The sequence below is a fragment of the Eutrigla gurnardus genome (assembly GCF_963514095.1).
Source record: "Eutrigla gurnardus genome assembly, chromosome: 6".
Classification (NCBI taxonomy): Eukaryota; Metazoa; Chordata; class Actinopteri; order Perciformes; family Triglidae; genus Eutrigla; species Eutrigla gurnardus.
In genome coordinates, this window is record NC_139920.1 from 12,892,013 (window position 1) to 13,006,010 (window position 113,998).

Genomic DNA, 113,998 nt, shown 5'->3' on the forward strand with positions numbered 1-113,998 from the left:
TTATTATTATTGTTATTATTATTATTATTATTATTATTATTATTATTATTATTATTATTATTATTATTATTATTATGAATAGCAGTAGTATTGTTTGGCCAGTTACCGTTGTTCGTCGTTTTTAAATGGGGCTCTCCGTTTATTATTTCATTACACACAACTGATAAAATATAAAATATTGTTAAAAAAAACAAACTTCACCAGCTGTTTACATGAAATCAAACCAAAGTGTCAAAAAACGGAAACGTTAAAACTTTCTATTGTGACAGCTCGACGGCAAGACAGCCAAAGGCAGTACGAGCAGGAATCTGAGCCAATGAGCATCGAGAGGGGGCGGGCTCTGCGATGTTGTGGTTGACGGTTCACTTCCTGCTTCACGGCGTGACATCAATAAAAGTGCAGCCGTTTATAGTGAAGTAGGAAAAGAGAAGGAAGCGAAGAACTGGCAGCAAAGCAGGTACTTCACACATATTCTGTAAAGACTCTGTAACATTGTCTGTGTGTTACTAAAGTGTAAAGAGCGAAAGCAACGAGGAAACGCGTTGATGTGAATTGAACGCACACCCTCTGCTGCTCACAAGACTGCGGCATGTGATATCGATTAGAGAAACACTAGACAGCCGGGGCTGCAGGGAAAGCTACATTTAGCTCCCTGTGATATACTGGTTTGAGAGCGAGTTAGATGCGTTGTTACATATGTTTTTGACTGAATAGGTCGACATGGTGATGATGTGTTAGAGGTGACTGTGGTGGAGAGGTTGAGCCTAGAAAGAAGAAGGTTTGAGTGATGCTTTCCTGTCAGTTGTAATACAGCTCTGAAGAATGAGTGCAGACAGTCCTTCCACTAGCTGTCAAATAAATAGTCAAGATGGTTGCTTCTGATTTATTTTTTTATTATTATTAAATTTCATTTTCAGTAAGTATCAACAAATTCCATTTATCTTCATCGTACTGGTCATGTGAAGTTCATACAAGTGTCTGAAAACCAGATGTGGCTGGTATTCAACGTGTGAAATCCTCCTCACGTGATACTTATACATTAATCACTACATTTAAAAAGCGGTTGTTTATTGATCCATCTTAAGGTTACTTTCTTGATTGTTTAGTCTTATGCTTTGTTTAACCAAAAGTAAAAAATCCCAGAATATCCAAGTTATTGGTGTATATGAAAAAGAATAGCAGCAGAAATCTTCTCTTCTGAGAGGCTGAAAACAGAGGATATTTGGCTTTTTGCCATCAAAATAGTTGCAGATACATTTTTTTGTTGATCGACCGGCAGCTTCTTATTGCATGTTAAATGGATGTTTCCACAGACATTGCAATCTAAATGGGAAATATCTGAAAATCACATGCGCTTATAACACGTGAACATGTCTCACATAAAATGTCAGAAAACTACATGCTTAAATGGCAATTTTCCACCTCTAGAATACTGTTCCTACCAGTAAGGGAATGTGTTTTATAATTATGTGAACTGACCCATATTCCTGTCAGAGAACCAAAAAGTAATTTCTTCATGATATCTAACTCTAATAAGGTTGTTTTTTTGTTTGTTTTTTCCAATTAAGCTAGGCGTCCTGCTGGACAAGGCCTCCAGTGAACCCAGAGGAGGCGGAAGAGTTTGTAGATTCATCAGCCATCAAAAGGACACGGGTTACATTTCTACCTTGGACTGAATCCTCCCTCCAAGAGGACCAATCATGGTTCACGTCTACAACTGCCATCCTTTCACTTCACAGCAGATCGTACAGGTAGGTTCATGCAGTCTACTGTGTTTTTACAAATAAATACTAATCATCATGGTTTCAAGTGCAGTTTTGTATCAGGTCAGAATGTATGTACCTTGTATCTCTGTGTCTCAGGTGGAACAGGAGCCTGGACTGGTCTGCTGTGGAGGAGGAGCCCTGTTTGTGGTGGCTACTGGAGGATGCAAGGTTGCCTTTAAAATATCCATACTTTTAAACCGTAGTCCTGTTTTTGATTTTATTTGTGGGAAGATAAAAAACTACATCTTTTATTAGTAGAACTTCTATTACCTCAATAAATGAATATCGACTAACTATTAAACGGCTAATATTAACCCATATACATAGATAGGGGGGTGTAACCTCGGAATAAAAATGCATGTAAATGCTGGTTGTGGGAGTCACAGTTAATCTTAATTCTTAAGATATAACATTTTGGGGATGAACGGTTTCTGCAGGCCATGACATGACTATGTTATAATGTGTTGGACTAAAGGTGGAGGCCTACAGCGTGGAGCAGGAGGGCTGCCCGTTCATCTGCCGCTTTGCCACCATGGGCACCGTGAAGAGCATGCAGCACAGCAAGATTGGTAAAAAAAAAAAAGTCTTCTTCTTCCTTTGTCAGCCTCCCATCTCTGCAATGGGAACTATACAATAATCAATCATAGTCTCATCGTTTATATGAGAGCAAGGAAGCCTTCAGTAGTATCGGTTACAGTGCGAGCTGCAGAGCAAAAATACATTTTAAACATCCTTGCTTTCCTTTCTCCTTCCCTGCCTACATCCAGGAGATTACCTGGTGACCATTGAGGAAAAGAACAGCGCCACCTACCTGAGAGCCTACACCAACTGGCGCTACCAGGTAGACACTGACCAGGGTCTTTCTGTCTCTGATATATTATACGCAAGTTTAATTTTTAACCATATTAAATTAAACTAGGAAATGGAATAAAAAAAAAACAAAATAATCTATAGTATAACGTCTCCCTCCGTACTCACTGTGGCATCAACATTAAACCTTAGCAGTCCAGTTTCCTGGTTCTCATCTATGAATGTGAATATGACGCTTTGTAGTTAGTTTATATCCATTTATTGTTCTGTACTTTTCATACTTATCCTTGCTCTGTAGGCGGAGGGAAAGGCCCGCGTCGGGGTGCGTTTGTTGGGGCACCTGCTGCGTGGAGCGTCAGTGCGGAGCGGAGTGCAAATGGAGATCATTGAGATCCCTCTGTCGGAGCGTCCCGTTGCTGTGGCGTGTTGCTCGGTAACAGGAGACCTTCTGGTCGGCTGCGAGAACACGCTGGTTCTGTTTGCTTTGAGGAGACAGAACCAGCAGAGCCTGGTAAGAGTTCAACTGCTAATCTGTGGATTTTTATAGATTATCTTAATTTAAAGACTTTTTTTTTTCATTTACTTAATATGGGGAACAACCTGCAACAAGTTGACATAGAAGCATGTTTTGACATTGTTACTCTAAACCACATAAGTTTGCTGTTGTTGAAGTGACTTAATGTTTCTTTCTCTGGGGGAAACCCCAGCAGAGTCAGAGCCAGCAGATCCTTCAGAGCACCTGGCCGAACTCTCAGCAGAGCTCCAGTCAGAGTCAAGGTAACTCAAGGAAAGTAACGCACAGTAGTGAATAATGTGTATTCCTGCTACCATCCCCAAAGAAGAAATGGAGATTAAATGGCTTCTGCCACTAATGCACATTGTCCAAGTGCATTATGTTTGGATGCTGGATTTAAAGAGTCCTATAGAAAATGGTCCTCAAAGGCATTGTGTACAACTGCACATGAAACGTGTGTCGATATTACTGTCTTTATATGAGGACATAGTGGACTTGGTCATAAAGGGTTTGAGTAACTACAGTTTTTGGTGAGGGGAAAACTGGAATGGCCATATTCACACTGGTTCCCTTACCTCTCACCTACGGATATAAACTCTTAAAATTGCATAAATTGGGTATGATGGGAAGGCTTCGAAGCCAATAAGCCCAATTTTTGAAACTTGACACTGTATGGAATGACCTATCAAGCCAAAAAATGGCTGCAGCAACTTATATAATTGAGCATGGGGATGGCTATCATATCACCCTTCTATCATAATGTGCTTAGCCGTTTTACACTTTGACAATTTATTTGAATGAATGAATTTGTATTTCTGATTTTTGGATAACAACTTGACTAATAGTGCTATGTTGCATCTTAACAAACTTATCTCCAGGTTCCCAGGTTTCAGTTGATGTATACCACTTATATGTGGCTTATACTGTTGACCTGCTATCTCACTATGGAAATTCAGCCTCCTAAAAAAGACAAAAGTTGCTCTATGTGGATCTCTAAGGGTTAAAAGTGAAGAATGTGCTCCAAAGCATAATCTGCATGACTAGTAGTGTAGCAGGTAAGGGGCTGTGCTGAAAGAATAAAGGTCCAGTTTGCTTGGTTTCCTGCTTGAACTTATCAGTCCCCTGTTTGTTTTCAGGTCAGACCTTAAGTTCAAACCAGAATTTCCTGGATTTTGAACGCTCAGTTATCCTGCATATTCCAAAATTCAAGCCTAAGCAGGTACTTCTTTTGAATCTTTTCTTATGCCTCAGTTTATTTTGTTGTATTTGCCTCATAATTAAATATATCTATCTTCAACACAGTCATAGCAGTAAGTAACGCACATGTACATGATTCTTTAAGTAAATATAATGCCTACAAACTGCTTCACATTTTATCATAAAGCCATATGTATAGTTGCAATAATAGAAGTCCGTTGTCCACATTGTGTTGACATTTGTTTTGCTGAAATACTTCAAACAACTGAAATATCTTAGTGATCTGCAGTTCCAACAATTATTCTTATTATAATTATAAGTTGGTGGTGTGAACTGTGCCTGGTGAATAAAAGATAATAAATAGAGGAAAAACCCTAAAGAGATTTTGATCATTTCACAGGAGATGCATTTGCTTTTGTTTCAAAGTTCAAACTATTAAAATTGACACCATGTGGCTTCGATTACTCTTGACACCTCTACCCCCTAGGTGGCGCTGTGTGGAGGATATGTGGCAGTGCAGGCGGAGCTGGAGGTGCTGGTTCTGAAACTGGATGCATCCTCTGAACCTAAAACCATGGAAGAATCATCAGGCACAAAGAACGGTCAGTGTGTGTTGCCGTCTTTAATGGCTGATGCCATCTGTGCATGTTTCTTGTTACGTTTACTTTACAGACTGTGAGACTGTACAATCAGAAACGTTTAGGTTTCTGAAAGAACATATTGAGTCTTACTACTGGAAGCTGAATGGGCTTGGCCGAAACACTCCACAAAGCAATTAATGACCATAGAGAGAATTCACTTCACACCTGGTTATCATCAAGCTTTAGTTTGCCAGAAGACATGACAGACATAATTTGTGTGTGTGTGTGTTTGTGTGTGTGTAGCAGATCATCTGGAAGAGCAAGCTGACTTTCTGGTCCTTCCGAGACACCAGGAGTTGCTCGGTGATCGGGCTAAAGACTGCAACATCCCTGTCAGCATAGAAAAGGCCGGGCTGGAAGACGGCACAGGACAATACACACTGTCCTATGTTCTGTTCAGGTGTGAACATGCATTTCTGGGGATCCGTTTGACCTTTAGACCTTCACACTGAGCGTATGTTTGCTCTGTGAGCTGTATTTAACGTGTGTCACTTCTGTCTTGCAGGCGTTTTACTCCAGAATTCTTCCAGGGCTGCAATGTGGAGGAGACTCAACTCCACTCCCTACAGCTGTACCCGCTGTTCACCAGTCAGTACAGCAATCCTGTCTGAGATGCAGAGACTCATATATGGCTGTTGTGTTAACGCAACATATGCTTTGGGTCTGTATGTCAGACCAGTGTTAATCGAGTAGTGAATGGAAAACTTCTGATCAAACCATTAATATATTAAGGCCAGTTGCACGTAAAGCCCTGAATAACATCCACTGCAATTCAGAGAATACTATATAACATTATAAAATGTCATCTTCACATTCTAGATCTTTTTACACGTTACCTTTCTTTCAGGAAAAAATAATAACAAACAAGAGTAATTTCTGTACTGGTAAACCCCAGAAGAACACTTGAGTTTCTTTAGTAAAAGTGTCTTAGTATTGGAAATGGGTGAAATTATGCCATATTCTTTCACTGGTTAAACAAGATTTTAAGTTGTAGGACTCCATAACTTACAACACAGCTGTGCACATGAATTGGTAACAGCATCGTTGTTTTAAATAACATACTTCTGTATTTCTTTCTCCAGGTAACCAGCCAGTGACTCTGGAAGAGCCATTATGCATATTCTGCTTCTTCTCTCTGCCCACTGCCGGCTACATGTACAGTCTGAAGGGCGGCGTCGAGCTTCTCTCAGCCTATCAGTATCCGGAGAAGGTCCTGAAGGCGGTGCTGACAGACCACCTGTTACACGTCATAACAAAGTAAGTCTGCTGTCTATTTGATATGGAAATCAGTTCATCTCATCTTGTTAAAAACGTCTCCATCCATGACTCAAGAAATCATTTCAACCAACGTAAATAGTCCGTTAGTGGAAAAACGTATGTATGTAAAACAGCAGACCAGTTGCACATGACCCCTACGACAGGCCTGTACTACTCGTAAATTGTGTTTATGACACGTACAAGTCATGATTCATCTCCATTCAAAGCCTTCATGATTTTGAGCCTCAGTAAGTGTGTGTCTTGATTCCTGTGTGTGTCTGGTAGGAGTGCCTTGCAGTGTTTCACAGTGCGCTGTGCAGCAGTAGCAGCCAGGATTGAAGACCCCTACATCGACACCACCATGAAGGTGTGAGGCTAACCTTAACACCTTTGTTTTGTGGCCTCAGTGTGTGTGGTTCAGTCTCACCGCTCTGTCTGTGCTTGAAGGCGTGTCCGCCGTGCAGCCTAGAGGTGTGTGCGCTCAGGATGCAGCTGTTTATTGGCCTGCGCTCCGTCTGCGTCTACGGCCGCCATGTTATCCTGCTCTCCACCGCTGACACGGAGACACCAGAGGAGCCTGAACGCACCCCACAACGCAGAGGCTTGTAAGAGACACACACACACACACACACGAATATGATATATCATACGCCTTTTATAAGCTTCATTGGACATGTCATCAGATGCCTCCCTATGGGTACCAGAATACTTGATCAGCACTGGTGATGTGTGTGCAGACATACATGCATATAAACCTGGTTACTGTGTGTGTATGTCGTTATTTTAGCGAGTTGAAAGATCACACCATGCTGACTGGTATTCTCCTGGCAGTGGGAATCGATCCCGCTACCACGCCGGCTCTGGAGAGCCTTCTGTCACGCCCCTTCCTGTAAGACGAATCCCAAACCCCCCCAAACCCCAAACCCCACCACAGTCTCAGTTGTCACTTCTGCCAAGCTGCAATGCCAGGAAAAATTGTAAATTAAATCCTTATATTGGTGCATATTTAAAAGGGAACCTTGATGGTTTGATTCTATTTAACCTGAAATGTCACGGAACAAAGTCGTTGAAGCACTTTTTTCCTTTTGTAGAGAGAGAGCGACTAAAGGTACTACATCATTAATTATTTTTGTATCATTTCAGAACTACATTCTATAATTATTAAGATAATCATCTTGTCCAGTAATTTCACTTTACATGACCTTTTGTATGTATATGAGGAATGACAAACTACTAAAAATTTCACTAACTGCTCACTTTTTGATGATATTTCACAGAATCCATTTTTTGCATTCAATAAAAAACGTCAGGAACATTTTATTTCTTGTATCAAGATTTACTATATGCAATGATACTTGTACTTTCAACCCGTAATTAATGATGTGAATTCCTGCCTGCCTTTGCAGCTTGGCCTTAAATTGACAACACTTCCCATTGTAGTTCCTAAACCAATCCAACCATAACCGACCTAACTGCCCTCAGTCTGTGTGACTTTTTGCTCACAAACTAATTATCTTTGGTCAAAGTAATCCAGCTTTACTAGATCCCTGGTTTCTTGTAAACCCTGCACGCAATATACCTTATATGTTCTTGTAGAAATGATTTCACTAGTGGCATCTTCTCCAACTCTTGCGCCAATAACTGCAGATACAGAGAAGTATTTTAGCCTTTAGCATCGCTGTCGTCCGTGACCCCCTCACCGAGCATGGACCCTCGCAAAGCCAAATATCAAGTCTCTAGAGAGTCCATCCATAAAGTCTCCCGCTGAGCAGGGTTTTAAAGCAAGCTCAAGAGCGCTGATGAAACACAAATCTTCCAACCGTCATCACTGTTTTCTGCTTTAACTCTGGACGTTTTAAAAGACCAGAATGATGCACACAAGACACAAAGAGATTACCCATTATGCCGGGAGCCCCAGACTACTTGTTTACCATGTTAACCTGTTCACTAACGGTTCACTAACTGTTTTTCCGTTCATGTGTAATGCAGTAGTATGTCGTTTTAGGTAGTTGATGTACTGTTATATAACAATTGGAGAGAATTACACAATACACAAGCCAGCCATGAGTGCAAATCTTGGTCAAACTTGAATAAGCTGCTGTTCTGAAAATAAGATGCCATGTACTGAACACAATATGTAATAATTTTGTGAGCATCACTATAAAAAATAATATGTTGGAGGTTAAGTTAAATATTGATTAAACATTTTAAAAAGGCAGAAGAGTGAGCTGTGCCTTTTTGGCACAAATGGTAAAATATGTCAAATAAAACCAAAAAAAGACGATGAATATCCTCCCGTTCAAAGCAACCTTCAAAGCTTTTAAGATTAGGCTACAAGGAAAATATCAAATCAACTAAAACTGATTTTCTTCTGTTAAAAACTTTTAGAAACCTCTATAAATGCATACATTCATTAGTATTGCATGTACAGCAAGTATTTTTTAATGTACATTCATACACTCTAATTCTGCTTTATTCTGTCGGGAAACTGTTTCATTCTTTGCCATTTTTTAAAATGTTCAATACATATTTTTTAACTGAAAGTGTAACAATATTTTTTAGTGATGCTTAATCTGATAACACAAAATAAGATCAAATATTCTATTCATTACATGCCATCAGCAGCTGATTCAACTTTTGACCAGAATGTTTCCACAATAGGAACAAAGAATGATGGGAAAGAAACCTAAGAAAAGAGCAACAGCAGTTGTTATTGTATATATAATATAATCCTATAGCTTCTACATGAATTTACATAGGAAATGTTGAGACTGAATGCCAGTTTATAGAATCCACACTTGAGCCAAGTCAACACACGTTTACGTTTTCACTCAACGTCCTGTCGTGTTGACAACAGTGTTTCCATGAATCATGGGTAATTCATTTGAACAGTCTGCAGGTTTTGAGATCAGCTGATCATCTACTGTGTGGGATAAGACATTAGGATCTAGCTCATCTTTCTGTTTAATTATTCGTTTGCCCCCCTGTGTCTAACCTCTGAACTCAGGAGCAGGAAGTGGACGATCTCTTCTCCCAAAGAAACCAGCACTGCAGGACACGGATGGAACCTCTATGTGGTCGACATGGTCTCGCCCCTCACTCTTTACCGAGAGATGGTATCACAAACATTCATTCACTTTGAAAAAGCAAATCCACTTAGTCTCAGTGTCTGCTCCTGTGGTTGTGTACTTGTGTACTGACATTTATATTTACAATTACTGATGATCATCATGCACGTTTATTTTAACTAGTTTAAATTAGAAATGATTAAGTTTTAAATATTTTCCAAGATCAGGTTTAATTTTTCTAAATGACCTGCTTCATTCAGGAATTCCTACAAATACTTGCCAAAGGTTTTTACTTAGTTTCTTCTTTCTTCTGTAAGAAAGTATGGCTTTAGAACTCGAGGTGAGAAACACATTTTGCACCCTGCAGTATGTGAAGCTTACTGTTTGTATAAACTGTATGTTTCTGTACACTCGCCTGTGTCAGGTTGAATACAGCCGGCAGTATGCGGAGACCAACCCACAGGCCCAAAGCCTGCGACACCTCCTGAGTGAAGCTCACCTCCTCCTGCGCGCCTCCTTACTCCAAACATCAGAGCAGCAGCGGAGCACGGAGGATGACCCTGCGGTGTCTCTGCAGGCAGATACAGACGGACCAGCCGACAAACAGACGGCTGAACGGACGGATGGTCAAGAACTGGAGGAGGCACTGAGGCAGAACTGTGCACAGCTGGGAGACTGTTTCAGCAGGTAACACAAACACACACACGACTATTTAAGTGGTTTAATCCCATCATTGTTAACATAAAAGAGTAATAGTGGAAGGATGAGCATATTAGTCTCATATATGAAAGAGATTTTGTTGATACATCTTAACATAATATGTATTTACTTGATCATTATAGTTGTTTTCTGTTGATAGACCAAAAGATATTTTCCTCAAAATGATTTTCTATTCTGACAGGAGCCACCAGAACGACTGCCACCTGGCTTTGCCGTACTACAGGATGTCTGGTCTGTCAGTGTCAGAGATCATGGCCAGGAACCGCCCGCTTCCCAGCAGCCCTCACTCCTACGGCCCCGGCTTCCTGTTCTATCTGAAGCATTTCCTGTTTGAAGAAACAGAGCAGATTCTCAGTCAGGTACACACAAGCTTATTAAAACCATACAGCTTTGCATGCTGCTTGTCTCATGCAAGGCTGTATAACGTACTGTATCATTTTTAGATTCATCGGTTTGTCGGCTGTTTTATTTGTATTCCACAACAAACCTTTTACCACCAGTTCTCCAAAATAAGATAATAAATACACAAGGAACTAAATAAAAAGGAAGAGTTGATGCATTATCTTTCTGCAGGAGGCAGCTGATGAGGTCATCAACATTTTCAGCCAATCAGAGCCCTCACAGCTCGTCAGCGTGTGCGCCAGCCCCTCCATGATAAACATCAGTCCTGCCCAGACGCTGCAAATCCTACAACATCTGGAGGACACAGCTGGGGTGTCTGTTCTTCTGACGACCACCATGGCGACCATGATGCTGCGTTTGGACGACATGCCCCAATACACGCAGCTGATAGAAAGACACGCTGAGGTTAGACGGGACGGGGGATGTAGTGTGAGTGCGTTCAGGAACGCTTCCTAGTTGGAAAAGTTGTGTGAGTGTGTTGCTATTTGTACAGTTTGCATTTGTCTATATCCTGATGAGAAATACAATTGTGCATGTGGAATGGTAGACACTTTAACGTCTAATGTCAAACATTCAATCAGACATTCTGATCTCATTTCCTAGGTGCCACTATCGTGCCAAGTTACATTTTGTACATTTGTTACTTGACACTTCTTTGTTTGATGTTTTTGCAAAGATCTTTGATCCGACGGGGACAATGTGGAAAAACACGTTATACAACATGTAGGAGTCAGTCTGACGGACTGCCTGTTTGTATTCAGATGCTGGTGGTGTACGGGTTCATCGAGGAGCCCAGGCTGTTGGTGCATGGCGGAGGTGGATGCCAGTACAAGCACGTCCATCCCACAGCATTGACTCGCCAGATGGCAAAGTCCCAACCGGGTCTGCTGGTGGCGGCCATGGTGGCTTTACATGAAAACAGCAAACTCCAGCTGGAGCAGGCTGATCACATATTCAAGGTGTGTGTGTGTGTGTGTGTGTGTGTGTGTGTGTGTGTGTGTGTGTGTGTGTGTGTGTGTGTGTGTGTGTGTGTGTGTGTGTGTGTGTGTGTGTGTGTGTGTGTGTGTGTGTGTGTGTGTGTGTGTGTGTGTGAGAAGAATGGCAGCAAATACATGTGTTTGTTTCTAGGAGCTGGGCTGTGAGAATTGCTTACAGGTGGATTTCTGGGAGGCGATGCTCATGGCCTCCTCACAGGAAACTGTTATCCAGGAACTTCTGTTCCGCCTGGCATCCATCTACATCGACCGACTGACAAACACAAACTCTGATACGCACACCAACGGACCACACACACCTTCAAGTCGCAGGCCGTTGAAAAGCGCTGACGATCTGGTAAAGTAGCTAAAACTGACAGCAGCTGTTTGTTTCATAGCAGGTCAAGTTTCCAATATCATCTTTTTATTTTCTGACGGACTCCCGTAAAATGCCTCATGATGTTCAGAAATCATTCTCATGCACTAAGAGACCTCCGTGTTTGTGTGTCTTAGATAAACTCCTGCTCCCATTACGGTGCTCTGTACCCATGGCTCACTGTTCTCAATCCAGCTCACACTACCAGTTCCCAACACCAGGAGGCGCTGTTCAAACTGCAGGTAATCTGTTTGAAAAAAAGACTCACTCACAGACACATCTTCCCACAAAGTCCGTCAGGACTTATTAGACTCATACATATGCATACACCACTGAAATAACAACAATAGAGCCATGTTTACTTATAGAAAACTACATGCATGCAAACAAAGTCCCTCTTTTATCTGTCATTGTCCTGTTATTTTTATTCCTGCATCTGTTTGTCTCCAGTCCCTCCTGTGTGGTCCATCCCTGTCTGTAGGCTCCATCCTGCCTCTGATGGAGCAACTTTCAGAGGAAACCTTATGGGGCTTCAGCTTGCACCTCCTTTGTGCCACCAGAAGGGGGCAGTACGACCGCAGCATTGAAAAGCTGTTGGACCGATGTCCTCAGGCCATCATCGCCTATGCCAACCACCAGTTACAAGAGTGTTATTTGGTTTGTACTGAGCTGTAGCCTGAACTGTGAAGAGTGACATTCTCGCCTTGCCCTCTCTGTTTCATGCCTGTTTGTTTTGTATATATTCTGAAAGTCACACCCAGGGATTATCAGAAGTACTACCCTGTCTGTCTTGTCTAATCCCTGCAGGTGTTATGGTGGCAGAAGCTGCTACCGGAGCTTTGCAATAGGACGAGAGCTGCTGCAGACAACAACATCCTATTGGCTGCCCTCAAAGGTAGAAGCTTCTCCCAGAATGAACTCTTGACATAGTTTTGACAAGAACAACATATATTTACCATGAGTCATTTTTGACTTGACATTGGCCATAATCTTAGTGTAACATTAGTATATTTAAATTTGACTACGTTTTAAGCCAACAGGACAGATAGGTACAAGATTCCCTTTTCCATCACCTCAAGTTTGTTCCTGGCATTAGGCTACAGGGAGAGTTTGAAACAACGTTTAGACCTTTAGCAACAAAAAGTTGCATTGTTGGTATATATAATATATATAAAGATATAATATAGGCCCCAGGGTTTGACAAGGAACAATAGTGCATGGGGTAGCAAAAAGACGAGATCTGTGCATGAAACTGGAACGGTCAGAACGTTGAGATCAGCTGTGATATTTTGATGTGCCAACAGAGACGCTGGTTGTGGTTGCCATGGAGACGAGCCCCACTGAGTTCTTGGAACTGATACCTGATGACGGCACGGCCTTATACTTTCTACCTCACCTGTTGACATGTAGTCAGAGACACCTGCTGGCCTGACGACACACACACACACACACACACATTCCTGGGTCTCTTGACTCTATGCTGTGAACAGCACTTTGTTTGGTTTTTGGTTTCCATGCAGGTTTGCAGGAGCAACACAGTCCAGCCTATATTTCCAACAAGCTGGATTTTTAGTTAGTCCTTTTCAGTCAGTATTGTTTTGCATTTCTGAGTTTTGTATATTATATTGTAATAGATTGCCTTTTTTGTAACGCTTAAAAAATATGTTTGTAGCTAAATGTGGTCCATACTGTATGTGGTGAAACAAACGTTAATGTCTAACTTTATTTTTATTTGATACATTTGGTAGTCCTAAAACTCGACTTGGAATTCCTAAACCCAGGAATTTGTTAAGTTTAAAGCACTTAAAAGCTACAGGGCCCATCACCAGATTTATGTCCTCAACATTTTTTGTTTCAGTATATAAAAGAGAATAACCCTGAAGACTTGTGTGTTGTTCTCCAACTCAGGTAACCTTGGAGTTTGCTATAGTGCACCATCATTTCACAGGCGTTGAATAGGAGAACATTTCATTGGGTCAACAGTTACATTACGATGCAAATACCTCGACAGATATCAGTCACCCTGTCTCTGTGTAATTTATATTGCCACTGTTGAATGAAAACCATGTAATGTAAGTTTTTACTTTCAGGAAGTGGAAAATGTTTGTCACTCAAGCTGCAAGTACTTTGGAATTTAGCCAAATATATCTTATCAGTCCACCAACATGTTGTGTTACTGGATGTATTCTTCCTCGTAACTTCCTGCTATACCCGTTTCTTGCAGGTTTGAGTTTGACTGCATGAAGTTGGTTAAAGCCAAAGATTTCTTGCGCCGCTGTCAAGAGTTTACTGACATTTCGATTTCATCGTTCAGTGTGTTTGTTTAGTTACCACAGTTTCACCACAGTTTTGTGGTGTGACTTGACAAATACTCAGTTTACCCTGGAGAACACATGATTAGATAGTAGATCTCTGTGGTGTAGTATCTGCTCCTGCTGATGTCTGCAACCTCAGTTAGCTGCTGTTTTGGGCCGTTTGAATACAAAGGTCAAGAAATGTCCTACTTTTACCTGACTACCAAACACATTTGAGCTCAATCAATTAATGAAAAATGTTTTTTTAAATGTATATGTTAGTATTTTGGACCTGGGAGTACTTTAGGGACCGCTATTGGGATAGTGTCATGATTAAAAAGTGACTTAACCATCAGATTACTCATGAAACAGGCCACAAAGAATGTGTGGAGAAGTTGATTAATGACATTAATTCTGTATTGTGCCTCTTTAATCTTATTAATTAACCTTCTGTAAACTCCAATTGGCTGTCTGAAGCTTAAACACTTAAATGAATTATGCAGAGACTGGAATCAACAATTTAAAACCTCCAACAACAACAGGCAAACATGAGACTCTGCAGAACCAACCCGTCATTTCACAAACCTCTCAACCAATCATAGCTTCAGATGAGTCCATAGAACCAATCACATCCGGAGAGCACAACTCTGAGTCGCTGATAGATCACAGCTTGAGTTAATAAGAGCTCAGCTGTTTGGACATTTGGAAGGCCTGTTTCGGGGTGGAAACTAGAAAGGCAATAGAAAGCAGTGACAGGCACGAAAACAATCAAAAGGGACAAGGGATCAAGGAGATAATAATTTAAAAAAAAAAAAAGCTTTTTGGATCAGAGAGGATGACGCTGAGTAATAGGAAGGCAGAGTTGCTGGCCATCACAGAAAACATAGAGATGGAGCTGTTTTCTTCAGAGGAGCCCTGCGTGGCGACACCGACACAGGAGGAGGAGGAAGAGGAACAGAGCTCTGACCAGGTGTGTCTTCAGTACCAATGCTTCTCAGAATACAGGTTGAACTCTAAATCAAATCTACAAAAACAAGACTCTGGTAGTCCTCAGACTGCCACTCTGTGTTATCAGCCTTGTCTAAGTCACGGAGCGTCCAAATGGCCTGCATGTAAATATTAGTGCACATGATGTTTTTTTTTTTTCATTTATAGATGTGATCTATCAGAATCTTTAGTGGACTGTGGTTAAATGGAGTGACACTAGATGCTGCTGATCCCTAAGAAATTAATCATTGTAAAGGTCATGTGACTAGTCCACATGAGGCACCCCAGAGTCTTAGAATCTCCTTTTGATTAAACCAAGTACTGAAATTAACATTTAATATAAATTAATTTGAATCCCATATAAACATTTTAGTAAACAAGACAAGACATTATTTACATATAAAAAGAGTTCTTTGTCTTAAGGGGTCACAATGGTGGGAACCACTGCTCTAGGGATATAACATAACATTTTAAATACCACATTCTCATACAAAGTGTTCACACAGACTGAATACATTCTAGTTCCCAATGAATGGAAATGTTATGGTTTTTCTATAATGAAAAACAGTTTTGCATCTAAAATATCATGTCATTCTTATGGAGCATCATTATTTTCGTGTGCATTCCCAGTAAACATGTTCCTCTTTCTATTCTTGAACCCAGAGACACCTGGATCATCCTCTGGCCCCCGACTGTGAAGAGGAACCAGAGACAGAAGTCCAGACCCCACCCAGACAGCAGACCAAGCCAGAAACGGAGCCTCCCGTCCAGACGGAGGTCCAGCACCACACCTCTGTCCTAGTATTCATGGAGGAAAGTGAGATAGAAATGGAGGTCAGTGAATATGAGGGATATAAGTAGGTATGTATGTAAATAAATAAATAATTAGATTTAGCAACAATGCAAAGCGTCCCAAATGGAAATGACGGCTTATGAATGAAATGCAAAGTCTGGCTGTATTTAGCATGTTTTTTTTTTTTTCTCAATCATATTCACCCATGTTCCTGCTTTCTTTTCCTTCACGTAGGTGTTTCCTCCCCTCAAAGTGTCTGAGACTGAGCTAGTGGATATTAGATCATGTGATCCTTCCATTGTGACCACGGTACGTCGCCCTCTGGTTTTATTTTATCTCCTGATCAGCAAATCACAATCAATTTCAGCAGGGTGACGTGTGTAAACATTGAGCCATTTGAATGATTGTCGCTGAGACCACTGAGCCCCTTCCATCTCAGGAATATGAAACTGTAGGTTAAACACAGGTTTGTTGTGCACTAATCATATTTTTGGTTATTTTCTAATGAATGTTTGTTCTTGTTGTCTGTGGCCTGTTTTATGGATTTGCTTTTTTAATTGATTAATTGATGTAGTGTGCAAAATGTCAGCAAATTCCCTGAACCCAAGAGGTCACACTCGTAGCAAGATTAGATTTATATCAGTGTGAGTTTGAACCCAAAGGGGGCCATTTTAATGATTCAAAATGGAAATTGTTCATGATTGTGATAAGTTGATTCATCAATCAATAATTTAAACTTTTCCTGGATGGTTTTGCAGTGGGGAAAAAAACAACTGTGAAATGTTGTACTGTGTGAGGTTGTATTGTGTGTGTTGCACTGTGTGCTGTTGTATTGTGAGGTTGCGCTGCGCAAGGTTGCGCTGTGTGGTTGCGCTGTGTGGTTGCGCTGTGTGGTTGTGCTGTGTGAGGTTGTGTTGTGTGTGTTGGACTGTGTGAGGTTGTACTGTGTGAGGTTGTATTGTGTGTGTCATACTGTGTGAGGTTGTACTGTGTGGTTGTGCTGTGTGTTGCAGCCGTCTCCAAACAAAGTCCACCGTCTCAAGTGGAAGAGCCTGACTCTGCAGAAGACAGGACTGGTGGTCAAAGATGTGGTCTGTCTCCCCAGAGGACACTACCTGGCACAGCTGGAGAGGTGAGCGGTGTTATTTTAGTCTAAGATCACCTTTCCCTTCCATCTATCTGTCTTCCATCTATCTGTCTCTACAAATAAGTGGGCTATTTTTAATGTTTGGGGCAACATTTTTCAGAACTCAAGTTCATGATACGCTTTATCTAACCAAAGTCCAGTTTTCTGTATATCTATTCTTGTTCTTGAGAAGATCAATCATAATCTAATATTTTCTGTGATAGAGCCACAATTCGTCCAAATCTTCCACCCTGGGCACATCGCAATACTAATTGAAGATTCAGTGAAATAGAGCATGGTCACGAATCCTTCTCAGTTTGGCCAAAAATATCAGTGAGGAAAACTGCCATTAAAATTAGCTAAGAACATTCATGCTTTCTTAAACGGCACGTGTGTTTTTTCTCAAATAATGATTACCGCAACACATTTACGCAATTTAATTTATGACCCTGGTGACATACCGGTGAGATAATCTTGAATTGCATTTAAATAAATAATCTATTTTCACTATATATTAATGAAGTAAATATTCCTTTTGTTCTTCCAGTCACACTGTTCCTCGAGGCAAAGAACGAGCAGCTCTAGCGGACGCAGGAATGACTGCTCGTATCACAATTGACTATGGTTGGTCGGCCAATCAGTTGGAGAGTCGCCTGGTGATGCTCTTCGGTGGGCGGTTTGTAAAACGAGCAGGACAAAGGTTCGCCTTCACATATCTTCAGGTGTGTGTGTTTCTGTCCTGGTGAGAGCTAGTTTGACTGATAGTCTACCGGTTCACTCTTTCTTTAGAGGTCTAATGCCCAAGTTATGCTTCCGCGTTGACACAACGCAAGGGGGCTTAAGCCTCTGTTATGCTTCCGCGTAGTGATCACGCAATGGCCACGCAGTTGCTTGGACGCAGTCGTGAGACCGTGCTTCACTACGCGGAAGCATAACCAAGGCTTTAAGAATAAAGATTTGGGCCACAAATAAAGGCTGAATTTGCAATTAAGTTCAGCTTTCCACAAAGTAATGTAAAGCTGAACTCTGACAGTAACTCTAGAAAGTTTCCCTTCAATTCTCCCATATTATGGTACAATTATATCTGATGGTATGCGTGGTCTCCAGTGTGTTCTTGGCTCAGGGGTACTGTTTGTCCCCGACACTCCTGCAAAGGGCTGGACCGGAGACCAGGCACTCAGGATCTCTGGTCATGGTGCTTTGTACATCATCAGCCAGCAGGACTACCCACGGGTAAACCACAATATAGTACATTTCTACCAAATGTGACTCATTTTTTATATTTGTTTTTATCCCCATAAAATCATCCTCTGCAACTTCATCACAAATTAAAGACATTAACCAATGAAGACCTGCCTCAGCCTGCTTTGGCTCTATTTGTATCCAGCAGGAATCGTTAAATGCATTGCCTTCATTACATATTATACAATAGCTTCCCCATAATTCCAATATTTCTGTCTTTTGGTGTGTAATGTGAGAGCTCTGACAGACATGGATTCACTGCTTTGGGTATATAGCGATGTGTGTGGGTTCCCTTTGTTAATATTGTTTTCACTAATATATTTAGTCAAACAAAGTAATTTAACTTCAAGATATTCTTTCCACATGCAGTTAAAATACTCTTCTCTCAACAGGCAGGATCTGAGAAATCAGCAAGCAAGGCACCTGTTGTGAGCAGGTAATAAAGCAGTTCCTGTTCCTGTGAAGAAACATTTAAAAATGATGAATGGTGAACCATATAATTCAATGACCTGAGTATACAGTGTGTGCTTTGTCTCGTGTAAGGAAGGAGATTTGTCTGGAGGCCGGCCCAGAGAGCGACCAGGACAAGAACAATCAGCTGGGAAGACACAACCAGCCTTGTGTTCCCAGCAACACAGAGGAGGTGAGTTTACGCTGAAACAAAATCTTCAGAGTCCAAAAAATGGTACAGAAAGTACAACGTTTCCTCAGTATCTCCCTTTAAACCTTTCTCTGTGGTGTGCAGGTCACACTCGACCTGGACTCCATCCTGAGACGGTTCAGACAGGAGAAGTTGGAGCAAGACGTAGAAACCCACATCCAGGTGAGGAGGAGAGACCTGCTCCACAGCACCCTGAAGGTGGTGAGGAGGCCGGACTTCTGTTTCAGTGCGACACCCATCGTCTCCTTCAGTGGAGAGGAGACCGACGGCCATGATGGACCTCTCAGAGAGTTCTTCAGGTTGTGATTATTATTATGATTGCTGACTGTGAAATGTAAACAAGAGCTGTCGACACTCGTTTTCTACACTCTTCTAGCATTTCTTTCTGAAAGAAGGCAGTTTACAGAAAATAAAAAAGAATACTTCTTTATTATTTGCTTTATTCATTTTGAGCTTGAGATGACAATATGAGCAAATATGTTTGTGATTGATATTTACATGATTTGAAAGAGAAATTGCTTGCTTGCACAATGATTATCATCACACAAGTTGGGATGTAACAAACAAAGAAGAACGAAACTTTCATTATGGTTTAATCTGCTGATTTTATTTTAGATTATTTGGATTAGTCTATAAAATGACAGAACAACAGCCCACGGTGGCATATTCAGACACTTCAGTTGTTTCAAAACACAGACCATTGATTTATTATTTGCAGGACAGAGAAAGTTGTCAAATTTAGTAGGCTAAAAGATACATTTTGCCAATTAATTTTCCATTTATTGACTTATTGATTTATTGACTCAAATTGCATCGGCACTAAAATGTTGTATTGGTGATGAATTCCACATTCAATCTTTGAAAAAGTACTCTAGATTATCTTAGAATAAGTGAATTCCTTAAAATTGTTTTAACCTCTTCCCACACAGACTGACTTTGCTGGAGCTGCAGCAAAGTTCTGTGTTTGAGGGTCTTGCGGGACGTCTATTCTTGACCTACGACCTTGTGGCTCTTGAAGACGGGAAGTATTATGAAGCAGGTGTTCTGATTGGTTGGTCTCTGGCTCAGGGCGGGCCGGGACCCCGTTGTCTACACCCTGCACTCTACCAGGTAGTGTTGATTATCATATACACGGTTTCCTAAATCTAATGTGTCTGGACTGCACTTCGTATACACTGCTCACAAAATGAAGGAAACACTTAATCATCACAGTATAACACCAAGTCGGTTTAAATTCAGGGATATGAATCTGTCCATTTAGGAAGCATAATCACTTATAATAATGTAACATTAAAAAGGTTTGAATTGGTTTTGCACACTGGTATTGTCTAGGGCATTGTGTTGTTTTGTCACAGTTGCTGTGTGGCCAGAATCCATCTTTGGAGGACTTCAGCTGGAGAGACATTGTTGATGCTGAAGCACAGCTCCGACTGGAACAGGTGAGACGCACACACAAACTCTCACACTTATATTTCAGACCGATGACGTAAAAAAAACTATGTAAAATCTATCTAATTGTATGCACTGCCATGTCACCATGTAGTTTGTTATAAACAATAGCCTATTAAACACAACTTACTTCCACACAATATCATTCTGTAACCACATAAAATTACGAAGCAACATGGTTTCCAAGTTTTTTTAGGAAATGATGCAACTCGAATCAGACTTTCTTGTCTGTGCCATTTAAAACAGGGAATTCACCCAGTGTTTGTGTGTATGAATGATTTTTGTGTGTGTGTGTGTGTGTGTGTGTGTGTGTGTGTGTGTGTGTGTGTGTTTTGAACTGACACAAAGAAACTGACTACAAATACATTCACCAAACCTGTTTGCTTCCGACCTTTTTTTGCAAGTCATATCCCTTCTCTCCCTTCTTTGTGGGCACACTGGATAGAAAGTGTCCAGCACCGAAACATGAAAGTCTGCAGTGCCATGCACGCACATACACAGAAACACATACATGCATACATAACGCTCCTCTGCTCCTCTTGTAGCTGCATAGTTGTACTGATGTGAAGCTGCTTTCTCCCAGTCTGTGTGACTGGGTAACAAACTGTGGGATCCCTGAAGTCTGTTCAGCTAATTCTGATGATATACCATCCATCTATATCCGCCTGGTCAAACATTACATCTACCACAGGTAGGACACGCACGCGCATGCACGTGCTAGATGGCACTGAAGAGTGTTATTGTCAAGTGAAATGACTCATCAGAACAGTAAAAAATCAGTCTTGTTATTTAGCCAAAAAATTCAGTCCAAAGAGCATCTGCCAGGGGAAAAAATAGGTTAGTGATCCAATCAACCAATCACACAGCCCCTCTGCTGTCCTCCAGGGTGGCCAGTATGATCTCCCAGTTCATAGAGGGGCTCAACAGCTGTGGTGGATTGTGGGATACGGTACAGTCCCACTGGGAGGTGTTTGTGCCGGTAATGACGAGCGCACGGCAGCAGCCTCTGACCCTGAAAGAGTTCAAACGGCTTTTCACCGTCTGCTACAGCCATCAAGGCAGCCAGCTGAGGGCGGCGGAGGAGGCAACAGCTGGACACTGGGAAACGGTCCTCACCTTGGTCAGCGGTAAGAACGGAAGAGGGTGGGAAGAATAGAAAGACTCTTATGTTTCTTGTATCTTCCACGGGTAGAAAAGGGTTTAAAGACGATGAGAAGATTCAAACAAAATGTTGTCCTTGTGCACAATCAGATGGTCAGGCAGATTTGTCCTTTGAAGACCTCCTCGCCTTCATCACTGGAGCTGATCATCTACCTCCTCTTGGGTTCCACGGATTGATCTCCCTGCGTTTTTACTCCCAGGTTAGTAATAATCACACAAGCCAATTTACCATATGCTACATACTGATAAATTACAGTGCTGCACTCGCTGCTGGTCCAGGACACTCTTTCTAATGTGAGTGTGTCTTTTTCTGGAAGTGAATCGCTAATTATTATTATCCGCCAGGAGGGTCATACGATCTTGTGCATGCGTGAGTGAGTGAGTGAGTGAGTGTGCACCTCTGTGTCTGTCCACAGATAATTTTGCATTATGCTGCAGCAAAGTGAATTATATTTTATTTCAGTTATGGCTGCATGTTCAAGGACCTCTCAGTTGACTCACACATAAAACACATTATTGACAGTTTTATACTGGTGGTTACTGCATGCTGACTCCTCACTCACTAACTGAATTAAAAAGATAAAAATATAGAAGCTAAAGCCCATAGATCAGTGTAAAAGAGCCATTAAGAAGACAAAGAAAATAATGTACATTCATTTTTAGAATAGTTAAAAAGCAAACGCAGCATGTGTAGACATTCAGAATGCCTTCAGTAGCTAGCGTGGCATAGAAGCGCTAACGCTAGTTATTAATGTGCTGACACACTCTGCTATGATGGCTCCAGAGGGTTTTTTTCCCCGTAGAAAGGCATATCTCCTTACAACCAACCAATCACTATTGCACAACATTTAGGCATGACTAGCTAAACTAAGTAGCTTACTAGCGAAATAACCCACCTGAAACCCTACGCTGTGATTGGCCACTTTGCCTTCATGGTAGACGCACCTGGAGGAGATCTGTGACTGAGTGCACAATTCTGGTTGTGATACTTACATTATTACTCACTATTTAATTATAAAATAATTATTATATATTTTTAATTAACACAGAATGTATGGCATTGAAGTATTTTAGTGAAAACTTTTAAGGTTATGCAATTTCAAAATAGGATAGGTTTTTTGGGTTCTCTGATTCAAGCATTCATTACTCCAAAAACAATAATACTGTATTTAGCTTGCAAATAACCATAAGATGCAACAAGCCCTCCAACTCATACGACCAAATAGGTCGTGTGTCACGTCCTCAAATATACGACCTCTGGGAGCGTATTGCGGAGATTCTTCTGCAACGATAGTAGTGGTTAAGGTTAGGGTTAGGTCGACGTGTGGAGGGGGTCTCTGCCGATGATTGACGAGGGGCAATCGTCCGCGCACGCGCGGGGGGGGGGGGGGGGGGGGTAGGTTTAGGTCGACGTGTGGGGGGGGTCTCTGCCGATGATTGACGGGGGGCGATCGTCTGAGACACCGGAGTGTCGATATTTACTTGACCGCTAGAGGGCTATTTTGAAACGTAACATATGGTCGTAATTCGGTGCTTGACACACGACCTATGTGGTCGTTTTCTCGAGGAGGACAGTCTGATAAGATTGCTTAAACTGATCGGTTTAAATCAAGATGCCAAACTACAAGATTAAAATGCAAACTTGATTATCTAGGGTACCACAGACAAGCGATTGAACACGATGGATGTCGGGCCATTTTCAAACCAATTGAGAAAGCCGTTTTTTTTTTTTTATTAAAATATTGTTTATGGGAAGAATATTTCAGTTAAAACATTAAGTCGTCTTTTGTGGTTCCCTCACCTTGAATACATTTCCCAGGATGGGAGCATATCAGACATGCGTTTGCCTCATGCCTCCACCTGCGCTCTGGAGCTCTTCCTGCCGAGGGGGGTGGCGGGGCCTGCAGACCTGCTGGCGCTGCAGAGCAGAGCCGTGCACGAGGCCCTCGGCTTTACACATTTCCAGACAGAGGGAGAAGGAGAGGGCAGCCGCATAGACGTGGCGACACGTTTATAAAGTGGTCCTGCTGAAGCTGACTTTGTGGAGCTCAAAGAAGCGAAGTATATCTAATTTGCTGATTTCTTATCAAAATATATGTATATATGTAATGTACACAATGAATAGCAATTAATTAACTTTTTCACTTGATATTATCCTTTTTTTATATTTTTTGTGCTTTCAAATAAAATGTTGAATAAGTTTATTTTTTTCACAAATATTTTTTATTGAGTTTCGATAAATGTGAAATACATACAAATGCAATCACGAAATGCAATTGAACATACACACATCCATACATAACATTTGGATAAGTGAGGCCTCGTCTCTTTTACACTTGTCACAGCGGGGAGCCACTTCTGGATAAATGCGAGACAATTTGACTGTGTAGCTGTGGCTACACATCCTCGAAGTTTGGGTATGTTTAAGTTATTTACAAAAAATTTACATCAAAATGGGAAAATAGCAATTCAGAGGTGTAATGCTGAGAATAAATAGGTAACACATAGTGGGCTGAGTTCAGTGTCATACATAATCATTAATGTGTGCCTCAAGCCCATGTCATGAAAACATTTTTTTTTTTTTTTTAAGTGAACATGCATACAGAATGTCTTAGAAAAACAGTGCTTTCATATTCTGGCTGGAAAGATGCGTTCTATAAGGTTGACAAAACAGTAATTGGTGGCACAAAACAAAGCTGATTCATATTCAGTAAACATGTCTGCAGTTTGTCAGCAACCTCGACAGGCGATTCATTTTGCTTAATCAGGGTACAATCGTCATACACTTGGCATGAGGCACTCACCAAGGTTATTGTTGCTGCTGTATTTTTCTAAGACATTTCCTCATTCACAATGACATGTTAGAGCGTTTCCTGGTTACCAGGCTTGTCATTATGGCAGCTGCTCCTCAAGTAACAGAGCATGAGAATAATTAACACCTCTTAATCCCTTTGGCAGATCAGATTGCTTGGTTTGAGGTTCCCATTGTGCTGTGCACATTCAATGCACAAACCTCCATTCACATTCTTGGGGATATTGTTTAGGGATTAAAGAGTGAAATGGGTTCTAATGTCCACTCCAGTTTATTTATTTATTTATTTTTTAGAAATTGACAAAATTATGATAAAGAGGCCGAAGATCACAGCAGCACAGTGGAGTACATGATGTGTTCCGTTCCGACGGTTGAAAGATTCTTTCCAGATACGATGAAGTGGTTGAAGTGAACTGCCATTGTGTTGAAACCACCAGCACAGTCTTTTATCTTTGTACTTCCACATGAATCTTCTATGGGGCAACTCTTTGAATGTTTGTCACGTCCACTGTGTGGGCTGTTCCATTCAAGAGCTGTTGCTTTAAAAACTAAAAGAGAATAAACATCAGGAGATCGATCTCATTGCGTTCACACCTTTTATCTTATATGGAAGCATAATGATTGGTAATATTAGCTGAAGAGCCTTCAAAAAAACAGTTATTTTACACTTTTTAACTTTTTTTACATACGTCTTCAACGCCTTCAATGATGGTTCCATTGCTGACCTCTCCAAAGACTGTTATCCTCATCTGTAGTGCCAGTATGACAAAACCTGTAGATATTAAAACATAAATTATTTTTTCTTGGGAAAAGCAAATGTGGGATAAAATCAAATCATATCCAGAATGATGAAGGGAAAGCTTTACATTTAATTAGTGTATATTTAAAAGCCTAACTAGAGAGATGAGAATTACCAATAGCTATGAACACATTATGCAGGACATAATTTTCATTATACTTTGTTGTAACTTAGCCTCCCATTGGCTCATCAAAAGGACGGGGTATGTATTCTATGATATGTATTTGTCAGGTTAAGTTTAAGCCTTAATTAAACCATTGCTTTCAGTTTAAATGAAAATTTACAAGATAAATGTCCTGCATTTAGTGCTGCAGATTAAGTCAATACTTCAGAAGAATCTTTCACGTTGTGATACAACCACTAAATTTGTCATGCATAATGCCTAGGATCTACTTTTTCAGAAAAGCCTTGGAAGCCACCTGAAAATCCAAGATGGCGTCAAGTTTTCAAGATGGCCCTCGCATCAAATTGTTGGAGAGTTTGAGAACTTAAATGGCTGGACATATTTGAATGATGTAGGCATCAAAATGTATGTATTTTAGCATGAAAAATCCAATGCTGTCAATAAAAAAAGATTTTGTTTCCCTTTTTGCATGGCTTTTTGGAAAAAGTAGGCCCAAAAGAAAATTTTGACCAAATTTGATTTGTTTTTTGACAAAGTGAAAGAATGTTTCACTAATGTGCTGGGCTAATTATGGAAAGTATCAAAGAAAAAAAGGGGAAAGACATGGAGAGACCTTGATTTGGTGTTTCTGCAGTTGTTGTGAATGCAGTTGAAGGAGGTACAGTTGTAGGTAATGTAGTTGTTGTGGACGCAGTTGTTGGAGCAGCAGTTGTAGGGGCCACAGTTGTTGGAGCTGCAGTTGTTGGGGCTGCAGTTGTGGGAGCAGTTGTAGGAGCCACAGTGGTGGGGGCCGCAGTGGTGGAGGCCACAGTTGTGGGGGCTGCAGTTGTGGGAGCAGCAGTTGTTTGGGCTGCAGTTGTGGGGGCCGTAGATGTGAGGGCTGAAGTTGTTGGGGCTGCAGTTGTAGGAGCCATAGTTGTGGGGGCTGCAGTTGTAGGGGCCGCTGTTGTGGGGGCTGCAGTTGTAGGGGCAGCGGTTGTGGGGGCCGCAGTTGTTTGGGCCGCTGTTGTGGGGGCTGCAGTTGTGGGGGCAGCGGTTGTGGGGGCCGCAGTTGTGGGGGCCGCAGTTGTTTGGGCTGCAGTAGTGGGGGCTGCAGTTGTTGGAGCCACTGTTGTTGGGGCCGCAGTGGTGGGGGCCGCAGTTGTAGGGGCTGCAGTTGTAGGAGCAGCAGTTGTTGGGGCCGCAGTTGTAGGAGCCGCAGTTGTGGGGGCCGCAGTTGTTTGGGCTGCAGTTGTGGGGGCTGCAGTTGTGGGAGCAGCAGTTGTGGGAGCAGCAGTTGTGGGGGCTGCAGTTGTAGGAGCAGCAGTTGTTGGGGCCGCAGTTGTAGGAGCCGCAGTTGTGGGGGCTGCAGTTGTAGGGGCCGCGGTTGCGGGGGCTGCAGTTGTAGGGGCTGTAGTTGTGGGGGCCACAGTTGTGGGAGTAACAGTTGTTGGGGCCGCAGTTGTGGGGGCTGCAGTTGTAGGAGCAGCAGTTGTTGGGGCCGCAGTTGTGGGGGCCGCAGTTGTTGGGGCTGCAGTTGTGGGGGCTGCAGTTGTTGGGGCCGCAGTTGTAGGAGCCACAGTTGTGGGGGCTGCAGTTGTAGGGGCCGCTGTTGTGGGGGCTACAGTTGTTGGGGCAGCAGTTGTGGGGGCCGCAGTTGTTTGGGCTGCAGTCGCGGGGGCTGCAGTTGTGGGAGCAGCAGTAGTGGGGGCTGCAGTTGTTGGGGCTGCAGTTGTTGGGGCCGAAGGTGTAGGAGCCGCAGTTGTTGGGGCCGCAGTTGTGGGAGCAGCAGTTGTTGGGGCCGCAGTTGTGGGAGCAGCAGTTGTTGGGGCCGCAGTTGTTGGGGCCGCAGTATTGGGGGCCGCAGTTGTTGGGGCCGCAGTTGTGGGAGCAGCAGTTGTTGGGGCAGCAGTTGTGGGGGCCGCAGTTGTGGGGGCCGCAGTTGTTTGGGCTGCAGTTGTGGGGGCTGCAGTTGTGGGAGCAGCAGTTGTGGGGGCTGCAGTTGTAGGAGCAGCAGTTGTTGGGGCCGCAGTTGTAGGAGCCGCAGTTGTGGGGGCTGCAGTTGTAGGGGCCGCGGTTGTGGGGGCTGCAGTTGTAGGGGCTGTAGTTGTGGGGGCCGCAGTTGTGGGAGTAACAGTTGTTGGGGCCGCAGTTGTGGGGGCCGCAGTTGTGGGAGTAACAGTTGTTGGGGCCGCAGTTGTGGGGGTTGCAGTTGTAGGAGCAGCAGTTGTTGGGGCCGCAGTTGTGGGGGCCGCAGTTGTTGGGGCTGCAGTTGTGGGGGCTGCAGTTGTTGGGGCCGCAGTTGTAGGAGCCGCAGTTGTTGGGGCCGCAGTTGTTGGGGCTGCAGTTGTTGGGGCTGCAGTTGTTGGGGCCGAAGGTGTAGGAGCCGCAGTTGTTGGGGCCGCAGTTGTGGGAGCAGCAGTTGTTGGGGCCGCAGTTGTGGGAGCAGCAGTTGTTGGGGCCGCAGTTGTGGGAGCCGCAGTTGTTGGGGCCACAGTTGTTGGGGCCGCAGTGGTGGGGGCCGCAGTTGTTGGGGCCGCAGTTGTGGGAGCAGCAGTTGTTGGGGCAGCAGTTGTTGGGGCAGCAGTTGTTGGGGCCGCAGTTGTAGGAGCCGCAGTTGTTGGGGCCGCAGTTGTTGGGGCAGCAGTTGTTGGGGCCGCAGTTGTAGGAGCCGCAGTTGTGGGGGCCGCAGTTGTGGGGGCCGCAGTTGTTTGGGCTGCAGTTGTGGGGGCTGCAGTTGTGGGAGCAGCAGTTGTGGGGGCTGCAGTTGTAGGAGCAGCTGTTGTGGGGGCCGCAGTTGTAGGGGCCGCGGTTGTGGGGGCTGCAGTTGTAGGGGCTGTAGTTGTGGGGGCCACAGTTGTGGGAGCAACAGTTGTTGGGGCCGCAGTTGTAGGAGCCACAGTTCTGGGGGCTGCAGTTGTAGGGGCCGCTGTTGTGGGGGCTGCAGTTGTAGGGGCAGCGGTTGTGGGGGCTGCAGTTGTAGGGGCAGCGGTTGTGAGGGCCGCAGTTGTAGGAGCCGCAGTTGTTGGGGCCGCAGTTGTGGGAGCAGCAGTTGTTGGGGCCGCAGTTGTGGGAGCAGCAGTTGTTGGGGCCGCAGTTGTAGGAGCCGCAGTTGTTGGGGCCACAGTTGTTGGGGCCGCAGTTGTGGGAGCAGCAGTTGTTGGGGCAGCAGTTGTTGGGGCTGCAGTTGTAGGGGCCGCTGTTGTGGGGGCTGCAGTTGTAGGGGCAGCGGTTGTGAGGGCCGCAGTTGTAGGAGCCGCAGTGGTGGGGGCCGCAGTGGTGGGGGCCGCAGTTGTTGGGGCCGCAGTTGTTGGAGCAGCAGTTGTTGGGGCAGCAGTTGTTGGGGCCGCAGTTGTAGGAGCCGCAGTTGTTGGGGCCGCAGTTGTGGGAGCAGCAGTTGTTGGGGCAGCAGTTGTTGGGGCCGCAGTTGTAGGAGCCGCAGTTGTGGGGGCCGCAGTTGTGGGGGCCGCAGTTGTGGGGGCCGCAGTTGTTTGGGCTGCAGTTGTGGGGGCTGCAGTTGTGGGAGCAGCAGTTGTGGGGGCTGCAGTTGTAGGAGCTGCTGTTGTGGGGGCCGCAGTTGTAGGGGCCGCGGTTGTGGGGGCTGCAGTTGTAGGGGCTGTAGTTGTGGGGGCTGCAGTTGTAGGAGCAGCAGTTGTTGGGGCCGCAGTTGTGGGGGCTGCAGTTGTGGGGGCCGCAGTTGTTTGGGCTGCAGTTGTGGGGGCCGTAGTTGTTGGGGCTGCAGTTGTGGGGGCTGCAGTTGTTGGGGCTGCAGTTGTAGGAGCAGCAGTTGTGGGGGCCGCAGTTGTTGGGGCTGCAGTTGTGGGGGCCACAGTTGTGGGAGCAGCAGTTGTTGGGGCCGCAGTTGTGGGGGCTGCCGTTGTTATGGCTGCAGTTGTGGGGGCCGCAGTTGTAGGAGCAGCAGTTGTTGGGGCCGCAGTTGTTTGGGCTACAGTTGTGGGGGCTGCAGTTGTAGGGGCCACAGTTGTGGGAGAAGCAGTTGTAGAGGCTGCAGTTGTGGGGGCCACAGTTGTGGGGGCCGCAGTTGTGGGAGCCGCAGTTGTGGGGGCTGCAGTTGTAGGAGCAGCAGTTGTTGGGGCCGCAGTTGTGGGGGCTGCAGTTGTGGGGGCCGCAGTTGTTTGGGCTGCAGTTGTGGGGGCCGTAGTTGTTGGGGCTGCAGTTGTGGGGGCTGCAGTTGTTGGGGCTGCAGTTGTGAGAGCCGCAGTTGTTGGGGCCGCAGTTGTAGGAGCCGCAGTTGTTGGGGCCGCAGTTGTAGGAGCCACAGTTGTGGGGGCTGCAGTTGTAGGGGCCGCTGTTGTGGGGGCTGCAGTTGTAGGGGCCGCTGTTGTGGGGGCTGCAGTTGTAGGGGCAGCGGTTGTGGGGGCCGCAGTTGTTTGGGATGCAGTTGCGGGGGCTGCAGTTGTGGGAGCAGCAGTAGTGGGGGCCGCAGTTGTGGGGGCTGCAGTTGTAGGGGCCACAGTTGTGGGAGAAGCAGTTGTAGAGGCCGCAGTTGTGGGAGCCGCAGTTGTGGGGGCTGCAGTTGTTGGGGCTGCAGTTGTAGGAGCAGCAGTTGTGGGGGCCGCAGTTGTTGGGGCTGCAGTTGTGGGGGCCACAGTTGTGGGAGCAGCAGTTGTTGGGGCCGCAGTTGTGGGGGCTGCCGTTGTTATTGCTGCAGTTGTGGGGGCCGCAGTTGTAGGAGCAGCAGTTGTTGGGGCCGCAGTTGTTTGGGCTACAGTTGTGGGGGCTGCAGTTGTAGGGGCCACAGTTGTGGGAGAAGCAGTTGTAGAGGCTGCAGTTGTGGGGGCCACAGTTGTGGGGGCCGCAGTTGTGGGAGCCGCAGTTGTGGGGGCTGCAGTTGTAGGAGCAGCAGTTGTTGGGGCCGCAGTTGTGGGGGCTGCAGTTGTGGGGGCCGCAGTTGTTTGGGCTGCAGTTGTGGGGGCCGTAGTTGTTGGGGCTGCAGTTGTGGGGGCTGCAGTTGTTGGGGCTGCAGTTGTGAGAGCCGCAGTTGTTGGGGCCGCAGTTGTAGGAGCCGCAGTTGTTGGGGCCGCAGTTGTAGGAGCCACAGTTGTGGGGGCTGCAGTTGTAGGGGCCGCTGTTGTGGGGGCTGCAGTTGTAGGGGCCGCTGTTGTGGGGGCTGCAGTTGTAGGGGCAGCGGTTGTGGGGGCCGCAGTTGTTTGGGATGCAGTTGCGGGGGCTGCAGTTGTGGGAGCAGCAGTAGTGGGGGCCGCAGTTGTGGGGGCTGCAGTTGTAGGGGCCACAGTTGTGGGAGAAGCAGTTGTAGAGGCCGCAGTTGTGGGAGCCGCAGTTGTGGGGGCTGCAGTTGTGGGAGCAGCAGTTGTTGGGGCCGCAGTTGTAGGAGCCACAGTTGTGGGGGCTGCAGTTGTGGGGGCTGCAGTTGTAGGGGCCGCTGTTGTGGGGGCTGCAGTTGTAGGGGCAGCCGTTGTGGGGGCCGCAGTTGTTTGGGCTGCAGTTGTGGGGGCTGCAGTTGTGGGAGCAGCTGTAGTGGGGGCTGCAGTTGTAGGAGCAGCAGTTGTTGGGGCCGCAGTAGTGGGGGCTGCAGTTGTGGGGGCTGCAGTTGTTGGGGCCGTAGTTGTTGGGGCCGCAGTTGTGGGGGCTGCAGTTGTGGGGGCCGCAGTTGTTGGGGCTGCAGTTGTGGGGGCCGCAGTTGTTGGGGCTGCAGTTGTGGGGGCTGCAGTTGTTGGGGCCGCAGTTGTGAGAGCAGCAGTTGTTGGGGCCGCAGTTGTAGGAGCCGCAGTTGTTGGGGCCGCAGTAGTGGGGGCTGCAGTTGTAGGAGCAGCAGTAGTGGGGGCTGCAGTTGCGGGGGCTGCAGTTGTGGGAGCAGCAGTAGTGGGGGCTGCAGTTGTAGGAGCAGCAGTAGTGGGGGCTGCAGTTGTTTGGGCCGCAGTTGTTGGGGCTGCAGTTGTGGAAGCAGCAGTAGTGGGAGCCACAGTTGTGGGAGCAGCAGTTGTTGGGGCTGCAGTTGTAGGGGCCGCAGTTGTGGGAGCAGCAGTTGTTGGGGCCACAGTTGTGGGAGCAGCAGTTGTTGGGGCTGCAGTTGTTTGGGCTGCAGTTGTTGGGGCCACAGTTGTGGGAGCAGCAGTTGTTGGGGCTGCAGTTGTTGGGGCCACAGTTGTGGGAGAAGCAGTTGTGGGGGCCGCAGTTGGAGGTGCAGCAGTTGTGGGAGCAACAGTTGTAGGGGCCACAGTTGTGGGGGCCGCAGTTGTAGGGGCCACAGTTGTGGGAGAAGCAGTTGTGGGGGCCACAGTTGTAGGGGCCACAGTTGTGGGGGCCACGGTTGTGGGGGCTGCAGTTGTGGGAGCAGCAGTTGTAGAGGCTGCAGTTGTGGGGGCTGCAGTTGTTGTGGCCGCAGTTGTAGGTGCAGCAGTTGTGGGAGCAGCAGTTGTAGGGGCCATAGTTGTAGGGGCCGCAGTTGTTGGGGCCACAGTTGTGGGAGAAGCAGTTGCAGGGGCCGCAGTTGTGGGAGCCGTAGTAGTTGCTGAAAGTATTTATATATATCTTGTCATGGTTTACTTAAGGAATGGATATAATGCAATCTTTTTTCTGTCTTATTGTTTGTTTGTCCAGCAGTTAACAAACTTGTCTTCGTTTGACATGAATTACCGAACAGATAGTGTTTATTCATTTTTCAGAAAAGAATTTCTTTGTGATTCAGGTGATTTCCACCTCTTACAGAAGTTGTTGAATGCTTCAGTGTTTTATTTGTCATTTGCTTTATCCATTCAATTTGGAATAACTTTTTGAACATTTCTGTTTTAATCACAATCACATATAATGTTACATAATATTCAAATGTCAATGTCTAGCAATGCTATTAAACCAATTCTACAAAGCACAAACCACGTCGAACCATTTGCTTTCATGTTCCTGATTTCTCAAAAGTTGGCATTGGCAATGCTGGATGCTCTTCACTACCCAGGATGTACTGTATGTTCATGCTCTTGTTTTTATTCTCCAACTTCCTTGACAGGGCCATTCTGGCAGTACATGTCACTTTGGAAATCAATATCAGCAAAGTAATTAGATCTTATAACCATATTCCAATGACATTATTATTTTGTGTTTCTTTTTCATTTGAAGTCGAGTTTGCATGATAATAATTAATAATCCTATAAAACAGATATTATTACAGCAATACTTTGTAAAATGTGAAATGTAACACAAACTAAAATCCTTCACTGTTTGAATATGTAACACTACTGTTGTCTTCAGTCTACAGTACACATATTAATACATTTTCTACAAAAAATTCAAAGCTCTAAAAATATCACTTCAATAATTACCTTGTCCAGAGTATATATGTAAACATCCAAACAAAAATATCCAACAAAGACCTTTTCGATCCATGATGATTGCTGTTACTGCTCACTCGTCCTCGTACAGATGAGTATTACCTCCTTTGTGAATAAGTCCTCCCTCAGCTATCGAGGGTGTGCCAAGGCATTGGTGACAGAGGCAACTTTCATATAACCTGAAAAACCAGGTACCTCACAGACGCACATGTTTACAAAATAAATGATATTACAAACTAAATCATAAAACACCATGCATTAGGCTGACAATCCTGCTATTTTATTTTTTATTTTATATTTTATTTTATATATTCAATGCATTTTGTCCCCATGGTGGCACTGCCCCTTTCCACTTTTGAGATCAAGTAATTTCTTAAATTAAATCATGGCCTCATATCTAATCAACTTTAACCATATTTTATACTCTATGAGTTCTTGTCATATTGTTAATATATTATTATATTGTTGTTGTTATATTCTGTCTTTGAAAATATGGACATAAGGGTTTTAATCAATTCCTAGTTATTTGCGTTGCTGTTACTTTGAATTTGTCCTTCCAATCTCCTATTTCAGACATACATTTTTTTAAATAATATTGTCGGTGTCCTTTTTGTTCTCAGTAGTTTCATATATTTTAAAGAGTTTAACATGATTTCAGATTTTTAATTGAAGTTAAGCTTTGATATGCAGAAATTTATTGAAATCACTTTGCACCGAATCACATCTCGAGGCGTATGACTGAAATTAGTTCATGGTAGTGTTGCCGAAGCATCTGCTATTAATGCCATTCATCCTTTTGATGCCTGTATTTGCAACATGTTATCTTTACTCTTTTGGTACCATTCAAATTGGGGATTTCTTGCCATTTCTTGAAAGTATACCCAACTCAATTGTAATGCATTTAGTTGATTTTACATATATTTTCAAGATTTTTAGTTTACTTCCTGATTATGATTTGTCCTTTGAATTGTGCATAATCCTATTTTCTATACTATAGTGCTTTTATGTACACTCAACAAAAATATAAACGCAACACTTTTGTTTTTGCTCCCATTTTTCATGAGATGGACTTAAAGATCTAAAATTCATTCCAGATACACAATATTACCATTTCTTTCAAACATTGTTCACAAATCAGTCTAAATGTGTGATAGTGAGCACTTCTGCTTTGCTGAGATAATCCATCCCACCTCACAGGTGTGCCACATCAAGATGCTGATCTGACATCATGATTAGTGCACAGGTGTGCCTTAGACTGTCCACAATAAAAGGCCACCCTGAAATGTGCATTTTTTTGCTTTATTGGGGGTCTGGGGACTCAGAACCAGTCAGTATCTGGTGTGACCACCATTTGCCTCATGCAGTGCAACACATCTTCTTCGCATAGAGTTTATCAGATTGTCAATTGTGGCCTGTGGAATGTTGGTCCACTGCTCTTCAATGGCTGTGCGAAGTTGCTGGATATTAGTGGGAACTGGTACACGCTGTCGTATATGCCGGTCAAGCACATCCCAAACATGCTCAATGGGTGACATGTCCGGTGAGTATGCTGGCCATGCAAGAACTGGGACATTTTCAGCTTCCAAGAATTGTGTACAGATCCTTGCAACATGGGGCCGTGCATTATCTTGCTGAAACATGAGGTGATGTTCATGGATGTATGGCACAACAATGGGCCTCAGGATCTCATCACGGTATCTCTGTGCATTCAAAATGCCATCAATAAAATGCACCTGTTTTCTTCGTCCATAACAGATGCCTGCCCATACCATAACCCCACCACCACCATGGGCCACTCGATCCACAACATTGACATCAGCAAAGCGCTCACCCACACGACGCCACACACGCTGTCTGCCATCTGCCCTGAACAATGTAAACCGAGATTCATCCGTGAAGAAAACACCTCTCCAACGTGCCAGACGTCATCGAATGTGAGCATTTGCCCACTCAAGTCTGTTACGGCGACGAGCTGGAGTCAGGTCAAGACCCCGATGAGGACGACGAGCATGCAGTTGAGCTTCCCTGAGACGGTTTCTGACAGTTTGTGCAGAAATTGTTTGGTTATGCAAACCAATTGTTTCAGCAGCTGTCTGAGTGGCTGGTCTCAGACGATCTTGGAGGTGAACCTGCTGGATGTGGAGGTCCTGGGCTGGTGTGGTTACACGTGGTCTGCGGTTGTGAGGCCGGTTGGATGTACTGCCATATTCTCTGAAACGCCTTTGGAGACGGCTTATGGTGGAGAAATGAACATTCAATGCACGAGCAACAGATCTGGTTGACATTCCTGCTGTCAGCATGCCAATTGCACGCTCCCTCAATGCTTGTGGCATCTGTGGCATTTTGCTGTGAGACAAAACTGCACATTTCAGAGTGGCCTTTTATTGTGGGCAGTATAAGGTACACCTGTGCACTAATCATGATGTCAGATCAGCATCTTGATGTGGCACACCTGTGAGGTGGGATGGATTATCTCAGCAAAGCAGAAGTGCTCACTATCACACATTTAGACAGATTTGTGAACAATGTTTGAGAGAAATGGTAATATTGTGTATCTGGAATGAATTTTAGATCTTTAAGTCCATCTCATGAAAAATGGGAGCAAAAACAAAAGTGTTGCGTTTATATTTTTGTTGAGTGTATATAGGTTTGGTTGTTGCTTTTTTAATTGAAAGACACTTTGCTTCTGCTCTGTCTTTTGAATACATACTCATTGTATTAATTTATGTTGCATTAAAATAGCTCTGCAGGTTAAGACAGGTCAAGCACATTATTTGTCACCACCCCTCGACTTAGTGCCCGTTTTTACGAGTTTAAAAAGTGGCAAATTTAGGAGTAAAAAGTTGGAAAAATAGTGTTTTTGTTTTTTTCAAGCAACCACACAATTTTTCTGACTTTTTTCTCGTAAATTTGCCACTTTTTAAACTCGTAAATCTGTGAGTTTTTTCTTGTAGATTTGCCCTTTTTTAAACTCGTAAATCTGCAATTTTTTTCCATCAAATTGCCACTTTTTAAATTCGTAAATCTGTGAGTTTTTTCTCGTAGATTTGCCACTTTTTAAACTCGTAAATCTGCAAGTTTTTTCTCGTTAATTTGCCACTTTAATCTAATAAATCTGCAAAATTTTTCTCGAAATATTACCCCGCTCCCCAGGGTCCGTAATTTTTTTTTAATATATATATATATATATATATATATATATATATACTTGGCCCTAATACGCCGTCGTAGATGTGAGCTGTATTTGTTCAAATGGATTTTAGATCCACCAGTCTGGGTTAAATCAAGGAAAATGGTGGGTTTTATGCAATCTTGAAATGGTGAAACTGAATATGCCATGACTGTGTGTATTTTTTGTGGGACAGAAGTGACAGAGTTGAACTTGACAATGTCACAAGAACCGTCTGTGTTCGCACCACATTTGCCCAGGTTCCCACAGAGACAGGCACCTGCTGGTCTTTGAAGGGTCATGAGGGGAATCTCGAAACAGTGAAAGAGTAAAACAGCATAGGAGTGATCATATATGGTGCACATAAGGACAATAAGTCATACAGATGTCAGAGGATGCCCTGACACAGACACCAGATCTGTTATAAGGCAAGGCAAGGCAAGGCAACTTTATTTGTATAGCACATTTCATACACAAGGCAGACTCAAAGTGCTTCACATCATACAACAAAGTGAAAAAATAAATAAATAGAAGAATTAAAAGAAAATAAAGGCAAATTTAAAAATGCATTACAGAAAGAAAGGAGAATAAAAACATATTTGCAATAATTAAAAACAGTGCAGACATTAAACGATTTAGCAGAAAGCTATGGTGAACATAAAAGTTTTCAGTCTAGTTTTAAAAGTGGTCAGAGTTGGGGCAAGTCTTACATCTTCAGGAAGTTTATTCCAGCCATTTGTTGCATAGTGACTAAATGATGCTCTCCCGTGATTGTTGTTTACTCTGGGAATCACTAACAGATTGGTCTCAGAAGATCTTAGTGGTCTAGAAGGCTTATGTAGTGGGAGCATATCAGTGATATACTTCGGTCCTAGACCATGTAGTGATTTATATGTGAGCAGGAGGATTTTGAAATCAATCCTCTAACATACAGGGAGCCAATGTAAGGATTTAAGAATTGGTGTGATGTGCTCACATTTTTTGGTCTTTGTAAGAACTCTAGCAGCAACGTTCTGAACAAGCTGTAGCTGCCTGACAGTTTTTTTCGGAAGACCTGCAAGGAGACCATTACAGTAGTCTAGCCTACTAGTAATAAAGGCATGTACAAGTTTTTCTAAGTCTTGAGCTGACATGAGCCCTCTAAGTCTTGCTACATTTTTTAGGTGATAGTAGGCTGATTTTGTTACTGATTTAACGTGACTGTCGAAATGTAAATCAGAATCCATAATAACCCCAAGATTTCTGGCTTTGTTTGAGGTTTTCAGGGACAGAGAGTGAAGGTGTTGAATTACTTTAAACCTTTCCTTTTTAGCACCAAAAACAATTATCTCAGTTTTGTCCTCATTTAGTTGTAGGAAGTTTTGGCACATCCAGTCTTTGACTTGCTCAATGCACTGGCACAGAAGATCTATGGGGCGATAGTCGTTTGGTGATAGTGCTACATAGATTTGGGTGTCATCGGCATAGCAATGGTGGTCAATGTTATTATTTTGCATGATTTGTCCTAGTGGGAGCATGTAGATGTTGAATAAAGTCGGCCCCAAGATTGAACCTTGGGGGACTCCACACGTTACATTTGTAGGTTCTGATACAAAGTCGCCAATGGAAACAAAATAGTTCCTATCTTGTAGATATGACTTGAACCAGCTTAAGACTGTGCCTGAGAGCCCCACCCAGTTTTCCAACCTGTCCAAGAGTATTGAGTGGTCGACAGTGTCAAATGCAGCACTGAGGTCTAATAGCATTAATATTGAAGTTTTGCCAGAGAATTAAGGCAGAAGGACTGCTTACTGACCAAGATACTTTAACCGTCATATTTTGTGAAGGTAGATCTTCAGTTAGAGGTTGAATCAAAACAAATTCAGCCAGCGCAAACCACAGCATCAGAGGTCACACGGGCTTCCGAGATTATAATCTTGTTGATACAGACAAAACAGGTTACACTGTTTTTCCCCAAGTGAATGCACCATGCTTCAGTATGAGAGATCAATTGCAGGTCAAAATAAATATAAGACAATTTTACACTTTTGGAGAAAGACGAATATGAAAGACAGACTGAAGTTCTAGTTTTGAATGTTTAATATTACTACTGTTTACAGTCTAACCTGGCATATTAGAAAGTAAAATACAAACAATCAAAGCTTAAAAGAATGACTTGAATAGTTACCTTGTCCAGAGGATGCTTGTAAATATCCAAAGAAAAATATCCAAGAAAGGATTTTTCTGTCCATGATGAGCTTCAGGTACAGAAGTATTTTGTAAATGATTGTTGGTCGCGCTTTGTGAATTTCCCCTCCCACAGCTAATGGAGGGAGTGTCACAGGTTTGGTGACAGAGGTTACTTTTATATAACTCTTGTTTTTGGAAATACTTTATCTGGTATTTAACTTTCAAAAGTACATCACTATCAACAAGAGTTTTTCATGGTTAAAATGCCATTGGCCTGGATGTTCGAGGTTAAGCATTGAGGTTGTGAAAAAGGTTTTATTTATGTAATGCCATTCCTCTCTTCACCTGCTCTCTGTGCATTTTGGTCAGTTGAAACTCTATTATTCTACATTATTACTTTATGTTTTACTCTTGTCATGCCATTACATCCACATGCTGTGAATGCAGAGCTCAACTCTCATATAAAACAACCTGTGCTGAAGCCCTTATTTGCATGAGCGACTTTTATGTCATTCAAATGATCCGGTTTGTATGAGTGATGTTTGTTGCAAAATGGATTTTTAACGCCTGCAACATCAATTAGGGTTACTGATGTTGGCACCTGTTCCTATTTCCTGGGATTTTATATCTTTTTATTCTCTCCTAAGCTTATTTTATGATTTACATAATAATTAAAATTACAAATTGATGTTAATTTTGATTGTTGTATTTTTGTATGTCGCTTTAGACAAAAGCGTCTGCTAAATAACAAACATAAGCACATACTAGCTCGGCTGTGCCTTACATATATATTTCTTTTTTTTCCAGGGCGATATGATCTCAAATTGCCTGAGATTCGATGCAAGGCTTGTGAAGCCTCATGGACTCCTGGACTGGATGACATAGTCTCCAATGACTACTGGCCTGCCACCTCTCACTTTGCAACGGTATATGCTTTGGACATCCTTTATTCTTTTGAAGAGGTGAAGATGGCAGCACCAGGGATGTCAAGCCAAGCATTTTTAAGAATGCTGGACAGACGGACTATCCGCTTTGGCCGTGTAAGTATTAAATAAGTTAAGTAACTTAAGAGATAATACTGTGAGTTATATATGATCTGATCATGATACATGAACATTAACACTATATTACACTACATTAACATTTATACACCTGTGACCCTTTGTCGAAGTTCTTTAATTTCTTGTTCTCTGTTACTGTTCTCTTTTGAATCAGACTGGGAACATCAGCAGACAGCTTCCGAACCAGCTTTTTGGAGTGGGAGGCCGTCCGATACGAAGTGGAGAAATTATGCAGGGAGGACCACTTCGACTGCCCAGCGTGCAGCCCAGACATGCTTGCGGTCTCAGTTGATGGGAACCGCAAGCACTATAGGTTCAAGAGTGCTGCAAGGTAATTACTAAATCTTGTGTTTGCATAGACAGCTCATCATTTTGAAAGTAACTGTTGTGAATTTGAAAATCATATGAATATTGAAAGTCTAAGTATGTCTTTTATTTAGATCTGAGGAACCAGCCATCTTTGATGGCGTCTTCATTGCAAAAGATGATGACGTTTCAAGATTCGTGGACTATGTCCATTCCTCAACCAGTCATGTAAACTTGCACAACTTCATTATATTTACCTATAAAAACAAAGAGGGCATTTTTTGAACAAGTTTGGACTGTTAACCATCTTCCATGTTGTAGGCCTCTGGAAGAGGTGTCTGTGGAGGGCAGTGGTCAGCGGCACGTGAAACATCTATTAAGTCATCAGGGAAAACAGACGAGGAGGGCCTGGAACTGTCGTCATGGGGTTCTTCTTCGTGCCCTCAATATGTTCAGGGGGGAGATTTTTGCCTACCCCATGTTCCTCCAAAAAGAAATAGCCTGTAAGCCAGTGACATTTTTTGCCATGGATGTGGCATGTAAGTACTGGCCTTACCTCCAGAGAGTGACCGAGAAATGCCCTGAGCTTCAGCATCTCCTCACCATGAGGCCATTTCTTTCAGTGTTTCATGCCAAAGCCCACGATTTCAAATGTGAGGTAAGAAAAAATTATTGTCAATGAGATGTTCTGTTCCCTGAAAACCTGCATAAGATTGTTGCCATTTAGGTTTTCTTTTTTTGTTTTCTTTTTAACGGTAAAATGGAGCGGAGCATATCAGGAGGGGGCTGGTTCGACTCTTGGGGAGGAGGTCGAGCAGTGCAACGCCTTCCTCTCGAGGATTGCTGTTACAACCAAGCACACGTCAAAAGCAGGTATGGTGGGCGTGCAGTTGGCGGAGTGGTTTAAGCGCATACCATGTACGAACGTACATACGCAGCCGACCCCGGTTCGAATCCCGGCCGGATGTCCTTTGCTGCATGTCACATCCCCTCTCTCTCCTCATGTTTCCGATCTATCCACTGCTAATAAAGGGCGTCTATGCCTCAAAAAAAAAAAAAGCAGGTATGGTAACCAGTACAATTTGATCCTGATGACAATGGTGAGCCACTTTGAGCTCATGCATATATGCTGACTCTGAAAATATAAAGCTTAGAATATTCAACACAGATGGATGGATCGATTACAATACCATCATCCTATTTTATTTGAAGTGAGGATAATGAGGGGCAATGTGATAAAAAGAAATGTACTGTACTGTTGTTGGTTGGGCATACCATACCATTCACCTACTGTCCTGCCATAGTGCTCTCTGCCATTTGCCTACTGTCCTGCGCCACTGTTTCATGCTATTTCTTCACTATCCTGTGCTATTTACCCACTAGCCCTTTCATGGGTGAGTAGTCAAATGGAACAAGACAGCGGGTTAGTACCATAGTACTATACTGTAATTTATTATCTGGGAAAAGTTTGTGGTACCCAACAAGTCTGCACAGTTTCTTCTACTACTGCTTTTTGAAAGAAGGATGATCATCTCATATTTTTGATGTTTGCAGGACGCATAGACATGCTGACGATCATGGCCATGCGCTGGAACCAGCACAAGTTTGACAACTTGGCTTCCACGCTTGCCCGCCGATATCAGAAGGTAAAGACACCAGTTATCCCTTCTGCAACATGCATAACAATATTGTAAAAGTGGCATATATCACAAAAATATAGACTTGCCCAGATACAGTGGAAAATACGGATGGTTCTATATGTAGTGTCAATTGTATTTTGTGTCTTGATATAAAATGTAATTTACACATATTTCATACCACATATATTGATAGTCCATGTATATACGAATATACTGTATATTTAATCAGTATTAATTGTATGTGGTTTTCTAATAGTGAAGGCACTTTACATTCCTTATCAAGAATATTCAACGTTGTAGGCAATTCCCACATTGTCATTTTTTATTTGTGTTTAAAGGCCACAACAACCCTGCGAAGCCAGCTGCATAACTTGGAGGCTCTGAAAATGGAAAAGGACATCACAGACAAACAACTGGAGAGCTGGACCATTATTGTCAATGAGTGGGCAGAAGGTAGAATATACTGTTTGATATGCTGCTCGATGAAATTAATAATTCATAGAATTATGAAAGTATAAACATATTTGTTTTGTATTGTCATCGACACAAGCTTCTTTTAATAGCTCTATCACTGTGAATTTCTTTTCATGGTTTGAATTTAGCTTGTAGCAACTGCACGTAGCCTTAAACCTGCAAGGTGTGTGTGTGTGTGTGTGTGTGTGTGTGTGTGTGTGTGTGTGTGTGTGTGTGTGTGTGTGTGTGTGTGTGTGTGTGTGTGTCACAGCTAGAAGTGAAATCTTAATTGTATTTGGGACAGATGGATGATCTAAAAAAAAAAAAAAAGAATGGCAGCAAATACATGTGTTTGTTTCTAGGAGCTGGGCTGTGAGAATTGCTTACAGCTGGATTTCTGGGAGGCGATGCTCATGGCCTCCTCACAGGAAACTGTTATCCAGGAACTTCTGTTCCGTCTGGCATCCATCTACATCGACCGACTGACAAACACAAACTCTGATACGGACACCAACGGACCACACACACCTTCAAGTCGCAGGCCGTTGAAAAGCGCTGACGATCTGGTACAGTAGCTAAAACTGACAGCAGCTGTGTTTGTTTCATAGCAGTTCAAGTTTCCAAGCTTTTTATTTTCTGACGGACTCCCGTAAAATGCCTCATGATGTTCAGAAATCATTCTCATGCACTAAGAGACCTGCGTGTTTGTGTGTCTTAGATAAACTCCTGCTCCCATTACGGTGCTCTGTACCCATGGCTCACTGTTCTCAATCCAGCTCACACTACCAGTTCCAAACACCAGGAGGCGCTGTTCAAACTGCAGGTAATCTCTTCCCACAAAGTCTGTCAGGACTTATTAGACTCATACATATGCATACACCACTGAAATAACAACAATACAGCCATGTTTACTTATAGAAAACTACATGCATGCAAACAAAGTCCCTCTTTTGTCTGTCATTGTCCTGTGATTTTTATTCCTGCATCTGTTTGTCTCCAGTCCCTCCTGTGTGGTCCATCCCTGTCTGTAGGCTCCATCCTGCCTCTGATGGAGCAACTTTCAGAGGAAACCTTATGGGGCTTCAGCTTGCACCTTATTTGTGCCACCAGAAGGGGGCAGTACGACCACAGCATTGAAAAGCTGTTGGACCGATGTCCTCAGGCCATCATCGCCTATGCCAACCACCAGTTACAAGAGAGTTATTTGGTTTGTACTGAGCTGTAGCCTGAACTGTGAAGAGTGACATTCACGCCTTGCCCTCTCTGGTTCATGCCTGTTTCTTTAGTATATTCTGAAGGTCAGACCCAGGGATTATCAGAAGTACTACCCTGTCTGTCTTGTCTAATCCCTGCAGGTGTTATGGTGGCAGAAGCTGCTACCGGAGCTTTGCAATAGGACGAGAGCTGCTGCAGACAACAACATCCTATTGGCTGCCCTCAAAGGTAGAAGCTTCTCCCAGAATGAACTCTTGACATAGTTTTGACAAGAACAACATATATTTACCATGAGTCATTTTTGACTTGACATTGGCCATCGGAGTGACAGCTTGGCTCCTTTGACTGCTGACAAAATATCAAGCAGCTTTGACAACAATGTGGACTAACAGGGACAGGAAATCAGGGCTCTTTCCATGGAGGACGCTGGTAATGGGGTGTGACAAATATACACACTGGGAATGAGTTATTCTCATAATCTTAGTATAACGTTAGTATATTTAAATTTGACTACATTTTAAGCCAACAGGACAGATACATATGTACAAGATTCCCTTTTCCATCACCTCAAGTTTGTTCCTGGCATTAGGCTACAGGGAGAGTTTAAAACAACGTTTAGACCTTTAGCAACACGAAGTTGCATTGTTGATATATATAATATATATAAAGATATAATATAGGCACCAGGGTTTGACAAGGAACAATAGTGCATGGAAAAGCCAAAAAAAACGAGATCTGTGCATGAAACTGGAACGGTCAGAAATTTTGACCAGGTGTGTCTTCAATACCAATGCTTCTCAGAATACAGGTTGAACTATAAATCAAATCTACAACAAGACTCTGGTAGTCCTCAGACTGCCACTCTGTGTTATCAGCCTTGTCTAAGTCACGGAGCGTCCAAATGGCCTGCATGTAAATATTAGTTCACATGATGTTTTTTTTTTTCCATTTATAGATGTGATCTATCAGGATCTTTAATGGACTGTGGTTAAACGGAGTGAGACTAGATGCTGCTGATCCCTAATGAATTATTGTAAAGGTCATGTGACTAGTCCCCAGAGTCTTAGAATCTCCTTTTGATTAAACCAAGGACTGAAATTGACATTTAATATCAATTAATTTGAATCCCATATAAACATTTTAGTAAACAAGACAAGACATTATTTACATATAAAAATAGTTCTTCGTCTTCAGGGGTCACAATGGTGGGACCCACTGCACATTCTCATACAAAGTGTTCACACAGACTGAATACATTCTAGTTCACATGAATGGAAATGTTATGGTTTTTCTATAATGGAAAACAGTTTTGCATCTAAAATACCATGTCATTCTCATTGAGCATCACTATTTTCATGTGAATTCCCAGTAAACATGTTCCTCTTTCTATTCTTGAACCCAGAGACACCTGGCTCATCCTCTGGCCCCCGACTGTGAAGAGGAACCAGAGACAGAAGTCCAGACTCCACCGAGGCAGCAGACCAAGCCAAAAACGGAGCCTCCCGTCCAGACCGAGGTCCAGCACCACACCTCTGTCCTAGTATTCATGGAGGAAAGTGAAATAGCAATGGAGGTCAGTTAATATGAGGGTTATAAGTTGGTATGTATGTAAATAAATAATTAGATTTAGCAACAATGCAAAGAAACGTCCCATCATCGTAATACCGTGGAAAAGAAATGGAAATGACAGCTTATGAATGAAATGCAAAGTCTGGCTGTATTCAGCATGTTTCTTTTCTCAATCATATTCACCCATGTTCCTGCTTTCTTTTCCTTCACGCAGGTGTTTCCTTCCCTCAAAGTGTCTGAGACTGAGCTAGTGGATATTAGATCATGTGATCCTTCCATTGTGAACACGGTACGTCGCCCTCTGGTTTTATTTTATCTCCTGATCAGCAAATCACAATCAATTTCAGCAGGGTGACGTGTGTAAACATTGAGCCTGAAACCATTTTATCCATTTGAATGATTGTCGCTGAGACCACTGAGCCCCTTCCATCTCAGGAATATGAAACTATAGGTTAAACAGGTTTGTTGTGCATTAATCCTATTTTTGTTCATTTTTTCACATGAATGTTTTTTCTTGTTGTCTGTGGTCTGTTTTATGGATTTGCTTTTTTAATTGATTATTGATTTAGTGTGCAAAAATTCCCTGAACCCAAGAGGTCACACTTGTAGCAAGATTAGATTTTATATCAGTGTGAGTTTGGACCCAAAGGGGGCCATTTTAATGATTCAAAATGGAAATTGTTCATGATTGTGATAAGTTGATTCATCAATCAATAATTTAAACTTTTCCTGGATGGTTTTGCAGTGGGGAAAAAAACAACATATTGTTTTCTGTTTGCAGTTTAGACTCTTGTGCAATATGAGTGCTGTGTGATGTTGTACTGTGTGATGTTGTATTGTGTGATGTTGTACTGTGAAATGTACTGTGTTATGTTGTACTGTGTGAGGTTGTGCAGTGTGAGGTTTTATTGTGCGTGTTGTACTGTGTGAGGTTGTATTGTGTGTGCTGTACTGTGTGAGGTTGTATCATGTGAGGTTGTATTGTGTGATGTTGAGCTGTGTGAGGTTGTGCAGTGTGAGGTTGTATTGTGTGTGTTGTATTGTGTGAGGTTGTATTGTGTGAGGTTGTACTGTGTGAGGTTGTGCAGTGTGAGGTTGTATTGTGAGGTTGTGCAGTGTGAGGTTGTATTGTGTGTGGTGTACTGTGTGAGGTTGTATTGTGAGGTTGTGCAGTGTGAGGTTGTATTGTGTGTGGTGTACTGTGTGAGGTTGTATTGTGTGTGTTGTACTGTGTGAGGTTGTATTGTGTGTGGTGTACTGTGTGAGGTTGTATTGTGTGTGTTGTACTGTGTGAGGTTGTATTGTGTGTTGTACAAGATGGATTCTACAGAATCCATCTTTGGAGGACTTCAGCTGGAGAGACATTGTTGATGCTGAAGCACAGCTCCGACTACAACAGGTGAGACGCACACACAAACTCTCACACTTATATTTCAGACAGATGACATAAAAAAACTATGTCAAATCTATCTAATTGTATGCACTGCCATGTCACCATTAGTTTGTTATAAACAACAGCCTATTAAACACAACTTACTTCCACACAATATAATTCTGTAACCGCATAAAATTACGAAGCAACATGGTTTCCAAAGTTTTTTCAGCAAATGATGCAACTCGAATCAGACTTTCTTGTCCGTGCCATTTAAAACGGGGAATTCACCCAGTGTTTGTGTGTACTGTATGGATGAGCGATTTTTTTATTTATTTTTTTTATGTTTTAAACTGACACAAAGAAACTGACCACAAATACATTCACCAAACCTGTTTGCTTCTGACCTTTTTTTGCAAGTCATTTCCCTTCTCTCCCTTCTTTATGGGCACACTGGATAGAAAGTGTCCAGCACCGAAACATGAAAGTCTGCAGTGCCATGCACACACATACACAGAAACACATACATGCATACATAACGCTCCTCTGCTCCTCTTGTAGCTGCATAGTTGTACCGATGTGAAGCTGCTTTCTCCCAGTCTGTGTGACTGGGTAACGAGCTGTGGGATCCCTGAAGTCTGTTCAGCTAATTCTGATGATATACCATCCATCTATATCCGCCTGGTCAAACATTACATCTACCACAGGTAGGACACGCACGTGCATGCACGCGCTAGATGGCACTGAAGAGTGTTATTGTCAAGTGAAATGACTCATCAGGACAGTAAAAAATCAGTGTTGTCCTATCATTTAGCCAAAAAATTCAGTCCAAAGATTATCTGCCAGGGGAAAAAATAGGTTAGTGATCCAATCAACCAATCACACAGCCCCTCTGCTATCCTCCAAAATGTTGTCCTTGTGCACAATCAGATGGTCAGGCAGATTTTTCCTTTGAAGACCTCCTCGCCTTCATCACTGGAGCTGATCATTTACCTCCTCTTGGGTTCCACGGATTGATCTCCCTGCGTTTTTACTCCCAGGTTAGTATTAATCACACAAGCCAATTTACAATATGCTACAAACTGATAAATTACAGTGCTGCACTCGCTGCTGGTCCAGGACACTGTTTCTAATGTGAGTGTGTCTTTTTATGGAAGCAAGTGAATAGCTAATTATCATCAGCCAGGAGGGTCATACGATCTTTTGCGTGAGTGAGTGTGCACCTCTGTGTCTGTCCACAGATAATTTTGCATTATGCTGCAGCAAAGTGCATTATATTTTATTTCAGTTATGGCTGCATGTTCAAGGACCTCTCAGTTGACTCACAAATAAAACATATTATTGACAGTTTTATACTGGTAGTTACTGCATGCTGACTCCTCACTCACTACTCTTAAAACAAAAATTTAAAAAAAAAAGTGATTTTAGAGTGAATCAGACAGGACTGAAATGTGTGTTTGAAGGATATCAAATTATTCAGCAGCAAAAACTGAATTAAAAAGAAATATAGAAGCTAAAGCCCATAGATCAGTGTAAAAGAGCCATTAAGAAAGAAGACAATGAAATTAATGTACATTCATTTTTACAATCATTAAAAAGCAAACACAGCATGTGTAGACATTCGGAATGCCTTCAGTAGCTAGTGTGGCATAGAAGCGCTAACGCTAGTTATTAATGTGCTGACACACTGCTATGATGGCTCCAGAGGGTTTTTTCCCCCGTAGAAAGGCATATCTCCTTACAACCAACCAATCACTATTGCACAACATTTAGCCATGACTAGCTAAACTAAGTAGCTTACTAGCGAAGTAACCCACCTGAAACCCTACGCTGTGATTGGCCATTTGCCTTCATGGTAGACGCACCTGGAGGAGATCTGTGACTGAGTGCACAGTTCTGGTTGTGATACTTAATTATTACTCACTATTTAATTATGAAATAATTATTATATTTTGTTTAATGAACACAGAATTTATGGCATTGAAGTATTTTAGTGAAAACTTTTTAGGTTAAGCAATTTCAAAATAGGATAGGTTTTTTGGGTTCTCTGATTCAAGCATTCATTACTCCAAAAACAATATAACTGTATTTAGAACCATAAGATTGCTTAAACTGATTGGTTTAAATCAAGATGCCAAAATTCAAACTTGATTATCTAGGGTACCACAGACGAGCAATTGAACGTGATGGACGTCGGACCTCGGCCATTTTCAAACCAATTCAGATAGCTGTTTTTTTAAATTAAAATATTGTTTATGGGAAGAATGATATTTCAGTTAAAACATTAAGTCTTCTTTTGTGGTTCCCTCACCTTGAATACATTTCCCAGGATGGGAGCATATCAGGCGTGCGTCTGCCTCATGCCTCCACCTGCGCTCTGGAGCTCTTCCTGCCGAGGGGGGTGGCGGGGCCTGCAGACCTGCTGGCACTGCAGAGCAGAGCCATGCACGAGGCCCTCAGCTTTACACATTTCCAGACAGAGGGAGAAGCAGAGGTCAGCCGCATAGACGTGGCGACATGTTTATAAAGTGGTCCTGCTGAAGCTGACTTTGTGGAGCTCAAAGAAGCGAAGTATATGTGCTGATCTGTGAGCAGTTTATCACTGCAACTCATGTGACCTGTTGATATTGCTTAGGGCTTTATTCATTCAGAGTCAGGTGTATAATAGCAGCTGTGCACATACTTTCATTTATTTCATGTCATTGAAAAAAATGTATTTTAGAAGAGGAGGACTAAGATAAAGGAAACTTGAAATATGTAACCCTCCATAGATGAATTCTTGATGTTGTCATGTTTTGTTTTATCTTTTAATAATTACATTATAATGTAGATACAGATTGCACCAGACGGCATCTTTTGAACATTGTACAAAATATCTAGTTTGCTGATTTCTTATAAAAATGTATGTATTTATGTAATGTAATGATTAATTAACTTTTTCACTTGATATTATCCTTTTTTTGGTATTTTCACATTTTAAGGATGTGTGTGTGTGTGTGTGTGTGTGTGTGTGTGTGTGTGTGTGTGTGTGTGTGTGTGTGTGTGTGCGCTTTCAAATAAAATCTTGAATAAGTTTCTTTTTTTCACAAATATTTTTATTGAGTTTTGATAAATGTGAAATACATACAAATACTTTGATACACGAAATGCAATTGAACATACACACATCCATACAATCTGTATTTTTCCAGGCTAGGGCACGTCCAAAACATTTGGATAAGTGAGGCCTCATCTCTTTTACACTTGTCACAGCGGGGATCCACTTCTGGATAAATGCAAGACAATTTGACTGTGTAGATGTGGCTACATCCTCTTGTCTTATTGGCTTATTGGGAAGTTTGGGTATGTTTAAGTTATTTACAAAAAATGTACATCAAAATGGGTCATTAGGAACTCAGTGTAAAGCTGAGAATAAATGTTTCTTTTTGAAGGATTCATTAAAGAGCACAAAAAGAACAAAACAAATGGGTATATGAAATAACACAAAAACATAACTGCCATTGTTAGAAATCTAGTGCAACGCCAGAGGAAACGAGAAAGTCAATGATGGTCATACAACCCAAAGTGAAGGCAAACGAACCAAAACATAATACAAACTATTTTATTGCTGCATAGCCTTGCAGCAATAATATAAGAAATGACTAACACATAGTGGCCTGTGTTCAGTGTCATACATAATCATTAAAGGAGTCATCACCCGGAAATCGCAATTTCTCTTGTTAAAACATGCATATCTGTGTTTGACCTCAGTTGAAACTTGCCTGAAAGGCTGGAGTTTGAAAGTGGCGCCGTTTTTTCGCTTCTGCTCTTTTTCCGAACAGGAATAGCACACAAGGGTGTGCATTCCTAAAGCACGAGATTTTGATTCTGCGCCTTCGGTGACGTCACCGTGGCGGCTACTTGCATAAGCCCACCCCTCTTTCACCACCCAACCCCGCCCCGTCCGCTACCTGAAATCGCCGAAGCGCCGCCATTATGTTTTGGAGTCTGCATGCAGGCAAGCCCCCCCGGCTCTGTCCTTCCTGCGGCGAATCAACGCGCGCCTCATTACATATTATACAATGCACATCCGGACCAGTCAAAACCTCGCGCGTAATCTCGCGTGATAAAATCGCGGTACGAAAAAGGGTCAGAACAAGCTCAATGTTTGATTAAAATGTTTTTTTTTTTTTCTAATAAGTTTTACGAATTGATCCAAAGCGATCCAAGGGGGGCTGGATACGTATAAAACCAGGTGATGACTCCTTTAATGTGTGCCTCAAGCCCATGTCATGGAAACATTTTTTTTTAAAGTGAACCTGCATACAGAATGTCTTAGAAAAACAGTGCTTTCATATTCTGGCTGGAAAGATGTGTTCTATAAAGTTGACAAAACAGTAATTGGTGGCACAAAACAAAACAGATTCATATTCAGTAAACATGTCTGCAGTTTGTCAGCAACCTCGGACGATTAATTTTGCTTAATCAGGGTACAATCATCATACACTTGGCATGAGGTTACCAAGGTTATTGTTGCTGCTGTATTTTTCTAAGACATTTCCTCATTCACAATGACATGTTGGAGTGTTTTCTGATTACCAGGCTTGTCAGTATGGCAGCTGCTCCTCAAGTAACGGAGCATGAGAATAATTAACACCTCTTTAACCATTTGGCAGATCAGATTGCTTGGTTTGAGGTTCCCATTGTGCTGTGCACATTCAATGCACAAACCTCCATTCACATTCTTGGGGATATTGTTTAGGGATTAAAGAGTGAAATGGGTTCTAATGTCCACTCCAGTTTTTTTTTTTTTTTTAGTAATTGACAAAATGATGATAAAGACGCCGAAGATCACAGCAGCACAGTGGAGTACATGATGTGTTCTGTTACGACGGTCGAAAGATTCTTTCCAGATACGATGAAGTGGTTGAAGTGAACTGCCATTGTGTTGAAACCACCAGCACAGTCTTGAATCTTTGTACTTCCGCATGAATCTTCTATGGGGCAACTCTTTGAATGTTTGTCACGTCCACTGTGTGGGCTGTTCCATTCAAGAGCTGTTGCTTAAAAAACTAAAAGAGAATAAAAATTAGGAGATCTATCTCATTGCGTTCACACCTTTTATCTTACATGGAAGCATAATGATTGGTAATATTAGCTGAAGAGCCTTCCAAAAAACAGTTATTTTACACTTTTTTTACTTTTTTCTTTTCTTTTTTTGTTTTTACATACGTCTTCAACGCCTTCAATGATGGTTCCATTGCTGACCTCTCCAAAGACTGTTATCCTCATCTGTAGTGCCAGTAATACAAAACCTGTAGATATTAAAACATGTGGAAATTATTTTTTCTTCTTAACAGATATAAATGCACAAACAAGACCGTAACGGAGTAACTAGGGCCATAGTGAATAACTGTAAAATACCACATAGTAGATCTAAATTTGGACAAAAGCCTTTCTCCATTAAGGCTGACAACCCTGGAACACATTACCAACTGAAATCAAATTAATTCCTAAAAGCAAATCATACCCAGAATGATAAAGGGAAAGCTTTACATTTTAATTAGTGTATATTTAAAAGCCTAACTAGAGAGATGAGAATTACCAATAGCTATGAACACATTATGCAGGACATAATTTTCATACATTATACTTTGTTGTAACTATGCCTCCCATTGGCTATGTTACCCATATTAATATTTTCAACTTATTTCTCAGATCAATTTACATTATTTTCTGTTTCTATTTGTGACTCATCAAAAGGACGGGGTATGTATTCTATGAAATGTATTTGTCAGGTTAAGTTTAAGCCTTAATTAAACCATTGCTTTCAGTTTAAATGAAAACTTACAAGATAAATGTCCTGCATTTAGTGCTGCAGATTAAGTCAATATTTCAGAAGAATCTTTCACGTTGTGATACAACCACTAAATTTGTCATGCATAATGCCTAGGATCTACTTTTTCAGAAAAGCCTTGGGGTGCAGTCGAATAGTTCAAACAGGAAGGAGGAGCTGCTGGAACTGAAGCCGTTCAGTGAACGAGCTGTTTATAAAACCAACAACATGAGGAGAAGTGGACGACGCGTTTTTTGTAGTCCATTGTTGTAGTTTCTCCAGCGCAGTCGCCTGTCAATCGCCGGTGCCGATCATCAGCTGTCAATCATCAGCGGCCGCGTTATAATGACGTAGCTTAGTGAAAGTCCGGTCGGATTCTTTGAGCACTGAGCTCTGAGGTCAACATTTCCTAAATCCTTTTGGGTTCTCCTATCGCCTTTCCTTAACCCCGTGACGTTTTCCCCAGAGGTCAAGGAATAGGAGTTAGGAATAGGAGTTAGGACCTTATTTTTTGACTATTGCTGGAGAGTTTGAGAACTTAAATGGCTGGACAAATTTTAATGATCTAGGCATCAAAATGTATGTATTTTAGCATGACAAATCCAATGCTGTCAATAAAAAATTTGATTTTGTTTCCCTTTTTCCATGGCTTTTTCGAAAAAGTAGGTCCAGAAGAAAGTTTTGCCAAAATTTGATTGTTTTTTGACAAAGTGAAAGATTGTTTCACTAATGTGCTGGGCTAATTATGGAAAGTATCAAAGAAAAAAAGGGAAAAGACATGGAGAGACCTTGATTTGGTGTTTCTGCAGTTGTGAATGCAGTTGAAGGAGCTACAGTTGTAGGTAATGCAGTTGTTGTGGACGCAGTTGTTGGAGCAGCAGTTGTAGGGGCCGCAGATGTAGGTGCTACAGTTGCAATAACAGCAGTTGTAGGTGCTGCAGTTGTGGGGGCTGCAGTTGTGGGAGCAGTTGTAGGAGCCACAGTGGTGGGGGCTGCAGTTGTGGGGGCTGTAGTTGTGGGAGCAGCAGTTGTACCTGCTGCAGTTGTGGGGGCAGTAGATGTGGGGGCTGAACTTGTTGTGGCCACGGTTGTCGGGGCTGCAGTTGTGGGGGCCGCAGTTGCTGGGGCCGCAGTTGTGGGGGCTGCAGTTGTTGGAGCCACAGTTCTGAGGGCTGCAGTTGTGGGGGCAGCAGTTTCGGGGGCTGCAGTTGTGGGAGCAGCAGTTGTGTGAGCAGTTGTGGGGGCAGCAGTTGTAGGAGCCGCAGTTGTAGGTGCTGTGGTTGTGGGGGCTGTAGTTTTGGGGACAGCAGTTGTGGGGGCTGCAGTTGCAGGAGCCGCAGTTGTTGGGGCCACAGTTGTGGGAGCAGCAGTTGTTGGGGCCACAGTTGTGGAAGCAGTAGTTGTGGGGGCTGCAGTTGTGGGGGCTGCAGTTGTAGGAGCCGCGGTTGTGGGAGCAGCAGTTGTAGGTGCTGTGGTTGTGGGGGCCGCAGTTGTAGGAGCAGCAGAGGCTGCAGTTGTGGGGGCTGCAGTTGTTGGGGCCGCAGTTCTGAGGGCTGCAGTTGTGGGGGCGGCAGTTGTGGGGGCCACAGTTATTGGGGCTGCAGTTGTGGGAGCTGCAGTTGTCGTAGCAGCAGTTGTTGGGGGTGCTGTTGTGAGGGCTGCTGTTGTGGGAGCAGCAGTTGTGGGGGCTTCAGTTGTTGGGGCTGCAGTTGTGGGGGCGGCAGTTGTAGGGGCGGCAGTTGTGGAGGCTGCAGTTGTTGAGGCTGCAGTTGTGGAAGCAGTAGTTGTGGGTGCCGCAGTTGTAGGAGCCGCAGTTGTAGGTGCTGCAGTTGTTGGGGCCGCAGTTGTGGGGGCGGCAGTTGTTGAGGCCACAGTTGTGGGGGCTGCAGTTGTGGAAACAGCAGTTGTTGGGGCCACATTTGTGGGAGCAGCAGTTGTAGGTGCTGTGGTTGTGGGAGCAGCAGTTGTTGGGGCCGCAGTTGTGGGGGCTGCAGTTGTTGGGGCCGCAGTTCTGAGGGCGGCAGTTGTGGGGGCCACAGTTATGGGGGCTGCAGTTGTGGGAGCTGCAGTTGTGGTAGCAGCAGTTGTTGGGGGTGCTGTTGTGGGGGCTGCAGTTGTGGGAGCAGCAGTTGTTGGGGCCACAGTTGTGGAAGCAGTAGTTGTGGATGCCATGGTTGTGGGAGCAGCAGTTTTTGGGGCCACAGTTGTGGAAGCAGTAGTTGTGGGAGCAGCAGTTTTTGGAGCCACAGTTGTGGAAGCAGTAGTTGTGGGGGCCGCAGTTGTTGGGGCGGCAGTTGTGGAGGCTGCAGTTGTTGAGGCTGCAGTTGTGGGGGCTGCAGTTGTGGGTGAAGCAGTTGTGGAGGCGGCAGTTGTGGGAGCAGCAGTTGTGGGGGCTTCAGTTGTTGGGGCTGCAGTTGTGGGGGCGGCAGTTGTAGGGGCGGCAGTTGTGGAGGCTGCAGTTGTTGAGGCTGCAGTTGTGGAAGCAGTAGTTGTGGGTGGCGCAGTTGTAGGAGCCGCAGTTGTAGGTGCTGCAGTTGTTGGGGCCGCAGTTGTTGGGGCCGCAGTTGTGGGGGCGGCAGTTGTTGAGGCCGCAGTTGTGGGGGCTGCAGTTGTGGAAACAGCAGTTGTTGGTGCTGTGGTTGTGGGGGCTGTAGTTTTGGGGACAGCAGTTGTGGGGGCTGCAGTTGCAGGAGCCGCAGTTGTTGGGGCCACAGTTGTGGGAGCAGCAGTTGTTGGGGCCACAGTTGTGGAAGCAGTAGTTGTGGGGGCTGCAGTTGTGGGGGCTGCAGTTGTAGGAGCCGCGGTTGTGGGAGCAGCAGTTGTAAGTGCTGTGGTTGTGGGGGCCGCAGTTGTAGGAGCAGCAGAGGCTGCAGTTGTGGGGGCTGCAGTTGTTGGGGCCGCAGTTCTGAGGGCTGCAGTTGTGGGGGCGGCAGTTGTGGGGGCCACAGTTATTGGGGCTGCAGTTGTGGGAGCTGCAGTTGTCGTAGCAGCAGTTGTTGGGGGTGCTGTTGTGAGGGCTGCTGTTGTGGGAGCAGCAGTTGTGGGGGCTTCAGTTGTTGGGGCTGCAGTTGTGGGGGCGGCAGTTGTAGGGGCGGCAGTTGTGGAGGCTGCAGTTGTTGAGGCTGCAGTTGTGGAAGCAGTAGTTGTGGGTGCCGCAGTTGTAGGAGCCGCAGTTGTAGGTGCTGCAGTTGTTGGGGCCGCAGTTGTGGGGGCGGCAGTTGTTGAGGCCACAGTTGTGGGGGCTGCAGTTGTGGAAACAGCAGTTGTTGGGGCCACATTTGTGGGAGCAGCAGTTGTAGGTGCTGTGGTTGTGGGAGCAGCAGTTGTTGGGGCCGCAGTTGTGGGGGCTGCAGTTGTTGGGGCCGCAGTTCTGAGGGCGGCAGTTGTGGGGGCCACAGTTATGGGGGCTGCAGTTGTGGGAGCTGCAGTTGTGGTAGCAGCAGTTGTTGGGGGTGCTGTTGTGGGGGCTGCAGTTGTGGGAGCAGCAGTTGTTGGGGCCACAGTTGTGGAAGCAGTAGTTGTGGATGCCATGGTTGTGGGAGCAGCAGTTTTTGGGGCCACAGTTGTGGAAGCAGTAGTTGTGGGAGCAGCAGTTTTTGGAGCCACAGTTGTGGAAGCAGTAGTTGTGGGGGCCGCAGTTGTTGGGGCGGCAGTTGTGGAGGCTGCAGTTGTTGAGGCTGCAGTTGTGGGGGCTGCAGTTGTGGGTGAAGCAGTTGTGGAGGCGGCAGTTGTGGGAGCAGCAGTTGTGGGGGCTTCAGTTGTTGGGGCTGCAGTTGTGGGGGCGGCAGTTGTAGGGGCGGCAGTTGTGGAGGCTGCAGTTGTTGAGGCTGCAGTTGTGGAAGCAGTAGTTGTGGGTGGCGCAGTTGTAGGAGCCGCAGTTGTAGGTGCTGCAGTTGTTGGGGGCGCAGTTGTTGGGGCCGCAGTTGTGGGGGCGGCAGTTGTTGAGGCCGCAGTTGTGGGGGCTGCAGTTGTGGAAACAGCAGTTGTTGGGGCCGCAGTTGTTGGGGCCACAGTTGTGGGAGCAGCAGTTGTGTGAGCAGTTGTGGGGGCCGCAGTTGTAGGAGCCGCAGTTGTAGGTGCTGTGGTTGTGGGGGCTGTAGTTGTGGGAGCAGCAGTTGTGTGAGCAGCAGTTGTAGGGGCCGCAGTTGTTGGGGCCATAGTAGGAGCCGTAGTTGTAGGTTCTGCAGTTGTTGGGGCCGCAGTTGTGGGGGCGGCAGATGTGGAGGCTGCAGTTGTTGAGGCTGCAGTTGTGGGGGCTGCAGTTGTGGGAGCAGCAGTTGTTGGGGCCGCAGTTGTGGGGGCTGCAGTTGTGGAAACAGCAGTTGTTGGGGCCGCAGTTGTTGGGGCCACAGTTGTGGGAGCAGCAGTTGTGGGGGCCGCAGTTGTAGGAGCCGCAGTTGTAGGTGATGTGTTTGTGGGGGCTGTAGTTGTGGGAGCAGCAGTTGTTGGGGCCACAGTTGTAGGAGCCGCGGTTGTGGGAGCAGCAGTTGTAGGTGCTGTGGTTGTGGGGGCCGCAGTTGTAGGAGCAGCAGAGGCTGCAGTTGTGGGGGCTGCGGTTGTTGGGGCCGCAGTTCTGAGGGCTGCAGTTGTGGGGGCGGCAGTTGTGGGGGCCACAGTTATTGGGGCTGCAGTTGTGGGAGCTGCAGTTGTCGTAGCAGCAGTTGTTGGGGGTGCTGTTGTGGGGGCCGCTGTTGTGGGAGCAGCAGTTGTGGGGGCTTCAGTTGTTGTGGCTGCAGTTGTGGGGGCGGCAGTTGTAGGGGCGGCAGTTGTGGAGGCTGCAGTTGTTGAGGCTGCAGTTGTGGAAGCAGTAGTTGTAGGAGCCGCAGTTGTAGGTGCTGCAGTTGTTGGGGCCGCAGTTGTGGGGGCGGCAGTTGTTGAGGCCGCAGTTGTGGGGGCTGTGGTTGTTGGGGCTGTAGTTGTGGGAGCAGCAGTTGTGTGAGCAGTTGTGGGGGCCGCAGTTATAGGAGCCGCAGTTGTAGGTGCTGTGGTTGTGGGGGCTGTAGTTGTGGGAGCAGCAGTTGTGTGAGCAGCAGTTGTAGGGGCCGCAGTTGTTGGGGCCACAGTAGGAGCCGTAGTTGTAGGTTCTGCAGTTGTTGGGGCCGCAGTTGTGGGGGCGGCAGTTGTGGAGGCTGCAGTTGTTGAGGCTGCAGTTGTGGGGGCTGCAGTTGTGGGAGCAGCAGTTGTTGGGGCCGCAGTTGTGGGGGCTGCAGTTGTGGAAACAGCAGTTGTGGGGGCCGCAGTTGTAGGAGCCGCAGTTGTAGGTGATGTGTTTGTGGGGGCTGTAGTTGTGGGAGCAGCAGTTGTTGGGGCCACAGTTGTAGGAGCCGCGGTTGTGGGAGCAGCAGTTGTAGGTGCTGTGGTTGTGGGGGCCGCAGTTGTAGGAGCAGCAGAGGCTGCAGTTGTGGGGGCTGCGGTTGTTGGGGCCGCAGTTCTGAGGGCTGCAGTTGTGGGGGCGGCAGTTGTGGGGGCCACAGTTATTGGGGCTGCAGTTGTGGGAGCTGCAGTTGTCGTAGCAGCAGTTGTTGGGGGTGCTGTTGTGGGGACCGCTGTTGTGGGAGCAGCAGTTGTGGGGGCTTCAGTTGTTGGGGCTGCAGTTGTGGGGGCGGCAGTTGTAGGGGCGGCAGTTGTGGAGGCTGCAGTTGTTGAGGCTGCAGTTGTGGAAGCAGTAGTTGTGGGTGCCGCAGTTGTAGGAGCCGCAGTTGTAGGTGCTGCAGTTGTTGGGGCCGCAGTTGTGGGGGCGGCAGTTGTTGAGGCCACAGTTGTGGGGGCTGCAGTTGTGGAAACAGCAGTTGTTGGGGCCACAGTTGTGGGAACAGCAGTTGTGTGAGCAGTTGTTGGGGCTGCAGTTGTGGGGGCGGCAGTTGTAGGGGCGGCAGTTGAGGAGGCTGCAGTTGTTGAGGCTGCAGTTGTGGAAGCAGTAGTTGTGGGTGCCGCAGTTGTAGGAGCCGCAGTTGTAGGTGCTGCAGTTGTTGGGGCCGCAGTTGTGGGGGCGGCAGTTGTTGAGGCCACAGTTGTGGGGGCTGCAGTTGTGGAAACAGCAGTTGTTGGGGCCACATTTGTGGGAGCAGCAGTTGTAGGTGCTGTGGTTGTGGGAGCAGCAGTTGTTGGGGCCGCAGTTGTGGGGGCTGCAGTTGTTGGGGCCGCAGTTCTGAGGGCTGCAGTTGTGGGGGCCACAGTTATGGGGGCTGCAGTTGTGGGAGCTGCAGTTGTGGTAGCAGCAGTTGTTGGGGGTGCTGTTGTGGGGGCTGCAGTTGTGGGAGCAGCAGTTGTTGGGGCCACATTTGTGGAAGCAGTAGTTGTGGATGCCATGGTTGTGGGAGCAGCAGTTTTTGGGGCCACAGTTGTGGAAGCAGTAGTTGTGGGAGCAGCAGTTTTTGGAGCCACAGTTGTGGAAGCAGTAGTTGTGGGGGCCCCAGTTGTTGGGGCGTCAGTTGTGGAGGCTGCAGTTGTTGAGGCTGCAGTTGTGGGGGCTGCAGTTGTGGGTGAAGCAGTTGTGGAGGCGGCAGTTGTGGGAGCAGCAGTTGTGGGGGCTTCAGTTGTTGGGGCTGCAGTTGTGGGGGCGGCAGTTGTAGGGGCGGCAGTTGTGGAGGCTGCAGTTGTTGAGGCTGCAGTTGTGGAAGCAGTAGTTGTGGGTGGCGCAGTTGTAGGAGCCGCAGTTGTAGGTGCTGCAGTTGTTGGGGCCGCAGTTGTTGGGGCCGCAGTTGTGGGGGCGGCAGTTGTTGAGGCCGCAGTTGTGGGGGCTGCAGTTGTGGAAACAGCAGTTGTTGGGGCCGCAGTTGTTGGGGCCACAGTTGTGGGAGCAGCAGTTGTGTGAGCAGTTGTGAGGGCCGCAGTTGTAGGAGCCGCAGTTGTAGGTGCTGTGGTTGTGGGGGCTGTAGTTGTGGGAGCAGCAGTTGTGTGAGCAGCAGTTGTAGGGGCCGCAGTTGTTGGGGCCATAGTAGGAGCCGTAGTTGTAGGTTCTGCAGTTGTTGGGGCCGCAGTTGTGGGGGCGGCAGTTGTGGAGGCTGCAGTTGTTGAGGCTGCAATCGTGGGGGCTGCAGTTGTGGGAGCAGCAGTTGTTGGGGCCGCAGTTGTGGGGGCTGCAGTTGTGGAAACAGCAGTTGTTGGGGCCGCAGTTGTTGGGGCCACAGTTGTGGGAGCAGCAGTTGTGGTGGCCGCAGTTGTAGGAGCCGCAGTTGTAGGTGATGTGTTTGTGGGGGCTGTAGTTGTGGGAGCAGCAGTTGTTGGGGCCACAGTTGTAGGAGCCGCGGTTGTGGGAGCAGCAGTTGTAGGTGCTGTGGTTGTGGGGGCCGCAGTTGTAGGAGCAGCAGAGGCTGCAGTTGTGGGGGCTGCGGTTGTTGGGGCCGCAGTTCTGAGGGCTGCAGTTGTGGGGGCGGCAGTTGTGGGGGCCACAGTTATTGGGGCTGCAGTTGTGGGAGCTGCAGTTGTCGTAGCAGCAGTTGTTGGGGGTGCTGTTGTGGGGGCCGCTGTTGTGGGAGCAGCAGTTGTGGGGGCTTCAGTTGTTGTGGCTGCAGTTGTGGGGGCGGCAGTTGTAGGGGCGGCAGTTGTGGAGGCTGCAGTTGTTGAGGCTGCAGTTGTGGAAGCAGTAGTTGTAGGAGCCGCAGTTGTAGGTGCTGCAGTTGTTGGGGCCGCAGTTGTGGGGGCGGCAGTTGTTGAGGCCGCAGTTGTGGGGGCTGTGGTTGTTGGGGCTGTAGTTGTGGGAGCAGCAGTTGTGTGAGCAGTTGTGGGGGCCGCAGTTATAGGAGCCGCAGTGGTAGGTGCTGTGGTTGTGGGGGCTGTAGTTGTGGGAGCAGCAGTTGTGTGAGCAGCAGTTGTAGGGGCCGCAGTTGTTGGGGCCACAGTAGGAGCCGTAGTTGTAGGTTCTGCAGTTGTTGAGGCTGCAGTTGTGGGAGCAGCAGTTGTTGGGGCCGCAGTTGTGGGGGCTGCAGTTGTGGAAACAGCAGTTGTGGGGGCCGCAGGTGTAGGAGCCGCAGTTGTAGGTGATGTGTTTGTTGGGGCTGTAGTTGTGGGAGCAGCAGTTGTTGGGGCCACAGTTGTAGGAGCCGCGGTTGTGGGAGCAGTTGTTGGGGCTGCAGTTGTGGGGGCGGCAGTTGTAGAAGCCGCAGTTGTAGGTGATGTGTTTGTGGGGGCTGTAGTTGTGGGAGCAGCAGTTGTTGGGGCCACAGTTGTAGGTGCTGTGGTTGTGGGGGCCGCAGTTGTAGGAGCAGCAGAGGCTGCAGTTGTGGGGGCTGCAGTTGTGGAAACAGCAGTTGTTGGGGCCACAGTTGTGGGAACAGCAGTTGTGTGAGCAGTTGTTGGGGCTGCAGTTGTGGGGGCGGCAGTTGTAGAAGCCGCAGTTGTAGGTGATGTGTTTGTGGGGGCTGTAGTTGTGGGAGCAGCAGTTGTTGGGGCCACAGTTGTAGGAGCCGCGGTTGTGGGAGCAGCAGTTGTAGGTGCTGTGGTTGTGGGGGCCGCAGTTGTAGGAGCAGCAGAGGCTGCAGTTGTGGGGGCTGCGGTTGTTGGGGCCGCAGTTCTGAGGGCTGCAGTTGTGGGGGCGGCAGTTGTGGGGGCCACAGTTATTGGGGCTGCAGTTGTGGGAGCTGCAGTTGTCGTAGCAGCAGTTGTTGGGGGTGCTGTTGTGGGGGCCGCTGTTGTGGGAGCAGCAGTTGTGGGGGCTTCAGTTGTTGTGGCTGCAGTTGTGGGGGCGGCAGTTGTAGGGGCGGCAGTTGTGGAGGCTGCAGTTGTTGAGGCTGCAGTTGTGGAAGCAGTAGTTGTAGGAGCCGCAGTTGTAGGTGCTGCAGTTGTTGGGGCCGCAGTTGTGGGGGCGGCAGTTGTTGAGGCCGCAGTTGTGGGGGCTGTGGTTGTTGGGGCTGTAGTTGTGGGAGCAGCAGTTGTGTGAGCAGTTGTGGGGGCCGCAGTTATAGGAGCCGCAGTGGTAGGTGCTGTGGTTGTGGGGGCTGTAGTTGTGGGAGCAGCAGTTGTGGGAGCAGCAGTTGTTGGGGCCGCAGTTGTGGGGGCTGCAGTTGTGGAAACAGCAGTTGTGGGGGCCGCAGGTGTAGGAGCCGCAGTTGTAGGTGATGTGTTTGTTGGGGCTGTAGTTGTGGGAGCAGCAGTTGTTGGGGCCACAGTTGTAGGAGCCGCGGTTGTGGGAGCAGCAGTTGTAGGTGCTGTGGTTGTGGGGGCCGCAGTTGTAGGAGCAGCAGAGGCTGCAGTTGTGGGGGCTGCGGTTGTTGGGGCCGCAGTTCTGAGGGCTGCAGTTGTGGGGGCGGCAGTTGTGGGGGCCACAGTTATTGGGGCTGCAGTTGTGGGAGCTGCAGTTGTCGTAGCAGCAGTTGTTGGGGGTGCTGTTGTGGGGACCGCTGTTGTGGGAGCAGCAGTTGTGGGGGCTTCAGTTGTTGGGGCTGCAGTTGTGGGGGCGGCAGTTGTAGGGGCGGCAGTTGTGGAGGCTGCAGTTGTTGAGGCTGCAGTTGTGGAAGCAGTAGTTGTGGGTGCCGCAGTTGTAGGAGCCGCAGTTGTAGGTGCTGCAGTTGTTGGGGCCGCAGTTGTGGGGGCGGCAGTTGTTGAGGCCACAGTTGTGGGGGCTGCAGTTGTGGAAACAGCAGTTGTTGGGGCCACAGTTGTGGGAACAGCAGTTGTGTGAGCAGTTGTTGGGGCTGCAGTTGTGGGGGCGGCAGTTGTAGGAGCCGCAGTTGTAGGTTCTGCAGTTGTTGGGGCCGCAGTTGTGGGGGCGGCAGTTGTTGAGGCCGCAGTTGTGGGGGCTGCAGTTGTGGAAACAGCAGTTGTTGGGGCCGCAGTTGTTGGGGCCACAGTTGTGGAAGCAGTAGTTGTGGGAGCAGCAGTTGTGGAAGCAGTAGTTGTGGGGGCCGCAGTTGTTGGGGTGGCAGTTGTGGAGGCTGCAGTTGTTGAGGCTGCAGTTGTTGGGGCTGCAGTTGTGGGTGAAGCAGTTGTGTGAGCAGCAGTTGTAGGGGCCGCAGTTTTTGGGGCCACAGTAGGAGCCGTAGTTGTAGGTGCTGCAGTTGTTGGGGCCGCAGTTGGTGGGGCGGCAGTTGTTGGGGCAGTTGTAGGTGCCGTGGTTGTGGGAACAGCAGTTGTTGGGGCCGCAGTTGTAGGAGTCGCAGTTGTTGGGGCCACAGTTGTGGGAGCAGCAGTTGTTGGGGCCGCAGTTGTGGGAGCAGTAGTTGATGGGGCTGCATTTGCTGGGGCTGCATTTGTTGGGGCTGCTGTTGTGGGGACCGTAGTTGTGGGGGTTGCAGTTGTGGGAGCAGCAGTTGTTGTGGACGCAGTTGTAGGAGCGGCAATTGTTGGGGCCACAGTTGTGGGAGCAGCAGTTGTTGGGGCAGTTGTAGGTGCTGTGGTTGTGGGGGCTGCAGTTGTGGGGACCGCTGTTGTGGGGGCTGCAGTTGTGGAAGCTGCAGTTGTAGGTGCCGAGGTTGTGGGAACAGCAGTTGTTGGGGCCACAGTTGTGGGAGCAGCAGTTGTGTGAGCAGCAGTTGTAGGGGCCGCAGTTTTTGGGGCCACAGTAGGAGCCGTAGTTGTAGGTGCTGCAGTTGTTGGGGCCGCAGTTGTGGGAGCAGCAGTTGTTGGGGCCGCAGTTGTGGGGGCTGCAGTTGTGGGGGTTGCAGTTGCAGGAGCCGCAGTTGTTGGGGCCGCAGTTGTGGGAGCAGCAGTTGTTGGGGCCACAGTTGTGGGAGCAGCAGTTGTTAGGGCCACAGTTGTAGAAGCAGTAGTTGTGGGGGCTGCAGTTGTAGGAGACGCGGTTGCGGAAGCAGCAGTTGTAGCTGCTGTGGTTGTGGGAGCAGCAGTGGTCGGAAACACAGTTGTGGAAGCAGTAGTTGTGGGGGCCGCAGTTGTTGGGGCGGCAGTTGTGGAGGCTGCAGTTGTTGAGGCTGCAGTTGTGGGTGCTGCAGTTGTGGGTGAAGCAGTTGTGGGGGCAGTAGTTGTAGGGGCGGCAGTTGTGGAGGCTGCAGTTGTTGAGGCTGCAGTTGTGGAAGCAGTAGTTGTGGGTGCCGCAGTTGTGGAAGCAGTAGTTGTGGGGGCCGCAGTTGTTGGGGTGGCAGTTGTGGAGGCTGCAGTTGTTGAGGCTGCAGTTGTTGGGGCTGCAGTTGTGGGTGAAGCAGTTGTGTGAGCAGCAGTTGTAGGGGCCGCAGTTTTTGGGGCCACAGTAGGAGCCGTAGTTGTAGGTGCTGCAGTTGTTGGGGCCGCAGTTGGTGGGGCGGCAGTTGTTTGGGCAGTTGTAGGTGCCGTGGTTGTGGGAACAGCAGTTGTTGGGGCCGCAGTTGTAGGAGTCGCAGTTGTTGGGGCCACAGTTGTGGGAGCAGCAGTTGTTGGGGCCGCAGTTGTGGGAGCACTAGTTGTTGGGGCTGCATTTGCTGGGGCTGCATTTGTTGGGGCTGCTGTTGTGGGGACCGTAGTTGTGGGGGTTGCAGTTGTGGGAGCAGCAGTTGTTGTGGACGCAGTTGTAGGAGCCGCAATTGTTGGGGCCACAGTTGTGGGAGCAGCAGTTGTTGGGGCAGTTGTAGGTGCTGTGGTTGTGGGGGCTGCAGTTGTGGGGACCGCTGTTGTGGGGGCTGCAGTTGTGGAAGCTGCAGTTGTAGCTGCTGTGGTTGTGGGAGCAGCAGTGGTTGGAAACACAGTTGTGGAAGCAGTAGTTGTGGGGGCCGCAGTTGTTGGGGCGGCAGTTGTGGAGGCTGCAGTTGTTGAGGCTGCAGTTGTGGGTGCTGCAGTTGTGGGTGAAGCAGTTGTGGGGGCAGTAGTTGTAGGGGCGGCAGTTGTGGAGGCTGCAGTTGTTGAGGCTGCAGTTGTGGAAGCAGTAGTTGTGTTTGCCGCAGTTGTAGGAGTTGTTGGGGCCGCTGTTATAGGAGCAGCAGTTGTTGGGGCCGCAGTTGTAGGAGTCGCAGTTGTTGGGGCCACGGTTGTGGGAGCAGCAGTTGTTGGGGCCGCAGTTGTGGGAGCAGTAGTTGATGGGGCTGCATTTGTTGGGGCTGCTGTTGTGGGGACCGTAGTTGTGGGGGTTGCAGTTGTGGGAGCAGCAGTTGTTGTGGACGCAGTTGTAGGAGCCGCAATTGTTGGGGCCACAGTTGTGGGAGCAGCAGTTGTTGGGGCAGTTGTAGGTGCTGTGGTTGTGGGAGCAGCAGTTGTTGGGGCCGCAGTTTTGGGAGCTGTAGTTGTTGGGGCTGTGGTTCTTGGGGCCGTGGTTGTGGGGGCTGCAGTTGTGGGGACCGCAGTTGTTGGGGCTGCAGTTGTGGGAGCTGCAGTTGTGGGAGCTGCAGTTGTAGATGCTGTGGTTGTGGGTACAGCAGTTGTTGGGGCCACAGTTGTAGGAGCCACAGTTGTAGGTGCTGTGGTTGTGGGAGCAGCAGTTGTTGGGGCCACAGTTGTGGAAGCAGTAGTTGTGGGGGCTGCAGTTGTAGGAGACGCGGTTGCGGAAGCAGCAGTTGTAGGTGCTGTGGTTGTGGGGGCTGCAGTTGTGGGGGTTGCAGTTGCAGGAGCCGCAGTTGTTGGGGCCGCAGTTGTGGGAGCAGCAGTTGTTGGGGCCACAGTTGTGGGAGCAGCAGTTGTTGGGGCCACAGTTGTGGAAGCAGTAGTTGTGGGGGCTGCAGTTGTAGGAGACGCGGTTGCGGAAGCAGCAGTTGTAGGTGCTGTGGTTGTGGGGGCCGCAGTTGTAGGAGCAGCAGAGGCTGCAGTTGTGGGGGCTGCGGTTGTTGCGGCCGCAGTTCTGAGGGCTGCAGTTGTGGGGGCTGCAGTTGTTGAGGCTGCAGTTGTTGGGGCTGCAGTTTTGGGTGAAGCAGTTGTTGGGGCCACAGTTGTCGGGGCCGCAGTTGTTGGGGCCACAGTTGTGGGAGCAGCAGTTGTTGGGGCCGTAGTTATAGGAGCCGCAGTTGTTGGGGCCGCAGTTGTAGGTGCTGTGGTTGTGGGGGCTGCTGTTGTGGGGACCGCAGTTGTGGGGGCTGCAGTTGTGGGAGCTGCAGTTGTAGATGCCGTGGTTGTGGGTACAGCAGTTGTTGGGGCCACAGTTGTAGGAGCCACAGTTGTAGGTGCTGTGGTTGTGGGGGCTGCAGTTGTGGGAACAGCAGTTGTTGGGGCCACAGTTGTAGGAGCCGCAATTGTTGGGGCCACAGTTGTGGGAGCAGCAGTTGTTGGGGCCGTAGTTGTAGGAGCCGCAGTTGTTGGGGGCACAGTTGTAGGAGCCGCAGTTGTAGGGGCTGTGGTTATGGGGGCTGTAGTTGTAGGAGCCGCAGTTGTAGGTGCTGCAGTTGATGGGGCCGCAGTTGTGGGGGCGGCAGTTGTGGAGGCTGCAGTTGTTGAGGCTGCAGTTGTGGGTGCTGCAGTTGTGGGTGAAGCAGTTGTGGGGGCGGTAGTTGTAGGGGCGGCAGTTGTGGAGGCTGCAGTTGTTGAGGCTGCAGTTGTGGAAGCAGTAGTTGTGTGTGCCGCAGTTGTAGGAGTTGTTGGGGCCGCTGTTATAGGAGCAGCAGTTGTTGGGACAGTTGTAGGTGCCGTGGTTGTGGGAACAGCAGTTGTTGGGGCCGCAGTTGTAGGAGTCGCAGTTGTTGGGGCCACAGTTGTGGGAGCAGCAGTTGTTGGGGCCGCAGTTGTGGGAGCAGTAGTTGATGGGGCTGCATTTGATGGGGCTGTTGTTGTGGGGACCGTAGTTGTGGGGGTTGCAGTTGTGGGGGCAGCAGTTGTTGTGGACGCAGTTGTAGGAGCCGCAATTGTTGGGGCCACAGTTGTGGGAGCAGCAGTTGTTGGGGCAGTTGTAGGTGCTGTGGTTGTGGGGGCTGCAGTTGTGGGGACCGTAGTTGTGGGGGCTACAGTTGTGGAAGCAGCAGTTGTAGTTGCCGAGGTTGTGGGAACAGCAGTTGTTGGGGCCACAGTTGTGGGAGCAGCAGTTGTGTGAGCAGCAGTTGTAGGGGCCGCAGTTTTTGGGGCCACAGTTGGAGCCGTAGTTGTAGGTGCTGCAGTTGTTGGGGCCGCAGTTGTGGGAGCAGCAGTTGTTGGGGCCGCAGTTGTGGGGGCTGCAGTTGTGGGGGTTGCAGTTGCAGGAGCCGCAGTTGTTGGGGCCGCAGTTGTGGGAGCAGCAGTTGTTGGGGCCACAGTTGTGGGAGCAGCAGTTGTTGGGGCCACAGTTGTGGAAGCAGTAGTTGTGGGGGCTGCAGTTGTAGGAGACGCGGTTGCGGAAGCAGCAGTTGTAGGTGCTGTGGTTGTGGGGGCCGCAGTTGTAGGAGCAGCAGAGGCTGCAGTTGTGGGGGCTGCGGTTGTTGCAGCCGCAGTTCTGAGGGCTGCAGTTGTGGGGGCTGCAGTTGTTGAGGCTGCAGTTGTTGGGGCTGCAGTTTTGGGTGAAGCAGTTGTTGGGGCCACAGTTGTCGGAGCCGCAGTTGTTGGGGCCACAGTTGTGGGAGCAGCAGTTGTTGGGGCCGTAGTTATAGGAGCCGCAGTTGTTGGGGCCGCAGTTGTAGGTGCTGTGGTTGTGGGGGCTGCAGTTGTGGGGACCGCAGTTGTGGGGGCTGCAGTTGTGGGAGCTGCAGTTGTAGATGCCGTGGTTGTGGGTACAGCAGTTGTTGGGGCCACAGTTGTAGGAGCCACAGTTGTAGGTGCTGTGGTTGTGGGGGCTGCAGTTGTGGGAACAGCAGTTGTTGGGGCCACAGTTGTAGGAGCCGCAATTGTTGGGGCCACAGTTGTGGGAGCAGCAGTTGTTGGGGCCGTAGTTGTAGGAGCCGCAGTTGTTGGGGGCACAGTTGTAGGAGCCGCAGTTGTAGGGGCTGTGGTTATGGGGGCTGTAGTTGTAGGAGCCGCAGTTGTAGGTGCTGCAGTTGTTGGGGCCGCAGTTGTGGGGGCGGCAGTTGTTGAGGCCGCAGTTGTGGGGGCTGCAGTTGTGGAAACAGCAGTTGTTGGGGCCGCAGTTGTTGGGGCCACAGTTGTGGAAGCAGTAGTTGTGGGAGCAGCAGTGGTTGGAGCCACAGTTGTGGAAGCAGTAGTTGTGGGGGCCGCAGTTGTTGGGGCGGCAGTTGTGGAGGCTGCAGTTGTTGAGGCTGCCGTTGTGGGTGCTGCAGTTGTGGGTGAAGCAGTTGTGGGGGCGGTAGTTGTAGGGGCGGCAGTTGTGGAGGCTGCAGTTGTTGAGGCTGCAGTTGTGGGTGCTGCAGTTGTGGGTGAAGCAGTTGTGGGGGCGGTAGTTGTAGGGGCGGCAGTTGTGGAGGCTGCAGTTGTGGGGGCTGCAGTTGTGGCAGCTGCAGTTGAAGGTGCCGTGGTTGTGGGAACAGCAGTTGTTGTGGCCGCAGTTGTAGGAGCCGCAGTTGTTGGGGCCACAGTTGTTGGGGCCGCAGTTGTGGGAGCTGTAGTTGTGGGAGCTGTAGTTGTTGGGGCTGTGGTTCTTGGGGCCGTGGTTGTGGGGGCTGCAGTTGTGGGGGCCACAGTTGTGGGAGCAGCAGTTGTGGAAGCAGTAGTTGTGGGGGCCGCAGTTGTTGGGGCGGCAGTTGTGGGAGCTGCAGTTGTAGATGCCGTGGTTGTGGGTACAGCAGTTGTTGGGGCCACAGTTGTAGGAGCCACAGTTGTAGGTGCTGTGGTTTTGGGGGCTGCAGTTGTGGGAACAGCAGTTGTTGGGGCCACAGTTGTAGGAGCCGCAATTGTTGGGGCCACAGTTGTGGGACCAGCAGTTGTTGGGGCCGTAGTTGTAGGAGCCGCAGTTGTTGGGGGCACAGTTCTAGGAGCCGCAGTTGTAGGGGCTGTGGTTATGGGGGCTGTAGTTGTAGGAGCCGCAGTTGTAGGTGCTGTGGTTGTGGGGGCTGCAGTTGTGGGAACAGCAGTTGTTGGGGCCACAGTTGTAGGAGCCGCAATTGTTGGGGCCACAGTTGTGGGAGCAGCAGTTGTTGGGGCCGTAGTTGTGGAAACAGCAGTTGTTGGGGCCGCAGTTGTTGGGGCCACAGTTGTGGGAGCAGCAGTTGTGTGAGCAGTTGTGGGGGCCGCAGTTGTAGGAGCCGCAGTTGTAGGTGCTGTGGTTGTGGGGGCTGCAGTTGTGGGAGCTGCAGTTGAAGGTGCCGTGGTTGTGGGAACAGCAGTTGTTGGGGCCGCAGTTGTAGGAGCCGCAGTTGTTGGGGCCACAGTTGTGGGAGCAGCAGTTGTTGGGGCCGCAGTTGTGGGAGCTGTAGTTGTTGGGGCTGTGGTTCTTGGGGCCGTGGTTGTGGGGGCTGCAGTTGTGGGGGCCACAGTTGTGGGAGCAGCAGTTGTGGAAGCAGTAGTTGTGGGGGCCGCAGTTGTTGGGGCGGCAGTTGTGGAGGCTGCAGTTGTTGGGGCTGCAGTTGTGGGTGAAGCAGTTGTTGGGGCCACAGTTGTCGGAGCCGCAGTTGTTGGGGCCACAGTTGTGGGAGCAGCAGTTGTAGGTGCTGTGGTTGTGGGGGCTGCAGTTGTGGGGACCGCAGTTGTGGGGGCTGCAGTTGTGGGGGCTGCAGTTGTGGGAGCTGCAGTTGAAGGTGCCGTGGTTGTGGGAACAGCAGTTGTTGTGGCCGCAGTTGTAGGAGCCGCAGTTGTTGGGGGCACAGTTGTAGGGGCGGCAGTTGTGGAGGCTGCAGTTGTGGAAACAGCAGTTGTTGGGGCCGCAGTTGTAGCAGCCGCAGTTGTAGGTGCTGTGGTTGTGGGGGCTGCAGATGTGGGGACCACAGTTGTGGGGGCTGCAGTTGTGGGAGCTGCAGTTGTTGGGGCCACAGTTGTGGGAGCAGCAGTTTTTGGGGCCGCAGTTGTGGGAGCTGTAGTTGTTGGGGCTGTGGTTCTTGGGGCCGTGGTTGTGGGGGCTGCAGTTGTGGGGACCGTAGTTGTGGGGGCTGCAGTTGTAGATGCTGTGGTTGTGGGTACAGCAGTTGTTGGGGCCACAGTTGTAGGAGCCACAGTTGTAGGTGCTGTGGTTGTGGGGGCTGCAGTTGTGGGAACAGCAGTTGTTGGGGCCGCAGTTGTAGGAGCCGCAATTGTTGGGGCCACAGTTGTGCGAGCAGCAGTTGTTGGGGCCGTAGTTGTGGAAACAGCAGTTGTTGGGGCCACAGTTGTGGGAGCCGCAGTTGTAGGTGCTGTGTTTGTGGGGGCTGTAGTTGTGGGGACAGCAGTTGTGGGGGTTGCAGTTGCAGGAGCCGTAGTTGTTGGGGCCGCAGTTGTGGGGGCTGCAGTTGTGGGAGCAGCAGTTGTGGGGGCTGCAGTTATGGAAACAGCAGTTTTTGGGGCCGTAGTTGTAGGAGCCGCAGTTGTGTGTGCAGCAGTTGTAGGGGCCGCAGTTGTAGGAGCCGCAGTTGTAGGTGCCGTGGTTGTGGGGACCGCAGTTGTAGGATCTGCAGTTGTTGGGGCCACAGTTGTGGGAGCAGCAGTTGTTGGGGCCACAGTTGTGGGAGCAGCAGTTGTGTGAGTAGCAGTTGTGGGGGCAGCAGTTGTAGGGGCCGCAGTTGTGGAGGCTGCAGTTGTTGAGGCTGCAGTTGTGGGGGCTGCAGTTGTGCGAATAGCAGTTGTTGGGGCCGCAGTTGTAGGAGCCACAGTTGTTGGGGCCACAGCTGTGGGAGCAGCAGTTGTGGGGGCCGTGGTTGTGGGGGCCGCAGTTGTGAGGGCCGCAGTTGTGGGGGCCAGAGTTATGGGGGCTGCAGTTGTGGGATCTGCAGTTGTGGGTGCTGCAGTTGTTGGGGCTACAGTTATTGGGGCTGCAGTTGTGGGAACAGTAGTTGTGGGGGCTGCAGTTGTAGGGGCCACGGTTGTGGGGGCTGCAGTTGTGGGAGAAGCAGTTGTGGGAGCAGTAGCTGCAGTTGTGGGAGCAGCAGTTGTAGGGGCCGCAGTTGTAGGAGCCGCAGTTGTAGGTGCCATGGTTGCTGCTGTTGTTGTGGGGGCCGCAGTTGTTGTAGCAGCAGTTGTTGGGGCTGCTGTTGTGGGGGCCGCAGTTGTGGGAGCAGCAGTTGTGGGGGCTGCAGTTCTTGGGGCTGCAGTTGTTGAGGCCGCAGTTGTGGGGACTGCAGTTGTGGGGGCCACAGTTGTTGGGGCTGCAGTTGTTGCAGCTGCTGTTGTGGGAGCAGCAGTTGTTGGGGCTGCAGTTGTGGGGCCCGTAGTAGTTGCTGAAAGTATTTACAGTCATGGCTGAAAGTGTTGGCACCCCTGATTTTTTTCCGGAAAATGAAGTATTTCTCACGGAAAATGATTGCAATTACGCATGTTTTGTCATACATATGTTCATTTACTTTGTGTCTATTGAAACTATACAAAAAAGCAGAGAAAAATATATGATTTTGACATAATTCCACACAAAACTCCAAAAATGGGCTGGACAAAATTATTGGCACCTTTTCAAAATTGTGGGTAAAAACTTTGTTTCAGGCATGTGATCCTCGTTTAACCTCACCTGTGGCAAGTAACAGGTGTAGGCAATATGAAAATCACACCTGAAACTAAAAGGAGATAAAAAGGAGAGACAATGACTCAATCTTTTCATTGTGTGTCTGTGTGTGCCACACTAAACTGAGCTTTTACAGTTACACAGCAATGCTAGGGCACTAAGGTCATCCAACCAGCTGCTCCTGGCAGTACCCAGGTCCAGACTCTCCACTCGTGGAGATAGAGCCTTCTCAGTCACGGCTCCTAAGATGTGGAACAGCCTACCTCTCCATGTTAGAGCTGCACAGTCTGTTGAACATTTTAATTCAATTCAATTCAATTTTATTTATTTATATGGCACCTTTCATGCAGGGAAATGCAACACAAAGTGCCGTACAGAAAATACAAAATTAGAAAATAAAAACAAAACAACAACAACAATAAAAACAACAACATCAGAAAGAAAGACCCGACCCCCCACCCGGAACACACTCGCACACTCACACTAACATGCACGCAACTCGGGTATGGACACCACACACACACACACACACCCCCACGCACTGCATTGGCTAAAACTGTAGAGACGTGGCTCGGCACTGAAAAATCGGTGAGTGAAAGGCCATCCACACCATGAGGGACTCTGGTTCCCGTCAGTCGACGGTAAAAGAAATAAAATAATGTAAAATAGAACTAATGTAAAATAGAACAAGATAGCAGTAATACAAATAAATAGCAAAAACTAGACAAAAAGCTAAATAGGATAAACTACTAAAATAAGCAAACTTAAAATAATGGATTAAAAGTTGGGGAATAAAATAGCAGACTTAAAATAATAGAAAGTTAATTAAAAGCCAGACTAAAAAGATGAGTCTTGAGCCGTTTTTTAAAAACATCAACATTCTCTGCGGCCCTGTTTTAAAACACTCCTAAAAACATATCTTTTCTCCTTGGCGTTCACTCCCAGCTAAAGCAAGCAATCTTGGCTCTCTCTCTCTTACTTTCCTTCTCTCTCTCTTTTTTACTCTCTTTTTAATCTAAACTTGTTTTAAATTGACTACTATCCCTTGTGTTGTTTTAGTTGTTTTAATTGTTTGTTGTAGTGTTGTAATTAACTCTGTTGTGCTTTTGCAATTGTACAGCACTTTGGTCAACTGAGGTTGTTTTAAATGTGCTTTATAAATAAATTGTGACTTGACTTGTGACTAAACATGGAGAACAGAGAGACGAGAAGAGAGCTTTCTGAGGACTTGAGAACTAGAATTGTGGAGAAATATAAACAATCTCATGGTTACAAGGCCATTTCAAGAGATGTTGGTGTTCCTTTGTCCACTGTGCGCAATATAATCAAGAAGTTTAAAACCCACTGTACTGTAGCAAATCTCCCTGGACGTGGACGAAAAAAAAAATTGATGTAAGGTTGCAACGCAGGATAGTCCAAATGTTGAATAAGCAGCCCCGATCAACTTCCAAACATATTGAAGCTGTCCTGCAAGCTCAGGGTTTATCAGTGTCAACGCGAACTATCCGTCGTTGTTTGAATGAACAGAAACGGTATGGAAGGAGGCCCAGGAGGACCCCACTGCTGACACAGAGACACAAACAAGCTAGACTGCAGTTTGCCAAAATGAATGTGAGTAAGCCAAAATCCTTCTGGGAAAATGTCTTGTGGACAGATGAGACCAAGGTACAGCTTTTTGGTAAAACACATCATTCTACTGTTTACCGAAAACAGAATGAGGCTTACAAAGAAAAGAACACTATAACTACAGTCAAATATGGTGGAGATTCAAAGATGTTTTGGGGTTGTTTTGCTGTCTCTGGCACTGGGTCCCTTGACTGTGTGCAAGGCATCATGACATCTGAAGATTACCAAGGGATTTTGGGTCGCAATGTAGGGCCCAGTGTCAGAAAGCTGAGTTTACGTCCTAGGACATGGGTCTTCCAGCAGGACAATAACCCCAAACATACCTCTAAAAGCACACAGAAATGGATGAAAACAAAGCGCTGGAGCAGTTTGCAAAAGAAGAGTGTTCCAAAATTCCAGTTGAGAGGTGCAAGAAGCTTGTTGATGGTTATAGGAAGAGATTGATTTCAGTTAATTTTTTCCAAAGGGTGTGCAACCAAATATATATATATAAAAAATATTAAATTTTGTCCGGCCCATTTTTTGAGTTTTGCTTGTAATTATATTAATTTGGTTTTTTTCCCCCTCTCTTTTTGTGTTAATCCAATGCACACAAGGGAAATAAACATGTGTATAACAAAACGTGTAAATGGCAATCATTTTCTGAGAGAAATGGTGCATTTTCTGGAAAAGATTCCGGGGTGCCAACACTTTCAGCCATGACTGTATATATATCTTGTCATGTTTAACTTAAGGAATGGATATAATGCAATCTTATTGTTAGTTTGTCCAACAGTCAGCAAACTTGTCTTCCTTTGACATGAATTACTGAACAGATAGTGTTTATTCATTTTTCAGAAAAGAATATCTTTGTGATTCAGGTGATTTCCAAATCAATTTTAGCAAAGTAATTAGATCTCATAACCACATTCCAAATTATTATTTTGTATCTTTTTTTTAATGTGAAGACGAGTTTGCAAGATAATAATTAATAATCCTATAAAACAAATTTACACATTTCAACACATTTTCAGTCCAATAATTATTGTTTGATCTTTATAGCCACTGTTAAAATTAGGTTTAAGTTTGTTTTGATCAACTATCAGTAATAGTTGTATGAAGGAGAGATCAGTAGCACTCAAAAACAGATATTATTACAGCAATATTTTGTAAAATATGAAATGTAAGACAAACTAATATCCTTCACTGTTTGAATACGTAACACTACTGTTGTCTTCAGTCTACAGTACACATATTAACACATTTTCTACAAAAAATTATTACCTTGTCCAGAGTATATATGTAAACATCCAAACAAAAATATCCAAAGACCTTTTCGTTCCATGATGATTGCTGTTACTGCTCACTCGTCCTCGTACAGATGAGTATTACCTCCTTTGTGAATTAGTCCTCCCTCAGCTATCGAGGGTGTGCCAAGGCATTGGTGACAGAGGCAATTTTCATATAACCTGAAAAACCAGGTACCTCACAGACGCACATGTTTACAAAATAGATGATATTAAAAACTAAATTATTAAAACACCATGCATTAGGGTGACAGTCCTGCTATTTTAATTTTAATTTTATATTTTATTTTATATATTCAATAAATTGTGTCCAGATGGTGGCACTGCCCCTTTCCACATTTGAGATCAAGTCATTTCTTAAATTAAATCATGGCCTCATATCTAATCAACTTTAACTATATTTTATACTCTATGAGTTCTTGTCATATTATTAATATATTATTGGCTTTTGCATTTCCACCCTATGTTATCCTAATCTTTATTTATTTATTTTTTTATTATTATTATTATTCCGTAAATTTTTTGGTCGCCTCTAGCTGCTGCATACTCTCAGCTATAAAAACCATTCAGCTATCAAAATGTTCAGCTTTTTCAGCTCTTTCCGGGATATCTTCAACATTTTTTAAGCCTTTCATACTTTTCATATTATTCCGCTTTTTCATATTTTTTTTTATAATGCAAACCAATGGAGACCACCTTCAAATTCTCTGAAACTTCCTCCTCTTTGAAATGTTTCTCCTTCCACACATTTTAAGCTAGAAACTCCATTTAAACTTTAAACAACCTACAAGACTTTGAACTATTCAATTCGTGTTCAGTTTTTTGATATCGTTTACTGTTTTCCTATAATCACAGTTTGTTTTATGGTTTTTTCAGACCTCATCAGAGTTTATAATGGGTGTGTATTGCATGTGTTAGAGTGGGTGACATCATCGTCAGAGTGGCAGAGCGGCCCAAAACACTTGAGATTTTTTGTCTTTACAAACTCCTCCCGGCCACAATTTACACTCTACACACATGATATTTTGCAATTTAGTAGACAAACTTCTCCTGTCTCTCACAATGTGCTCAAAAAATCTGTGAGATTTACAGAATTTGAATTAGAAGCCTCTAAGCGCGGCCACCTCTGTCGTTTCTCTTGATTGAGTGCAATGTAAATCGAGAAAAGGATTTTCAAAGAAAAGCTGAAATCACCATAATTTCTAACTCGCCCTAGTGTCCACATTTCTGACACTGGGAAAAAATAAATCAATGATCAGTGTCTTCAGCAAAGTCTGGTGGCGCTAACAGTGCAACAATTTTGGCGATAGGAGTTTCGGTGTGAGCCGTCACCATAGCAACGGCCCTGTGCCTTTGATCTTGAGCAGTGACAGCAGGTGTGCTCTGATTGGCAGACAGGAGCAGTGGACAGGAGCAGTCAGTGGGAGTTGTAGTTTTTCAAACCACTTCTGCTCAGGCATACGTTCTTCTAGAAACTCCATTTAAACTTTAAAATGTAGACACATGTCTGTCTATCTCTCTCTGTCTCACTCAGAAGTGACCTCTGATTGGCGGACAGGAGCAGTCAGTGGGAGTTGTAGTTTTTCAAACAATACATAGTACCTAGTAGTTCTCAGTACTTGAGTCTCAGTAGTACTCGGTAGTACTGTGTACTTGAGTGACAGTTCGGTGACATATGTCTAAAAGTATGAAAAAGCTGAATAGCTGAAGAGAATATTAAAAAAGCTGAATATGCGAAAAGTTTGAAAAAGCTGAATAGCTGAAGTACCTAGTAGTTCTCAGTACTTGAGTCTCAGTAGTACTCAGTAGTACTGAGTACTTGAGTGACAGCTGAGCTCAGTGACAGGTTCAACATTTTGGCAAATGCTCACAGTGAAGCCGGTTCAATGATAGGATATACGGCCATTTTATCCTTTTCTCTCTCACAGACACAGACACAAGACAGACAGACAGACAGACAAACACACACACACACACATGGCAGACAGAAGACAGACAGACACACAGACAGACACGTCACAGGACCAGCTGCGGTTGATTGCTGTGCTCTGATTGGTGGGCTCCATCTGGCCCTGGTTGCTTAGCTACCAAAGCCTGCCCCCAGCAAGCCTGACTGTGATTAACGTTTTACTGTTGCTCACATGTGATAACATCATTAGGGCAGTCTTCACACAACTCAACTGGGAACCGTAGGGTCGCCGGTTCGAGTCCCTGTATGGACCAAGAATGGAGAGGTGCCAGTTCACCTCCTGGGCTCTGCCAAGGTGCCGTTGAGCATCCAGCTTAATTATACATATATTCAGCTTTTTTAATATTGTTTTCAAATATTAAGCTTTTTCAAACTTTTGCACATATTCAGATGTTTTTATATTCTCTTCAGCTATTCAGCTTTTTCATACTTTTGCTCATATTCCGCTTTTGAATATCCTCTTCAGCTATTCAGTTTTTTCAAACTTTTTGCATATTCAGCTTTTTTAATATTCTCTCCAGCTATTCAGCTTTTACATACTTTTTCCACATATTCAGCTTTTTTAATATTCTCTTTGATATTCAGCTTTTTCATAATTTTGCACATATTCAGCTTTTTCATACTTTTCACATATTCAACTTTTTGAATATTCTCTTCAGCTATTCAGCTTTTTCATACTTTTCACATATTCAGCTTTTTGAATATTCTCTTCAGCTATTCAGCTTTTCAAACTTTTCGCATATTCAGCTTTTTGAATATTCTCTTCAGCTATTCAGCTTTTTCAAACTTTTTGCATATTCAGCTTTTTGAATAGTTTCTTCAGCTATTCAGCTTTTTCATACTTTTTGCACATATTCAGCTTTTTTAATATTCTCCAGCTATTCAGCTTTTTCAAACTTTTTGCATATTCAGCTTTTTGAATAGTTTCTTCAGCTATTCAGCTTTTTCATACTTTTTGCCCATATTCAGCTTTATGAGTATTCTCTTCAGCTATTCAGTTTTTTATACTTTTGCACATATTCAGCTTTTTGAATATTCTCCAGCTATTCAGCTTTTTCAAACTTTTTGCATATTCAGCTTTTTGAATAGTTTCTTCAGCTATTCAGCTTTTTCATACTTTTTGCACATATTCAGCTTTTTTAATATTCTCCAGCTATTCAGCTTTTTCAAACTTTTTGCATATTCAGCTTTTTGAATAGTTTCTTCAGCTATTCAGCTTTTTCATACTTTTTGCCCATATTCAGCTTTTTGAGTATTCTCTTCAGCTATTCAGTTTTTTATACTTTTGCACATATTCAGCTTTTTGAATATTCTCCAGCTATTCAGCTTTTTCAAACTTTTTGCATATTCAGCTTTTTGAATAGTTTCTTCAGCTATTCAGCTTTTTCATACTTTTTGCACATATTCAGCTTTTTTAATATTCTCTTTGATATTCAGCTTTTTCATGATTTTGCACATATTCAGCTTTTTCATACTTTTCACATATTCAACTTTTTGAATATTCTTCAGCTTTTTGCCCATATTCAGCTTTTTGAGTATTCTCTTCAGCTATTCAGCTTTTTCATACTTTTGTACATATTCAGCTTTTGGAATATTCTCTTCAGCTATTCAGCTTTTTCAATATTCTCTTCAGCTATTCAGCTTGTTCATACTTTTGCACATATTCAGCTTTTTTAATATTCTCTTTAAATATTCAGCTTTTCCATACTTTTGCACATATCCAGCTTTTTTAATATTCTCTTCAAATATTCAGCTTTTTTAAATATTTTCTTCAAATATTCAGCTTTTTTAATATTTTCTTCAAATATTCTGCTTTTTTAATATTTTCTTCAAATATTCTGCTTTTTTAATATTTTCTTCAAATATTCTGCTTTTTTTTCAGTGTTGCTTCAGCATTAAATGATTTCGACGCATTTCCTGCAGGGAATGCATTTTCTAGTTGGTGGAAATGCTCTGAAGTACGATTTTTAGTCGCCTCTAGCTGCTGCATACTTTCAGCTACAAAAACCATTCAGCTATCAGAATGTTCAGCTTTTTCAGCTCTTTCCGGGATATCTTCAACATTTTTTCAGCCTTTCATACTTTTCATAGTATTCAGCTTTTTCATATTTACAATGCAAACCAATGGAGACCACCTTCAAATTCTCTGAAACTTCCTCCTCTTTGAAATGTATCTCCTTCCACAAATTTTAAGCTAGAAACTCCATTTAAACTTTAAACAACCTACAAGACTTTGTACTATTCAATTCGTGTTCAGTTTTTTGATATCGTTTACTGTTTTCCTATAATCACAGTTTGTTTTATGGTTTTTTCAGACCTCATCAGAGTTTATAATGGGTGTGTATTGCATGTGTTAGAGTGGGTGACATCATCGTCAGAGTGGCAGAGCGGCCCAAAACACTTGAGATTTTTTGTCTTTACAAACTCCTCCCGGCCACAATTTACACTCTACACACATGATATTTTGCAATTTAGTAGACAAACTTCTCCTGTCTCTCACAATGTGCTCAAAAAATCTGTGAGATTTACAGAATTTGAATTAGAAGCCTCTAAGCGCGGCCACCTCTGTCGTTTCTCCTGATTGAGTGCAATGTAAATCGAGAAAAGGATTTTCAAAGAAAAGCTGAAATCACCATAATTTCTAACTCACCCTAGCGTCCACATTTCTGACACTGGGAAAAAATAAATTAATGATCAGTGTCTTCAGCAAAGTCTGGTGGCGCTAACATAGCGACGGCCCTGTGCCTTTGATCTTGAGCAGTGACAGCAGGTGTGCTCTGATTGGCAGACAGGAGCAGTGGACAGGAGCAGTCAGTGGGAGTTGTAGTTTTTCAAACCTCTTCTGCTCAGGCATACGTTCTTCTAGAAACTCCATTTAAACTTTAAAATGTAGACACATGTCTGTCTATCTCTCTCTGTCTCACTCAGAAGTGACCTCTGATTGGCGGACAGGAGCAGTCAGTGGGAGTTGTAGTTTTTCAAACAATACATAGTACCTAGTAGTTCTCAGTACTTGAGTCTCAGTAGTACTCGGTAGTACTGTGTACTTGAGTGACAGTTCGGTGACATATGTCTAAAAGTATGAAAAAGCTGAATAGCTGAAGAGAATATTAAAAAAGCTGAATATGCGAAAAGTTTGAAAAAGCTGAATAGCTGAAGTACCTAGTAGTTCTCAGTACTTGAGTCTCAGTAGTACTCAGTAGTACTGAGTACTTGAGTGACAGCTGAGCTCAGTGACAGGTTCAACATTTTGGCAAATGCTCACAGTGAAGCCGGTTCAATGATAGGATATACGGCCATTTTATCCTTTTCTCTCTCACAGACACAGACACAAGACAGACAGACAGACAGACAAACACACACACACACACATGGCAGACAGAAGACAGACAGACACACAGACAGACACGTCACAGGACCAGCTGCGGTTGATTGCTGTGCTCTGATTGGTGGGCTCCATCTGGCCCTGGTTGCTTAGCTACCAAAGCCTGCCCCCAGCAAGCCTGACTGTGATTAACGTTTTACTGTTGCTCACATGTGATAACATCATTAGGGCAGTCTTCACACAACTCAACTGGGAACCGTAGGGTCGCCGGTTCGAGTCCCTGTATGGACCAAGAATGGAGAGGTGCCAGTTCACCTCCTGGGCTCTGCCAAGGTGCCGTTGAGCATCCAGCTTAATTATACATATATTCAGCTTTTTTAATATTGTTTTCAAATATTAAGCTTTTTCAAACTTTTGCACATATTCAGATGTTTTTATATTCTCTTCAGCTATTCAGCTTTTTCATACTTTTGCTCATATTCCGCTTTTGAATATCCTCTTCAGCTATTCAGTTTTTTCAAACTTTTTGCATATTCAGCTTTTTTAATATTCTCTCCAGCTATTCAGCTTTTACATACTTTTTCCACATATTCAGCTTTTTTAATATTCTCTTTGATATTCAGCTTTTTCATAATTTTGCACATATTCAGCTTTTTCATACTTTTCACATATTCAACTTTTTGAATATTCTCTTCAGCTATTCAGCTTTTTCATACTTTTCACATATTCAGCTTTTTGAATATTCTCTTCAGCTATTCAGCTTTTCAAACTTTTCGCATATTCAGCTTTTTGAATATTCTCTTCAGCTATTCAGCTTTTTCAAACTTTTTGCATATTCAGCTTTTTGAATAGTTTCTTCAGCTATTCAGCTTTTTCATACTTTTTGCACATATTCAGCTTTTTTAATATTCTCCAGCTATTCAGCTTTTTCAAACTTTTTGCATATTCAGCTTTTTGAATAGTTTCTTCAGCTATTCAGCTTTTTCATACTTTTTGCCCATATTCAGCTTTATGAGTATTCTCTTCAGCTATTCAGTTTTTTATACTTTTGCACATATTCAGCTTTTTGAATATTCTCCAGCTATTCAGCTTTTTCAAACTTTTTGCATATTCAGCTTTTTGAATAGTTTCTTCAGCTATTCAGCTTTTTCATACTTTTTGCACATATTCAGCTTTTTTAATATTCTCCAGCTATTCAGCTTTTTCAAACTTTTTGCATATTCAGCTTTTTGAATAGTTTCTTCAGCTATTCAGCTTTTTCATACTTTTTGCCCATATTCAGCTTTTTGAGTATTCTCTTCAGCTATTCAGTTTTTTATACTTTTGCACATATTCAGCTTTTTGAATATTCTCCAGCTATTCAGCTTTTTCAAACTTTTTGCATATTCAGCTTTTTGAATAGTTTCTTCAGCTATTCAGCTTTTTCATACTTTTTGCACATATTCAGCTTTTTTAATATTCTCTTTGATATTCAGCTTTTTCATGATTTTGCACATATTCAGCTTTTTCATACTTTTCACATATTCAACTTTTTGAATATTCTTCAGCTTTTTGCCCATATTCAGCTTTTTGAGTATTCTCTTCAGCTATTCAGCTTTTTCATACTTTTGTACATATTCAGCTTTTGGAATATTCTCTTCAGCTATTCAGCTTTTTCAATATTCTCTTCAGCTATTCAGCTTGTTCATACTTTTGCACATATTCAGCTTTTTTAATATTCTCTTTAAATATTCAGCTTTTCCATACTTTTGCACATATCCAGCTTTTTTAATATTCTCTTCAAATATTCAGCTTTTTTAAATATTTTCTTCAAATATTCAGCTTTTTTAATATTTTCTTCAAATATTCTGCTTTTTTAATATTTTCTTCAAATATTCTGCTTTTTTAATATTTTCTTCAAATATTCTGCTTTTTTTTCAGTGTTGCTTCAGCATTAAATGATTTCGACGCATTTCCTGCAGGGAATGCATTTTCTAGTTGGTGGAAATGCTCTGAAGTACGATTTTTAGTCGCCTCTAGCTGCTGCATACTTTCAGCTACAAAAACCATTCAGCTATCAGAATGTTCAGCTTTTTCAGCTCTTTCCGGGATATCTTCAACATTTTTTCAGCCTTTCATACTTTTCATAGTATTCAGCTTTTTCATATTTACAATGCAAACCAATGGAGACCACCTTCAAATTCTCTGAAACTTCCTCCTCTTTGAAATGTATCTCCTTCCACAAATTTTAAGCTAGAAACTCCATTTAAACTTTAAACAACCTACAAGACTTTGTACTATTCAATTCGTGTTCAGTTTTTTGATATCGTTTACTGTTTTCCTATAATCACAGTTTGTTTTATGGTTTTTTCAGACCTCATCAGAGTTTATAATGGGTGTGTATTGCATGTGTTAGAGTGGGTGACATCATCGTCAGAGTGGCAGAGCGGCCCAAAACACTTGAGATTTTTTGTCTTTACAAACTCCTCCCGGCCACAATTTACACTCTACACACATGATATTTTGCAATTTAGTAGACAAACTTCTCCTGTCTCTCACAATGTGCTCAAAAAATCTGTGAGATTTACAGAATTTGAATTAGAAGCCTCTAAGCGCGGCCACCTCTGTCGTTTCTCCTGATTGAGTGCAATGTAAATCGAGAAAAGGATTTTCAAAGAAAAGCTGAAATCACCATAATTTCTAACTCACCCTAGCGTCCACATTTCTGACACTGGGAAAAAATAAATTAATGATCAGTGTCTTCAGCAAAGTCTGGTGGCGCTAACATAGCGACGGCCCTGTGCCTTTGATCTTGAGCAGTGACAGCAGGTGTGCTCTGATTGGCAGACAGGAGCAGTGGACAGGAGCAGTCAGTGGGAGTTGTAGTTTTTCAAACCTCTTCTGCTCAGGCATACGTTCTTCTAGAAACTCCATTTAAACTTTAAAATGTAGACACATGTCTGTCTATCTCTCTCTGTCTCACTCAGAAGTGACCTCTGATTGGCGGACAGGAGCAGTCAGTGGGAGTTGTAGTTTTTCAAACAATACATAGTACCTAGTAGTTCTCAGTACTTGAGTCTCAGTAGTACTCGGTAGTACTGTGTACTTGAGTGACAGCTCGGTGACATATGTCTTAAAGTATGAAAAAGCTGAATAGCTGAAGAGAATATTAAAAAAGCTGAATATGCGAAAAGTTTGAAAAAGCTGAATAGCTGAAGTACCTAGTAGTTCTCAGTACTTGAGTCTCAGTAGTACTCAGTAGTACTGAGTACTTGAGTGACAGCTGAGCTCAGTGACAGGTTCAACATTTTGGCAAATGCTCACAGTGAAGCCGGTTCAATGATAGGATATACGGCCATTTTATCCTTTTCTCTCTCACAGACACAGACACAAGACAGACAGACAGACAGAGACACACACACACACACACACACCTGGCAGACAGAAGACAGACAGACACACACACACACACACCTGACAGACAGACAGACACGTCACAGGACCAGCTGCGGTTGATTGCTGTGCTCTGATTGGTGGGCTCCATCTGGCCCTGGTTGCTTAGCTACCAAAGCCTGCCCCCAGCAAGCCTGACTGTGATTAACGTTTTACTGTTGCTCACATGTGATAACATCATTAGGGCAGTCTTCACACAACTCAACTGGGAACTCAATTCAGCTTTTTCATACTTTTGCACATATTCAGCTTTTCAATATTCTCTTCAGCTATTTAGCTTTTTCATACTTTTGCACATATTCAGCTTTTTCAATATTCTCTTCAGCTATTCAGCTTTTCTTACTTTTGCACATATTCAGCTTTTTGAGTCTTCTCTTCAGCTATCCAGCTTTTTCATACTTTTCACATATTCAGCTTTTTGAATATTCTCTTCAGCTATTCAGCTTTTTCAAACTTTTTGCATATTCAGCTTTTTTAATATTCTCTTTAGCTTTTCAGCTTTTTCATACTTTTGCACATATTCAGCTTTTTGAATATTCTCTTCAAATATTCAGCTTTTTCATACTTTTGCACATATTCAGCTTTTTTTAATATTCTCTTCAAATATTCAGCTTTTTTAATATTTTCTTAAAATATTCAACTTTTTTTCAGTGTTGCTTCAGCATTAAAGCATTTCCACGCAATTTCCGCTGGAAATGCATTTTCTAGTTTTAAATAAAGAGTTTAACATGATTTTGATTTTTAATTTAAGTTAAGTTCTGATATGTAGATATTTATTGAAATCACTTTGCACCGAATCATATCTCGAGGCGTATGACTGAAATGAGTTCATGGTAGTGTTGCCCAGCATCTGCTATTAATGCCATTCATCCTTTTGATGCCTGTATTTGCAATATGTTATCTTTACTCTTTTGGTACCATTCAAATTGGGGATTTCTTGCCATTTCTTGTAAGTATACCCAACTCAACTGTAATGCATTTTGTGGATTTTACATATATTTTCAAGATTTTTAGTGTACTTCCTGATTATGATTTGTCCTTTTAATTGTGCATAATCCTATGTTCTATACTGTAGTGCTTTTATGTATATAGGTTTGGTTGTTGCTTTTTTAATTGAAAGACACTTTGCTTCTGCTCTGTCTTTTGACTACATCATCATTGTATTAATTTGTGTTGCATTAAAATAGCACTGCAGGTTAAGACAGGTCAAACACATTATTTGTGCTTTGTCCAATTGATTAAATTTCGTTATTCTTTTATCATTCAATATAAAGTCGGTTGTTAATACATTCCACCTTTTAAAAACACTGTAATTGGAAATGGGAAATGGGAAGAAAAACGGAGGATCATATTTTACAACCACAATTTTTATTATACAATAATTCAGTATGTTATGATTTTTAGCAGGAAGATTCATTTTTGTATTTCTCAAAACAGATTCAAAACATATAGACCTATTTTAAAAAACAAGATTTGGACCTCCTCTTTCAGCTATCAGGCTCCTCTTATATATCTTATCTTAATTATTGTCCAAGTTGGATGTGCAGAAAAGGGGATGATACTAGCTTTAACATATCTAACTGTTGCAGCTTTGGGTGTATGATGGTAAGTCGGTCTGATTCTAGATGGTTAGAATTGTTAAACTGTGACAATGCCACCTTAGGACGATCAATCCAGTAAGGCACAGTCTACTAATGGGTGAGAGACATGGTTCTACAAAATACACTAGCCATAAAAACATACTGTTTATTCATACCAATAATGTTAAGACCAAACATAAGGGGACACTCAAAAAGGGGCAGGGGGATTATTGAGCTGAGGCCCCCTGGTGAAGACGTAGACCCCAAAGAAGGGTCACCCCGATCACACAAGCATGCACACTCACACACTGTCATGACCTGGCTCAAAGGAAGGACAAAATGTGGACCCCAACACATGATTCTTTAAAGTAAAAATACATTTATTTGTTGTGATGTGTTTGATTTCAATACAGTTATATATTAATTGTAACTCATATGTGGAAGTGATGCAGCTTTCAACTCTTTTTATTCTGAGAGATATTAGTTTGTATGGACAGTGTTACTGTGATTATATACATTTTCTCACCCATACGTTAAATACACAGGAATTCTTTCCACCATATGAATAATTAAGTAACACAGGAGAAACATTGAGGGAATTACTCATATTTAATGCATTAAATGCATAAAAGCAAGAGTTATTAACCAAACACCTTTACAGGATTCTACCAAGAAATCTAAAATGCACATAAAAAAATGATTTAAAACTGAAAGACATTCTGTCAAGATAACTGATGCGTACAATATCATCCACACAAGCTGTGTATTGCTGGCATTATGCATTCACATTGACTAATTGACTTAATTCTGTCCACATGCTTGTATGGGGAAACTCATTGAGATTTTTGGACTGTGGTAGTTGCTGGTGTACTTTATGGTTATGACACTGGGATTATTGGCGATGTCGTCGGTGAGCTCTGAGGTGTTGTAGTTGTGGATGTGATTGTTGTAGGTGTTGTTATGATAGTTGGGGCTTCACTTGTTGTGCTTTCTGGTGTGGTAGGTGGAGGTTTTGTAGTGGTGCCTGGCGGTGGTGTTATTATGCTAGTTGCTAGTGTTGTGGTTATTGGAGGAGTTGTAGTGATCAGTGGTGGCATAGTTGTGGATGTGGCTATGGTTGTAGTAGTGCTTGGTAGTATAGTTGGGAGTGTTGTAGTGGTGTCTGGCGGTGGTGTTGTTATGCTAGTTGCTAGTGTTGTGGTTATTGGAGGGGTTGTAGTGATCAGTGGTGGCATAGTTGTGGATGTGGTTATGGTTGTAGTAGTGCTTGGTTGTATAGTAAGCGGTATAGTAGTGGTGCTTGGCAGTGTTGTTCTTGTGGTGCTAGGCGGTGTGGATGTGGTAATTGGAGGTGTTGTTGTGGATGTGGTAATTGTAGGTGTTGTTGTTGTGGATGTGATAATTGTAGGTGTTGTTGTTGTGGATGTGGTAATTGGAGGTGTTGTTGTTGTGGATGTGGTAATAGTAGGTGTTGTGGATGTGGTAATTGTGGATGTGATAATTGTAGGTGTTGTTGTTGTGGATGTGGTAATTGGAGGTGTTGCTGTGGATGTGGTAATTAGAGGTGTTGTTGTGGATGTGGTAATAGTAGGTGTTGTTGTTGTGGATGTGGTAATTGTAGGTGTTGTTGTTGTGGATGTGGTAATTGTAGGTGTTGTTGTGGATGTGGTAATTGTAGGTGTTGTTGTTGTGGATGTGGTAATTAGAGGTGTTGTTGTTGTGGATGTGGTAATTGGAGGTGTTGTTGTTGTGGATGTGGTAATTGGAGGTGTTGTTGTTGTGGATGTGGTAATAGTAGGTGTTGTTGTGGATGTGGTCATTAGAGGTGTTGTTGTTGTGGATGTGGTAATTGGAGGTGTTGTTGTTGTGGATGTGGTAATTGTAGGTGTTGTTGTGGATGTGGTAATTGTAGGTGTTGTTGTGGATGTGGTAATTAGAGGTGTTGTTGTGGATGTGGTAATGGCAGGTGTTGTGGATGTGGTCATTGGAGTTGTTGTGGATGTGGTAATTGGAGGTGTTGTTGTTGTGGATGTGATAAGTGGAGGTGTTGTGGATGTAATAATTGTAGGTGTTGTTGTGAATGTGGTAATTGGAGGTGTTGTTGTTGTTGTTGTTGTTGTTGTTGTGGATGTGGTAATTAGAGGTGTTGTTGTGGATGGGGTAATTTGAGGTGTTGTGGGTGTGATAATTGGAGGTGTTGTTGATGTGGTAATTGAAGGTGTTGCTGTTGTGGATGTGGTAATTGGAGGTGTTGTTGTGGATGTGGTAATTGTAGGTGTTGTTGTTGTGGATGTGATAATTGTAGGTGTTGTTGTTGTGGATGTGGTAATTGGAGGTGTTGTTGTTGTGGATGTGGTAATAGTAGGTGTTGTGGATGTGGTAATTGTAGATGTTGTTGTTGTGGATGTGATAATTGTAGGTGTTGTTGTTGTGGATGTGGTAATTGGAGGTGTTGTTGTGGATGTGGTAATTAGAGGTGTTGTTGTGGATGTGGTAATAGTAGGTGTTGTTGTTGTGGATGTGGTAATTGTAGGTGTTGTTGTTGTGGATGTGGTAATTGTAGGTGTTGTTGTGGATGTGGTAATTGTAGGTGTTGTTGTTGTGGATGTGGTAATTAGAGGTGTTGTTGTTGTGGATGTGGTAATTGGAGGTGTTGTTGTTGTGGATGTGGTAATAGTAGGTGTTGTTGTGGATGTGGTAATTAGAGGTGTTGTTGTTGTGGATGTGGTAATTGTAGGTGTTGTTGTTGTGGATGTGGTAATTGTAGGTCTTGTTGTGGATGTGGTAATTGTAGGTGTTGTTGTGGATGTGGTAATTAGAGGTGTTGTTGTGGATGTGGTAATGGCAGGTGTTGTGGATGTGGTCATTGGAGTTGTTGTGGATGTGGTAATTGGAGGTGTTGTTTTTGTGGATGTGATAAGTGGAGGTGTTGTGGATGTAATAATTGTAGGTGTTGTTGTGAATGTGGTAATTGGAGGTGTTGTTGTTGTTGTTGTTGTTGTTGTTGTGGATGTGGTAATTAGAGGTGTTGTTGTGGATGGGGTAATTTGAGGTGTTGTGGGTGTGATAATTGGAGGTGTTGTTGATGTGGTAATTGAAGGTGTTGCTGTTGTGGATGTGGTAATTGGAGGTGTTGTTGTGGATGTGGTAATTGTAGGTGTTGTTGTTGTGGATGTGATAATTGTAGGTGTTGTTGTTGTGGATGTGGTAATTGGAGGTGTTGTTGTTGTGGATGTGGTAATAGTAGGTGTTGTGGATGTGGTAATTGTAGATGTTGTTGTTGTGGATGTGATAATTGTAGGTGTTGTTGTTGTGGATGTGGTAATTGGAGGTGTTGTTGTGGATGTGGTAATTAGAGGTGTTGTTGTGGATGTGGTAATAGTAGGTGTTGTTGTTGTGGATGTGGTAATTGTAGGTGTTGTTGTTGTGGATGTGGTAATTGTAGGTGTTGTTGTGGATGTGGTAATTGTAGGTGTTGTTGTTGTGGATGTGGTAATTAGAGGTGTTGTTGTTGTGGATGTGGTAATTGGAGGTGTTGTTGTTGTGGATGTGGTAATAGTAGGTGTTGTTGTGGATGTGGTAATTAGAGGTGTTGTTGTTGTGGATGTGGTAATTGTAGGTGTTGTTGTTGTGGATGTGGTAATTGTAGGTCTTGTTGTGGATGTGGTAATTGTAGGTGTTGTTGTGGATGTGGTAATTAGAGGTGTTGTTGTGGATGTGGTAATGGCAGGTGTTGTGGATGTGGTCATTGGAGTTGTTGTGGATGTGGTAATTGGAGGTGTTGTTGTTGTGGATGTGATAAGTGGAGGTGTTGTGGATGTAATAATTGTAGGTGTTGTTGTGAATGTGGTAATTGGAGGTGTTGTTGTTGTTGTTGTTGTTGTTGTTGTGGATGTGGTAATTAGAGGTGTTGTTGTGGATGGGGTAATTTGAGGTGTTGTGGGTGTGATAATTGGAGGTGTTGTTGATGTGGTAATTGAAGGTGTTGCTGTTGTGGATGTGGTAATTGGAGGTGTTGTTGATGTGGTCATTGAAGGTGTTGCTGTTGTGGATGTGGTAATTGGAGGTGTTGTTGATGTGGTAATTGGAGGTGTTGTTGTTGTGGATGTGGTAATTGCATGTGTTGTTGTTGTGGATGTGGTAATTGTAGGTGTGGTTCCAGATGTGGTAATTGGAGGCGTTGTTGTTGTGGATGTGGTTGTTGGTGCTTTGGACCTTTTGATTCTTTTCACTGTGACTTTGTGGGCTGTTCCATTGGGGAGCCTTTCTCTGAAAAACTGAATGAGGAGAAAACTAAATTAGAAGATCCATCACATTCCCCTGTCCCCACCCCTTATCTTTAGTGCAGGCATTATCATTGATAATGTTAGAGTGTCTTCACAAAAGTGTTTAAGTTTTACGTACCTGGTTAACGAGTTCAATGATGGTCCCATTGCTAATCTCTCCAAAGGAAGTTATCGCCATCTGTAGATGCACCAGTGATAACAAGCCTGTAGGGATGAAAAAAATGTGAAAATAAGTTAAAGACAAATTAGAAAATTTGACTAAGTATCTCAATGTGAAGAATTCCTGGGAAATGTTACATGCCCTTGAACATACAAGTATTGTAGTTGAATTGCTGATTTAAAGTCAATCCCAGGGTATAATCATCGGAAAAAGACACTTGAGGAAAGAAATTGAAATCATTAATCATCTCTTAGCCTTGGGGACCATTAATTGTAATTAGAATTTAGAATTAATTTGGGATATATTTAGTCTTCAGCACAATATCGAGATTCACTTTATGGGCCCTAGTTACGTAGACTAGGCGTAGTCAGCGCGCAGCGCACGTGTGCCACGCCGACGGGGTGTGTCCACCTCGACTTTGCAAGTTTCGTGCACCGCGCAGGCACACCTCCCGTCTCGCCCACCCGCGCAAGTGGGAAAGAGGGAGGAGAAGAAGGCGTGAGTGGGAGACGAGGAGGAGACGAGGCGTGGACTGGAATTAATACAGCCGATTCAGATCTTCACCAATCAAATGAGCTCCTCTCCTCTCCTTTATTGCGTTAGGGGAGGTTCAGTGCAAGTTCCGTCACTTGACAACCCGATGACCAGTGTTGCCAGGTGTACGATAATTATCGTATTTGTACGATAATTTTGCCCTCTGTACGATGTACGATCAATAATCCCAAAAAAGACCAGAAATACGATAATTTCACCATTCCGTGAATGTGTGGTTGTAATTGGTTGTAATCAGCCTGTCGCAACTGTCTGTCGGAGTTTTTTTGTGAATCTGAAGGCATCTGTTTCACTTTTGCTTTTCTATATGTGAGCTACAAGTGACGTGTATGCGTTTGCCTCAGAACAACGGCCATGATTGGCTGAATAGTCCGCTGCGCCCGCCCCATGAGTGAGGGAAAAAAAAAAATTAAGAAGAAGCAGAGCCAGTCTGGAAGAAGAAGCACTGAAAATGAGTGAACATGTTAGACACTATTCAACACTAGAGTGACTACAGCGCATCAATAGACTTGTTATTTTGGTTATGACGGGTGTACGATAATTTCCCTCAAAATACGATAATTTTATGTCTCTGGTACGATAATCCTACATTTCTCACCTGGCAACACTGCCGATGACAGAAGCAGTGCCGCCGCTCCCACCATGCGCATCACGCGCTGTGCGTGCATATCATAATAATAACAATGCCGATATTATAAAAAACAGGAGGGAGAGAGGGAGATGTTTTGGTCCGAGAGGCTGAGTTTCCGTTACGCGTGCCATCCGCCTTTGATCTGACGTCAGATGTGACGGGACAATCTATATAGATATAAATTCATGTGTTGATTCAATTAGTTGCATTAAATAGTGTTTGTTGTGATTATTTATTGCATTTAAATGTGCCTGGAACTGTGGAAACCTGCCTGTGATGTCTTGGTGACGTGTGCGCACTGCGCGCCGGTCAGCCAAACTACCACTCCGCCAGCTGTAATACGCCAAACGTAGACCAGGTTGGAGCTGGCGGGCTTTCGGCGCAGTCTTGGCGAGGCTTTTTGCCACGAAACTTCCGCTGCGCCAAGCTGAATCTGTGACGCCTCCCCCTGCTGCGCCGCCACACCCATCTTGGCGCAGGCGATCCACCAAACTGCCAAACTGACCATGCGCAAGGCTGCGCGGGTCAAAACTTGCATTACGCTGGCTCCGCCACCCTGCACCACCCTGCGCTGCGCCACAAAACTAGGGCCCTATATGTTCATTAGACTAGCCCTAGAAAAGTACATCTTACTAAAGTACATATTTTATAGCATCTTGTAGTAGTAGTGGAAACCAACTACACAAATGCATTTGAAGCCCCTAAAATGATGGATTATCCTTTTGAATGATCAAACTCACTTCTCATGTCTATTTTAAAACAATTAGACGTAATTTTCTTAATCATGGTGAGCTTGATCTGTATAAACCGATATCTGCATATGAATGCAGAATCTTGCAGTAACAGAATCTTGATTCATATTTGATCAACGCTGCCTAATTTGTCCACAAGCGGTGAACCGGACCGACCTCACCCTAACCCTTCCACACAAGTTACATAAACCTCTATGTTTATTCCAATCTCAGTTCAAACCATTGGCTATTGGTTCCGAGATTGGGATGAGTTAACCCCTCACATATAGCTTGCATCTCAGTTGTGGTGGTGGAAGTTTCTATTAGGGTCTTTGAGGCTGCACCTTTCCTGGTTGGGAGTTATGGTTGTGTGTGAAGTTGTAGAAGTTGCAATTGTTGTTATTAGGGCTATACTTGTGGTAGTTGTAGCGGCTGCTAGTGTTGTCGTTGTAGTTTAAAGTCCCAGTCGGCAAGTCCGGCGGATCGAGGGCACTCTGTCAGATTTTGAATGTTTACAACTCTCACGCTCCTCCCCCTCTACCACCGAGCTCCCTCCCCTCGACTTCGTGCCCTTCGTGCCCGTGTACGACGGCGTATTGGGGCCAAGTATAAAAAAAAAAAAATGATGGACCCGGGGGAGCGGGGTAATATTTCGAGAAAGATGTCGCAGATTTATGAGTTTAAAAAGTGGCAAATCTACGAGAAAAAACTTGCAGATTTACGAGTTTAAAAATTGGCAATTTTACGAGAAAAAACTCATAGATTTACGAGTTTAAAAAGTGGCAAATCTACAAGAAAAAACTTGCAGATTTACGAGTTTAAAAAGTGGCAAATTTATTAGAAAAAAGTCAAACCACCCGATCAACAAACACCCATAAGATGACAATTTGGCCCATGTAAAATTAGCCAACAATAACCATCAACAGCCATCAACCTAAGGACCTTAGCAAAGTGTTGTCACACGTTGGGATGGATTAATTAGAAAGATAAAAGCGACATTCATGGAAAGTTAGCTAGCATAAATGCCGGTTGTAAGCATCCGCGTCTGTGGTTGTGTTGAGGTTGCTTGAAAAAAACAAAACACAATTTTTCTGACTTTTTTCTCGTAAATTTGCCACTTTTTAAACTCGTAAATCTGTGAGTTTTTTCTCGTAGATTTGCCACTTTTTAAACTCGTAAATTTGTGAGTTTTTTCTCGGAGATTTGCCACTTTTTAAACTTATAAATCTGTGAGTTTTTTCTCGTAAATTTGCCACTTTAATCTAATAAATCTGCAAAATGTTTCTCGAAATATTACCCTGCTCCCCAGGGTCCGTAATTTTTTTTAATATATATATATATACTTGTCCCTAATACGCCGTCGTAGATGTGACCTGTATTTGTTGAAATGGATTTTAGATCCACCAGTCTGGGTTAAATCAAGGAAAATGGTGGTTTTATGCAATTTCGAAATGGTGAAAGTGAATATGCCATGGGCTGTACGGTGGTGTAGTGGGTAGCACTGTCGCCTCACAGCAAGAAGGTCGTGAGTTCGATTCCCGGGTCGGGCCTGGGTTCCTTCTGTGTGGAGTTTGCATGTTCTCCCTGTGTAAGCGTGGGTTCTCTCTGGGTTGTCCGGCTTACTCCCACAGTCCAAAGACATGCAGGATGGGGATAGGTTAATTGATTACTCTAAAGGTGTGAATGTGAGTGTGAATGGTTGTTTGTGTCTATGTGTTAGCCCTGCGACTGGCGACCTGTCCAGGGTGTACCCTGCCTTCGCCCAATGACAGCTGGGATCGGCTCCAGCCCCCCCACGACCCTGAATACAGAATAGCGGTATACAATGGATGGATGGATGGATGAATATGCCATGACTGTGTGTATTTTTTATGGGACAGAAGTGACAGAGTTGAACTTGACACTGTCACAAGACATGTCTGTGTTCCCACCACATTTGCCCAGGTTCCCACAGAGACAGGCACCTGCTGGTCTGGGTCATGAGGGAATCTCGAAACAGTGAAAGAGTAAAACAGCATAGGAGTGATCATATATGGTGCACATGAGGACCATAAGTCATACAGATGTCAGAGGATGCCCTGACACAGACACCAGATCTGTTATAAGATTATAACGGTACCTGAGCTGCCTAATCAGTGACTGAGGTTATGGCAGTAAGACTTACTGCCACCCACTCTGATTATAACTCGGGGTAAAGAGGTATTGTCTTCTAAGGATGCTTTCACCCATGACACAACAGTTCTCTCTTGTATGCAAAAGAAAAACAAGAATGTCACCTGGCCCTGATCAACAAGTTACACAACAAGCCAACTCAGGAAAGTCAGGACATGGTGTCAAGATGTTTTTCTCAAAAACCAGTGTTGTAAAAGCTAAAGAATGCACTCTTCATGCTCCCTGAAACATTAATCAGGATTAATCATCCATGCATCAATGTCAGATATGCTATTTATACATTCTAAATAGATCTGTAGTTTATAAGGGAATTCTTAGCCCGGGTCAAAATAGATCCAAACTATACTGTGAAGACATGAAATATCAATTATATGTAAGGGTTAATTCAGTTCTATTGGAATCTCGGTTCATGCTAAATAAGACGATAGCGGTACACTATACTTCCTGTTGTTCGTGATTTTTTCATGGCCATTACACCATGCATGAATGAGTGTCTATTATTTTGGCAGAACATCTTGTGTTCAGGAGTTATATTTGACATGTAAGAGTTGTGTATTGGTTACATTAGTGCATTCTGGATGTTCGCTTACCTGTTGTGCTGAGCTGCAAGGTAGTAAATCAAAACCGTGTGACAAGTTTTCTTAGCATAGTATCAGTATATAGAAATGTCAATTGCAATGGCATTTGTAAAATCTGTAATAACAGATATAATGTTCTGCAATAATTTTCAATGAGTAATAATGCCATTGAACCTAAAAGCAACAAAATATAATTAATGACCTTTTCAACACTAACATTTTTGTTTTTTTGTAACTTTTCAAAAGTGACAGGTGGCACCTAATATTGTATGCCAACCAGGATTTGTGTTTATATTTTTTTTATTATTCTTCAATGTCCTTAACAGAGGACTATTCATGCAATAAATGCCATCATACCAGTTGTGGTGTTTTGAACCCCAGTTGTGGTATTTGCAGCTGGAGTTGTGGTGTTTTGAATCCCAGTTGTGGTATTTGCAGCAGGAGTTGTGGTGTTTTGAACCCCAATTGTGGTATTTTGTATCACAGTTGTGGTATTTGCAACTGGAGTTGTGGTGTTTTGAACCCCAGTTGTGGTATTTGCAGCAGGAGCTGTGGTGTTTTGAACCTCGGTTGTGGTGTTTTGAACCCCAGTTGCGGTATTTACAGCAGGAGTTGTGGTATTTGCAGCAGGAGTTGTTGTGGTTTGAACCCCAGTTGTGGTGGTTGCAGCGGGAGTTGTGGTTATCAAAACCCCAGTTATGGTGTTTTGGACCCCAGTTGTGGTCATTGCAGGCAGAGAGATGCCTGGAACCCCAGTTGTGGTTGTTGCAGGCAAAGTGGTGCTTGGAACCCCAGTTATGGTTGTTGGAACCCCAGTTGTGGTTGTTGGAACCCCAGTTGTTGTAGTTGCAGGCAGAGTGATGCTTGGAACTCCAGTTATGGTTGTTGGAACCCCAGTTGTGGTTGTTGGAACCCCAGTTGTGGTAGTTGGAGCCCCAGTTGTGGTTGTTGGAACCACAGTTGTGGTTGTTGTGGTAGTTGCAGGCAGAGTGATGCTTGGAACCCCAGTTGTGGTTGTTGGAACCACAGTTGTGGTTGTTGTAGTAGTTGCAGTCAGAGTGATGCTTGGAACCCCAGTTGTGGTTGTTGGAACCCCAGTTGTGGTAGTTGGAGCCCCAGTTGTGGTAGTTGGAACCCCAGTTGTGGTAGTTGGAACCCCAGTTGTTGTAGTTGCAGGCAGAGTGATGCTTGGAACCCCAGTTGTGGTTGTTGTGGTAGTTGCAGGCAGAGTGATGCTTGGAACCCCAGTTGTGGTTGTTGGAACCCCAGTTGTGGTAGTCGGAACCCCAGTTGTGGTAGTTGCAGGCAAAGTGGTGCTTGGAACCCCAGTTATGGTTGTTGGAACCCCAGTTGTGGTTGTTGGAACCCCAGTTGTGGTTGTTGTGGTAGTTGCAGGCAGAGTGATGCTTGGAACCCCATTTGTGGTTGTTGGAACCCCAGTTGTGGTTGTTGTGGTAGTTGCAGGCAGAGTGATGCTTGGAACCCCATTTGTGGTTGTTGGAACCCCAGTTGTGGTTGTTGGAACCCCACTTGTGGTTGCTGAAGGCAGAGTGATGCTTGGAACCCCAGTTGTGGTTGTTGGAACCCCAGTCGTGGTTGCTGCAGGCAGAGTGATGCTTGGAACTCCAGTTGTTGTTGTTGGAACCCCAGTCGCTGCAGTTGTGGTTTATCATTTTGTATTGTTAATATGAATGAATTTCAGAAAAACAATCATGTCATACACCTCAGTATATACAAATCTCTTGTCATATAATCCAAGGAACTCCAGCAACAAGTATAAATAATGGGATCCAGTATCTCATTTCTGATCGGGATATCAGTTTGTACAACTGTCACCAAACATCTCAACAACTATTTTCCAGATTGGAAAGTCTGTGTGGACATTCTTGTTCTCAAAAGGAATATCCTAGCAATTGAAGTGTCCCTATCAGCCGTGCATGAGTACTGACCAACTGGCTGAACTACACTTCTAAGACTTTTCTATCTTTTAAAGCTGCGGAAGCAGACTGCATTCACTTAAAAAAATAAAGATCCAGTTGTTCTGAATTTAGAATATTATTATCACAGAATTCAGAAAAAAGTTTCCATGGTTACCAGCCCGATTTTAGCTGCTACAGATAAGAGCTGCTGTCTGCTTTCCTCTCCTAGCAGAGAATTAAGGCAGAGGGACTGCTTACTGACCAAGATACTTTAACCGTCATATTTTGTGAAGGTAGATCTTCAGTTAGAGGTTGAATCAAAACAAATTCAGTCAGCGCAAACCACAGCATCAGAGGTCACACGGGCGTCCGAGATTATAATCTTGTTGATACAGACAAAACAGGTTACACTGTTTTTCCCCAAGTGAATGCACCATGCTTCAGTATAAGGAGAGATCAATTGCAGGTCAAAATAAATATAAGACAATTTTACACTTTTGGAGAAAGACGAATATGAAAGACAGACTGAAGCGCTAGTTTTGAATGTTTAATACTACTACTGTTTCCAGTCTAATCTGATAAACTAAGGCATATTAGAAAGTAAAATACAAACAATCAAAGTTTTAAAAGAATGACTTGAATAGTTACCTTGTCCAGAGGATGCTTGTAAATATCCAAAGAAAAATATCCAAGAAAGGATTTTTCTGTCCATGATGAGCTTCAGGTAGAGAAGTATTTTGTAAATGATTGTTGGTCGCGCTTTGTGAATTTCCCCTCCCACAGCTATGGAGGGAGTGTCACAGCTTTGGTGACAGAGGTAACTTTTATATAACTCTTGTTTTTAGAAATTTGAAACAATTTGAAATTGTTTTTCATGGTTAAAATGCCATTGGCCTGGATGCTCGAGGTTAAGCATTGAGGTTGTGAAAAAGGTTTTATTTATGTAATGCCATTCCTCTCTTCATCTGCTCTCTGTGCATTTTGGTCAGTTGAAACTCTATTATTCTACATTATTACTTTATGTTTTACTCTTGTCATGCCATTACATCCACATGCTGTGAATGCAAAGCTCAACTTTCATACAAAACAACCTGTGCTGAAGCCCTTATTTGCACGAGCTAGTTACAGAAAGCAGTAGGCTACCGATGGAATGTACTGGTGGCGTGTTGCTTTGTCCTTCTACATTTCTAGGCTCACTGGAAATTTGAAATCTGATACTTGTGTCTGTGTGTTGGCTAGCAAAGGCTTTTTGTCAGACTAAATGATGGTAACACATTATACGTTTAATATAACCACTGTAAAAGGAGGTACTATGTATATTGTAGCTGATATTTTATTCCATTTGATTTGGAATTTAGGTCAATACTAAACTCTCGATTGAAGTACTGTTTTAATAAACAAGCAAAAAAAAGAACACACAAATTATATTAATGTACACCCCAAATAAAACAAGCTTTCTGATAAAGGCAACTTGCAACGCACCTCTACTATTTTCGTAAGAAATATCTTTATTTATTAGTGTTTATTAATTGTACGGAAGTTGAAGTCAGTAGAAATGAGTGCAAAGATAAACTATTGATAAATCACCTGCCCTCACACTGCTGCCCAGCACATCATGGCAAGGACAATAGTGCTGGCTGAAGAGCCTTCACAAAACTACTTTAGTTTTATGTACCTGTTTAACAAGTTCAATGATGCTTCCATTGCTTCAGTTTGAAATAAAAGTGTGGCGCTAAACATGTGGTTAAAATGTAGTCTATGAAATATCTTTTTCAGGGTGAGCATCACTCTTCACTTATTGCTTTCAGCCAGATAACACTTGACATATAACACATGACATCCAGAAGAGTGGAAGGAAAGGTAATACGTACAAGTACAATCATTCACATAACTTGGTTTGTTGTTTCTCTCATACTTGAGATAGCAGGGGGTGTGGTAGCTGTGGCTGTAGCTGTGAGAACTGGATGAGTCACAGTTGAGGTGTTTTGAGCTGCAGTGATAGTTTGAGCCACCATTGAAAGCTGGAATTGCTCTTAAACTCCACTTAAGCAGTTTTCACAGTGATTCTGCCATTCACCAATGTTTTCTTACAAACACTCAAGAGCATACTCACGCACATTTGAGTGCTGATGCGTGCAAAATAATTGCTTATTGCTATTTCATTGCATCCTGACCCACTACCAGGACTGGACAACAGACTTGCGGTCTGTGAGCAATTAATTGGACGTTTGTAAATAAAGGCTTTAGAATTTTGACTTTTATAGTGATGAATTAATCTAGAGAAAGAAACGTATCCCTTCAACAAACAGGATTCAGTGCAATTTATTTTTTAAGATTGTTAGTAATTTCTTTAAGTGTCTCAGAGTTTTAAACTGATAACTTTGATCAAGCCTTTCCACCTAGTGGTCGGCATCTCTCTTCTGTGTTTGCGGCCTTTTCCGGATACAGCATCCACTGAATGAGTAATAGCAGCACGTGTATCTTATTTTAGTGTTGTTTTAAATCCACTGCTGACGCTACAGAATATAACTGCTCGTTTGATTGACGTTTTCTTCTGTGTGTGTGTATATATGTGTGTACATATATTTATATATATATATATATATATATATATATATATATATATATATATTCTAAACTCCTTTTTAAACATTTTAATAATTTGAATTCGGTTCCCATTTTGGTTCCTATGCGAGACTTGTTTCTCCTGACCGTTTCAGTGTAACACACCCTGCGCATGCTCAGTCATTCATGTGTGGTGGCGATGGTGCGAGGCGCGGATATTGTTGTAGTCGAGTTTTCTGCTGTAGCTAACTTGGTGGAATTGAACTGATAACTGTATTTTGTTTTATTGAAAACGGATATACACAGACACTACCTCGCTATAATTATATTTATATAACTACCGGAATATTGTGAGTGTTCTCGAAGATAATGTATACTTGCTAGCGTTGTAGCGTAACTGAGCGTTTGTTTTGCTAGCTAGCTCAACTACGCAGAGCAACGTTGTACTCCACTTACATCCATTAAACTGTGTTTAATGGGCCCTAATTAATTGAACATTTGCGTCATCGTCTTAACCATAGCCATTGGCGGCTTTATATTTTGACTTGTACGATAATGTGACTGCAATCCTGTAAAAGCAGAATGGACAGAGACTTGTTGAGGCAGTGTCTGACGTATCATGGAGAATCGCTGTTCAACAATCTGAAATGTGAACAAACAGAAAACCCAGACTTCCAGGCTGTGGTGTCTGACCTGTGCAAGGTCACGTGTGAAAGGTATTTCCGCAAGTTAATTTTTGTTCTTGTGTGATTTGTATTCGTGGAGATTCCAGTTTACGTGTAAGCTTTGACGTAATTTTTTCGGGTATTTTAACTTATTTTCTAAACAAACGTGTCTTGCATTGCTCATCTTATCTTTTCTTATCTTATCCCCCCCCCCCCATTTATAGTTCATTTATATTATGATTTTGACATAATGTTGGTCTGTCTAAGGGCTGCAACTAACAACTATTTTAATTTTTGTCTATAAACTGACTGAAAATAGTGAAAAGCACAGAATTAATTTCCTGAAGTCCAAGATAATTTATTTTACTCAATTTCCTTTTGTTTTGTCTGACCAGCAGTTTAGAGCCCGGCAATATCTAATTCAGTATAACAAAAAATCATTAAACATCAAATGTGAGAAGCTGGAATTAATTTATTTGGCAGCTTTGCTTGGAAAAAGACTGAATCGGTTAATTTATTATCAAAATAATTGTAATTTTCTTTTGATTGGCTAATCTTCAGCTCTAGTCCCTTTTTAAGGATATTTGTATGAGATACACTGTTGGCGATATGGATCCAATACTGACTCAAATAGCTGAATCGGGTATTGGCGACAACAGGCTGATCTGATAAACTATTAGAATATTGTGAATTTGATGCCTGATTTAAGGTATGTGACCAAAGAGTTGTCTCTCAACACTTTGTGTGACTAAACTATTATTTGCTGAAGAGCCTCTGCTGAACCTGCATGTTTTGTGTGCAGCACGAGTGATGGGCAGGACAGCCCCCTTGTGGAGCAGTTCATTGCCAGGAAGGCTGACATCCTGTTCTGTCCAGCATGGAAAACCGCCACTCATCGAGAAGAGGAAGACGAGGAGGAGGACGCTGCAGGTGTGTGTTGGTCTGACCATATCTTTCAGGCTCCATTTACCATTAGTTGTCAAACCGGTTTGTTTGGTATCTCTGTCCTCACTAAAACACAACAACGCACATTAGCAGCTGAATTCATTAAAATAGCAGCTTGTGGCTCATACAATTTTAACCAGACAGTCATTAATAATCAACTTCTTAGCTGTGGATCAAAATCCCTAATATTTATGGTTGCAAAGTCTGACAAATGAAAAACAGGTCTAACATTATTAAATGTAGCAACCCCAGAGACGGCTATATGCTACTAGAAGTTGTCTGCCACATAGCCCTGATTTGTGACTAGGAAGGCTTATGTCACTGATTAGCGGAAGCTGAGATTTCCCCTTACACACTAATGCTGAACAGGAGCTGTAAGATTTATCTGCTCTGAATTGAGTTTTGGAAAAGCTACATTTTTGGGTGAGAACAAAAATGCAAGCTTAGTGTAGATGGAGGGCTAAATCTATTTGAAGTGACTTAATGCAGATATGCTCCCAGTCTAATATAGACAAATGTATCTTTCTATGCAACGTGTTTAATTCGGTTTTCTTCTGCTTTGACAGAACCATATGCCATCATGCCACCCCTGGAGTTGTTCATGGAGGTGTCTTATGAGGAAAGAAGAGCCATGCTGTACAGGGACTTGGAAAAAGGAGATATTGTGGTGGGAAGGATCAACAACATTAGAGAATACGGCTTCTTTCTCACTCTGCTTTGCACGTCAGGAGGACTGAAGAGAGACATCGAAGACCTAGAGTTGTCGGTATGTCAACAAGCGAAATCAGTTGAATGCACTTGAGACATGTCATAAACCTTGTAACAGATATAAGCAAATCAGTCAACCATTGTAGATGCAGAAGACTTTGGGTTGTCAGGTGGCAATACCGTTACCAATGTGGTTCTGTGAATTCCTGAATGACTTACACCAGGAGTGAAACCGTTTCTCTAAATGCACCATACGGGTCGATGTCTTAAGGTCAGATGCTTGACATGAATGCAACTAGACTTACTTTAGTAACTTCTGGTCCAACCATACACCTGACAGAATCACAGAAAACATCTGATGGCGTATCTAAACTAGCCATTTTTCCCTTTCTTTTCTGCCTTCAGGCTCTGTGTCACATCAGAGAAATTCCCTCCACTGGCAGCCATGATGATCCTCTGTCTTACTACCAGGTCGGGGACTTCATCAGAGGTTCGTGTCGTAATTGCTTATTTTTTTGTGTGTGTGGGGGGGGGACACATTCAGTATTAATATTCCTTGAATAAACTGTTTGATAGACATTTACATTTCATGATGTAATGCTTCCCCAAAAAACTCAGTGGTCTCAATCGACTCAAATTCTAGATAAAAGCTGAGACAGTCCCCACTTACCTGAAGCTGTATGTCACAGGGTCATTGTTTGAGTCGATTTAATATTTAGAGTGAGAATTTTGGGAAACATTACATCAGGGAAATGTACATTTCTATCATTCAGTTGTTCACATCATTGTCAACATCAAAAAGTTGTGCCAAATTGGAGGGCTCAATTTCTGTCATGAGCGATTCAACAAATACATGTTTCAATTGTAATGTTCTAATAATTGTACAAGTTGTTCTTGCGGAGATTTCACAATATTTTTTTTACTTTACTATAAGCAAACAATGTATTGTATCTGCCTATACAAAAAAATATGACTTCACTCATAAGCACTTAGTTAACTTATAATCACATTGTTATGCATTATAGCATTATAAAAAGATTAGAATGTTTTATGATTTGTCAGGATGCAGCAACTATGAAGTATTATAATACTTGACCTTATAAGTCATAATTAAATGCTTTATAATATCTTTTGAACATGATTATAGTTTTAAATGAAGATGAATATTACTATACAGTTTAAATGAGCAGCCTATAACACATTATAACTTCATAAGGCGTTATAGAAATTGTGACCGTTTTTGTTGCTCCACAGAAATGTTTGACAAAATCCTGAAATTTCTCGTTTTGTAGCTGCGGTGAAAGATATTGACCGATATCAGGAGAAAATCACAGTTTCCCTCTACCAGACCTCCCTTTCTGCCAACTTGGAGCGCTTTAAACTGGGTGTCTTTCCTCGGGAGGAGCTGCCTATACACTACAGGTAAATACACAACATGGCATGACAAAATACTGCAAAATACATAATAATGTATGTAATAATAACACTCACTCTAAAAAAATATGTAAAATACATTTAAATATGCTTGAAATGAAATGACACTGGCTGCTGTTCTCTTCCATAAGTGATGCTAAAGTGTTTGTTTCGATCCCAGGACTTTGACTCCTCTCCTCTTGCTTCCTTTCTCCTTTTCTTAGTCGTAGCGTTCGTGCAGCCACTGACTCCAATGAGACGTATGAGTGTATACTGAAGAGCTGCCATGGTTATCACAACCCCTCTGTAGTGGATTACCTGCTGGAGAAGGTGGGAATTAGTGACACCCACCCACCGTCAATGATGAGAGGACTACAAAGGTAATTTTGTTGGAGTAATCAGGATTGTTACCCAGTTTTAGACTGAGGTAAGAGAGTGGGAGTTATCAAATCAGGGATCGTTCTCTCTCACCATGGAGGCATTATACCAGCTGCCACCTTATTTGGGCTTTTGTAGTAATATGAGTTCTGATAGATAATTCCTCATTTCAAATTCAGGAATCAGTGGCTCCTCGGCCATTGTGGTGCTTTCAAAGTGACAGGAAAAAACGGAAACATGTTTTCTGACAAAAGTTCAGCTGAAAACATCGTGTCACTTGCAGACATTTAGGGGCGGGGGCCGTGGACATAATGCACAAAAAATAGATTTGAATACTTCAAATATAAATATGTATTTTGAGAACAAATGTTCAGTCATTTTTGACGGCCTGTGTTGATGTCTTTGTGCCATAATGATCAATTGAAAAACAAATCAAACTCTATCATGAAAAAATTTTTTGAGGGTCAATGGAGGTCAACTTACCTGTGCCTCTTTTCTCCACAGTAAACTCTTTCAAGAGGAGGATTTTGCTTCTGTCATCAGGAAGAAACAGTCTGCATCGTGGGCTTTGAAGTGGTAAAGTATTTAATTGATCTGTCACAGTCATCGCAGTACAAAGTGAAGTCTTCCTTCCTTTGACTCCTTCTGACTTGATAAACCCATTTTCCATGTTCCTTGTCGTGTTCTTTCAGTGTCCGTGCAGGTGTGGACCACTTTAAACATGGTCGTCATGTGGAAGCCATGAATGAATACAACAAAGCCTTGGATATCGACACTAATAATGTAGAAGCACTGGTGGCTCGTGGAGCTCTGTGAGTTGATTGTTATTTTATGTCTTTTTGTCTACTTTGGATGGTATACTGTATAACTAGTGTCAGGATTTCCAGCAACTCAGTTTTTCATGGGGCCCGCATGTTTATTCTTTAATGCATTATATATAAAAAAGCTGCATATATTAAATAACATGTAATGGGTAGTACTGACAATGAATGCCTCAGACAAAGATTATACATCAATACATTTGGAAGAAAATATAAATAACAATATTTCAGATACCATACCTGTCCTTGTATGTTTTTGTTCTTACTGTGTGTTTCCATCGTTTATATTCACAGGTATGCTAACAAAGGCAGCATCATGAAGGCTATAAGTGATTTTGAATTGGCCCTGGCCAGCTGTCCAGATCACCGCAACGCCAAGAAGTACCTCTGCCAGACACTGGTGGAGAGAGGAAAACAGTAAGCATTGCTACCTTCACTTTGGTATAAATGGTGTAGTAAAAACTATTGTCTCTAAACAGTTTCCAGCAATTTTGTTTATTTCTAAATTCTGACTACACACTATTTCCACTGAAGTATTTTTTAATTTATACAAGTGTATTAATTAGTCATAATTTTGGAGACAGCAGAATCCTTAATGGGTTTGAACATTTCTGAGTTCAGTCAACATTGAATAACAAAAATGCTGTCTAGGAACAGTGAGTGAGCATGAACGGGTCTGGTTACTGTAATAAATAGGAGTGGTAGCAGGTATATTGTAATTCATTCATTGTACAGAAACAGAATATCAGTGGCCTTATTTGCTTTTATTTGGTGTGTGTGTGTCGCTCTAGGCTCGAAGAACAGGAGAAACTAGTAACAGCAGAGGGATTGTACAGGAGAGCTCTGTCTCTAGATGACTCAAACCCTGAGGCTCAGGAGGCCCTGCACAAGATCACAGACACTATACAGGTGAGTGGGCCACCACACACACACACACACACACACACACACACACACAGGGTTGGGGAAATGTTGGCAGATATGCACTGTGTACTAAACGCTTAACTATTAAAGAATAGAATAAGAATATATTAACGGATCACAGGACTACTTGTATGTGTGAAGGGAGTGGCAAACCACAGAGATGTTTTACCATCTCTGCTGTTCCCCTCAGCTCTCCAAAGTGTTTTAGCATCTTTGAGCTTACTGTTTTGAGATTTCTGACCCGTAGCTTTCCGTTTTCATTCAGTCTCACTGCTCTCATCAGTGTCGTTTTCAGCTGCAGCAGGCAGCTTCAAAGGGCCAAATGTACACTTTCTCCCCAGCTCTAAATTACACACAAAATTCCTGCAATATGCAGACTCACAACTTCAGTGCTTTGATTTTAAGATCATATTATAAAATGTAATTAACATAAATGATTGCCTATTGTGCCTTTTGAATCTGAGCAAACCTGTCAATCAAAAGAAACATTGCTGTGGTGGATGCCAACTTCCCCAGGAGATACTTTGACAGTTTTCTAAGATTAGAAAGCAAGTTTATTTTAGAGATCTCCTGTCAAACTAAATCCCTGTTGGCTGCTCTACACTCTCTGATCATTAACCAATCATAGGAGTAAAGTATGTGTCAAGCAGGAGGGATTGAAACTTCAGTGTGTCTGCTAATGTTTCACTAGCTTAAGGTTAGATGACGATTAATAGTTATTAATTAATCCAAACATGAAACATTCCTTGTGTGTTCAAATACAGAATCGCACAGATATTAACTGTGCTGTCCATTGTGCTGAATCCTGTCTGAGTGCATTTACAAGGACATTCAAGTTCCATGTGTTCTTAAAATGGACGAGTATCAAGTACAGATGCTCTACCTAACCAAATGTTTCCACTCAGAACAACATCCTCTTTCACTGTGAATGTTGTGGATAAACCATCCCATGTTTCTGCCACTGTTGTTTTGTAATACTGAAGAAGTGTTTTGGTGTGTGTTTGTGTGTCTGCGACCCTGGGACTCTGCCCTTTGCCCCTTCGACTGCCATGGCCGTGTTACCTTGCGGGGGGTGAAAATAAATAAACCGTACAATGACAACGACTCCTCCACTGGACACGTCTGTGTGTGTGTGCGCCATGTCCCTGGTCCGAATACGGTAATGTTGAAACCTTCTCTGTCTCAATGGGGAACAAATGCTGTTTGTTTTCTCTGCACATCTCTGCCTGTACGTCTGTCTGTCCATCTGCTTCTCTGCCAACTGCCATTCTCTTGGACTTTCTCTGTGGTAAATATGTGACTGTATATTTATCCATCATTCTGTCCTCTGTTGTGTGATCATAACATTCTTCTGTCCTTCTCAAACCTTTTAACTTCCAACTTCCTCCTGATAAATTTAACTCCAACATGAATGACTGAATGGCCAATCGATGTCGGGGCATCTCTTGCATGTCTTGGGTCATGGCGTGTTTGATTATGTTGCTGTGGACTTTTGCCTGCCATTGTCATGTCTTGCCTTGCCCGGCGGCCATAAAGAAATCGATTCGCCTGCGAGAAGAAGCACTGGCTAAGGAGCAAGAGAAGGCTACGAGCAGCCAGATCAGTGCTGAGAAATTGCGTAAGATTTTAAAAGAGGAGAAGAGGTGAGTTGAAATTTTTTTCTTAAAAAAGCGTGGCAGGTAAATATACTGCAAATGAAATCAGTAATATCAGAACTTCACAGCATCAGCGGTTTTATGCGAGTAGTTCAGTGAATGTCTTTTTTTTTACAGGATGAAGAAAAAACGGAAGCGATCAGCCTCTTCCTCTTCATCATCCACCACTTCCTCCAGGAACTCTTCTCCTTCGTCGTCGTCTTCCTCCTCTCGCAGGAGATCCAAAAAGAAGAAAAAGAAGCGGAGGAGGTCTGAGCGGGGAAGTAAGCGCCGCCGCAGGATCTCTTCACGGGACAGCAGGAGGAGTGAAGAGGGTAAGAGCATGAAAGACCGGAAGTTGAAAGAGGAGGACGAGGTGGAGTGGTATCCCGCTCCTCCCAACACATCTGCCACCTTCCTCAACCAGAAGGGAGGCCTTGGGTTTGGAGAGAGGGATGAGGAAGAGGAGGGCACGGGGAAGGATGCTGAAGAAAGACGGATCTGTCAACTGTATTCTTTGTCTGCAGCTTCAGAGGACGAAGATTGTGACTCCTCACGCAGAAAAAGTAAGGGAAAGGACAGAGAGGAGAGCAGGAGAAGTAGAAACGGTCTGAGCAGAAGCCCAGAAAGAGAGGAGAAGGGGAACAGGAGTAGTGAAAGGAGGGAGAGGAGCAGAGAGGATTTGAGGAAAGACAGGAGAGACAGTGACGAGAAGAGGAGAAGTAGCTTAGACGAGAACAGAAAGCGGAAAGTATCTTGTTCATCTGCTGAGTCAGAGTATTCACGTAAATCAGATTTCAAATCTGAATACTTGGGGAACTCTGGTTGTGCATCGAAACCCATAGAGAGTAAGATGAAACCTGACTTCTCCAGGAGGAACTCCCACGATGGTGGTAGGTATGACATCAGAGGGCGGGAGGTAGAAGAGGCAAAGAGAGTGGGAAGTAGAAAGTGGGGAGAAGACGTCGACAGCAGCAGGTCAAATGCTGGAAATGGTAAAAGATCCGAAGGTGCTGGAAATCATAACAAACAAAGTAGTTTGACCTCGGTGACAGAAGCAAGGCCTAAAAAAGACGTCCCTACTAACCTGTTGGATATCTTTAGTCAGATTGCACAGTTTGAAAAGGAGAAAGGAGCAGGGCCAAAATAATTACTCAAAACCTTAAGTCCAAAAATGTGCCCTATACTAGTGAAACAAGACTGTGAAATGGATGTTTGTACCACAAATGAATTAGTGCTGGACTGTGCATCAAGGCCAAATGTGTTGCTGATTGAATGTTCCCAGTTGTACCTTAAGTGTTAGAGAAAAGGGTCGTTTTTCTTTGAAATGTCTTAGTCCTTTTGGTAGATTTAAGGCCTGTGAGTAACTAGTGGTCAAAATGTATTCAAATGTTCCTCTAAATTGTTGGACAATATCATTTTAACCAAGTTAATACTTCCCCAAATAAGTTTGTGTTATTATTAGTGTATTTTGAGGAGAACATTTTCCACTTATTGAGAAATACCTTGTACAAATATGACGGCATCAATGACAGCAGATATGACTTCTTTATTTCATTATTTCTTCATCTGTCTTCCATCTATTACTTTACTCAGCATGTCGGATGCCGCACCGGTTGCAACAGGCTTTAATATCTCTTGTGTTTTGCGTTGATCATGATAAATTGACACTCCTATCTGTTAAGGAAGATACTGCCTTATGTTTACTGCCTTGTGCCATTTTGTGCATTCTCTCTGTGGCTCGTTGAATCCCAATCAACCTGTTAGCACTGCAGTACTTTTTCAAGCTTTACTCAATGCAGATGTTCTAGTTGTATCAACACATTTCCTCCTGTAGTAAAACAAACCCAGTTGAATCAATAAAGCATATAAAGTGTAAAAATGATGCTGTGTCATTCCTTGCTGGTGCAAAACAGAAGCAGTGGATGAGACTGCGGACAGAGCTGATTTAAAATAGTGCTTTTCTACATAAATTTTCATATTAACACCTATGCTCTTCTTGTATACTATTGAATATCTTTCCATACATTTCTTGAAATCTTATTGTCACTGCACATTTAATTCAAATATTTGTTTAGTTTTATCTTCTCGTGCTGTGTTTATTGTATTGTTTTTAAACCGCTAATACCAGATCTTGACTGAATTAAGGTAACTCTGGTGCTACGTGCGATACAGGAGGCTGCAGTGAAATTGGATTTGAAATTTAAAGTGTGTTGTGCAGCAACCTCACAAGACCTTAAGATCAAAATAAATGTAAAGAGGCCAGATCTATGATGATCTACAGCATCCAAGGTCAGATGGACATTGCACTATTAAAAGTATGTTTTAAAACCACAGAGTTATAATTCCACGATGATGTGAATGGAAAGGTGCAGAAGCCCTCCGGTTAAACTTAAAGGAAGCTGTGGGTTTCAACTGACTTGCACACCTGCCAGAGAAAGAAATACCATTTTATATTGCTGCCTCTTCTGACTCAGTAATATGTGTGGAAGAGGTTTCATGATCCTGAACATGCATGGAAGCTCCAGTCTACCAGGCCTTTTTGAAGTCCTAGAAAGAGCGAGCACTTTCCCTCCTCGCCAAACCTCACGTTTACTGACAAAAGAATGCAAAAGTAAAGGTGGAAACGCAACATTGCATGTTGTTGGAAATATTACACTCTTATAAACTCTTGCAACACTATATGAAGTATTTACTTGGGAGGGAGTAGTTCTGACTGGCTGTTCTGACTAAATATAGATTTTCAGCAGCACAAGGGCAGAAATAAGTACAGATACACAGTAAAAACTAAATTAATTAGAATTATAGGAAATCCGAAATATAGAAGGGCATTTAGTCTTAAAATCACATTGCAAGTGGTAAGCAAACACGATCAGGGTTGTACTTGAACTGTAATTGCAGTACTGTCTCAAGCAAAGTAACAGTGGTGTGATTAGTGGCAGAAGAGTAATGTGATACCATCATGTATCACATTGTACAGCAGAATAGGATATAATAGTCTTTGACGTGAAGTATAATATAAGTTGAAATGTTTTGATGTAGTATAAACATTTACTGTACAGTACAGCAATAAAGGATATGGAAAATAATCAAGTATAGTATAGCATGATATGAGATATAATCAATATTAAAGTACAACTGCTAATAATGACACCAACAGAGACTTGGAGGAACACAACCTGCGTGTTGGTGTGATTTGTGATGGCTGGTCAGAGTGAAGGAGTGGTGGCAGTGGGCCCAAACCAGCACCTGAAGCCCTCTGTTTGAGATGATCCAGTGGCTAAATGTGAGCTCCTGATGGAGTTTTGTTGCTGGTTGTATTATTCCCATTCTGTATCCAAATCACTGTTATTTTTGTTCAAATTGAGACAACATTGCCCCTAAGATGTGATGGCCTGAACACATCTGCTTGTCTTTTATCCTCCGACTAAGCAAATTAAACCCAAAGTGGCATTATGTCTTATTAGTGATTTAAGCTACTTGGTGTCACTTATTTGATTAAATAACTGGACACATACTCACACACCAGCGGCTGTGCGACCAGCCGTGCGTCGCCTCGTGCTAAAGTAGCTTACTTCAGGCTTAGCTGCCAACCTCTCGCTTTCCTCCTCCATCATTACGGGTCCCATCATCAGCGATCAAGCGGAGAGGCTACAGTCTATCTTGTTAGGGCAGATTAACCACTAATATACAGGCAGTAGAGAAGCCCCTTCATCTAATACTGTACACACAGGCTCCTGATCCTGTGCTTTCTGTCTCAGATGCCTGACATCTTAATCTTTATGAATCCTGACTGCAGGAGATTCCTCTGGCCTCACTGAGTGCTGACTCTGTGGGTCATCATTAGTCCCCTAAAGAGCCGCTGTAGGAGTTTTAGGTCCCAAGACGCATCACTGAGTACATGGAACAAATACAGTACGGGGAAATCTGTTTTCATCTCATGATGGCAAAAATATTTTGTTCATCCATATTTTTTATTCATTCATTCTAATTATCTCCTCCTCAGCATTTGAAATCCATGACTAACTAAAACAAATATGATTATGTTTATTTAAGAACTTTGTACATTTAGAGATTTATGTAAACATCGTAGTTTAAATCTGAGTTTTGCATCCACCATATAAATGTTATTTTGAGAGATATTTACCTACCTGCTCCTGAAAAAAAATCAGCCTCCTCTGACCCGTGAGTGAACACTTGATTGTTTCTCAAATTCCAAGTGGCAAAGCATAAGAAGCATATTCCTCACCACTCTACAGAAGCGTCAGACCCGTAGTTCTGCAGCTCTCCACTGGAGGGCAGTGGCACACTGTGTCTGTGGACAGCAGCAGTGGATTTTAGGGAAGGAAATGCATTACATTAGTCTGCCTTTGTTTTACTTAGAAAGTTATTTTAACATGTATTCATGTTTCCATCCATCTGTGAGGGAATCTGAAACAGACATGCTGGTTCATTATAGTAGTTTTACTAATGATGTGGTTGTTATGAACACTGGTTGTTATGAGGTGCTGCGAGAAATTCTGGGTCCCTGAAATATATTCCACTTGGGACCCTAAATCAGAAATATAATAAAATATATATATATATTTGAAATATATATTTTGATGCAAAGTTTTATCTCCACTCACACATCACATCTGCTCATAAGATTTGTTTTGGTAACTTTTGGGTGCAATGAAAACTGCAAAAATTGAGGGAAATGGTTGACAACCACAATAACACAAGTCCCGTAATGAATTTTACAAGGCACTTTGCAAACACCACAGCCCAAATCTGACAATCCATTAAGAATAAAATATTATAGTGAGAATAAAACTCAAAGCAAGAGTTAAAAAAAAGACTGGAGAAAGAGAAAAGAAAATCCACTGAGGCTGCAACTAATGTTTTTTCTTGCTAAATCAATTCATCGTGTTATCAGTAAAGTGTCAAAGTATTGTGAAAAATGTTATTGATGCTCAGTTTATTATCATCTAAGACAAATAAGCATCACATTCATGGCTGGAACCAGAGAATGCTTGGCATAGTTGCTTGGACAATTATTTAGCAGAACATTTTATAATTGTTCATACTTATACACAAAACGTTTTTTACATTCCATACAAATAGTATTGGTACTTAAACCTGCATGTATTCAATTTGTGCACCTTTTAGGCATGAATCAATGAAGAATGTGTTTCTCATGTGTTATAGTACTGTAATTGTGAAACTCAACTATCATTAGTGTTGTTGTGAGGGAGCACAACGTTGTCTTTGTGTTTCCCACTCTGCTACTCTTCCTTTAAATAACGCGTGTTAATCTGTACTGTATTTCAGGCAGAGAGACACCTTGTTACTGTCCTTTTCTGCAAACCTGAAGGACTTTATTTCTCTGGGGGGGTTAAGTCCTGACCCTGCTCTGTTGCAATAAGCTGAGCTCGAAAAAGTGGTAGAGAAAGAAAAGAAAGAATGACAGAGGGAGGGAGGAAGAGTGGTGTGACTGCTGGAGGGAAAAGAATAAAAAGACCTTTAGTCCTTGAAGGTGTCGGTCTCTCCGCTGGTTCGGAGGTCAGCAGCAGCAGCTGTCCTGCTTGACCGACTCTGATGAAGCTGCAGATTCTCGTCTTCATGAATCATCCCACTCCATTCTCCTCCTCTGCTCCCACCTGGACTCCTTTTCACAAAGAGAGGGGATTCCTCCTCTTAGGCCTCTTTCTTCAGCACTGAGGCAATCAGACTGTTGAACACGCAAAAGGAGATGAGACATTTTAAATTAGTGTTAGGAGAGGGGGAGAGAGGGAGAAGGGGAAAATTACATTTTTCATTTTCTACAATAAAAGGTACTACATTGAATTCTCGGAGCATGACAATGCGGAGGGGTAAGTAATGGAATAGGAGCAGACGTGGTGTCTGTGTGTTAGTGGATAATGAGGAATTTAAAGATGTACGGTCCTCTGCTGCCATTCAATCAGACGCTCACCCCGTCGCTGTCACTGGCCCTCATCAAAACTGTCCCAAAAGATGGTTTGAGCATCAGCCAATCGAGAAAGAATGCACCTTTTTAATATCCGGCTAACCTACACGACCTCAATGTTTATCCAGGTAGCTTTGGCTAGGTAACCAGGGCCCGGTTACCAACCAGGCACAGGTTGGGCTCCAGCACCATCAAGGGCTCCCAAAGACCCCATATTGATTAGCATGTTAGCCCTCAAATCAGACCTTTTGTTAACAGGAAAATGTGTTTTCAGCCTTAATGTTGGCAGGCTAACAAGTTTTATTCTAAGTGAACGTATAGATGAAATGGTGTAATGGGAATTTTGGATGTTTGTACTTTATAATCAGAATATTTGTCAGGCCAGACGTCGATCCGCATCTCCTCATCTGACTGTTATGCTATGACGAAAATGAATGCCTGTTTGTAGATGATATGAACATGAGTGCCACATTGACATAAGATAATTTCAGGACTATGACGCCTGTGCTCTGTAAATCTTGACCTTGCCTGAACATCTTGTCTTTGTAAGATAGGACATGATCTGTCCTTTGTCCATGGTTCCTCCTCCTTAAAAGGGAGATTGTTGTTAGACTCAGGGTCGTTCCTGCTGATTCTGAACCTTTGCATCAGAAGGCAGGGGTGAACAGTACTTTCTTCTGCAGATGAGAATACTTAGTGGAATAAACCTCGGAGAAAAAGCTGATCCTGGTTGTTGATCTTTATTGGGCAGATTCATTTTTCCACAACAATGGTAAGCGTTAATCAGTCAAGTGTGTCTACCCAACGGAGTTTCTGATAGCTTGTGTAACCTGTTTTGTCCAGGAACAAAATCATCTGTCAAGAAGAAGCCAAGAAATACCAGTGTCACACATGACGAGGAGCTCAAAAAGACAACAAAACAAAACAAATAAAGAGTATATCAGTGAAAGAAAAGTTACACATGTGGGATTTATGTTCTGCTGAGGAACTTATTTTATGAGAGCAAATGCTACAAGGATGAGGACTTCTCTGTTTAGTATCTCTGGGGAAAGCGTGTCAAAAAGTCTTGTTGGAAAAGTGGGATTGTCTCATGAACACTGTACCAAGGTTGGAGTTTAATGGTAGCTTATCAATTCCAATGCAGTATCTGCTCAATGAATTTGAATCTTTATGAATCCCTAAACAATCTATTTAAGTTTAACGAATCCAAATGTCTAAATTCAAACTAAAAATCCTGACATTCAAAGAACAAATAGTCTGTTGTTTTCCTTTGAGATCACTTATATTGCTCTTCTGTCGTCTATGATGGATTCATATTAGTTGAGTACACGTTTCCTTCGTATTGAAGCTATAATATGGTAAAATAAGTCAAAAGTACATTTGAAGTGGCTAGTAATCCAACATATACTTGGCTTTGTTCTGAATGGCCTCACTGTTATGCACTCAGGTCTTTATACATGTAAGGTTTCCAGGACAGTTTATCTGGTTCGTAACAAGTGTCCGTGGCCACCCGAAGGGAATACGGTCCTCTGTCATTTTAAGGACATTTGGGGGATTTTAAATGACCTGAGGAGACTTTTACGATCTACAAATACCAGACAAATTACACATGAGTTGTCTTTTAGAATAAAGGATGTTTCCTATTCCTTCACTGGTGTTCCTGACATTGTGGGATGCCAAGAAATAGCTTTTTTTCCCCCCTCCTGGAGGGAAAAGAACATTTTCAAAATAAACATTTTGCATCAATATACAAATAGGAAGTCATCCCATTTCTGCTGCCTTGTGGAACGTCCCATACGGTTGAGGGCTAGGTCACTTTGGACTCTAAAAGTCCTGGCTATAGAATTGTAATTAAACCAAATGTATTTCCATCTTTACACGTTTTGACTTCAACATACACTTTTATCGATTTAGATAATTAAATAAATATTTGTTTCACATTAGCTTTCCATTTGGCATCTAAATCAAGTGTAGATTGCTACAGAATAAACTACTGAAACTGACATACCAGTTATCATCCAGAAACCATGTATTTATACATACATATATGCTGCAGCCATCAAACGGCGTCGTGTACCAACACAATTACATATATCCGGCGTTTCTGTTCAGTCCTCACACTCTGTAATAATAATAATAACCATAGTATTTGTAAACTGTAGTATATCATTTGGAAACATTACATAGTGACATCATCACAAAACGCCATAGTAATTTCAACTTCAGCCGTCGGGCATAAAGAGCCTGTCAAGCACAGGAGAGAAATATTCTTTACCGTTAGTACTATAAACACTGTTTTGATGTAATTGCTGCCCTGAGAGTGCGTGAAGTGGAGAGTGAACCTCATTTATTAGAGTCTTAACATCCCCCTTAGGCCGTTTTCCTCCCAGCGAGCAGTCATTAGAAGGCGCGCACACAGCAGGAAGCCCCGAGACAAAATGCAAACAAGTCCACACGTCATTGTTCAGTGTATCCAATGAGTTATTCCTCACAACCTCATGCCATCATGTTGCTTTTATTTATTTCATTCAGTGTTCAACATGCTTTGCCACAGTTTGCATATACCATACTGTCTATTGGAGGTTGTTGTTACCCGCTTTGACAGCATCATCGTCAGTAGGCGAACACACTCTTCTGCTTTTCCTAGCAGTTTTTAATTTCACATGTCAGGATGTCACCTTCGAGTGTTCCATTCGGTTCCAATTTAGTTTTTTTTTTTTTTTTGCCTAATGAGTTTCAGTTTGTGTGTATGTATGTATATCTTTTCCCTCTCCACTCATTGTCGAGCGATGAAGAGGCAGGAGTTCAGGTTGAAGAGAGAGGCTGTGCAGCCAGCCATCAGAACATCCTTCAGTTAGCGTGGATAAAAAGGATGAATGTTCTGGAAGTGTTCAAGGCCAAAGTGAGAGATGAGAGGAATCTGTTGATTTGCTAATGGAGCAGAGGTGGTCGAGAATATACAGCACCCTTTGAACAAAAAAACACTCCTGCCCTGACCTCTTTTCTTTTTACCCTTTTTACACCTGGGCTATGTTCTCTTCCCCCCTTTCCCAATCTAGTTCCCCGCCCTCCCCCCTTCCTGTCCATGCATAGATAAATATTCTAGTTGCCACTTCTGACTGATATTTTCCAAGCCTTCAGCATTCAATTGTTACAACACTAGCTACTCAGAAGATGCAGGGACAAGCACATTGTGCACCCAAAGGAAATTTCCCTCCAATAACAAAATTACACTCAGATACAAAACAAGCGTGCACGCTCAAGTATACAAATGTACGCTGGAAGACACACATGCATACTCCCACTGGTACACAAGTGCATATTAGCATACACGCCGGATAGACACACACATACAAATAGATGTTCTCACAGAGCTCGCAAATTCCATTACACTTCAAAAATTACACCCACCCCCGAAAAAGGATTTGGGTTAATTTAGTAAACACTGGGTCAGAGCCGCCACAAGAGCTGAGAGGAGGTGAGGTGTGTGTGTGTGTGTGTGTGTGTGTGTGTGTGTGTGTGTGTGTGTGTGTGTGTGTGTGTGTGTGTGTGTGAGGAAGAAACGCTGACTGTGTGAAGCAGAGAATCCTGGCCGCAGCAGCAGCAGCAGTCTAAACCCAGCCACTCTCTCCAGAGATAGCGCTTCTTTCTCATTTGCTCTGGCCCTATTTTAATAATAGCTGTGCATAAGTAATTTCTAAAAGGCCAGGCAGGCACATGGGCGTGGGTGGGGGGAAATTAAACTCATTTTATCTGTGAGCAGGTGGATTCCTATTTATCATTAACATGCATAGAATTTGCACAATGTTATTTCTTGCTGCTGCTACTGATGGAACGTCATCCAAATAATGTCGGAGGAGGGTCTGCCTTTTTTTTTTTTTTTTTGCTTATGCTGGAGTGAAATTTATAGATAAAAGTACTAGGGGTTTTTTCCTCGCAATTTTCTGCAAACGGAAACTAATTCTGGGAAGCTTCTTATTACAGTGCAGGCTCATTTGGTTTGCATTAAAAGGGACAGGAGCGACATTAGGATTTCTGCCAGATTTCCAGGAGATGCTCCAACATTCGCTCTTATATCATTAGTAACGCCCCTCTCCCCCCTCTACTTACAGAAGCCCCTTTCCTCTTTTAACTGGCATTAAACAATCTCTGCTCATTATTGGCCCAATAATAAAACTGGAATATATTTGACTTC

General features: G+C 43.9%; 8 protein-coding genes across 12 annotated transcripts; 5 read left to right on the forward strand and 3 right to left on the reverse strand.

Annotated features, from left to right (window-relative positions):
• Positions 1–366: 366 nt before the first annotated feature.
• On the forward strand, positions 367–13,845 carry hps3 (HPS3 biogenesis of lysosomal organelles complex 2 subunit 1). 4 transcript variants are annotated; one of them, XM_084011699.1, is made up of 25 exons: positions 367–457; positions 1,569–1,751; positions 1,863–1,934; positions 2,242–2,335; positions 2,534–2,607; positions 2,875–3,087; positions 3,284–3,353; positions 4,227–4,309; positions 4,775–4,889; positions 5,172–5,328; positions 5,434–5,516; positions 6,011–6,185; positions 6,471–6,552; positions 6,633–6,790; positions 6,973–7,074; positions 9,193–9,301; positions 9,678–9,940; positions 10,155–10,332; positions 10,547–10,780; positions 11,137–11,334; positions 11,504–11,707; positions 11,863–11,967; positions 12,176–12,382; positions 12,533–12,620; positions 13,030–13,845. In XM_084011699.1, exons 2-25 carry the CDS (start codon positions 1,701–1,703, stop codon positions 13,155–13,157), a joined length of 3,243 nt encoding a protein of 1,080 aa, XP_083867825.1. In that variant the 5' UTR covers positions 367–457; positions 1,569–1,700; the 3' UTR covers positions 13,158–13,845. The 4 variants fall into 4 exon arrangements, with proteins under 4 accessions (XP_083867825.1, XP_083867826.1, XP_083867827.1 ...); XM_084011700.1 differs by having other exon boundaries at positions 5,175–5,328; XM_084011701.1 differs by lacking the exon at positions 6,973–7,074.
• Positions 13,846–13,993: 148 nt separating this feature from the next.
• Positions 13,994–16,174, forward strand: LOC311015270 (uncharacterized protein; the record flags this gene model as incomplete). Its single annotated transcript, XM_084012397.1, has 3 exons — positions 13,994–14,989; positions 15,670–15,840; positions 16,034–16,174. Exons 1-3 carry the CDS (start codon positions 14,855–14,857, stop codon positions 16,172–16,174), a joined length of 447 nt encoding a protein of 148 aa, XP_083868523.1. The 5' UTR covers positions 13,994–14,854.
• Positions 16,175–16,692: 518 nt separating this feature from the next.
• On the forward strand, positions 16,693–48,407 carry LOC311014854 (G2/M phase-specific E3 ubiquitin-protein ligase-like). 2 transcript variants are annotated; one of them, XM_084011721.1, is made up of 12 exons: positions 16,693–16,931; positions 17,473–17,647; positions 18,033–18,158; positions 18,560–18,603; positions 18,711–18,810; positions 18,913–19,127; positions 19,758–19,938; positions 20,184–20,267; positions 20,823–20,968; positions 21,163–21,404; positions 46,344–46,453; positions 47,743–48,407. In XM_084011721.1, the coding sequence occupies exons 2-12, from the start codon at positions 17,522–17,524 to the stop codon at positions 47,938–47,940; spliced, it is 1,572 nt and encodes a 523-aa protein (XP_083867847.1). In that variant the 5' UTR covers positions 16,693–16,931; positions 17,473–17,521; the 3' UTR covers positions 47,941–48,407. The 2 variants fall into 2 exon arrangements, with proteins under 2 accessions (XP_083867847.1, XP_083867848.1); XM_084011722.1 differs by lacking the exons at positions 46,344–46,453; positions 47,743–48,407 and adding exons at positions 21,529–21,638; positions 23,258–23,490.
• Positions 24,521–32,907, reverse strand: LOC311014914 (uncharacterized protein). Its single transcript, XM_084011851.1, has 4 exons — positions 32,451–32,907; positions 25,787–31,645; positions 24,940–25,022; positions 24,521–24,798 (listed from the first exon to the last, which is right to left on the reverse strand). Exons 1-3 carry the CDS (start codon positions 32,474–32,476, stop codon positions 24,953–24,955), a joined length of 5,955 nt encoding a protein of 1,984 aa, XP_083867977.1. The 5' UTR covers positions 32,477–32,907; the 3' UTR covers positions 24,521–24,798; positions 24,940–24,952.
• LOC311014522 (BLOC-2 complex member HPS3-like) lies at positions 41,140–43,055 on the forward strand. Its single transcript, XM_084011173.1, has 5 exons — positions 41,140–41,257; positions 41,620–41,823; positions 41,976–42,080; positions 42,258–42,464; positions 42,613–43,055. Exons 1-5 carry the CDS (start codon positions 41,243–41,245, stop codon positions 42,733–42,735), a joined length of 654 nt encoding a protein of 217 aa, XP_083867299.1. The 5' UTR covers positions 41,140–41,242; the 3' UTR covers positions 42,736–43,055.
• A 118-nt stretch (positions 48,408–48,525) lies between the features above and the next one.
• LOC311015271 (uncharacterized protein) lies at positions 48,526–69,824 on the reverse strand (the record flags this gene model as incomplete). Its single annotated transcript, XM_084012398.1, has 8 exons — positions 48,526–50,464; positions 50,625–50,707; positions 52,017–52,916; positions 53,848–53,906; positions 61,961–62,288; positions 62,837–62,924; positions 66,163–66,428; positions 69,817–69,824. 7 exons carry the CDS (start codon positions 69,822–69,824, stop codon positions 50,638–50,640), a joined length of 1,719 nt encoding a protein of 572 aa, XP_083868524.1. The 3' UTR covers positions 48,526–50,464; positions 50,625–50,637.
• A 17,089-nt stretch (positions 69,825–86,913) lies between these two features.
• Positions 86,914–94,385, reverse strand: LOC311014856 (uncharacterized protein). Its single transcript, XM_084011724.1, has 3 exons — positions 92,239–94,385; positions 87,176–87,261; positions 86,914–87,048 (listed from the first exon to the last, which is right to left on the reverse strand). Exons 1-2 carry the CDS (start codon positions 93,552–93,554, stop codon positions 87,207–87,209), a joined length of 1,371 nt encoding a protein of 456 aa, XP_083867850.1. The 5' UTR covers positions 93,555–94,385; the 3' UTR covers positions 86,914–87,048; positions 87,176–87,206.
• A 2,178-nt stretch (positions 94,386–96,563) lies between these two features.
• Positions 96,564–105,263, forward strand: ttc14 (tetratricopeptide repeat domain 14). The gene is made up of 12 exons (XM_084010745.1): positions 96,564–97,081; positions 97,833–97,960; positions 98,542–98,741; positions 99,089–99,173; positions 99,976–100,105; positions 100,321–100,476; positions 100,979–101,050; positions 101,167–101,286; positions 101,590–101,712; positions 102,087–102,204; positions 103,756–103,862; positions 103,992–105,263. Exons 1-12 carry the CDS (start codon positions 96,948–96,950, stop codon positions 105,001–105,003), a joined length of 2,385 nt encoding a protein of 794 aa, XP_083866871.1. The 5' UTR covers positions 96,564–96,947; the 3' UTR covers positions 105,004–105,263.
• Positions 105,264–113,998: the final 8,735 nt, after the last annotated feature.

Excerpts from the sequence above, each read along its gene's own strand:
- hps3 (XM_084011699.1), top strand. The coding sequence starts at position 1,701 with ATGGTTCACGTCTACAACTGCCATCCTTTCACTTCACAGCAGATCGTA. Across the intron at positions 3,088-3,283 it reads GACAGAACCAGCAGAGCCTG|CAGAGTCAGAGCCAGCAGAT; the intron begins GTAAGAGTTCAA and ends GGGAAACCCCAG. Across the intron at positions 5,517-6,010 it reads GCTGTACCCGCTGTTCACCA|GTAACCAGCCAGTGACTCTG; the intron begins GTCAGTACAGCA and ends TTCTTTCTCCAG.
- LOC311014914 (XM_084011851.1), bottom strand. The coding sequence starts at position 32,476 with ATGTTTACATATATACTCTGGACAAG. Across the intron at positions 31,646-32,450 it reads ACATATATACTCTGGACAAG|CAACTACTACGGCTCCCACA; the intron begins GTAATTATTGAA and ends AAATACTTTCAG. Across the intron at positions 25,023-25,786 it reads TGCAGAAACACCAAATCAAG|GTTTTGTCATACTGGCACTA; the intron begins GTCTCTCCATGT and ends TAATATCTACAG.
- LOC311014856 (XM_084011724.1), bottom strand. The coding sequence starts at position 93,554 with ATGATAAACCACAACTGCAGCGACTGGGGTTCCAACAACAACAACTGG. Across the intron at positions 87,262-92,238 it reads GGTTCAAAACACCACAACTG|GCTTGTTATCACTGGTGCAT; the intron begins GTATGATGGCAT and ends TCATCCCTACAG.
- ttc14 (XM_084010745.1), top strand. The coding sequence starts at position 96,948 with ATGGACAGAGACTTGTTGAGGCAGTGTCTGACGTATCATGGAGAATCG. Across the intron at positions 97,082-97,832 it reads TGCAAGGTCACGTGTGAAAG|CACGAGTGATGGGCAGGACA; the intron begins GTATTTCCGCAA and ends TTTTGTGTGCAG. Across the intron at positions 101,287-101,589 it reads CTGGTGGCTCGTGGAGCTCT|GTATGCTAACAAAGGCAGCA; the intron begins GTGAGTTGATTG and ends TTATATTCACAG.
- LOC311014522 (XM_084011173.1), top strand. Across the intron at positions 41,824-41,975 it reads TGAAAAGCGCTGACGATCTG|ATAAACTCCTGCTCCCATTA; the intron begins GTACAGTAGCTA and ends TGTGTGTCTTAG. Across the intron at positions 42,465-42,612 it reads AGTTACAAGAGAGTTATTTG|GTGTTATGGTGGCAGAAGCT; the intron begins GTTTGTACTGAG and ends TAATCCCTGCAG.
- LOC311014854 (XM_084011721.1), top strand. The coding sequence starts at position 17,522 with ATGACTGCTCGTATCACAATTGACTATGGTTGGTCGGCCAATCAGTTG. Across the intron at positions 17,648-18,032 it reads TCGCCTTCACATATCTTCAG|TGTGTTCTTGGCTCAGGGGT; the intron begins GTGTGTGTGTTT and ends CGTGGTCTCCAG. Across the intron at positions 18,159-18,559 it reads GCCAGCAGGACTACCCACGG|GCAGGATCTGAGAAATCAGC; the intron begins GTAAACCACAAT and ends TTCTCTCAACAG.